The sequence below is a fragment of the Ischnura elegans genome, chromosome 3, assembly GCF_921293095.1.
Source record: "Ischnura elegans chromosome 3, ioIscEleg1.1, whole genome shotgun sequence".
NCBI lineage: Eukaryota > Metazoa > Arthropoda > Insecta > Odonata > Coenagrionidae > Ischnura > Ischnura elegans.
The window spans coordinates 101,266,524-101,410,702 of record NC_060248.1 but is presented as its reverse complement, the minus strand read 5'-3'; the positions used below and the strand labels follow the sequence as shown (position 1 = coordinate 101,410,702).

Below are 144,179 nucleotides of genomic sequence, written 5' to 3'. Positions count from 1 at the left end.
GTTTAGTTACGACCCATTCAACGAGTAAGAAGTATGGTTGAATGAAGTAGAGGTTTGGTCCACCGCTATTATCATATTTTTACCACTAATACGAGAACGGTGAACGCAAACTGGCCATTCGATTTTTAAGCTCAATGCTTTTAAACTCTCTACACGTATGTCAAACGTAATGGGTATTCCCTATTATCCCCCTCCACTCAACTTCTGGGATAGAAACTTAACTATGAGCAGCGGAGTTTCGATTTATTTAGTTTTGCTATCGGGTGTAAATTTTTGTCCTGTTTCGAAACTAAACTCCTTGGTGATTTGAATTTCGTGCAGGAACGAAACTAAACCTAGGCCTCGTATTTTCGTTTCCCGCGGTTCGAAACGAAACATTTTCATTTCGTTTCAATTTTCATCCCTGTTAGAAAAACTCACCTAGTGATGAGGATTGTATGCCACAATGAACCTCTTTTATTTTATTAGTTTTGAATATTTGTTTGGTGCCTTTATTCTTTTTGGAAATAACGCATAAGTAAGTAATCCTTATTTTTATTTACTTTTTCCGTCTAGTTTAAGTATCTAGCATCTCTAAGTCCTACTTAGTTACATTTTTTACTGGTATCAGCGTGCTTTCTCATTACTTTTTCTATTAGAGTTGTTTCTTTCTACACTTTCTGGTACTCCCTCCTTTTATATTTTGATATCATTTATAGATGTCTTTTCCTCAAAGAGATTAATGAGGCCTTTGTTAAAATTTTGTTTACTATATCCCATACACACAATCTTTTTCTGTTCATTATTTTTCCATTTTATTTTTTGATGACAGATATTCAGTCAGTCAGATATTCAGTCATCGGTAGAACAGCAGAAATTCTATTGGCTTGGACTCTTAATTTGTGGCTGGAGATTTGCATAATATATAACGGCTATTATACTGGGTAAAAATTTTCTTCCTATTTTTCTATCCTTCATTAAACCTGCTTCCACCGTTTTATTTCATTGAAATTTCGTAAGTAACCTTTTTCATAGCGTACTTTTGAGTAAATTTATATTTCTGCATCGTCATTGTAGAGATATAATTGAAAACTTAACGCCCTTTACGTGAATTCTTTTAAATTCCCCAGCAGCTTTGCTAGAAAGTACCCGGGCTTATTTTGCACTTATCCGTTTCCTATTTAAATAGATTTTCTCGCTTCTTATCCTTATTAAAAGATAAATTTTTATCATAAATTTTTTCATCGCCTGTTTTCATTTTTTTTCTCAGCAGCATCTCTTTCCTTGTCTGGAATATACCTGGGAGGCGAAACTTAATAACTTATCAAATTTTCCTTCATCTTTTCCTCGTGGAGTGGCTTCAGTTTTTCCTTCAGCTAGCTGCTCCTGCTCATTGATACCTGTCCATCGCCGGTTAAGGGGAAAATCACCATGCCATATCAATTTAGTACATATAGTGAAATAATATTTTATCCAGCGTCCGTCACAAAACCTAACTCATAGGGAGCTCAAATGAAGCTGAGCATTTCAATTCAAATGCATGTAGAGGGTGCGGATCACCATTCTAGGTTTTTAAAAAAAATTGCGTACCTTTGAAATTAAGTATTTGCCACTTTCAACTTTCCAAGCAAATATGTCATGAAGTTTTCGAAACTAGAAAAAATGGTAGTTTGGGCAAGTGATGGGGAAACGGTCATTCCACTAATTTCCATAATTTGATAATCAGGATAGGATTTTCATTTATAAATTTTCTTTAAAATCAATGACGATAGTGGACAGCCTTGACTCGCTCCTCGGCCAATCCTTGTCCACCCTGACTCTCCGTCCGCTACTCCCACTTGCGCAGTCTGAGCCATATACTTATTTCGAATGCGTCACTTATCAGTCCAATCTATACGCATATTTTCTTGAGAATGTCGATTAACTTTACCCAGATCAGGGACCTCAGTACCGCTATTGCATCTCGAGTTGACTTTCCTTTTCTGAACTTATCTTCTTCCAAATACTCGTTAACCCTCGCCTCTATTCGTCTATTCAATATCCTCAGTGCCACTTTCGCACGGGTGCTATATTAGGCTAATAGCCCTATAATCTCCGCATACTACAGCTTTCTTCTTTTTTGTTGCTCCTAAAAGGAACCGTTTTCCGAAATCCTCCGGCCAACATCCCTCCTCAAGGATCCTACGTATTAGTTCGAAATACGTTCTCCTACCACCCATCTCTAGTTTCTTCAGAAGCTCACACGGGATATTTTCATCGACCACCGCTTTCCTAGCCATCACATCACGAAAGGATTTTCTCGTCAAAGATCCTCTGCGCAAGATTAGCTTCCTCCACTACACTTCCCTCTTCCTGCTGTCAAAAAGATCCTTCATATATTCCTTCCATCCACTCTGAACCTCGTCTTGCTCGGCGAGAATCCTTCCATCGTTAGGCTCAATTTTTGACAGCTCATTTTTGTGGAAAAGTATTTTTCATTGCCATGAATACTGCTGTTACTCTATATGAAATATAATAATAATAATAATTACAATAATAATATTTATTCCACTTATTCATAAATTGCAAAATACATGTGTACAACATGATATTTTAATACAAAAAAGGACATTTTTTCATGAACAAAATAAGCAATGCATCAAAGAATCATTTTTGAAATGACGACATACGCTAAAATCAAAAGCAGCAACCGTGGGTATGGCGTCCATTCAAAGGAAGTGGATTTTATCTTTGTTGTGTGTTATTTTTCATTCTTAAGGTTTTTACGCAACACACAGCCAACCAAATGTAAACGCACCGTCAATAATCGCAATGTGCCAGCTTGACAAACACGTGTTCTCACGTCTATCCTTTACTATCTAGCTTGCAACCTACTCACCTAAGACTCTTCCTCTACCGTTACATTTACGACAATGATTTTTGGTTGGCTGGCTATTGCCAGAATTCTTGTTTTTTTCTCCTAGTTGACCTCGTTTTCTGTATGTAATGGATTGGATGCGTGATTTATTTCCATCTTCTTATTTCCATGGATGACAGCTTCCCAGCGGTGAATTTGATTCCACGGAATTTCCTAGTTAGTCGTTGATAGTTCTATTCGGTTTATGGTTCTCTTACGCTGATTCGAGAAATGTTTTCTAAATTTTCGGGGAGATGTCAGGATGTAATTCAGACTTCCTTCACTCATCAGTCCTCTTTCCATGTATTTATTACGTGTTAATGCTATCTCCCTTTCAAGTTTCTTTACCTCCTTTCCTGGATCCTCTGTCGTATTTTCCACGATTCCTCTTAGAGCCGTGACCAATATTCTCATCAATAGAATTCTCCGAAGGGTCTTTAATCGACCTATAGAATTGAGTTCTAAGAATTCGCCAATGGTTTCCTATCACCCACGTCGTCAATAGCACGGGCACTTTTTCAAGACGCTCCAGCTTTTCTATAGCCTTTGGTTGAGGCTACCGACATATAGCAATTGATGGAAAAGAATTAGGAGAGGAGAGAAACCTGGCGTCTGCGTAAGATCGTCTGCTTAGTGGACGCGATCAATGGATAAATGCCTTTAGTCGAATGGATGTAAGAAAAATAATATAACAGTTAGGATTATCTTCATGGACATAGGAGTCTTGGCGTAGCCTTTTAGTTATCTACATCTACATGTACATAATACCCTGCGAGCCACCTCAAGGGTGTTTGGCAGGAGGTGATCAATCACCAGTATGCAATAGGATTCCCACATGCACACCACACGGTACAAACAACGTTACGTATACTAACAAATTATACCACTGCATTTGTTCAAAGGAAAAACTTGCCAAATACTCATTAAGGTTTTCTGCCAATAAAGCTAGAGCACACTAAACATGCTGTTGTAAATTATAAGAAATTTCAGAAACATGCATTAAGGTATTCATTAGTTAGTAAGCTACAATACAAGTCATCTAATCTATTTGTGACGCTACCGTTATAGTCTCTTATTGATCGTGGAAATAAGACATTCTGAATCGGTCTGTTCTACTGTCTATCTCTCTTAAGTATTTTATCTATAATTATGATCCGATCTACCGCAGTATGTTGGCGTTAGTAAGATATGGCTAACTTCGTCAGAAAATACACTGCTATTGAATTTATTTAATAGATTTACCCTATTTTTCAGTCTGCGGTCAGACAGAGATTCCCATCCGAGTTTATCCTAGAGGTTAGTTACACTAACAAGATTATCGTAACGACTTTCCACGCACCTGGCCGCTCTTCTTTGCACACGTTCTAACTCTGTTTTTAAGCCTATTTCATGAGGATCCCAAAAACTGGCAGTGTAAAAACATTGGTAGCGTCTTTCGGGATAGATGAAAAATATTCCGTTCCATGTTTGATATATATGCAAATGTTGACTTAGTTCTTCTCTATTTACCGCGAAATTATAGAGATAATAACGCGAGTCTTGAGCATGTAATTGGTCGCGAAAAAAGACCCAAAACGACCGCTCGACGGGGTGTGTCGTGATGCGTGTGATATGTTCTGAGAACAAACTCATTCTCTTTTACATCCAAACTCGGTAAGGTGAACTTACTTTACGTATACGACACCTTAAGGAATTACTATAGAGTTCCTCCCGTCCGCTAGTCATTCAAAAATCGTCTGCGTTAGGCCAACAAGCCCCATAATGATGAAGCTGTTCCGTCTTCTTCTCAATATATCTCTTCCCTCCTACCATTTTGCCTTGATTACTTAGGAAAGAAAATCACAGAATTCATCCACCAGGACCTCCTGGTGAATAAATTCTGTTATTTGGGAAGCAGGATCACTAGCGACGGGAGAAGCAAGGAAGAAATTATCAGCAGAATAGCCCAAGCGAAGAGAGCATTCCACCAAAAGAAAGACCTGCTAACAGTGGGAAACTTAAATATAGAAGTAAGGAAACAATTTACAAGAACATACATTTGGGGTATGCTCCTATATGGAAGTGAGGCATGGACAATGACAACAGCGGAGATAGCAAGGATAGGGGCCTTCGAAATGTGGCGCTACAGATGAATGATGAGGATCCAATGGGACTACCGAGTTAGTAATGAGGAAGACCTAAGAAGAGTAGGAGAGAAGGGAAGCTTCATGAAAACTTAAATAAGAAGACGGAACAACCTTATAGGGCACATCTTGAGACATGATGGCATGATGAAGACAATCGTCTAGGGACAGCAATGATGACAAAAACGGAAAAGGAAGACCTCGAACAAAATATATGGAACAGGTAAAGAAAAATGTGAAAGAGAAGAAATACGTAGGTGTGAAAAGGTTGGCTGATAGGAGAATTGAGTGGAGAGCTGTGTCAAACCAATCTTAGGATTGTTGACCAGAGATGATGATGACTCATTCTGTGTACCCATTTCCTCTTCTTTATTCCCTATTAGAACCACCTCTTCTTCTCTGGATTTCCCTTTCTCCTACACTCACCGTGATTAATCATTCTGTCGGTCCATTTGATCTTCATTAGGTAGATTCACGTGACGGAGCGGGTAAAATTTATACGTGTTTTAATCCTATTTGTACCACTACTCACTGAAGTGAACGTCATAAATTTATCTTCGTATTGCTGAGTCCCTATGGAATGTTTGTGGCCCAAATGAGCCTAGGGTTGGGCGAGGTAAAATGCCCTCTTGAGCCCGTCCTCCCGAATAATGGCCCTTCTATTCCTCTAGGGCGTCATACCCCTTTTGGTGCTTGTACACACTTCCGACCCAAGTCCCCTTGACTCCTCCCACACCGCACCGCCCTTTCGCTTTCTCCCATGCAGCCTGGGGAATTCCCCTCCCTCTTCCCCATTCCCCTACCACTTCTCTGGTCGTCTTTAGCTTGATTCCTTTAGGTAAGGGGGCCACACGGAGGAGGCCCCTGTCCATTCCGTAGAATTTTGATTTCTGTTGACAAACAAGGCACATTTTATTTGGTTTTAAAATACGTCCGTAGCGCGGCGATAGTTGCGGAGCGATCCTTTTGCAATATTTGCACTGGCGAGGAAAACCACAGAAAAATTGTGTCATAATCATCATTAGTCAACAATACTAGGAATGATTATACGCAGCTCTCCATATCTCTTTCCTATCCGCTAGCCTTTTTATGGTGGCGTATTTATTTTCTTTTACATCCTTTATAACCTGTCCTGTGTTACTCATTCGGGCCGTCCCTTACCCTTCTTCCCTTCCACAAGTCCTTCTACAGTCTTCATCAGGCCATCGTGCCTCAAAATGTGGCCAATTAAGTTGTCCCGTCTTCTGCTTAACAGGAGGCTTCCCTTTTCTCCCATTCTCCTTAGCACTCCCTCGTTACTTACACTGTCAATCCATTTTATCTTCATCATTCTTCGGTAGCACCACATTTCGAATGCTTCCACTCTTGACTTCTCTGCTGCTGTCAAAGTCCAAGATTCGCTTCCATTGAGAAACATGCTCCAATTGCAGCATCTGATGAATTGTTTCCTTACTATGCTTGTATTCTCAGCTTTCTCAAGTTTCTTCTTTTTTTAATTGGTTACTTGGTATGCTCAACATGAACGTATTTTCTCAAGTTACTACCGATAGGATAAAAAAAACTCGAAACAAATTCTGCGTATATGTAGTCAAAAAAGGTAACTAGGCAAAGATTACATTTATCACTATTTCAAATGCCGCTAAAAGATAACTATTCATTAATAGTTGTGACTAAGGCCAAGATCAGTGCTAAGAATGATGGTACATTCTTCCCAACATCCAACAATTCTCAATTGGCAATTGTGTAAGACCACCATTATCTTGGGCTAAATTTCAATATTGTGTCTAATTGAGCCCATTTTCCAAGTCTCTTCAAAAGGTACTTCCAAAAGTGTGTCCAATGGCATGCAGGATGTTCCACTTCTAATGTTTGACTAACTTCTAGTGAGCAATTCTTCGGTTTTCACATTTGGATAGGAAAGTTGTGGAGATGCTACTCCAGATTTTCTAATGTGATGGGACCAGATTAAACAAACATTGGCACTCATTGGTTGAATATATACCAATGAAGTGTCGAATACTTCGCCGTCCTAAGTCCTTGTTAGGATAACCGTCCACCTGGCTCTCCAAAAAAATCTGATACCGAAAGGCAATGTGAAGCCATTTTTTAGGGAAATATGGAGCCCGGCGCATTCCAGGGTTCTCGTGAATTTCCCAATGCGGAAAAGTAATATGATACTTTTTTTGGAGGAGAAATTTAGCGCCATTCAATCCATCAAAGCTTCTGCGAATGTAAAACGATACAGAAAGTTATCTGATACGGTTACAAAGGGAAAATTGAGCTCCATCCTAACCTCCTGCACTTTCGCATATGTAATCCCATACGGAAAGGTAATTAAATGACATTATCAAGTGCAAATATGAGCGGAATGGGGACGTGGAAGAACCGCGTTTGTTCCGCTTCCCCATTCAACGAACTTCCTTACCGAAATTCAATTTATATTAATGCGCACAGTAGTGTAAGGACGGCAGAAAGGAAAGCTGGTTTTAGACAAGGAATGCTTTATGAGATATTATCTACATTTAATTTAAAAAGAGCTACTCTGTGGATCTTCCATCGAACCATTTCGGCATGAGAACCGCCTCTGCGGTTCGGAGAGGAGCACTAAATTGCCTAGTGCTTCTGCTCGGAGCAGAAGAAAGTTCAGAGCAGAGCAATAGACGGAGCCGCGCGGATTGCAAATTCGGCTTCCCTTGCCTTCTTATGGTACGAACCATGGAGTTGACTGTGCCCTTCACGGTGCCGGAGCGTCTAGTTTCCCCCATGCCCTCCGCGCTGCAGGTCTCGGATGTGACCCCCTTCGAAGCTCGGCGCGGAGCAGTTAAGACGCGGTGGCCTCTGCTGCGATTCTACTTCCTGCTTATTTGGTAAATATCAATGGAAAAAATAACTGTTAAATGTCAATTACTACTTTTTTTCTCAATAATTCCTTTTCAATATTCCTTCTTTTTAATGTTTGCGCTCAAGCGCAGATTTCGTTGTAGGTAGTTTTCGTAATTAGACAGGTTCGTTACGGGACGTTTCCGTGTTTGTATTGTCCCTTGAAAGGGTCCGGGACCGGGGCCTTTGAAATAGGGAGGTTTACTTAAAATTTCACTGCATGGGGTTTCGTTGTACAGAGGTTTTACTGTATATATCTGATTTAACGTAATGCATGCATTTCCGAAGCGTGAAATGTGACTACAAAATATCACTATTGGCAACCCATATGCCACCAGGGCTTTCCCACTCTCACGAGGGGCCCCACAGCAGATTTCTGGCAACATACCTCGTTAGATAATTATTACCCTCATAGAAGAGGCAGGGGCGGATTAAGCATCAAATTTGCGGGGGGGGGGGGGGGAGTATGACCTGGGTTTGGGGAGTTTGGAAACCCACCAGGAGTGAGGCAGTAGGGAGTGCTATGCTGTGCGATAAATAAAACTGAAACTTCTCTCACATTTGGAGTTGTATAAAACAATGCATTTGCATATGCACTCACATTACTCCTTTACAAAGAAAACTATTGAACTAATTGACATTAAACTTTCTTGTAAAATTTGGGAATATCACGACCCCTGTGACCCCCTCATAAATCCACCCCTGACAAGAGAAGAAATAAAATTTCTTTCATTTATTTTACGTTCCAACTCCAAGAATGCCACATGGGTGAAAGATAGACCTCATCTCAGGCTAAGCCAAAGGTGTGTGACATTTCACCATTCATTTCCCCCATGCCATCTCAAACTTGAAGATTTTATGCTACGATTCTTCGAATGGCTCATACCGATTGAACCAGTGACATTAAGATCAGCAGGTAGTTTCTCCTCGCACTCTGCCTCCATTTTCCATCTTGAGATTTCAGTGTATGGAATTACATACTATGAAATGATCAGTACTGGAATCGAAACTGATGCCAAAAATGATTAATCTTGAAATAGATGATTTATGTCAAACCCAATTTGGAAACTTTACTGGGCATAATTTATATGCCAGACAGTGGTGTCATGGTGCCAGAACACCCTGAAATGCTGTTCCGGCACTGGTTAAGAGAGCCCCGAAGACTCAGAGAAATAAAAAAAATATTCAAAACTATTTTCTAGTTTAGAGATATAACTGCATCTACTTAAAGTTAAATATTTAGCGATAAAATGATGAAAAAGTATTTCCCATTGCCTGGGGGGGGGGGATCGCCACCCTAGGCCATCCCATCCCCCAAAAGTATATTCCTAGTTACCCCACTAAACTGCAGTGATGTTAAAGAAGAGGTTTTTGAAACAAGACATTGCTGGACTTAATTGTGAAGTAGGGATTCAACAAGATTTTCCATATTGTGCAAGCGTTTTATTTTCTTTTTCATGTCATGTCTTTGGGATGATGGATGGGATTATATTTAAGGTTGTCTCGTTTTTTTAACTATTTCACAGAAAGAATGATAATATCTGGCAAAAATTATCAACCTGAATTTATAAATCAGATGTAATTTTTTCTCAAATCATTAGTATTTTCTATCAAACAGCCTGTCTGGGTAGGTTGTGCAGAGATTTATAACAGTTTGGAATTTCAGGCAGCTTTTATCAACCAATGCAAACTTGTGATGAGTAAAGCCATTTGCTTTACTCACCGCTTTAGTATTCAATCAGCGTAATTCAGTAGTAGTCAGCCAAAGGCATCATGTTGTCATCAAAAGCTGTTTACATCAGATACTGTCAGGCCAATGTTAATCGATGTCAGGCTGAAAATTTTGGATGCCAGGTTAAAGTTAGCTTGAAAAATTTCTGTACGCTATTTGTGCACCAATCATCTAATAATTTAACAAGTGCATAGGCGGAGGATCTAGGGGGAGGGCACGGAGGAACGTGCCCCCCCCAGAACCTTAAAAAATATGCAATATTTTGAATATGATCCCCTAATCATTGCGTTCGTTTTGTATTATGAGGTATCCTTGTGCCCCCCCAGAACAAAATCCTGGATACAGCCTTGCTTGTGGCCCCCCCTCCCCAGAAAGAAATCCTGGATCCGTCCCTGAACAAGTGCATAGAAATTGTGAGCAATGTAACCCTGTAATGTTTCCCTATACAATATTCAGAGTCCAATCTTATATATTGTTCATACTTTCTCATACCACCTCTCTAATTGAGGGTAATAATTCTGGGACTGACACAAACTGTTGCTAATTCAGGTGAGCTATTTTAACCTTTCTCTGGTAAAATGTTTTACATAACATTCTCTCGGCTAGTTCGCTCACTTTATAATAAAAATCCTTTGTCATATTACCATGTTAGTTGTTACAATCGAAGTATGTATCATAATTTTTGCAGTTGGTAGTGAGCTCTCTACTGCAGTGGCACAGCGAAAGGGGGGGGGGGGATTTGGGGAAAGTGGGGAAAGGGGGGGGTTTGGGGGATAAAACCCCCTCCAGAGCTCAAATAAATTTTTAAGTTTAATCCATTTTACTTAATGGATTAGTATTACCTAAAGAATAGTGTTAGGATTAATCAAATATCCCTCAGAAAGCCGCGAAACTCACCATTTTGAACCATTAATCTTAAAGTTTTTCTGGTGAAGTGCCTCCACAACTCTCACTTACCCTGGCGGGCATGAAATACCCCCACACCCCTAAGTATTAGTTGCACCTAAACCCCCCCCCCCTTGCCTTCATTCTTAGCTGTGCCCCTGCTCTATTGGTCACAGTAGTGTTGCCACTTTGAGTAGTACTTCTCCAACATAGTTTGTTCAACCATGTTTAGCCGATCTCTAATCAAATCAGTCTTGATAGAAATGCTAGGTTAAAACACTATAACCATCGATTTTTTTGTATGTGGTTAATGATGGCCACGATTCTTTTGACCCCTTTTTATTTTTCCAATATTTTTCACTCTGTTGCATGGATTTTGGTTGCTTAATTTATGATTGATTGATTTTAGGGCTTAGAAAATCAATTGATTTATTTACAACTTATGGTAGTTTAGGAAAAGGGCATTAACTGAAAATAAGGTTAACTGTCTTGATTGAAATAATGGCCTTTTTTGGTAAAAATGGGAGTGCAGAATATGAAATAATTTTCCGCTAGTACTTAAAAGGACCTTGCTTTTAGATCCGCCTATGGGTGGTGAGATGTGGTGAGTGACCAAAGATAGCAAGGGATGATGGAAGGGGGAATGCAGGTGAACAGTCATCTAGCAGTCTGGAGGATGGAGTGTGTAGAGGCAGATATGAACTATAGATGAGTTTTCACAAAATAAGTGGGCAAAATGGAATAAAACCTTTTTATTACTGACTTCTTTAATCTCATCCTGATGAATCATAATGCAGAATTTCCGATTTCAACAAGGTATCAAGCTTCTATGATTTTTCTTGAATGCATTGCATTTGATAGATAAAATCATGAAAGTCACCATTCCTAGTAAATCTAAAGCAGATTGTGGGTGATTTACTTTCAATAATATATTCCTAAAAAATTGTATCCTTCTAGAATTTGGCTTTACTTTGACTTTGGCCTTTCTTCATTGGTGTCTATGAATCTATTAACACATGGAATTACAGTCTTAACTCATGCACACTTGATATTAAGGCTCTCTTCAAAAGAAACCCAAAGCAATAAAAAAATCATGGATTAGGTCTCAGGTGTTATATTAAAAAGTGAAACTAATTCAATAGCTCAGAAGCGACAGTAGTGTCTGGTCATTCCTTGCTTTTCAAGGAGTACATGCAACATGCTCCATAATGTTACTCATAACTCATATAAATTATGATATGGATACTATAGTTGTGGCTGTGTTTAATATTCTTAGAAATAAAATGCTGCACATACCTAAGCGATGAAGATTTTATTCAGACTTGGTCAAAAAATGTCACCAATAGTTCACCAACCTATTGATATATCTGTGACCATGTTTCTTGGTTATATTGAAATGGATACTGCATTGAAATGTGACCATATTCAATGGTATGATAATGAACTTCATTTTTTAACCAAAGTCTTCGTGATGATAAATGAAATTCTAGGAAATAAGTAGTTTCTATTTGGTTGACATAATCCAATCCAAGAATTTCCTCATTTCACCCTAATGTTTTCCATGCAGTTGGTGCAAGTAGATTTGAGACATTGAAAAAGCCTCTCATCAATAGTTAACCTAATTATTGTACTTTACCATCAGAGGAGACCTTTGCTTGAGATTTCAGGTTGGCACTGAGGATTTAATGTAATTGATTATTATTCCAGATCTGATAGAAACAATAAAATGGAGAAGATACTTGGCTTAGCAGATTGTATAAGACTTTGCTTTTCCTGGGATTATGAAGGACCATTGTTAAAATTTATCTGCTATCACTATTATTCCAGACCCACAACCAAATCACAGCCCTCAATAACAATGTTTTAGTTAAACAACTGCTGTCGTAATATCCATGACCCATAAATGCTCATTACGACAGCAATTGAAGAAATGTATAGGTGTGTGAAAAGTATGCAATCCTCTCTAAGTATGTATACACTGGTGCTCCTTCATCTCAGAGTGCCTACCCTCAATACTGCTGCTTCATGAAATAGTACCTCTCAAAGGGGGTTTTCAAGGAAAAAGCTTGATTCAAATGATCGAATTCAATGTTACTAACTTTATTCACGAGAGCAGACATCAGAGTACAGCAGGAAACAAGGGTGGATCTACTAGAGCTATAGAGGAAGATGCTATACCACAAACCAAAATTTGATCTTATCTTCCTTAATTCCCAAAGATAAAACTGTCCCTAAAACCAGGGTGCAGGCTTCTCCAGAAAAAAGTTGGTGCTCTAATATCAATGAGGTTCTCCCCAGGTTGCGATGATGGTGGATCAGGCACTTTCAAAAACAAATTATTCACAGAGATAAAGAAAACTATTTAAACACTCATAGAGTACACACACTCAAAAGTGATGTCAGCAGCGTGGCTAATGGTAATTTGGCGTGGTTATACATATGATCCTAAAAAATTGTTTTCTCCTAGCAAATAACTCGCATCGAGGGTCACCACTTGAAGGGGTTGGAAATGTACTGTACTTAACCTTGCTTCAATTAAACAAACAAAAGTAAATAAGACCATGTTTATTGTATTCCAAGTGATATAGTTATCAGTCCCTCAATGCACTGCTGGTCTTATGCTGGAGGAAGTCCTTTCTCGTTGCTGTCCAGTGTGTCTCTCTTGCAGTGCCTTCCTGGCGCTAGACTCCACATACCCTGGCAGCATTGATAGGGACCTCTGGACTTCAGGGCAACAACCTCAGCCAGGTGGCTGTCCTTGGTGGTGGTGCTCAAAACTAAAACCTCCACCACAGTCAGTCAGGAATGGAAGCCACTGAGCAATGTGGTAGATTAGGAAGCAGCAGTGTCAGGTGGTTGTATCGTCTGAGAACTTGCAGTACCAGAGTGTAATCACAGAATCCTCCTCCCAGCTGGACAGCACATGCGCTCAATAAAGAGCCCCCACCAAACTGCTCAATCCAGTGCTCCATGCACAAGGTGCAGAGGCTCTTCCACAAAGGCTCCTTCCAGGAGATGAGGCAAGCATTTGTTCACATGCCCACTACCTCACCTGTGTTGGCCAGCAAAATGATGGGCTCGCATTTAGATACATAAGGGTAGGTATTATATTTCTTTGGGGTCTAGAAGGGAACCCTTATTAAAGCAAGGGGTCATGCAGAGGTTAAGCATTACATAATTTACTTGGTCTTAATTTGATCTGGGAGGGGGTTTTGCTTCCCTGGAAACATCTTAAGCCATCCAATAGCCAGTATTGAAGGTTATGATGCTTGAAATGATCTCACTTCCTGGCAAAATTAATTGCATGATTACTTTCTTCTTTTTAAATAAAAATTTAAGAATTGCATATTCTGTCAAATTATTAGTGATATGAGAAGTATAAATTCCAAGTTTTCATTGCAAAACTTAAGATTGAATACTGTACACTTTTGTAGTCACTCATAATTTGAGGGAATAGAGCCAGACGGCTCTTAATAAATTGGTCGCAGCAGCATACTGAGAACTTCAGTTAAAGGTCAAGCCAGTGGTGTAGCCAGGAGTTTTGTTAAAAACAGGGTACTAAGTAGAGGGTTTTAACACATTCAATGCAGGCCCGATTTTCATGAAAGTTGCCAGAATCGTCCTATAGAATAAGAAAGAAAAATAGAGAGAGGTTTCTGTGCCATAACTTCCGTTCAAATACTGCTATTTACAAACAACGCACATGGGTCGAAAGGGGGAAGCAAGCTTAAGGCTATGCACATGATTGGAAGACTTGGAAGTGGATATTAGTCATGTACGGAGGTGGAGAAAGGGCTCCTGGCCTGACTGGAGAGCACATCAATTGATGTGCTCTGCACTGAATGTGTTAAACTAATTTTAACATTTTTCATAATCGAAAAAATTTCATTTTTCAAAGAATTCTTTTTTGATTTTTCTAATGAATATATGTTTATTATTTTGATGGTTTCATTGACCTAGGTTTTCTCTTTCCTTTCCTGAATAATATTCTGTATGCATAAAAATAGCAGCTTATGTATTAGTAATACATATGAATGACTCAAGAGCCCTGCTTCTCCTTACTAATCCATGCTCTTGTAGCCTTCTCAGCCACTTCCGTTGTATCTCAATCCCTATTTAATATGTTATACGATTGAGCCTATCAATTTTAGGATGCCACTGTATCTTATGATCCTTTTCAAATATCTTTTAGACTGGCCAAATTGTACAAGCTTGAAATTTTGGGAGCTGTGTCACGGCAGGAAGTGGAACCTGCAGCACTACGTATGTGGGATGGGGAGAGAAAGAGGTGAGCCCTATGTTTTCTCAAAAGACTTTTTCTGTGAATGAAAATGAAAGACTGTCTCAAAAACCCCTTTTCCACCTGCTGCCTCTCATGTGGCTTATTAGGGATGGTGGGAGGTCCAGCTAGCTCTATGGTTGAAGTGATTAACCCCTTCTTATCCCTATCACTTCCTGCTCGGATTCCTTCTTTGACCATTTTCAAGGGCCATTGCAGAGCAATGGTTGAGTTCTATGCCGGTGATTGAGAAATGGACATTAGAAAACATCAGTCATAACATTCATTCATAGTTAAGAATTCTGGCTTAACTTTGTGGAATACATCTATGTAAAATGAAAGAATCGCACTTTATAATTTTTCACATTTTTCATTTACTGACCGCTGTCAGCACTTTATGACATCTTCAAGGGACTAACAAATGAAATGTTGGGATGACCTAGGGTGGATCCAGGAATTTTTCCCGTGGGAGGGGCACAAGAGCTTGACAGGGAAACAGTCTTCTCATATTTGAGATTAAAAACAATTCACCACAGTTACTGTGCAAAATATTCTCTTTATTTTAATATGAAAGGTATTAATATTAAATTAAATGATTGAGGCTCAGTAATACACTGTACAAAATGAAGGTAATGATAGCCTTATTAAATATCTCGTCCATTTTCTAATTGTCTGGGGGAGGGCACATACCCTCGTGCCCCCCATAAATCTGCCAATGGGGAGGACTTATATGGTGCACCAGAAGTAAAGGAAGGTGGGGTGTAACTTTGAGCATCTGATGACGTTTAAAAACACTGCTAACTTACCACTGAGGATTGAAAGAAACTGAATTTTCCGGAGGCTAGGCTTTGCCTATCGCATTATGGTTGGTTTTCAGGAAGTCAAGTGCCCTCTGCCCTCAAAAACTTGGTCCTGCATCTCAGTCACAATGATATTTCAAATGAACTGTAGGAAACACCATTTGAAGTTGTTGTGAATTTCTAATAAACTGTGTGCTGTGATGCAGTTTAAAATTTCAAAAGGAGAACCTAAAAACAACCACCTTTATTCATACTTACTCTCTAAGATTTCTTTATGATATCATATTCCTACCGCTTATCGTTTATGTGGTGGGATCCATGTAAAGCTACTACATTCTCCAGGGCTTTTGTTTCTGCAATATTTTCTGAAACAATATAAATCCTTAGCATAAATTAATTTAAATCCTCCTTGTCATATGTAATTATATTTTAGGACATGATGTAATCCGAACATGTTGCATGCATGCATAATTTCATATCATCATCAATAGCATCAATAGATTACTCAATAATTCACCTTACCTTATGTAACAGTGTGTTGTTGTGAATGCAATGTTTTCGCAGTAGAATATTTGATGCAGGTGATGTAATCACTATTTCCGAGATAATTTCATGGACTTATATTCTACATTATCATGAGGGAAGCCTATGTATATTATCATCATCAATAAGACCCTCACTTCTTAAAATATTTATGTTTAAATTGAATAGTGGGCCACCATGGTGGTACAATTCAGGAAAACAATTTGGGGCTGGGTTCATTTGTTGCGGAGGTACATTTTGGGAAAGGTTCATTTGGATGGAGGTACACTGTTGCTTTTTAGACCACAACATTTTGGTGAAGGTCCAAACACTTAATTATCCCTACTCACGAAATATTTTTCACCCATTCATCTTAGTGGTGGATACATATGGGGGGCAATGGGGGTGCGCATCCCTACCTTGTGGGGCTGCCCGCACAGCCTAACATAGCTAAACCACAATAATAACTTTTTTATTCCATAAGATGGCACTACCTCTTATATGCATATTATCAGTTAATTAAATAAAACTTTGTTATCTTTGCATTTGGATTAATTATTTGTGATTGCGACAAAAGTAAAGGCAGACTAAGATATCTTTAGCCCTTGAGTTTTTTCTGTATCCGCTTCTGATCCATCTTGTGGTATTCATTTGATTCTCCATTTCCTGTCAAACTGAGAAATTGATGTGGAATATTTGGAGCTATGAGTTAAGGGGGCACAAGGAAAACAAACTTCATATAAAAAGGAATGCTATTGAAATAATTCATTCTACATATGCTGAACTGGATTAGGGGATGGTTGTAGGCCCTTCTCTTTGCTCCCTAAACCATCCAAAAAATCTCGCTGCATGCTCATAATCAGGGCAGAATTTGCCTATTGGCTAACTAGACTTCAGTCTAGGGCCTCATAATCAAGAGGGGCCCATATTCAATCTATGTTCTTGATTTTATTTTTTTAAATTAACTGTGCCAAAATTTTTATAAAGATTAGTACCAATCATAACATGTTTCATTTTACATATTCATATATATCACAGTAATAATGTATTTCATTATCTCTAATGTAATTAACAAACTTAAAAACAGGAGGTAAATGCAGTGGCGTAGCCTTGAAATTCGTTTGTCGGGGGAGGAGGTCCAAAACCAGAGGGGAAAATTTTTTAAAAACATGGTACGAATTAGAGGCTTTTAAACTAATTTAAAAAATTTAAATATGTAATCGAAAAAACTTAATTTGTCAAAAAAATCTTTTAATAATTCATGAGTTTTCAATATTTCTTTTCTTTTATGAAACCAAGTAACTGTGCTTTTGTATTTGGGGGTGGGGGTCCAGACCCCCTGGACTCCCCCCTTGCCACGTCACTAGGTGAAAGGGCCTCATAAGTAGAATAGCACAGGGCCTATTTTCAGCTAAGCTCAAACCTGCCAATGATAACTACTTAAACTTTGGCCTTACTCTAACTTAACATTTTCTGGCACATATAGAGTTTATACTATGTGCATGAGAGTGTATAATAAACTATGCATATGCCAATCCTGTGTTTTGCCCAATGTAGAAATTGTACCGTAAAAGTATGAATATAGGTGCAAATACAGCAGAGCCTCAATTATCCATCAATGGATTATCATTCATTGGATTATCTATTGCTTCCCCTAAATCCTCCAGTCCTAGTTTCAGCTCCCCCCAAACACTTTCCCTTTATTACCTTTTGCATCCTTAGAAAATTAGTTATTCATTGGAATGGATGCCAGAGAACATGTAAACCAGAAACCAAAGGAAAATTTCCCTTGGAAATTATCATGATGAATTATTGCCCTCAATTATCTCTTTGGGCTTCCATTCCATTCAGATGGATTATCAAAGCTCTACTCCACATAAGTTTAAAGAATACCTATTCAAAGTAATTCTCAGATTGGAAAATGCTCTCATATGCTATTATATACAACAAGTTAGCCTGAGTCAGATATTGGACCTCAAGAAAACATTAGCACCTTCTTTTGTAGGCTACTATGTATAACTTACTTGAGAGTGATATTCTATATAAGCCATGTATGAATTGTCAAGTATGGTGATATCTTGTTTTGTTTGTGACTTAGCTATGATGTCCCATAAGTATTGAAGCCTCCAAAGTAGAGTACATGAATATTAAGTTGCCAGGGGAAGATTTTGCACCATCTTCAGGATGTTTTAGAAAATTGATGGAATTGGCAGTAGGTACTCGAAAACAATTGAATGTGTGTAGTTGAGATATTTGTATCAAATTAATGGATTAATTTGTTGTTCTAATAACAAATTATCATGTAACTTTACTTGTGCTTATCTCATTAATTTAATGTCTTCAGTTAATCAATCGTTTGTGTTGCTTTTATGCTTCTGTTGCCTTATTTTCATATGACCTGTAATTGTGTCTGCCCTTGTCCTGCCCAAGATCTAGTTACTAATGAAGCGTACTCCAACAGGTGCTTTTTTCACAGGCTCCGGGCTATGTTCCTGAACCACTGGCTTCATTATTTGGATTAAGGTGGATGGTCTAGTGCTCAATGTTGTGGCAACAATGTGGCAAGCTAGTAGCTCTGCAAAGCATACAATCCAGATACAGCTATAGTTTCTATCCTGCTTATTTTATACTTTAACTATGGATGTTAGCCTTATGAATGATGTGAAGTAATTGAGTGTACCTCTCATAATTCACATCAGTCTCCATAAAACTTGGTATTTGGATGTTGAAGGAAGAAGTACAACAATTCAGAAAGGATCCAGAAAGAAAGAAATTTTTAGAGCTATGATCTAGAGCAGGTTGCAGAAATGATAATAGATCAGTGACAAGGGTGGATCCAGGATTTTTTTCTGGGGTGGCTCAAGTGTCTGACAGGCAAACAGTATTCTCATATTTGAAACAAAGAGCAACATATAGCAAATACTGTGTGAAATATTCCCTTTATTTTAATATGAAAGTTTTTCATATGATAATAAATGATTGAGGCTCCGTAATATACAAAACAAAATGAACGTAATGATAACTTGTCTATTTTTTAAGCATCTGGGGGGGCACAGACCCCTGCGCACCCCCCCAAATCCTCCTGCGATCAGTGATATAATATTTCTGGCTCTTGAACAGGTCTGAGATATGTAGACTCTGAGGCAAGGAGGAACCGTGAAGGATTTTTTTCTCCCCTTAGCAAAATGTAATCATCAATTGGTATATTATTTAATTTTGTAATACCTTATATTTTATAGCATTGTGCATTAATGATTTTAGGAGAACTTTATAACAATCTTATCTATTGATATTGCCTCCCCTGCAGTGGCGTAACTTGGAATATACCTTTGGGGGATGGGATGGCGACCCCACCTCACCCCCCAGGCAAAATCTTGTAAAATTGTGGAAAAATGACATGCCTGGAAATACATTTTACATTATTTTGGTACTAAAAATTTAACTTTAAGCTTATGTATTTATTATATGTAAAAAATAAACAATAGTTTTAAATATTTTTTTAATTCTCTCTGAGGCTTTGGGGGGGGGACTACCCCCATCCTCCCCTCTGCTCCCCCAAAATTAAGTCATGGACTCACCCTTGCTCTAATAGAAATGAGGATGAAGAAGTTGTGAATTAAACGGTCTCAGATATGGATTGAGGGCTCAAGGGGAGCCCTTCAGGGATACAACACACCGGGGCCCGGAACCAAGCCAGTGGCTTATACGCCCGATCACCCGGGGAAGGGCTGGAGAGGAAGGAAAAAGGAAAGAGGCGCCGCCGCGATAGGAGCCCGTCGACGCCTCTGGGTAGGATAGGTTCGGAAGGGATGGGACGGGGAAAAACACCTCATGGCTATAGAAACGAAGAGGGCCTAACTAAATAGCGAAACCAGGCAAAGCCATGTGCCAGCGTTTTCAGAGGATTTTCCTTGGAGGAAGGAAAATCCATCGATGAAATCGCTAGCGGTCTCAGATATATCGATGTGGTCTATATATTCGTGATATCTTTGCTCCTTCTACTACGTATTATTTCTCATATCTTCTTGCCGCTCGAAACACACGCCAAATTACTATTGTCTCTCGCTGTACAATAATAATCCGTTCGGAAGGACCAATTGTGAATTTCATCGTAAGTTGAATCGGGATTATTTATGGACGAGGAATCGATGTAAAATTGTTTCAGCGCCATTCCATTCAATGTACCTACGCGTTAGATAGTTGCTCATTAAAAATATTATTATACGTAAAAGTGTAGCCAAAAGTCGGAGAAATTTGAAAATTTAAAAAGGGGTCGCGAAATTGGCGAGTCTACTCGATCATAAGGCGAACCAAGCGTAAAACGTGGGCCTACTTTACTGTAAATTTTGCTAGGAGAATGAAAAATGATTGCGACGGCACAGATAGAAAGCGTATGATAAAGCAATCTGAGCGGTTTTAGAAACCGCGGACTATTCAGCGATAAGGGGGCATCCAAGCCCGGGTCGTACCCCTTCTTAGGGCGGTGGACGGTCATGGCGAGAGGGTGCCACCAATATTCAGGGGGAGGACTACCGGAACACGGGCGCAGCTAGGAATTAAGGCAAGGGGGGGTTTCGGCGCAATTTGGGGGTTGGGGGGTATGGCGTACCCGCCAGGGTAAGCAGAGGGTGCGAGGTCCCTCCCCCAGAAAATTTTTAAAATAAATGGTGAGTTTTACGGTTTTCTGTGGAATATTTCATTAATTATTACACTATTCTATTCGTAATGTTAATCCAATTACGTAAAATGGTTTCAACCTAAAAATTTCTCTGAGCTCTGTGGGGGGTTTTATCCCGATAACCCCCCTCGCTGCGCCACTGTACCGGAATGATGCAGAATGAAGAATTATATTAAATTAAATTATTGTTTTGTTTACTGAAGACGATGTTAGTTATAATGTTAAATGAGACATCATTGAAATCAAGTAAACTGCTCAATGTTGGTATTCTGACTGTAAAAGTTTTTAGTTTCGGAAGAGGATGATGATGCCAAAGATTTCCCGGCTGGAAGGCGCACCGGGATACGTCCCGGTGTCCCGGCACGGGCCTTGGCGCATCCATTTATTGCGTGAGACATTTAGGGAAGTCAAGCCGATTCTCACCCAATCACACGTGGAGGAGGGTGTGTCCCGTAATTTTTTTTCCACCAGAAACATTGTAAAATTCCGAGAAAACTGGGTTAAATTGTGTAAAACGTGTTTCTCTATTAAAATATGAATTAATTCTACACAATATTATTTATCGCGGTTATGCGGACGCCACAAAGACGTACAGTAGCTCTTCAATTGTTTAGCTACCGCCCAGCGAAAAGGTGGGTCCTTAATTGTGGTATTCTATTACGTATTAATTTTAAATAAAATAAATGAAAGAAATTGTTTTGTTATAAATCTAACGCAATGAAGTCCCCATAGATTAAAGTAGTCACACTAAGAATACGCATTTTGAACTATTTCTCTTGAGATTAGAGATACGGGATCGAGTCAAATCTCACGATATATCACTATAGGTTAAGAGAGGACCCAAAAATCGCCAAAATAGCCTCACAGAATTATTGGACGCCCTCTAAGCCAGGATTCAAGGGCGGTCTGGGGTGATTGGGGGCCCTCGGCTGGGGCTCATGATGGAGACCTACTTCCCAGGGGATTAGGGGGTCCTCCTCCGAAATTTTTTTAGGAAATTGTATGCCTGGAAATAGACTTTGACGCTATTGCGGCTATTTAAAACTAAATAAAAGTTAATTAAGTTCGCAATATCGTAAGAAAAAAATACTATGAAAATTGAGAATTTCACAGCTGATAAAATTAAAAACTGTATCATGGTTAAATGATATATTTAGGGCATTTGTTACTTGAAACTACACTGAAATCTATATAAACCTAAAGAATAACGTTTTCGAATAATACTTCCGTAAAAGTATCATGTTCTCTTTCAATATCTGACACCTTTATTTTTAATAGTTTTTATATAATCTTTATAGATTGAGCATGTTATAAAAAAGCAACTACTGACAACGTGGTATTTTTTACTGGAAAAATTGTGGTTCAGGTAATCTCAGTCTTTTTTTACTACACCTTTGATATTTGTTTCACGATAGACGCCAGCGTTGTGAGGGGCCCTCGGCGATCGCCGACCAGCCGACCTGGCCAGACCGCCCCTGCCAGGATGGTAGGTATCATCTACGAGCACATTCGGAGTGAAAAATTTCCGCGGAGGATAAATCGTTCGCCTTGACCTGGCCTCGAACCAGATAATCTCCCGAATATGCCCAGTTTTTAACCTAATCAAGTTAAAACTACGCTTGGAAGACAGTCAAGTTACATTACTTGGCACCTGGTATAGATACCCAATTAGTTGAAATGCACCCCACCAATTCCAGGTATCTTGGTTTTATTCCAGTCTAGGAGAATAATATTTTCCTCTGAGTAATTTTCACAATTAGAATCCAAATTTGGCTTTGTTCAAGCTCCTCCTTTCCGCTACTGCCGTCAAGGGACAGTCGCCAGGGGATGAGCCGTCTACTCAAGGTCTTACTGATCAGCTCTCCGCATACTACTCACCACTATCCCAACAAGCACAACATATCAGTCGCAAATTTTTATATTAGACCTTCCGCTGATAGCCCATTGAGAGGCACTACTTGCGAATACTGCTCAGAGTTTGCGAGTCCACTCATGTTAAATTATGTTCAGTTCTGAGCTTTTTAAAATGCATGTAGAGTTTTCCTCAAATCTGGAGAAGCTTGGGGTTTAAAATCATCGAAGAACTAACCTATAGGGTTTAAATATTACTTTTTTGAAGAAATAGTAGCGATTATATAGCTATTTCTGTAGATAGATCGACCTCTGGCATTTTGCGCACCTCCAACAAGGGCTAACACGATGCATACCAGGGTGTTTAAATGCAGAGGAACGACGTACATCTACATACATACCACCCCGTAATCCACCTAAAAAGGCGTGTGGCAGGGGCTGTTTGGGCACCAGCCGTTTACGTAGAAAAAGCAAAGTTTCAAACAAAATTTCGATTGATATTAATGGAAGGCCTTTATGGTTCAGGGGAAAAACGAATTCCTATATCTATTCGTTCGGAAAAATATCTCTCTTAATTTATCGCTTTTTTCGGATCTGGAATTTATTTATGCGTAAGGTGCTCTACATAGTTCAGATGAAAACGGCGCTTAAGACTACTGACAACTAGTTTTATTCCTGAAAAAATGTGCCATTCTGCGCCGTCATTTTACAGAGTTTACCTGAGTTGAGGTGTTGAGATTGAAAATATGTGCCAATTTGGGCAAACTTAGCCTAATCAAAAATTGCGATACGTCCATTCATAACAAGCAACTAACAACAACTGAAAGCGTACCGCCAAATACCTATTATATGGTTTTTACTTCCTGGACGTTTGGCAAGGGGTGACCAATTACTAGCGTTCAGCAGGATCCCCACGTACATATACATGATCATAAAAATGTTACAAATGACATATAAGTTACGGCTTTTGGGCGTTCCTCCGTGTTGTTCATAGGTTCTCCAGCCATGCTAGCGTGTTCAGGTCAGAAGTACATCTACATCTACATAATACACTGCGAGCCACCTCTAGGGTGTTTGGCAGGGGGTGATCAATCACCAGCATGCAGCATGCATTTGGACTCCCACATGCACACCACACCGTCCAAAAAACGTCCCGTATAATAACAAACTATACTACTATATGCTGTTAGAAATAGAATATAGAATAGAAATTCAGAAGCATGCTTTAAGTTTTACATAGGTTAGTAAGCTACACTACAAGTCATGCAATCTATTTACGAGGTCTATTGCTGCCGTTATAATCTCTTATTGATCGTGGAAAAAATGACATTCGGAATCTGTCTGTTCTGCAATCTATCTCTCTTATTTTATTTATATGATCTGATCTTCCGTAGTACGTTGGCGTCCGCAAGATATGGTTAACTTCGTCAGAAAAGACACTGCTCTTGAATTTATCTAAAAGGTTTAGTCTAATTTTCAATCTACGGTCCGACAGAGATTCCCATCCGAATTTATCTAAGAGGTCAGTTACACTAACAAGACTATCGTAACGACCTTTCACATACCTGGCAGCTCTTCTTTGCACGCGTTCTAACTCTGTTATTAAGCCTTTTTCATGAGGGTCCCAAACACTGGCAGCGTATTCCAAATGTGGTCTAACGAGGGAAAAGTAGCTAATTTCTCTCACTTTGTCGTCGCACTTTCCTAATATTCTTTTAACAAAACCCATTTTACGATTAGCTTGACCGGTTATTTCTCGAATATGTTTATTCCACGATAGATCATTATTGAGTCTAACCCCTAGATATTTCACGGATTCAACTGCCTTTAACTGGGTGCCCCGAATGATATAGTGGCACTGTAGGGAGTTATTCTTCTTCCAGAAATTCATTACGACGCATTTTTCCAAATTTAATTCTAACTGCCAAGCATCGCACCAAGCTTGGATAGCAGCAAGGTCATTCGTTAGTTCATCCATATCTTTGCTGGAACGGATTTCTCTGTAAACTACAGCGTCGTCTGCAAATAATCGTAACTTACTCTGCACTACTTCGCCAATGTCGTTTATATAAAGAAGGAATAGGAGTGGGCCAATGACACTACCCTGAGGAACGCCAGAAGTCACTCTAACCTCATTGGAGACTGCACCGCCTAATACTACTCTTTGGACGCGGTCGCTCAAAAAATCTCTAATCCAGGAAATGACATCTTCGTCTAGACCATAAGATTTCAGTTTTATTATTAACTTTCCGTGGGGTACTTTATCAAATGCCTTTTTTAAATCAAGAAAAATCGCGTCTACTGGAATGTTGTCTTCCCCGGAGACTAAAATATTGTGGGCGAAAAGCGCTAACTGAGTTTCGCACGATCTGCTTTTCCTGAATCCATGTTGAGTTCCCATTAATAAGTTTTGCGCGTCTAGGTGTTTCATTACCGAGCTGACTACGATGTGTTCAAGGACTTTGCAAGAGATGGACGTTAAAGATATCGGCCTGTAATTAGATGGCTGTTCCTTGTCTCCACTTTTAAATATAGGCGTTACATTAGCGATTTTCCAGTCATTAGGTACTTCGTGTTGCTTGATGGATTTACTGAATATTAACTGCAAGTAATGGGCAATTTTTGAGGCTAGTTCTTTCTATACGCGAGAAGGGATTTCGTCTGGACCAGGTGATTTATTTGGACTAAGCGATTTCAATATATTTTCTATTCCGAGCGTACTAATGTCAATAGGTGGCATCTTATGTATACAGGGATTGTCATCGGTCTCGGGTGAGTTTTCGGAAGGCTCCGTGAACACGCTCTTAAAGTAGGAATTTAATAAATTGGCTTTATCGTAACTGCTTGTCAACACATATCCATTGTCGTTTCTCAGCGAACATACGGTAGATCGTTTCCCTTGAACTTCCCTAACATATGACCAAAATGCTTTTGGGTTATCCTGTAACTGCTCTACTAGTGTTTTTCTTTTAAAATTCGTGAACGCATTCCTGAACGCTTCCTTCGTGGCGGCTTTAGTCATCCTATATTTTTTAATTATTAGCTCGCGTTCATTAGCGGATAAATCCGTGCTGAATTTTTTCATTTTAGCATGACACGCTCTCTGTCGCCTCAATGATTTTCTCACTTCCGCGTCGTACCATCTCGGTTCGCTGCCTTCTTTTACTATTTTACTAGGGATGTAGCTATTTATTCCCGAAGTTACGAGCGAAAGAAAAGCTTTCCAAGTATTCTCTACATTTAACTTTAATACTGATTCTTGAAACTCCGGGAAAGCATTTTTCAGATGACTCTTAAACCCATCAAAATCAGCTCTTTTGAATATGAAAACTTTACGCTCTTTTTTAAAGTTTACAGCGGTATTTAGAGAAAACTTTGCAGTTACTACATTATGGTCACTTATTCCTTCGAAAGTGCCAACGTTTATTACCTGATGTGGTATATTTGTCGCTAATAAATCAAGAATATTTTCTCCTCTGTTTGGTGCGGATGCTATTTGAAACAATGAATTAGATGTAAAAGTGTGTAATAAGGCCTCGCAGATCACTTTATCCCTCCCACCAGGAATGAAGCTATAAGTCTCCCAATCTATAGAAGGTACGTTGAAATCTCCACCCACAATCAAGTTTCTTTCAGGATACTTGGATGCTACGCTGTTTATTTGATTTTGAAAATCCAACACTGACGTTATATATGAGTTAGGTTGTCTGTAATACGAACATAATAAAATAGTTTTGAATTTTGGACATTTAATTGAACACCACACAGATTCAACGCTGGTCTCAGTTACCGTTATCGCTTGGCTGACGATTGAATTTTTTACAGCTATAAAAACTCCGCCCCCAACTCGATTAATTCTATCTTTCCGATAAACAGTGAACGATTTTGGGAAGATCTCATTGTCTGAATCATCATCTGTTAGCCAACTTTCTGTTCCAAAAATGACGTTACACTTCGTACTATGAATTAAATGGTGGAAAGTAGCGATGCATGGAATAAAAAAAATAAATAAATAAAGAAAAAATAAAATCAAATCAAATAAAAGTGATAATATAAAATACTCGCTCATTCGTGCAAAAGTCAAACTAGCCAGAATTTAGTTAATCATGTAGTAAATCCATGCAAGGATTTGGCAACAATGAGGTTTCTCAGAACAATGGAAAAATATAAACCCGCAATGAGTCGTCCTAGCGAGTGACGCCATTAATTTTATTAATTGAGACACCGTTGCTATCCTTAATATGTAGCACGAGGAAACAATGGTATTTCATATCTCTCCGCTTTGTAGTCTATTTCCTTATACCAAACTTATGAGTGATTAGCCATAGTAAACAGCGACGTGAGTCATTTTTCTCGTTTGCGCATAGAATTTGGATTATTGGCTAATGCTTTCTCAAATCTAGTATCTTCATGCGCGAGATGTGAGTCTCCTCTCTGGTACCTTTCCGATCTGATCTATTCCCCTCGTGACGGCTTTGTTCGATACGAAAGTTGGAAGTATCCCCCTTCCCCATCCCTCTCAAACTCCCTTCAACGGTTGACTCATGTAAATATCAGCAAGCGGAAAGTTCCCGGAGTAGTTTCAGAAGTTGTCGAACGCAGGGTCGCAGCTTTTTCCTCCCCCACACCTCTCGCATCCCTCGGGGGGGAGGAGGGGGAATGGAGGCAGCGGAGCTGAGGAAGAGCAGTGGTACGCCCTGGAGGGGTCGCCATTCCTTCAGTTTTGGGGGCGAAGCTGTCTTCTTCACGGTTAAGCGAAAGTTGACTTCACTTTCGGGATGGAATGGGGCGGAGAAATTCGATGGATACTTCAAGACAGCTTTGAAGATGGAGCCAATCGGAAAATCAATTACGGAAAAGTTAATTGGAAGATATCGCCATTGGCAGTCGGGGAAGTTAGCGAAAAATAATTTGATCAGGTAGGTAGTATGGTGCGATGGAACCTCTGGAGGTAAAAATCACTCTTCGAATAGAACAGCTAAATTTTAGAGAAATGGGTTTTACAGAAAAATGTATATATACCTTACAGAAAAATATATATATACCTTAAGCCCTATACACTTTCAATGAGGTTTCTCAGAACTGTTATCATTTTGTTGCCTAAAAGGCGTTTAGTAAATTCACAGTTCCATTGTGTCGTAGTGATATAAACTGAAAGTAATCACAAGGTTGAATGAAGCTAAGAGTATCTTTTGAGCGACCGCGTGCAAAGAGTAGTATTAGACATGAAAGTATGACATGACAGTATGAAATCGCTCAGACCAAATGAATCGCCTGGTCCAGACGAAATCCCGTCTCGCGTATGTAGAGAACTAGCCTCAGAAATTGCCCCCTTCTTGCAGTTAATATTCAGTAAATTCATCAAGCAACACGAAGTACCTAATGACTGGAAAGTTGCTAACGTAACGCCAATATTCAAAAGTGGAGACCAGGAACAGCCATCTAATTACAGACCGATATCTTTAACGTCCATCTCATGTTAAGTCCTTGAACACATTGTAGTCAGCTCAGTAATGAAACATCTAGACGTGCAAAACTTGTTATTGAGAACTCCACATGGATTCAGGAAAAGTAGATCAAGCGAAACCCAGTTAGCGCTTTTCGCCCACGATATTTTAGTCTCCGGAGAGGACAACATTCCAGTAGACGCGATTTTTCTTGATTTCAAAAAGGCATTTGATAAAGTACCCCACGGAAAGTTAATAATAAAACTGAAATCTTATGGTCTAGATGAAGATGTCATTTGCTGGATAGAGAACTTTTGAGCGACCGCGTCCAAAGAGTAGTATTAGGCGGTGCAGTCTCCCACTTCTGGCTTCCCTCAGGGTAGCGTCATTGGCCCACTCCTATTCCTTCTTTATGTAAACAACATTGGCGAAGTAGTACACAGTAAGTTACGATTATTTGCAGACGATGCCGTAGTTTACAGAGAAATGCGTGCCAGCAAAGATCTTGCTGCTATCCAAGCGTGGTGCGATGCATGGAAGTTAATGTTAAATTTGAAAAAATGCGTCTTAATGAAATTCTGGAAGAAGAATAACTCCCTACAACGTAGCTATATAACGTGACGTTTTTTGTACCGTGTAGTGTGCATGTGGGAGTCCAATTTCATGCTGCATGCTGGTGATTGATCACCCCCTACCAAACACCTCAGAGGTGGCTCGCAGGGTATTATGTAGATGTAGATGTGTCACAGTGTGGATTTGTGACGTCAACACCTTTTCCGGTAAAACCCGCCCTGAAGTTTGCTCTGAATAAATGGTTTGGCGGTGTAACTGGATAACACGCTTGACCGGCAATCGGGTCTAGATTTGAATCCCGGCTGAGTCAAATATTTTTTCATGGTGAACTTCATCTTTGGTGTATTTATTAAACCAAAGTTAATAATGTAGAGTAGATTTGGTATTTAGGAGTATTTCTTATCTAGGAATTATCCTGAGGCAAGCACATTTAGGAAATTTTCGGGAAGGCAAATCGTAAATTAGGATTTATTAATAGAATACTTGGAATATGCGATGAAAACCTAAAAGAACGATGCTGTTATTTTCAGGTGAAACCCCACTTTTAGTATGCCGCTATTCTATGCTCATGCATTCATAAATCACTTAGTACGGTAACTTTTCTTTTATCATTACTCACTAACAGTAATATTTGCATGGTAGCATGTTCGTGTCCTTAGTACTCTCCTAGTTTCTGGTCTCGCCGCATATCATTGAAGTGGTGTAACTAGGAATAATATGCTTTGGGGGGACGGGATCGTCTGGCATTGCGACCCGCCCGCCCTAGGCGACGGAGGGTCCGGGAAAATTGTTGAAAAATTGCTTGCCTGGAAATACATTTTACATCATTTTGGAGCTAAAATTTAGTTTTAAGCGGATGCAGGTATTATGTGTCAAAACTAGACTAAAGTTTAAAATATTTTTTTTATTTCCCTGAGGCTTTAGGGGGGATCTTCCTCTCATTGTTACGCCTTTGTCTCGTCTTGTGCGCTTGGCCTGCGTTCGGAAAGCGAGCGCGTTTCTGATTGAGGCTAGGATGATGGCTGCATGCCTGGTGTGGAATCACCCCGTGCCACACATCCTGGTGGTAGCTTGCATGGTACCTCGTGGATGCAGATGAAGTAGAGGACGAGTCTCATGCGTCAACGTAAGTATCAAGTTTTTATTTTAGCCACCTCGCTTGTTCTAGTCATTAGTGGTCTAACTCCCAAGTGCATTCTGACCCGAAGCTCTTGACAAGAGACATGGACATCACTCTATGGAAATGGTGAGAGATGAGTGCATAATATTTTCCTTTGAAATCACGGATTGCTTCATCGTGACTTCATTGAGACCCCGCCATTGACAAGGTCGCCCGCGGCTGACGGGTTCCGATGAAGGCGGGATTGAGTAAACATTTGCCTGCTGACATTCATAGAAGCGGAAAATACCCCCAGTCGTATCGTTAAGAGATAAGCCTCCTCTGTGATTTTCTGCGGCCAGAGGGATTAAGCATGTTGGTAATATTTCATTTTTGGTCACGCCGTAATCTGCCGAGTGGGAGGCAGGGAGCAGGAATCAAGCTTCATCGATTTATCGCTGCTTTTGTTTACCTGTTGTAATTGGATTTTTTCTTCATCGCCTGCGGTGATGCCGTTGTCAGGTTTGGAAGTTTATTTGGATATTAAATCGGATTATTTGGCCCGTCATTACTTTAGACGGGTAAAACATACTTTGATTTCGATATCATCTCCAAAGAAAAATAAAACGCATCAGTTTTTATGATCCGGCTGCCGTTTGTATTGGGCGAGTAATTGCGCTGTTCCAGCGTGGGGCGGATTCAGCTTCAAAGTTTGGGGGAATGGCCGTGGTTCGGTGTGTATGGAATACCTCCCGAGAGAGAGAGGGAGAGAGAGAGAGACGTTCTCCCGTTGTCAGGTTTGGAAGTTTATTTGGATATTAAATCGGATTATTTGGCCCGTCATTACTTTAGACGGGTAAAACATACTTTGATTTCGATATCATCTCCAAAGAAAAATAAAACGCATCAGTTTTTATGATCCGGCTGCCGTTTGTATTGGGCGAGTAATTGCGCTGTTCCAGCGTGGGGCGGATTCAGCTTCAAAGTTTGGGGGAATGGCCGTGGTTCGGTGTGTATGGAATACCTCCCGAGAGAGAGAGGGAGAGAGAGAGAGACGTTCTCCCGTTGTCAGGTTTGGAAGTTTATTTGGATATTAAATCGGATTATTTGGCCCGTCATTACTTTAGACGGGTAAAACATTCAAAACTATTTTATTATGTTCGTATTACAGACCACCTAACTCAGATATAACGTCAATGTTGGATTTTCAAAATCAAATAAACAGCGTAGCATCCAAGTATCCTGAAAGAAACTTGATTGTGGGTGGAGATTTCAACGTACCTTCTATAGATTGGGAGACTTATAGCTTCATTCCTGGTGGGAGGGATAAAGTGATCTGCGAGGCTTTATTACACACTTTCACATCTAATTCATTGTTTCAAATAGCATCCGCACCGAACAGAGGAGAAAATATTCTTGATTTATTAGCGACAAATATACCACATCAGGTAATAAACTTTGGCACTGTCGAAGGAATAAGTGACCATAGGGTAGTAACTGCAAAGTTTTCTCTAAATACCGCTGTAAACTTTAAAAAAGAGCGTAAAGTTTTCATTTTTAAAAGAGCTAATTTTGATGGGTTTAAGAGTCATATGAAAAATGCTTTCCCCGAGTTTCAAGAATCAGTATTAAAGTTAAATGTAGAGAATACTTGGAAAGCTTTTCTTTCGCTCGTAACTTCGGGAATAAATAGCTACATCCCTAGTAAAATAGTAAAAGAAGGCAGCGAACCGAGATGGTACGACGCGGAAGTGAGAAAATCATTGAGGCGACAGAGAGCGTGTCATGCTAAAATGAAAAAAGTCAGCACGGATTTATCCGCTAATGAACGCGAGCTAATAATTAAAAAATATAGGATGACTAAAGCCGCCACGAAGGAAGCGTTCAGGAATGCGTTCACGAATTTTAAAAGAAAAACACTAGTAGAGCAGTTACAGGATAACCCAAAAGCATTTTGGTCATATGTTAGGGAAGTTCAAGGTAAACGATCTACCGTATGTTCGCTGAGAAACGACAATGGAGATGTGTTGACAAGCAGTTACGATAAAGCCAATTTATTAAATTCCTACTTTAAGAGCGTGTTCACGGAGCCTTCCGAAAACTCACCCGAGACCGATGACAATCCCTGTATACATAAGATGCCACCTATTGACATTAGTACGCTCGGAATAGAAAATATATTGAAATCGCTTAGTCCAAATAAATCACCTGGTCCAGACGAAATCCCTTCTCGCGTATATAAAGAACTAGCCTCAGAACTTGCCCCCTACTTGCAGTTAATATTCAGTAAATCCATCAAGCAACACGAAGTACCTAATGACTGGAAAATCGCTAATGTAACGCCTATATTTAAAAGTGGAGACAAGGAACAGCCATCTAAATACAGGCCGATATCTTTAACGTCCATCTCTTGCAAAGTCCTTGAACACATCGTAGTCAGCTCGGTAATGAAACACCTAGACGCGCAAAACTTATTAATGGGAACTCAACATGGATTCAGGAAAAGCAGATCGTGCGAAACTCAGTTAGCGCTTTTCGCCCACGATATTTTAGTCTCCGGGGAAGACAACATTCCAGTAGACGCGATTTTTCTTGATTTCAAAAAGGCATTTGATAAAGTACCCCACGGAAAGTTAATAATAAAACTGAAATCTTATGGTCTAGACGAAGATGTCATTTCCTGGATTAGAGAATTTCTGAGCGACCGCGTCCAAAGAGTAGTATTAGACGGTGCAGTCTCCAATGAGGTTAGAGTGACTTCTGGCGTTCCTCAGGGTAGTGTCATTGGCCCGCTCCTATTCCTTCTTTATATAAACGACATTGGCGAAGTAGTGCAGAGTAAGTTACGATTATTTGCAGACGACGCTGTAGTTTACAGAGAAATTCGTCCCAGCAAAGATATAGATGAACTAACGAATGACCTTGCTGCTATCCAAGCTTGGTGCGATGCTTGGCAGTTAGAATTAAATTTGGAAAAATGCGTCGTAATGAATTTCTGGAAGAAGAATAACTCCCTACAGCGTAACTATGTCATTCGGGGCGCGCAGTTAAAGGCAGTTGAATCTGTGAAATATCTAGGGGTTAGACTCAATAATGATCTATCGTGGAATAAACATATTCGAGAAATAACCGGTCAAGCTAATCGTAAAATGGGTTTTGTTAAAAGAATATTAGGAAAGTGCGACGACAAAGTGAGAGAAATTAGCTACTTTTCCCTCGTTAGACCACATTTGGAATACGCTGCCAGTGTTTGGGACCCTCATGAAAAAGGCTTAATAACAGAGTTAGAACGCGTGCAAAGAAGAGCTGCCAGGTATGTGAAAGGTCGTTACGATAGTCTTGTTAGTGTAACTGACCTCTTAGATAAATTCGGATGGGAATCTCTGTCGGACCGTAGATTGAAAAATAGACTAAACCTTTTAGATAAATTCAAGAGCAGTGTCTTTTCTGACGAAGTTAACCATATCTTGCGGACGCCAACGTACTACGGAAGATCAGATCATATAAATAAAATAAGAGAGATAGATTGCAGAACAGACAGATTCCGAATGTCATTTTTTCCACGATCAATAAGAGATTATAACGGCAGCAATAGAACGCGTAAATAGATTGCATGACTTGTAGTGTAGCCTACTAACCTATGTAAAACTTACTGCATGTTTCTGAATTTCTATTCTATATTCTATTTCTAACAGCATATAGTAGTATAGTTTGTTATTATACGGGACGTTTCTTGGACGGTGTGGTGTGCATGTGGGAGTCCAAATGCATGCTGCATGCTGGTGATTGATCACCCCCTGCCAAACACCCTAGAGGTGGCTCGCAGGGTAATTTGTAGATGTAGATGTACTTTTTTAAAGAGCAACTCTCTACGATTAATAAAACTCAAACTTCTCTCACTTTTGGGATTTGTAGTTTTTCAAGCCACCTCTAGGGATTTTGGCAGTGGAGGGGGGTGATTTTTTTGCATAAATGCAATACATTAAACTTAAAATTCGTGGAGAATGAAAATTGCATTGAATTTAATTGGGCGTGCACAGTAATTCGGGCAGTAAGACCCTCCAATAAGCATGCCTTATGACTACGAGCTGACTATAATCATATGGAGAGCTAAAATTTCAACAGAATTCCTACGATAAAATCAGCTCATCCATGATTGAATTGCCATCATATCTACCCATGAAAATGAAACTAATATCAATGAAAGTAGAGACACACTCTTCTTCAGTTTACCTGGCGAGAATAGTAATTAATTCCATAAAATAAGCCTCTGTTCATCTTCCCCAAAGCCCAAGGTAAAAGCTACATTTTAAATCACTCTTCCATGCATTTAATTTTTTTCTCTTCTTCTTTTATCCAACGCAGCATGACGGTTTCATTTATGCAATATGTATTTCATTGGTAAATGACTGCTTTGTTCTTTGTGAGGAAGTTTGGCTCATGTTTTGAATCACTGGATACATGTACCGAATGTCTCATTTAGGATTGCACATACAGCCCATTTGCCCTCCTTCCGATTTATATTTTTCCATTTTTTTAATCACACATCCCATCCGATTTCACCGAATCCTGTTCACCATCGGTACATATGTGGGTTTAAAACAGGGATGGCAAGTGAAACGAAGCGAAAATGTTTCGTTTCGATCCGGAGGGAAACAAAAATACGAGGCCCAGGTTAATTTCGTTCCCGCACGAAATTAAAACCACCAAGGGGTTAAGTTTCGACCCTAGACGAAACTATATTCCCAGGAAAGAAACTTAATTAATCGAAACTCCGCTGATCACAGTTAAGTTTTGACCCCAGAAGTTGAGTGGAGGGGGATAGGAGGGAATAGTTTCAACCCATTACGTTTGACATGCGTGTAGAGAGGTTAAAACATCGAAATTAAAAATCGAATGGCCAGTTTATGTTCATCACTCTCCTGCTAGTGGTAAAAATATGAGTGCCCCACGCATCTAATGGCGGTATGTCGAACCTCTACTTCATTCAACCATATTTCGTACTCGGCGTGTGGGTCGAAACTAAACTGTTCGACGGTGAAGCACGTGGTCCCTCCGGTGCGAAACATTATCTACGTTTCGTTTCGTCGTAGAGTTTTAGTTTAGTTTCGACCCGAAGTAGTTTTCACTCCGATTTCGTTTCCACCATGAGTTTAGCTCTCCGGGTTTAAATACATTTCGTTTCGTTTCTGCATTTCGCTTCTCGGAACATAACTATTGAAATTTTATTGGTTTTGACTTTCGTTTACTTTTATTTTTATTTACTTTACGTTTATTTTATTTATATTTACTTTACGTCGATTGCTATCCCTGGTATAAATTGCAGCCAAGCTGCCTGAACTGACTAGTAGACTGCAATCTAAAGGGAAAAGACTGAAGTCCAAACTGAGAGTATTCGTAAGCTCCAAAGTCGGTCTTCGCTTGATGAAGCATGACCAATATGATTTTGTGATTGAAGGGCTTAGAGTCCATATATTGCGCATCGGATTTTCTATTTGACTACGAATGAAAGCCAACAAGAATGGCATCTGTGTTCTATCGTTCTTAAAGGGAATGGTGGAAATAACTTTCATATTACTTTTACTTGTATAGGTGGCCCCGCATATTCCGTGACAGTAAAAAATTCGTTCCACTGTATTGCTGGATGACGGGAGGGGGGATATTTTTTATTCAACCATAGGAAATTCTTATGATTAGCCACTCTACTCCCTGTTTCTTCTTCTGTTACTTCACTAGAGTTTGCGGTATGGGTTGGTATAATTGGAAAAGATTTTTGGGCTACAACTTCTTTGAAATCCATTATTCTGCGTGTTTTGAAGAATAGCCCGAAATTCAGTACATTTGTTGTCCAAACCCATTTAAGTTATTCATGCTGGAAAGCAGTTAAAATTACATATGACTATAAAATGATAACTCTGAATCCGTCTCCTGTTTTTTTTTCTTGTTGTTTTAGCGCTCAATATTGATGGGAAAATGTGCGCAGTAAAATTATTCATTTTATATCCTTAAATTCAAAGGGAATTAATAACTTTTTTAATTGGTGGGATTATCCTTTGTGAATTCTTCCATTAATTTATTCATTATTAATTTATTAAGAAATAAGGCTGCGAATAAACATAAATCATCTACAAATAGACCGATCTCATTTATACCTCGTTGATGCAATAAAGGGAGGCCATTCATGAAAGTGGTTTTTGATCTTAGTTGTTGGGATTTGACTCGGGTGAATTTTTGTACAGAGTTTGAAGATGGTTGCCTCACAAACTCTACGTGCCGCAACGAGAGTCAGATCTCTGAACCTCTGATAGCAGATTAAACACAGGAGAAAAATAAAATGTGGTGGTGGCCAGTTTCATGAAGTCACGTATCCTTTCGAAAGTGACAGACAATGTGCTTTCAGCCCGGCTGAAACTAGAGTAGAGTTTTTAGGTGTTTGTGATGAAGAATTTCATCAACCAGCGGAAGAAACCATGTACGGTATAATCGCGAGGCGTTGGACTACTGAAGGCAAATGTAGCATTATCTCAAAGTAAATCTATGTATGAAGAATTATCGGCTTCTGCAAAGGGATCCAAGATTGAAACGGAAAAAACCGAGATCACGTTTTGAGATTGATTGGCTGACAACAGCGATAGCTTTCGTTTACATGTTGCTTGTTCCGTATGGAAATTTTAATTCCTTTAAATTAAATACTCGTGAAGAGAGCCGGATCCGGATTTTTTTCTGGGGAGGCACAAGGGCCTCACAGGCAAAAGGTCTTCTTTTGTTATTGGTATTGAAAACAACATGCAATAATTACTATGTGAAATATTCTCCGCGGCGCGGTTACGAGTGCAATGCGATCCAGTTTTTTTCCTATTACTACATCACAATTTTGTCGTTGCGAGGAATATCATAGAGCTTTTATGAATGTGGAAGATGATGTAATCATGTATATTAAATTCGGTTAATTCGCCAACCATACTTTATTTCCCTGTGGAATATGGATAATTTTGTCCATCAGCGACGCCAGTGGAGACTTTTGTATACCCATGAGTGGTGGTTGACTACATTTAGAGGCCGACTTGACGATCCTCTTTTGTAATATTCGTGGATCTGGCTGTCCCTAAAAACTTTCTGCCAACGCCGATGTCCGAATCCGAGCTCACGGGGTGTGGAAGCAACTCTCTAGCCACCACACCAATCCGATCCCCGGATTTGAATATATTTGCTTTGTTTTCCATTCATCACTCCATCATATACAACCTACCTCTTGTAAACAACCATCACTTGCCATCGTGCACCCGACGCGACGTCACTAACCTTCGACGACTCCACATGCTACCCCCGATAAGCCTCTAGGAATTTTCCTCGCACAACATTACCCTCGTAATCGACAGCCAATTGTCTGCCGTTAACTCTTTCCGCTTTTTGCCCAATATACTCACACATATCTCAATCTTCATTTTCCCCCTTGCTCTTCTCTCTCTCTCCCTTATCTCGAAGTTCCAAAGTTCGCGGACCGTGCATCCAACCACCCGCGTGGGGCTTCCGTGCATTCAGTGTCCAGCTGTCTGACCAGTCATCCACTTCAACGCCCTCTCGCGTGTATCTTCTGCTTCTTCTACCGACTCCTTTGGCGGTCGTGTGTGCACAAATAACATCGCTCCGGCGTCGAATCCTGTCCTTTTGCCGTGATGCTGCTGTTCACCTTGCCCGTGGGTCAGCGGTCGGCGTGGCGGGCGCTGACCGGCGGAAGCAAGGTTGCTCATCGGTCGCCGCTCTTCAAGCACAACCGGCTGTCCACGGTGGTCGTGGGTGGAGCCCGAAGGGGGGCGTCAATGCTGCAGGTCAGTTATTTGCATGCGGCAATTGTGGGTGGTAAACTGAGCGAAAGTAATTGTGTTACCGGCAAAGGTTACACTGTACCTACCATACTTTCTACTCACAACTGTTCATCATCGCTGGTCAAAAATCCTAGGATTGGTTTGACGCAGCTCTCCACTCAATTCTCCTATCAGCTAATCTTTTCACACCTACGTATTTCTTCTCTTTCACATCTCTCTTTACTTGTTCCATATATTTTTTTCGAGGTCTTCCTTTTCCGTTCTCACAACTGTTATATTTAACTGTTGTTTTTTCACAACTGTTATATTTTTAAAAAATTTGAGCCAATAATTACTTGATATAATTTTTTTTTTCCCGGCGAATAATTGAAGTAAAAATTTCTCGGGTTCCGCACCGGGTCAGATCCTCCATGTCTCCTTTCAACGTTTCGACGAGCAACTCGCCCATTCCTGAATCCCTGAAGATGATAGGCGAGTTGCTCATCGAAGCGTTGGAAGGAGATATGGAGGGCCTGACCCGGAGCGAAACCCGCGAAATTTTTACTTCAATTATTCGCCGGGAACAAAACCAAAAATTATATCAAGTAATTATTGGCTCAAATTTAAAAAAAATATAACAGTTGTGAAAAAATAACAGTTAAATACCATCATCGTGTTACCACCATCGATTACATGGTAGGTTATTTTGTACTCGCAGTTGTAATATTTTCAGAAAATTGAACCATCATATACTCGTAATTTAGTAATTAGTTTGTTAAATTAATCATCATTTACTGTATGCTGCTTTTCCACAAACCCCTGAAAAAGTATATCTTAATTTTTTTTGCATTTTAACTCTGTGGAACATGCTCATGGTGAAATAAATATATTGATTACTTTTTCTTTTCCACGCAACCTTACTCGGTACTAACTCGACTGAATATTAGGGCACAAGGCTTTTGTAACCGGTCGAGATCGTACCGATAAAAGCTGTGTAGAATAAGCAAATTTATCTATATATATTTATTTAAACCTGCCAGAGCCTGGTGGAAACAGAAGAGGTAATCCAAAATAAGCAGATAATCGCTTCTTTAGAGATTTGTGGTTGAAATGATTTCACAGTTCGTTAATACCTACTGGCTATTATGTGTTAAAATATTAAAAAAGAAAAGTTACCCCCACGTTAGATTCTCTGTCTAGTAATTTTAACATTATCACAAATTTAACGTAATAATTGAAAGCTACTTATTTGATCGTGAGGTATCGCTACTCAGTGGATTAAGCTGTTTTATCAAGCCTAGATGCCAAGAACGTCGTGACTACTTGTTAAGTTATCCACAGCTTAAGTATCATTGCTCCACTAAGGGTCTGTATCTAAAATAGTTAAAATTTGTTATTGCTAAATATTTTGTGTCGATAATGGGCTTAGCATTTTACCACCACAATATATTCTCGTATATGATCCACTTAGTGTAAAAAATATGGAAAGTGACGTAGAAAACCCTTATAACTGTAGCCTTATCCTCTCTTAAATTGTAGTTGGTACTTATGACCAAATAAAATTTTCTAAAAGTATCTGACACTAAGGCCGGTAACTTCATCTCAGCTTCTCATCCGTCTCTGGTTTTATGTGCTTCGACGCGCTCCGTGCAGATACCCGCTAACTGAGCGGGTCGCTGTGTTGGAGTGATAATGGCGAGCATACATGGATATTCACACAATACTATACGAGGAAGTTATTGGTGTTTTTTTTTATAGATTCCTCCGAAATAATATATGCTCGTTGAATGTTATGGATTCGGTTATAATCTATTCTTTTTCCTGGTATTTGGATGCGTGTTTCCTATCCTGGTTGAAAATATTCTCCTTTATTGCAGGGGTAATCACCAATTCACGACAAATTTCAACACTGCTAATATGTTCAGGTGATACTTGTCATAGACTTATCCTGATCAATAAGGTTGTTAGCTTCTTTATCATGATAATATTGTGTGGCCGCAGAATACATTAGCTTGCATATGAGGCCCGATGGCGGGCTCGAATCTCATGGAGACGAATCCAAATACATCAGAATTGCGATTCTCGCTTGCTTGATTGCTTTGAAATAAGATCGTAAGTGGAACAATGAGAAAAAATTTTAAATTTACAGTCTTAATGTCGACAGGTCGATTGGATTGTGACCATACCTTAGTAAGGTATTTAGAGGAAGCGACCGCCAGCTGAGACCATTTGCACCACTAGGAAAGGAAGGGTGGAGGGAAACTCGGTGTCAGAATTAACCTGCTCTTAACGAAAGGTGCCAAGGGGACCAGTGCTTAACGTCCTATTCGATGGGAGGAGTGTTGCACTTAGTGAGAACATAGAAGTAGGTAAGCAGCAGTCTCTGAAAATTATCTGCCACCTGCAGGTTTTGAACAGGGGCCCACGGGATGCGAAGCCAATACTCTAGTCATCATACCAAGCCGATACTCTACACCGTACACTTATTATTTATATTTTTTTCGCTATTGTCAACATTCCCTAGTATTACCTCGGAAAATCTTAATGAGAGGATGATTTTTTATGAGATCGACTTTATGTGAGTCTATTTCATTTTTATGCCTCGTTTCTTATGATTTCGTCTCTGTTCTACTCACTAATAAATATGATGACCGGGTGTAAAGGCCACAAATGAGGCGTTTTGATGTGAGTATGGCCATTAATTCATTGTAACAGCCGTCCCGAGTTATCAATTTTTTGATAAAATATTACTCATCATCGATATATTCGACCATTTCATCTTCGGAAATTTTAGCGAGCCATTATAATGCGTTTATCTGAGGCCATTTTGGTTTGCTGCGAGGGTAATAACTATCGATGTTTACTTGTTGATAGCTTTTTGCCCAATGAAATGTTAGTTTCGGAATATGTGTGTCGTTTGTACTCCCGGCAATTACCTGAAAATGGAAATAATCACGAGGGATAACTTAGCAATCGTCGCATCAATTATTAATTAGCCAAATAGAGCCTTGTGATTGAAATAATTGGGGAGCTGAGTCCATTCAGCAGATACATCAATGCATGCTTGGGATTCAATTATTGTTGAAAATCAAGATCAATCGCGCACTTTGACTTACGAGAGCGGGGTAGTCATAAATTTAATGGATAATAAAAATTTCGCATAAAAAATAAGCCCTTCCTTTTGTTGACATAATATCCTATTACTCTTGTATAAAGGAAACTGCTCAAGTGATATATGGACGATTGAATTAGTCCTCGAACCCTCCCCACTTGTGGGTTTATGGATTATTGCTCTCTGTGGTGGTCGTTATCGCGGAAAATTGAGGTGCGAGAATTCAATCGGCAGCGACAGAAAATTCCTCCGACCTTAATGACGTCGGATGTATTTGGAGTATCGATCGATGGTTCATTGATTCGTCTCGATTGGGCATTCTTTTTTTCCGCTTGCTTAATCCTCTTTGAAACCATAAATGTCATGCGCGAACGGAAAATCAACGAAACTTCCTCATTTTCGTCGAAATGCATCCCCTTCCCTACCACTTGATTGTCCATCCGTCGCGTGATTTCAAAAACTCTTCTACCGAGTGATGTATGTGAGCAGTGGCGGATACAGAGACATGGGGGGGGGAGCTCAGTAGGGGGTAACCTCCCAGCAGGAGTGGTGGTCAGAACAATATTACCATTTAACAAAATTCATTGTGTAGTATTAGGCCGGTGCTTATTTTTTTTTTCAAAATAATCCGATTTAAGAATTCTTGGTCTCAAAATGTGCGAATTGATAAAAAAATATAAAAAATTTCCAGCTTAGTGCGACGTCGGATATTCGTGCGTGAGGCGCCTAAAGGCGCCTTTAAAACCTGAATGTAGTTATTTTTAATGTTGAGATTTTCGACCCCTTATAAAACATTTCCTAGGGTAAACATGGCATTTCAGAGGCTTAGGGGCAAAACTTTCAACCGTTTTGACGTATCTTGATTCCTTCATGCCGAAACGATACCTCAAAGGTGCCCACCGCACGCCACCCGCCTCCCTGCCACCAGCCGCGCCTTTGAGTTAGCGTTTCGGTATGAAGGAATCAAGATACGTCAAAACGGTTGAAATTTTTGCTCATGGGGCTCTAAAATGTCATGTTTACCCTAGGAAACATGTTACCCGGATCGAAAAACTCAACATTAAAAATAAATACGTGCAGGCCCTATGGGCGCCTTTACGCGCCTCAGTCATGGCTATCCGATGTCGCACGAACCTGGAATTTTTTAATAATTATTTTCTCCCCAATTCGCCCATTTTGAGAACAGGAACTCTTAAATCGGATCATTTTTTTAGAAATAAGTGCCGGCCTAGTGTAGTATTTCATACATTTATAGGTTTCATGGATGCTTAATTCTTACTTATACCGCTACTACTTTTTTACATAAAGCGATCCGGGTCTCGTTGAGTAATTATCATCATTAGGCATAAATTGCTATATCAGTGAAAGTAAACTAACTGTCCAATAAACCTTAAAATTACCATTTTATATAGTGTTAATTGGGTACACAAGGGGGCTATGCTCCCCCCCCTTTACCCCCCTATTGATCTGCCAATGGATTGTAAAATACTAAAATCGTGTAAAATAGGTCTTGAGTCAAGAGATGATTTGTATTTCAATTCGTTGAAGTTGGTAAATGTAAATGAAAATAAAACTATGTAATTTTGTAAGAAATGGCAACTTCCAAAAATTTCGATTTTATTCTAGTCTGCGTTTCGACTCAATGGGGGTGGGACTTATAACCCCCTTAGCCCCGCTTCTCATTGATCCGCCACTGTATGTGAGTCTTTCATGTATCCTCTTGATCGCAGCAGGCCACATTAGCACAAGTCGTTTGTGGAAACGGCGAATCCGGATGGTGGAGTGATATTTTTGTAACGAAGCCCTTAAAACCCGCCCTCTATTGATTTTACTAGAGCACTGATTAATGTGTACTGAGTGATTAGTCATCCTTGACATTATTTGAAGCTGGAGTATTGCTGAGGATTCATCATGATGGTTAGCTTTATAATGCACTGTGTCTGTGAAGCATTTTTCTTGCGGCAGGTCAAAGAGAATATTTCATACATACAATCAATTATAAACGTTTAAATAGACAGTATATAGTATTAATATGAATCATTAGATTATTTCGTTCTTATAAAAACGGTGTTTCACATACCCGATCATTTGAAGATTGAAAATTCGAATTTATTCCATTCAGAATAAAGAATTAGTTAGTGAAGTAAGATGAATGGCTTTTGCGGATATTGAAAATTTGTTCGCTCAAAAATTATCAGATGACAGAATTTGATTATGCTACTTAAAATATTTTTTAAGTTCAAAAAGTCGCAAGTTAACTCATATGCGTTAATTGGTATGGATAGTAGTTTCTCCTAGTAAATCTATTTAAATTGATTTATTTTTTGACATTTGGTCAAACAAATATGATGCTGCTCATGTTAAACCGAATTTTATTATGCATACTTTGATTAACTCAAGGTCGTAATTATTGCACGATATTGCAAGACGATAGTTCTCAGCAGAATATGGCTGGTAAAATCAATTGAAAACCTTTTTAGGAATTGCTCATTTAGTTTAAATGCATTCAGCGACTTGGAATTCGTTTTTGCTCGCCATATCTGCTCTGTCTGACTGATAAAACAGATGAAAGATACGCTATACCAATCTGGAGTAAATTTGTCCCGCTCAAAAAAAGAAGAAAAAACTCGAGTCGTTAGTCATCTCTCCCAAAATGTCAACGACCTTAATCCGCTTGTCATGGTCTCTCAGTACTGTGCTTATATAATCTCACGTCTCCTTTTATCTGACTGTTACGATGTGATATTAACATGTGGATAAAATAGTCTTGTCGGAAGTGCATTCTTGTAGCGGAAGTGATTTTTTTATGTAGAATATACATTTTTGCAGTCAAAGAGGAATAATCATTTAGGCGTATCTATTTCCTCCGACATTTTTAATCTTCATAAACGAAAGAAAAAATTCGTGACATTCAGTGATTATAGTAAAAAACTAATCCAGTAGTTTTTCAGCGTTGAATTGCGGTACTAGGCAACAGCTCTTCATGTAATAATCCTACAATATTTTAATGCAACTCTTAATTTCATTTGACCTCTACTGCTTTATTGATTACTATACATATCCTATAATGCTTGGCATAAGAATTGTTTTGAACAAAAAAAATGGCAAGATGAGAGACGTTTTGAAAATAAATAAAGATACAATAACTTTCTCTTAATTTGCTAAAGTTTGTCTCTTGGGCTAAAGTGATTGCTTTTCTTTCACTTCACATTCACGACGAAAAACTTTTTATAGTGCCATTTCTGTTTTTTTTGTAAAAAACTATTTTTTCCCCAATTTTGTAAAAAGTAAGAATGAATTAAGACATGCGAAGTTGATGTTATATTTCGGAAACTTTCACTAGTCGAAAAGATATAATTTATTATTTTAGCGTTCTCATTCTAGCGTTTATTTTAGTATTCTTCTGACATAGTTAATATTTAAAAATCAAAGAAAATACTTGGATTATTCGGTGATTGCAAAAAATCAGCTAGTAGTAACTCAGTGTTGAATTTTGAACACGGCGCTAGAGAACATCTTTTCATGTGAAGATACTGAGTTATTTTCAAGCGAAGTTTTCTTAGCTGTCTCGCCAGTGAAAAAAACTGGAAAGAATTTATTTATATCCGCACTGGAAATTATTTTACCTGCATGTTGATTGCCATTAATGCTAGAATATATTTTGAGCTACAGGAAATAAGAAATAGGTGTCCTTTGAACCCAAATTATGGGTTGCAATCAGTGAAAAAAATAATTTAAATGAGCTTTAAAATGATATTTATTAAGGATTTTTAATAGTGTGCATTGCTTGCAAAGTTAATAATTTGCAACTTCCCTCTGCTCATTTTTATTGATATTGAATTCCCAGTTCGATATTGCTACTAAATTATTCATTTGTTTTTGGAAATCCACTGTATATTATTATTCAAATAACCCTTTCAATTTTCCTGTCACAAAAAATTGAGTTCTATTCTCGTTAGCAACGTAATAAAAAATTTTAAACAACATGCATGTCGAATAATTTTTATTTTACGTTTACTTACGAGTGCGCAGCTTTAGAGTTTTCAAATAGGACATTATGTGAGTTGAACCTTACAATCGATGTCTCGAAAATGAAAAATTCAAGGCTACGTTTTTTTAATCCAATATACCTCCAGTTCACCCGAGTTGTCTTTAGTGCTCTATCATATCTGTTGTTTGTGTGGTTGCCATTCATGCCGTTGAAAACATCTAGCGTAAGACCAAGTTCAAAGACGTGCGTTGAAGGATTTATCTTAGATAAACAGCCTCTCCAACAACGTGACGGTCAAGTGGAATGTTGAGCAATGATGATGGAGTTGAAATAACTTGGCAAATAAGGCATAACCATGTCAAGCGTGAAATTTCACTTAATGATGAACTATTGGGTATATTTTCATTGATTTATAAAACTAGAGTGTGTTAACGTTATTCAGAAAAATTTTCTGTTGTTGTTTGAAAAATAATTACTTATCCCCATCTATATTGATATTAGCCACGCCCCCAAAGGTATATAACAAAATAATGGAATTCCATCAATTCACTGCAAACGAAGTTCGATTTGGTACCATTATATTTCGATACTTCATGGCCTCGATAAATTCCAGCAATAATTATAATTTCTTTTATTAATTCGCTTCCGCTTTTTCAACTAATCTACTTTCACTATTATTATAAATTTTAGAAATGACAAACACGAAATCGTGTGAGGTAAATATATGCTGCTAACTTAATCTATTAGAGTTATAAGTACACCCTAATAAATGGTATAACGTTCTTATCAAAGGGAATGGCGAAATTGTCTTAGAACTTGAACAAACTACCTAAGATAAATATTTTTTACTCCCATTGAATAAAAAATTATGCATTCTTTTAATACTTTTCGTTCCAAATTTAGCACAGTCATTCTTTGTCAACTTTTTTATGAATGTAGCGTTGATTCTCCAGTATCCAACGATCACATCGCCAATCAATAAGCCAGCAACATTCACAGTCAACTGATTTTTATTTGGATTCAAGTTAGTAATTGAAACATAAATACGAATTTTTACGACAATGCTTCGAAATATATATTCATAGAGTTGTAATCGGCTTAGAATTTCTCATCTCCTTTCCGACCTTAGGACTTAAGAATCGTATCTTTGGCATGGTTATGCCAATTTTATGAAACCCAGAATTTTAAATAACTCCGCCATTTCAATTTCCGGGAACTATGGACAATAATTTTTCCTATTGAAGCACATATAAGCATGCCTGGAAGCTGAAAATTTAAAATGTTTTATTTGTGCCTCCATTATTTCAAGATCGAACTAGCCTTTTAACAAAAACAAGAAGTAATGCCATCGCAGCGGAACTTCATCGTTCCATTTACAAGACTTGAATGAAAATATTTTATAAATTTGTTGGCACAAGAAGTTTTGATGGTCATAAGCAAGTCTTAAAATGATCTTAGCGGATCGGATAATGTCGCTTTTCATTTTTTTACTACACGAAGATTTGGTTCGAGAAGACTCAATGGGAATGACTTGTGCAAGTAATAAGCGTAGATATAAATGCATGAAAAATTTTAGCCGTACACATTTCTTTGAACAGGTATGTGGAAGCATTGTCGTAAAATGCTATAATTCATCTATCAATGATATGTTTTGCCAGTCTTTAATCTTGTTTTTCCAGCAGATGCCAACTTTTTTGACAGCTTCTCTCCCACATGATTTTTAGCGGAGTCAAATGGTAAAATTTGAAGCAACAGCATATGCTTTGGAGTGTTGAATGGTGCCCCATATCTTCTGAGAGGCTATCAAGCTTCTCTCTACTTCCTTGACACCTTCAATCGATATCCGCCCCCCTGACTTACATCTGACGAGCACTTTGCTTTATACGCCATGCGAAAGAATCTCGAAACCTTAGAAAAAGAACTCCAAAAAAACAAGATAAATCATTTTGCGTTTTTTCTCGGACGCCCTCAAACTCCCCATCGCATTTTTTCCTATGGTAAAGGTTTATTCGGCTGAAAAGGAGCTTTTTTCAGAAGAGTACCGAGATAAGATTTTTTCTAAAGATACCAAAAAAAAAGGGGGAAGCCAGCAAATTTTAGAGCAAATTTTACTTGAAAATATTTTCTTAAATGTTTTAATTTCCAACGGAATATTTTCCAAGTTCTGCGAAGCGATTTGATTCTTGAATATGATTATACTATACTCTTCATTCTTTAAGCTTTAATCTTGAAGCATGAGAAGAATTTGGTGGTCCATTGACGTAGGATTGAATTGAGTTGTATTGATTGGAGAAATAAAAAAAAAATGCTATTTTATGTTTTGATTTCTAATGGAATAGGTATTTTTACAAGTTCTTCGGAGTGATTTTATTCTTGAAAATGATTATAACATTCCCTTCATTCTTAAAACTTTCATCTTTATGCATCAAGAGGATTGTGTGGTCAATTGATGTAAGACTGAATTGAGTGGTACTGACTGCAGAAATTGAAATTGCTCTTCTTATGTTCAATTTTGCAAAACCGGATTAATACTGTAAACTAGTTAAAAGTTATTCCATGAGAGAGTGTCCAAAAGGCGATTAGAATGGTAATAGCTATCTCTATAACAATTCATTCACAATATTTCACGCGTATATTTTCTTGACATTTTCAATGCTGTCGGTATCATTACTATCTTTATCAACTTACAAAACTACTGGGGATAAACTTTATTCTGCTTATGCTTTTTAAACATAGCATTTGTTATTGCATCGTAAAAATGTGAAAAAATACAGAGGAAATAAATGTATATTTTTCACGCGACGATAAAAGGCTACCTCCTTCGCTACCAAGTTGTTAGAAACCAATCTAGGCATGCATTCCTCTATCGGGAAAACTAGTACGCGTACACGTTAGAAAATTTAGTTTAATTGGATTCTTTCGGTGCCCAGCAAACTCATTTGCATGCCCAGCAATTGAATTTCGTGAATCTGAAAGAAATTGAAAAAGGGGAGAAATAGAAAATGCTAAGGAAACAATACGAAAATTGCAAATAAATTTATGTTCATAAAATTATGATAGACATAACCGAAAGTTCAGACACTCCGATCATTAAATTTTATAAAAAGCAAATAACCTTCCTTTTTGTTTATAAAGTTGCATACTTAGAATATTGCTAACCTACTTAACTACTTGTTTACCACTATCCTTTAATGAATTGATGTATTTTTAAAATTAATAAGAATTTCAAGAGATCAGATTTTCCCTACCGTTGAATTAATGGAATTTACAGATTCAGATGATCTAACTCAGTTAGTACATGTGAGTGGGGTATGGTATAGTTAAAAAGGCAACTATCGAGAAGCGTTTCTACGCCGCAAAGGAAATTTTGAACCTCTCAAGGTACTCGAAACATATTCGATGCATTACCGGCGAAAGCGGCTTTGATACCATGGCCCCCGTGACCCAGGGCGTACTCGTTCAGAGGAAATTGGACCTACATTGAGCACCAGTGAACGCCATTGGGGGATTTCGGAGCGGATACCGGCTAATATATCGCCCTCTCTCCCACTTGAATAGTTAACTCTTCGTTCATTGACTCCGCAAGTATGGGGAGCCGCAATCGGTTCGAACGATCTGTAACCCGTCATATGCCTCCTCGTTCCAACCCCCAAAATAGCTCCCATTGGAAACGCAGTAGGTGTGATTTATTTTCATTTATGTTTCGATAAATATATAAATTTTATCCTAGTAATACACGGACAATTAAAATATATCTTAGGGGGCACAAATTTTGGATAAAGCGTTCAATACACCGAAATTTACATAGGTTCCATTAAAAATGACATTAGAGTAGTATAAAAACATAAATTACATTATTGCAATTGCAAGAGTAGAAATATAATTTTGGCTACCACCTGTTTAAACCCTTTTGCTTCTAGAATGAAACCTGTTCGCCTAACTGCGTTTAGTCGCCACATTCAGATTGAACTGATACAATAGTTGTTTTCTGAAAAATATATTCATGGGATATAATTGCAGTTTATTCAATGAATATTACCGTCTTAGTTTATATATATACGATGACGCAGCATCATTTTCATCTTTGTTGCTTATGTAAATATCGTTACATTCTATATGAACTTATAGAAAAATTATTGATTGAAAATATAATCGAGGAATAAAATTGCAGTTTACCTTGACCCTGAAGATGATGTCGATTCATTAAAACAGTCGTCGAATTAAAATTTATCTCTGTGGAATATCAAACTTTTATTATTGCAACACTTAAAATCTATTTTTTGTTATGAAGCGCGTGACCGCCATGGAAACATCCGTCGGCCCTATACCCCCCCTGTCTCCCACACCCCTCCTTCCCCTCCTCACCCACCCCCAATTTCTCCACCCCTTTCCAACCCCAGTCACTCCCCCTCTCCTCCTCGTATCTGGGAAACCGTCGCCGTGAGCGACGTGACTCTCGGTGACATTCACCGCCGCGCCGCCGCCGCGGGAGGGAGCCGTTGGTAAATATGGGAATTGTTGAGTTAATGAACTATTGAACCCTCTGACGGTCGCGAAGCCAGGGAAGGAAGAGGGAAGGCAGTGGAGGTTCAACTATCACCCACATCCATGGATGTTACCCATCGCAATGGTGTGTGGCAGAGGGTATTAATACGACCCACTCGACTGATAATATTTTGTCTTTTTTGTGGCATATCCCTTTTTTAAAACCTACGCCATAATATCTTGTAAAAACATAAACAACAAATGGTAATTTCCACACTATAATATATAACTTAACTACCGACCATGGTTTCAATACTCTATATAATTTTCAAGGTGATGAAACAGCCACTTCCACACATATACACAGCACGTTTTGGCAGAGGCAATTGCATGTTATACCAGAACCAAGGTTGGAGGAGGTGAATCATTCTAGTGGCCTCCTCTTCCAACCTTGTCTCTGATATAAATGTATGAGAGAATGTCTGTTTCGTCACCTTGAGTATGACACAGAGAGTCGAAACTATAGTTGATAGTGGAGTTGCAGTGGCGTAACTAGGAATATGCTTTAGGGGGGATGATATGGCCTGGGGTGGCAACTCCCCCCTCCCCCCTTGGGGGTTCGGGAATTTTTTTTTTTTAATTACATGCCAGGAAATGCATTTTACATCATTTTAGCACTAAAAAAATTAACTTTAAGCAGATGCGGTTATTAGAGTCAAAACTAGAAAATGGTTTTGAATATTTTTTTTATTTCTCTGAGGCTTTTGGGGGGATATATCCCCCTAATCTCATCCCATAATTACGCCACTGTGGAGTTGTATATTAAAGAGTGGAAATTACCATTTTTTGTTCATATTTTTTCATGGATATATTGCATTTCCATCACGTCAAATCTGAAACGATTTAATAATCTGTATAAAAAGCTAGAAAAGATGGATAGGGTGAGAACCAAGGTGGTGTACCAAAAAATGAGAGGAGAAGGGGAATGTGGGAGCACTAATAGCCAGAGCAGGACTGTGTGGATAGGTCAGGTCATTATTATCATTATTAAAGTATTCTGCCAGTCAGATAGGTTTATCAGGATTGCATATTGCCGTTCCCTCAGGCCTGTCTCTCCCCTCAAAATTTACTTCCCTTGTCAATACACAATAAATTGTACCCCCTGTCATCCCTATCTAAATATCCAATTATATTCCTTCCCCCACTACGTTTACCCAGAACTCTTCCTTCCAACACTGTTTTCAACATTCCCTCTCCGCTTAAAACTCGCTCCGTCGAAACCGTCAGTCTCCTCCGTATCTCGACTGAAAGTAGTCTCTCCTCGCCCATCATTACTTAACTTTGTCGTTCCTCCTCCTCTATATCCGCTTCACCTTCTCCATACTCACCTCTCGAACGCCTCCAGTCTTTTCTTGTCCTCATTCCTAGGTTTCCATGTTTCTGCACCGTAAAGCGCAGCACTATAGATCAAACTCTGCACTAGTCTTTTCATTAAACTCTTACACAACGATGATCCCAGCAAATCTTTCCTGTTTACTCACACCTCCTTTGCTAATGAAATTATTTTCCTTGTGTCTTTAGACATAGAATGTAATGGTAAGAAAAATCAAAGGAAAATTGCCAAAGAAAGGCTCACGGATAAATGCTAAAGACAAATAAAAAAGGACGCAAGAAAAAATAACATCAGGGTACTAAATAAATTGTCTTTGGAAATGGAGGGCTGAAGTTCATATTTTGGTATATCTAATGATTGAACTAATATTGTAACTAATATTGTAATTTTCAGAGCATATAAATTAGATATTTGTGAGAATTTACCCATTTTGTGATTAACGTAATCGTGATGCGCGGAACAGTTTTTTATGGTTAAGCCGTATGTAATAATTTCTTAATTCTTTTACTGATTCGTTCGAAGCTCCTTCAGCAATATTCGTGATGGATTCATATGATGACGATTCTCAAATGATATCGTAGTTTCGGCGATTCTCTGCTATATTTGCTTCATCCCTTTCTGGTTGAAAATATGACTAGCTGTCCAGTAGCTGCGCCTCATCAATGTTTTACGCCTTTCAAGTTTTTCCACATCCCAAATATTAATAGGATATGCTTATGTCAATATATTTTTTATTTCTTTGCTGCGTTAGTATATATAATACTTAGTAGTCGTTTAGTATGTATTTGCTGTATCCGTATTTTATTATTTATGGTCTACAATCATTCATTGCATTTCATTGTATCATCCCAAACGGTTTCGAGTTTCTGGGGTTGAAAAAAATCTGAGAGATATTGTGATGTTTCCTCTAGTAAGACTCGTTTAGATAGCGATATATTATATTTTATCCGCCGTCTTACGGAAATCTATCTCCAGCTGTAAAGGAATACTATTTTGTTTTCGCGAATTTGGAACTGAAAGGCGAACCGAGAGAGTTCGCTTTAAAATGAACGGATAACCTAGCACGTAAATGGAAAGTGGGAACCAGGGAAGATGGAAGTGTTGCTCAAAAGAAAAGATGAATAACGATCACTTTTATCGAACTGAAGCCTCAAGGCCTTTGGAAAAGTTGCAAGGTCGTAGCTTGAAAATTTTTACAGTGGAGTTTACTTCAAGAGAGAATGCATTTTGGGGGGCCGGGTGAATTTGGATGGGGTACACATAAGACTGTTATTTCTGCGTGTTTCGAACCACTTGACGCTCCCTCTTCCTTCTCTCTACGACCTTTGTCTTGTAAAACAGCTTAATGTCTGGCGAACTGAAACAAAAATCCTTTCTTACTTGTTGGTGAATAATTTTATTTATTGTTTCCTTGCATTATTTTCAAATTTTTATCGCGGTTTTGCAGTGAACAAATATTTTGACGCCGAAGCAATCGCGCGCGTGATAGTAATGTGTATAATAAGTGTGTATATTATAGTTCTTGAAAAATCACTTGAATAAATGTCGTATATAGTATTTTATAAATTATTTATAATACATTAACGAATTCAAACTTATGTACATCCGGTATATCATTGCAGCAACCATAGGCGGATCCAGGGGGGGGGCACGGGGGCACGTGCCCCCCCCAGATCCTCAAAAATATGCAAGATTTTTAATACGGTCCCATTATCATTGCGTTCGTTTTGTATTACGAGGTATCCTTGTGCCCCACCCAGAACAAAATCCTGGATACGGCCTTGCTTGTGCCCCTCCCAGAAAAAAATCCTGGATCCGCCCCTGGCAGCAACAAGCTAGGAAAGTGGTATGTCCGTTTATCAGTGTGGGTAATACTGATTACAAATCACAAATCATCACGTAACATCAGTGGCGTAGCCAGGAATTTTGCTCGCTAGGGGGGTTACAAAACCACGGGGGGAAATTTTTGAAAAACAGGGTACTAAGTTGAGAGTTTTAAACTAATTTTAACACGATTAAAAATAAGTCACATACGGGTGTATGCCGCGTGTCGTGATGGAGATAGCCCCGACGTTTCGCGACCGACTGCTAGTCACTTTTTCAAGGGAATAGTGTTAGGATTGGGTTTTGGCTGCCTTTTTATATTTCAGGCAAAGGCAGCCAAAACCCAATCCTAACACTATTCCCTTGAAAAAGTGACCAGGGCTATCTCCATCACGACACGCGGCATACACCCGTATGTGACTTATTTTTAATCATCATGAGCCGCGAAAGCTTCAATCAAGTTATTTTAACACTTTTCATAATCGAAAAAAACTTCATTTTTCGAAAAGTCTTTTGAAAATTCATGATTTTTCAGTATTTGGTTTTCTTTTGCGATGCAAAGTAAGTGTGCTTTTATTTTGCGGGGGGGTCCGGGGTTATTTTATTTCGGGGGGGAGTGGGAGGCTCGGCACCCCCGAGCCCCCTCCCCCCTCGCTACGCCACTGCGTAACATAGACGAGGCATCTTGTGTAGAATCACGGGCTCTCACACTACGTGAATGCATAAAGTGAGTTAATTAAGTGGAAAGGGTAAGAGGGGGGATGAGGAAGGGATGTATGAGTGGAATGGGAAGGGGGAGGATTTGGCCGAAGCATTCGAGATGGCGAGATGGATTGCAGTTGCCAACGGTGGGACTTTGATCCATAGCAATTCATAACAAAGTACTAAACATCCATCCACCCTCCGCGACTGCTCCACGCGCTAACAGACCGTGGTCGCGCGCACAGCGATTCCAAATCGAATAAAGCCTGCCGAAACCGGAAAAAAATTGTTGTTTGTGGTACAAAATCCATATAATACGCTGAATCCGAATTTTTCGCTACGTTTACCCTATTTTTTGTTTTTTATATTATTGTTCATAACAGCATTTTATCAAAAATTAAATGAATACTATAAAGGCCAAACATAAATTTCTTGCCTTAATATTTTAAATCATCGCCTATGGCCACATCTCTAACACTTATTCAAAATTTATAATTATTTTATTTTTCCACATATCTTAAATTTATTAAAAGAATATAAATTTAGGGCCTAATTAGACATAATTATTATTATTTTTGGCCAACTTCTTCCGTATATTTGACCTTTGTCTACACAACCATCATGATTCGAGTATTTGTTAATGGTCCAGTAAACAGCGCGAATGAACATATTCAAATGAATTACGGAAATCTGATAACAATATAGACTACTCAGCACCATAATATATATTAATTCGAAATTAGTATTGAGAAGAATGACTAAGAAATAAAAACTAAGAAAGAAACTTGAAACCGTCCAGGCAGTTGGATTGAGCAGGGATGTCTCGCGGGGTGCGAAAATGTGGAGGAGTGAAGGGGTGACAGGGATCGCAAGTATCCGCGTGTAAACAGGACGAAGGAAACAATCGACTTTCGCAACTTTCTCCTCTTTTTTATTCCTTCCGTCCCTTCGGGGGTCGTCGTCAAAACATCACCCTGATGCGTCGCCTTCACTCTCCTCTCACCGATCCAGACTCCTTGTACCTCCCCCTCCCTTCTGAACCACTCCCAATCCCCCCTTATGCCTTCTCCTCCGCTACATTACATGCATCGGCGCGACTCGCGGTCCTCGTGTTTCTTTTTTTATTTTCACGAGCGAGGCGCGATGGAGTCGAAAATGTTGTTGAAAGAGGGGCTTCAGTTTTGGTGCCAGCTTTTTTGGGGCTTCGTGTGACGAGCGATGGAAGGACTACGTCATTTTTTAAGTAAAACAGTCGATACTCGTTAGCAATATGTTAACACTAGAACTACCTTTGAAGTCATTTTGACTCCTCGCGATATTTATTTCTCATCCCTGACTAATATTTTCCGAATTCCAGCCTGAAATTCCGTGACTTTTTTTCATTTATGATACATAATAAAGCTATCCATAAAAAATAGTTTTAGAAAAATAAATAGTACACATTTGTCAAAATTTACAAAAGGGAGTCACTTTGACTCCATTATGAATTTATCTAGTATTTTTGCCAGATAGTAATATTTGTGCAAGTTGTTATTCCTCCTTATTTTAATTATTAATTTAATCCCTGCAAATTTTTTGTGTTAGAGATTATAATATGAGTTAATTTCGTAAATTTGAAACTATTTTCATTCTTTTTCCCAAAAAATTCACTTTTTTTGTGGTTGCTGTTAATCTCTCTTCTCGTGTTTATCTTTGCGTATTTGCTTGGATAAAGTTTATTGCATATTTTCATAATTATTCATTACCCTTCTTTGAAGCCGTTATTTTAAAATACATTGAGCATTGCTTGATTCCATTTTATTAAATCTTTTGAAAAGTTAAACTGTATGAATTGATTTTTTCTTTCAAAAATCTTTGTTATCGTTTCATGAAATATATCTTCTTGATTGTCTATTATCCATATGCCAATGATATTCGAATATAACATTAGTATTACTATGTGATCGATTTAAGTTTTGTGCCAACATTTTGACGACATAGATATTTGAAAGTCATTGTGAAAATACATTTCGGTGAGCACTTAATTTGACGGCATCGAAATTCTCATTTTCAGAATAACTATTCGAAGTATAAAATTATTGAGGCGGCAAAACAAACTGAGAAAAGTGGCCATACCAGTATTTTGTTTTTGTAAATTGTACCCCGATTTAATTTTGACATTTTACTTTACTTCTCGCTACGGTTTCTTAGATTTTGTATTTAACGTTGTTAAACAATTTACTCCTGCAATTAAAAATAGTAATTTTCTTTCTTTGATACTAGCAGTAAACAATTCATTATTCCATTCGTATTTATGGTTTTATAACAAACAGAGGGGTAGTTAAGCAGGATTTGGGACGTGATACTTTTCTCCTGGTAGGAAGTTTCCGTAATCTCTTGAAGGTTGGGATGAATTTTTTTCCCGCCTCAAAAATGATATCGTGAGCTCCGCAGCCGATAAATCAATGTTCGACCTTCCGAAATTTCACAACCACCCCATTTCCAGCCTCTTTCTCTGTCGCTAAACCTTTCCTTTTTCACCCTCCTTTCTCTCTCCCCCTCCTATTTGGGTTCCGCGAAATCCCGAGTTTCTTTTGTCCCGCCTCTATCGGCTTCGATTCCCATTTTATCGTCCGCGCCTGAGGGACTCCATGGAGGAGGCCCTAATAAATCCCACAGAAGGTTGATTTCTGTTACCACTTTGGTCGCATTTTAATGGGCTGTCAAAAATATCCGCAGCGCAGTGATAAATGCAATGCAATCCAATTTTGTACATTATTTTGAAGTATAATGTTTATAATTGCGAGGAATTGCATTTAGAGTTATGAATTTGATAAACAACATTATAATGAATATAAATTTCGGTTGAAACCCTTAATTATATATAACTTCCCTATGAAACTCGGAACAATTTGTCCGTCAGCGGCGCGAGTGGCGACTAAACTCATTTAAATGTGAGGTGGTTGACAACACATTTAGAAGCCGACTTGAGGATCCTCTATCAGGGGCGAAACCAGAATTTCTGTCTGGTGTAGGGGCACAAACAAGGCCGTATCCAGCATTTTGTTCTGGGGGGGGGGGGGCACAAGGATACCTCGTAATACAAAACGAACGCAATGATAATGGGATCGTATTAAAATCTTGCATATTTTTTAAGGTCTGGGGGGGCACGTGCCCCCGTGGCTCCCCATAGACCCGCCTTTGTCCTCTTTTGTAATATTCGTGGTCCGCGCAAGTTGGTGGGTATAGCACCCATAATTTTTTATTACCTTAAGTTAATTATTATGTTCGCATTTTTTCCTCAAAATGGAAGTCGAAAAAACCAAATGAATGGTGTAAATTGTATGATGACATAATTTTAAACTTAATTACACGCAGTGTGATAATTAATGCAAAAGATCTTGTAAATATGTTTTTTTAAGCGTTGCTAGTTTCTGTACAAAAATAATAAATCCAAAGTTATGATCCTATTTCAACGAAATGGAAAGAGTCTTTATTTCAATATTTCAGATTATTTGTCGGCCTAGCTAATGATTGTGGTTTGAATTTTACAGTTTATCTTGTTAATGTTTTCACTCGAGTTGGTGAAAATTGATGCAATCATCGTGTAAAATAGATTTTAGAATCCTTTTTGCCAGAGGTTACAAAACTGATTTCATCACCGGTATCGTAGCTTGATCTCCATAAACTGAACTTTTACATATCTCTCATTCGGAAAAGTTTCCCGTTCTTCAAATACTACTCAGGAGATTGATATATTGATACCTTTTGCGTAGATGTTCGTTTAATTTTTTTGCAGTGGCATAAATATGTTGATTGTCTGTGTAGTAAGGTGATCATAACTGTGTAGAGCGTAGAGATCTGGATTGAGGACCCAATAGTTTCCAGTTTGGCATTGACTGAAGATCTCAAGGTCCCTGGTTCAATCCCGGGTTTCGGCAATTTTTTAAACTTGAAAACGTTCTAATTGATGATATTTTAATGCGGCATATAATTCACAATAGTTTTGTACTCTTGTACGGTGCCATGCTGTAAACTTCATGTTTTCCGTTTAGTGAGGGGTGCTATTTCATTTTGATGATAACACTTGACACGGTCGCTGCAGGCGAAAACCCAGACCATAGCGACTAAGGTCAGTCGGAGGGCATCAACCCTCGCCCAGAAACGTTTGGAGTGAACAGTTTTAAGCGTAGTCCCCCCTAATGAACATCCCCCCTGACTTACAATGCCACAGCCAAGCATATCCACTATCACTGAAAATCGTTTTGGGCTAACCTTTGTCAACATTTGCCGGGCCTCAATTTTAAAACATTGCCTTGGAGAAATTAAAGTGATGGCATATTCATAATTGAGATATTTGAAAATCTTGGCAGAGATATACTATATATGACCGGAAAATTTCAAGGTGACAGCCTAATTTATATTTGATTAACATGCCACAAAAAATAACAGTTGAATGAGTCCTCTTAAGTCCTTGTTGTGTTTAGCTCTTACTCATCAAACGATAATTCGTGTTGAGTCGTTGAGTTGAGAGGACCATCACTCCTTGTCAACAAATTTAATGTACCTATTCCATTTTTAAGGAAAATCAGTTAAAAGCTGAGGTATTATATTAAAGTATGCAAGGTATATAGTGCAGACGTTTTTACAAATATCATTTAATCTGATATTCAAATATTTTACATCAAAGAAAATATCGAGGCAAAATTTTCAAATTTGAGATACAGGCAAATGTTGGCGTTTGGTCTCTTCTTCATACAGCCTGAAACTTTCTAGATGATGGCATAACTTTTTAACTATTAATATGAGGTGAAAAATGGCAATTTGAGCTGGAATGCTGCGTCCTCTTAATCGTAATACATAGTACTCTCTTGTGTTTCATGTGGGGATAACACATGTACGATCTCGGTCGTAGCGAAAGGACGTTATTAAGAGGACCATTTCGGTTTTTCTACAGGACTGGACTGATGATGGTGTCGGGCATCACATCACCCATTTCGTGTAATAACCCGATAATCCATCCCTTTCGATTCTATCTAAATTCTCCGTGTAGGGTGTAAAAAACCGTCTTCGTTCAAGTTCACCGGAATAATCAACCAGCCAGTTTACGTGGGAGCCACGGCTGATTGGGATCTAACCCCAATATCCATCTTCTCGAGTTGCTATCAGCTTAAACCTCGGTCCCATTCCCCCTCGTAATGCTGGTATTTCGGGAAGGGAATCACGCATGAATAGTTGAAAACGGGATGCCATGCTGTTTTGGTTATCCATACAGCTCCCCGTACGGCAAAATTACCTGCTGCGGTCTACGCACGGGTCAAGGATTGCGGCGCGATATTCCGAAGATGGCTAAGAATCAAGTGTAGGTACGACCAGAAATTAGACGATGGAGAATATTTCCATTACCATTAATGAGTTACCAAGAGGTATTCACAATGTGGTGCTACCGAAGAATGATGACGATAAAATGGATTGACCGTGTAAGTAACGAGGAAGTGCTAAGAAGAGTGGGAGAAAAGAGAAGCCTCCTTAGAACCTAAAGCAGAAGGCGGGACAAATATATTGGCCACATTTTGTGGCTCGATGGCTAGATGAAGACAATCGTTGAAGGACAAGTGGAAGGGAAGAAGGGCAAGGGACGGCCCCGAATGAGTTACATAGGACAGGTTAAAAAGGATGTGAAAGAGAAGAAATACGTCGCAATGAAAAGGTTAGCGGATAGGAGAGAGAGCTGCGTCAAACCAATCATAGGATTGTTGACTAATGATAATGATGATGACCTAGAAAAAGTGATAGCCTAGTGGTTATGGCACTGAGGTACTGACATCTTGAGTCTCGCGTTCAAATCTCGGATGAAGCGAACGGATTATCCAGTAAATAAATGCCCGCATTACGAGGTGATACTCAGAAAGGAATTGGATTCACTACACTGGAGTAGAATTCACACGCCATTGGGTGAGGATAGTGTACCCTCGCTGAATAATTAATAAAAAATTTGTATGGTGATGTGCTCCATTGGTCTGACTAGGCCATAACTTTAACCACGTAAATCTTGATACTTAGATATGCATTTAACCTCTAACTTTTTCTGTGGCACAAGTAAGTCAAATTTCATATTTGAGGATCGCTTGTTCCTCTTTGTTCTTCCGGTATTGTGGAATCATCCGGGATTTGAAGTCAGCATCCTCAAATTATCAGCCCTACCCTTTAACCACTGAGCCACTTTTATCTTCCTATCTGAATGCTACTTAAAATGTCGTATTATTTCGGTGATAAAAAACACGGGTTAAAAATGAATATCTTGGAAGGTTTATATCATACTTAAAACACTCTACTGATATATTTCGAACCTGCCACGGTGAAATTCGCTCTCTTTTCCACGGGAAAAAATTCTACCTTCATCAGGAATCGATCCTCACACCTTTGGCTGGCCACTGCGCAGACCGCTGATTCGTCCAGGTAATTTCATTCCCGTTGCAATATTCACCGAGGTTCGCGGTTGCACTTGTTCACTTTCTCCCGTAGCTACTCCTTTCAATTGATCTCAGCCAGTCTCCCATGCGACAGTCACTACCCTACGTGACAAAGCGTACCACGCGCTTTGCGTTGCTCATGAGTCTTAAATCAGCTTTTGGAAGAGCTCTGCCTTCCTCTAACGGGAATATCTACCACCACGCTAGAAGAAAGAGTTATTCAAACCTGCGTGGAAACTCGTTGGGGTGTTAAGAGGAGATTGAAATCCTGTACAGTGTACACGCGATGGAATGGATGACGATTTGGAGAATAGAGAGTGATTATGGTCGAACGTTCTCTTCCCACTGGCTGTCTGGTTTGTAAGCGGGGTGGATATCTTTCACAAAGGAAAATTACATTGTCTTTTCGGTAGTATTCCGCCCTTAAAGTAAAGCAGTATGCTAAGTAGTATGCAAAGCAGTAAAGCTAAGTTATGAAATTTTCCCATCAATGGAAATGGAATTGTTCGAACTTGAGAATTAAGAGCGAGCATTGATGAGGGTCTATCGAGAAAGGGAAGGATTATCCGACTCGCATAATAGGAAAACAGAAATTGTGTGGAATCAATTATGAAATGTCGAAAAATACAGAATGCAAGGCTAAAAGTTATATCTGAAATCTATTTATGAAGTAATATTTATTTATTGCGTATTAAGAGTGATGAACTATTAGTTTTAAAGCTTGTTTTCCATTTTGTTGCCGAAAATGATCACCGGTTGGCAAACCCGGAGAGACACGCAGCAAATATTTAACGTGGGTTAGCCTTGAAATTTTCATGCGATTCCGCCCGTGGTAGAAAAATCTAAAGTTTTTTTAATGGAATTCTTGAAGGTCTTAACTTCAACGTTTTCGTAGTTGGAGAGTTACAAGGTATGGCTAGGAAATTTTAATTACTTGGTACAGTTTAGTTACGACTAGAAAGGCGAAAATGGCGTTTTCTAAGAATATGTAATCATGCCTTTCTGGTGACGTCAATACTTAAGGCAAGAATATTAAAGTACTTGATTCGCCAGTCGGCCTCTAAATGTGCTGTCACCCACCTATCTGTGTACCTAATCTATAAAATTCATAATTTTTTGATCTCACATCTCGCGGCTGCAAGCAAGCATTGGGGATAAACGGATCGCTCCTCACTCGTCGCCGGCTACGAATATTTTTAGTAACCGATTAAAATGTGCCCAAAGCGTAAGTAGGCATCAACGGGACGAACTGGGGCCTCCTCAATGTGGCGCCCTTGGCTAAATGCCTGAAACAAAGATTCAAAGAGGTTTATTCACCCCATTGATCGAATCCGGCCGCGGATAATAGTGTGTGCAGGAAACGGTTCGTTGCTGGCGGGCTTCGACCCTACCTCGTTTCGGTGGCAAGGGAACATGGTGTTTCTTGGACGCGTAGAAAGAGTAGCCCGCAACGGAGAGAGATCCTGTGGTTTCATTGGAGCACGGTGCTTGCTGACCGATCACGTAGAGAAGGATTCGAGACGAGTGGTCCGTGAAGTCTGCGGCTTGGCCGAGGCGCTGAACGGTGTTCGTATCTATCCCTGCAATTTAAGAAATTGTGAAGCTACGGTAAAATCATTCTTGATTATCTTTCACTAGACACGCACGCGTGGCAGAAGAATTCGTTTTCTCTCTCTCTCTCTTTCTCTCCCTCAGTGACTCGCAGCATCCGGGACACTGCGCGATGCTCTTATCTTTCCTATTGAACTTGGTATAAATTTATATATTCATAAATATATCTTTATGGGAGGAGATACGTATACGAGGTACCTAAAACGTAGGATTCCATTTTTTCGGTGAACCCAAAATAGAGAACCTGCCCACAGGGGCACCTACATTCCAATAAAATCCTTGTATAAATGATAATTGTTTTTATCTAATCTGGAATAAAAATTATCATAATTATGACATAGTAAAAGGATAATTGTCGGAAAGATCAGTAGAGAAATGCCTCAAACTGTTTTAAATTCATATCATTTAATCTCAGTGATCCCATGAGTGATAGAATCTCGTAAACTTTATCCTAGCTTTAGCATTGAAAATGATTCTTTTATATCAGTGGCTGGAGGACCAAATTTTCTAGCAGTATAGCTGGTTTTATCGCAGAAAATTTACGTTAATCTGTTATAATATAAACATTCGTTAATATTTTCTCTACTGTCAACTGTTTTTCTCCCATTCATGATGCGTGCCCGTAACCATCATGAAATATTTTTTAAATACGCTTTAAGTTGTTACTAACATGGAAACTTTTATTTTTCATTCGATTTGATTATTTCCGATGAAACATGTTGCAAGTTTTTTTTATCACATTGATTATTCGAGCTGATTTTTCGCGCCCTTGATCTTTAGGTTAACGAATGTTGAGTCAGAGGCAGTCTTCACTCACATCCGTTTTCGCTGAAGTGTCCAACAAATGTACCTTTCGATTTGTACGCAGGCTTTCCGTTGAACAATCCTTGCGCTGAGCTCTGAAACCGTTTAAACATCTGACTGACGATGCTTGGCTCATCGAAACGAGCTAATCTCGGAACCACTCTTATCTTCACTCTTATTATTTTTTTCGCTTCCGCGCTTTCGGCGGCAAAAAAATGTACAGCACTCTGTCCTTCACCAGCTGATTCCATTAGTATGTGCGCTGTCTCATATACGCGCTATCATCGAGGCAGACGTCTATGACGCATTTGACTCTGAAAAGAGATTTTCCGCACTTGAGATACGCGCGCATGGCAGAAGAATTCGTTTTCTCTCTCTCCCTCGGCGGCTCGCAACTTCCGGGACACTACGCGACGCTCGTATCTTTCCCATTGAACTTGGTAGGAGGTACCTACTATATGGAGAAGGATTCCATTGAGCACGTTCGCATCTGTGTCGCGAGGCAATGTGCTTATATGCATCCACTGCTGTCACGTCGCACGGAGAGAGAAGTCGTTCAAAGAAGGGTGGAAAGCTTCTTTGTCATCTCGCGAGCAGATTAGGAAGACTTGGAATTGTATACCCTTGGGAATCGGAAAGTAGAATGGGAATGCAAAACATTCGAAGTGGCAGCTACTCATGGTTCAATTCACTCCTATTGAGGATAATGCTTGGGGTAGATAAAGAAGGGGACGAGGAAGAAGTGCATGAGAGAACTAGCTTGTCGAAGGGGATAAAATGGGGGGCTACAATATTCCATCCTAAGGGTTGCAACACCGAATGAATAAAAATGTAGTGCTAGCGCTTTCTCCTAAAAAAAAAGTAGTGCACGTAGGCTAGTAATCCAGCACTGACATTTTTTCCAGAGGAATGCGTTGCAAAAATGAATTTCCAAGCACTAAAGCGATGGTATTAAATAATATTTGCGGAGAGAATTGAAATTTGTAATACAGCAATTATTTGCCATGACTACATCCTAAACCTAGACCTTTCAACTGCTAGCCCAAGTAGAGTGAGTGGATGCCACTATGACCTTGAATTGAGAGAGATAGGTTAAAATTACGGTACTTATTTTCCAATTTCGCCAAATTCATCCCTTGGCGTTTGCTTCTAATATAGAGTTAATAATGATGATAATTATAATAATAACGGAGACAGCATTTCTCCCATGATTTCATCTCAAACTATGAATGAATTACATTAGGTAAGAAACAAAGGAATTTTAGAAACTTAAGTCTCTGTTAGAGAATGCGAAGTTAACAGAGTATAATGTAAATTTTGGATTTCAGATTGCTTCTATCAAAGATAGTGCTGTCGCTCTTCCATAAGGCAATTTTTTCGTCCTATGATGTATTCCAGAATTAGAAGTACAATAACTCAGTGTATTGGAATCCTGAACGAAGTCTGAAGTTTACGGCAAAATGTTTTTGGAGGATTTGAAGTTGAGAGAATTATAGAATCCAGTAATTCAAAGAGAATTAATACGGCATCTCAGTAAGGTTCTAACTGTATATTATAGCTTAATTATTTTAATGGGAACTGCTTAACCCAATATAATTAAAATTTACTCAGGTATTCACAGTCGCTATAATATGCCTTCATCTCGAATTTCTATTTTATCTTTAACTTCTCGTCCTTTTAGCTTTGAGCTTTGCTCAAGACCCAAATATGGGTGAAGGTTAAGCCGTGATATCGCGAGGAGTTTATTGAAAAAACTACTCTCAACGTCCTTCTCGAGAAATGTTAGTGGTGTCATCAGTACGTTTTGAGAACCGGAATTAAAAATGAGGATTTTAGGTGATATTGATATGAAAAATATTCGATGATTTAACACTAATCTAGCTTCATGGTGAAATAAAAACACAGTACTATTCCACAACCTTATATTTTTGGAGTCTACTAGTTTCGACGTTTACACCGTCATTATCAAGATAGACTAGCCCAATATTATATATATTTTAATGCACCTATGACCTTGAATTCATGGAAAGAAGCATCATTGACCATTATTAACATCAAATTAGCAACATTCAACTCCGCCCCAAAGGTAAAAGCTCAGTACAATTCTCAGAAAAGGTTAGATTGGTACAAACATAGGAAAACGTAGTCTCTGGTTAATCAGCTAAAAGCGTTCGCCCTTTTGAACGTTTCCCCCCTTGGCGCTCATTTTAAAATTTCAACGTGCTCTCCGAAACCGGGGAGGTTAATCATCCCAATTAAGCGGAGAGGAGATCATGATATTTCGGCAATCCATGTGGGGATGGTCTCGGAATGGTCCAGAGTGCGATATGACTCGCGGGATGAGACTATCATCTGTGGGAACGGCTGCGTTGCTGCGGTGACAGCGTGAGCTACGGCCTTAGTGCCTCAGGGGAAACCCTCCCTCTACCTCATACCTTCAGACGACCCCTAGCTCTCCGTTGAACTCCCATCCCCGCTTAGCCCCGAAATTAGTTGATGCGGCTCTGAGCCACTTGTGTGAACCGCTAATAATCCAGCTGCGCTATGGGAGGCACTCGCTAGCGACTTTGATCCCGCCTCCCTAGTGACCCCCCCCTGGCCAACTCTCCCACTGATTTGGGATTTGAGGGACTCATCTCTCAAATCGATCGGGATTTTTCCCGCTGACTGCGTGCCCCGAGACTTTTATTCATGTATCAAAACGTTGGATATTTTCGCTGTTTTTCTTAATCTCTAAATTTAATATTCAAACCTTTATTCATTGTTTTATCAAAAAATTGGGGTCTTTCACTAGTTTTTATCCTCGATTGTTGCAGCATGTTAAAAAGAACGAGACCCAGATTTTTCCGGTTTTCGATGTGTTGTCGGATAGAGGCCAGGGGAGGAATTCTGTAACTCGGAGCGCCAGAGAAAACTGCTCCGGCTTTCTCCCAGAATTATCTCCTGCCAACTCGTGCCATTATTTTGTAACTCTTTGGAGTTTTTGTCTAGCATTCAAATGGATGAAGAACTAGTGCAGAGTATGAAAAGGGTTTTTTAGAAAATACTTGGAAACTTGATCCTCAGTTTAGTTTCTCTTGGCCCACCTTTTATCTCAAATGTTTCCCTTTGTTTCTTCAGCAACATTCTTGGCGCTTTACTTAAATACATATTGCTATTTTCTTTAAACAATCCGTAAGTCTTATAATTTTCCATAGCCCTTTATGATGTCATAAACGTTCTTAAATATGTTTCCTCATTGTTCCAATTGGAGGACATGTATTTCATTTACTCATGTATAAATTGTGAGAGTGAGTGACCCCTCATACAAAATATCTATCCAATCATTTCAGCCTGTAGTGTGTGGATGATTTCATTTCATTGCTGTGAAATTAAATTTTAAGATTTTGTTCTTCATAATTCAGTCACTCTTACACCAACCCAAATTCTCTAATGCATCATGTTGCTGATAGATATCAGGATATCCGAGAGAATAGGGAAGTAATTTCACTTAGGTCTAATGATGGATGAGTTTGTTCACCATTTATGACATAAAAACCGTTGATAATATCTTCTATAGAAAGGTTTAAGAGAGAGAATAATTCTTTTTGTCATTGATTTTCCCCTGTAAATTGTGAACTAAATAAAACTGCTCAAGAGCTGCTTGTCATTCAATGCCTTTATAGAGGAAATATATCTTGATGAACTAGATAGAAATAGATAAATCAAACACATATTTTGCCTCCGTCGGATATTATATAATATATAAAACACGCAAGCAAATGGCACCTTGAGCTGTATCTAGTCGAATCGTGGTTAAAATTGTCATTTTTTTTTATGGTTAGGTAAAAATTGTGTTTTGATTCGCGTGATTCGCTTTGTAAGTAAGTAAATTAAGACAGATGGGATGAATTTAATTAAACTGCAGTTTTTGAATCTTTATTTTTTATGTGCCTTTTTGAGTTACAGTGGTTTCGTTGACTTCCTGAATCTCCGATGATTTTTTTTTCTAAATATTTCATGTAAATGACCATAGTATATTTGATTGAATAAATAATTATATAAATTTCTACTCACTGAATTCTTCAATTTAAAGAAGTTGACTCCTCTAGGCTAATAATATGTCTGAATTCGGGAGATTCTAATCTACCTATAAGTACCATGCATTTTGATACCTCAGCAGTAGCTGAAGTTCAGAGTCCTCCATCCCTATCAGATGTGACCCCTTGGATATTACTTGAGCTCCGGATCATGAGGCAGTCACTAAAATGTTACTTGGGGAAATTTGTGTCTACGTGACCACTAATGGGGCTCATCAGGATCAGCTGAACCTGCTCTTCGCTGATTTCTAATTTCATGAGTGTGATTAAGATCCCTTGGGATAAATTAAAATTTTATCGTTTGTTTTCAAGTATATGGGCACAATGATGGGGGACTGATCGTGCTTTTATGGCTCAATCAGGATTGTATTATCATACTTCAATTGTACACTCGTTTTCAAAGATGATATGGATATTAAAATCTCAAAATCATTTTTTTAATTCCCTAATTTAATTTCTTGTAAAAATCTTACTAGATGAAACCTAATAACGCATTTCTGTTTGGGAATCATCGGCGTAACTATGGGGGGATTAGGGGATGGATCCCCCCAAAGCCTCAGAGAAATAAAAAAAATATTTAAAACTATTGTCTAGTTTTCAACTTTAATAACTGCATCTGCTTAATGTTAAATCTTTCGTGCCAAAATTATGTAAAATGTATTTCCAGGAATAAGTCATTTTTGACAAATTTTCTCGGACCCCGTTGCCTGAGGTGGGGAGGGGGGGTCGTCACCCCAGGCCATTCTATCCCCTCAAAGCATATTCCTAGTTATGCCACAGATGTGAATAATGGGTTTATAAGCGTCTTAATAAATGTTTAAATCAACTTTTACTGTCACATTAAAAACGATGCGTTAAGTTCTGGTAAATCCAAGAACGTCAATAGAATAGATGCATTAATCAATAATACCAAAATATATAGGAAAAGAAAAAATATTTTTTTCCATATTGGCTCTTCGACTATCACTGACGAAAATTGGTCCAAATGAGAAATGAAACCCACTTGTGTTATTTTTCAGGAACAAATTTAACTTCGGCTATATCCGACACTTAAAACTTGATATACCTTGATTCCTAGCATGTATGCTGAAATCATGACTTTTAATATTGTGTCATGGTGGAGCGTTCAAATAATTTTTATTTTTAGATTTTTTTAGATTTTAGATGCCTTAAATTAAAGGATTTATAAAATCATTAACTTGATACAATAAGAATTACTCCGCTCCGTTTTACTTCGTTACACTTCGTAAATCCTGATCACATAGAGGCGTTTATGGAAGTCCCTGAGTATGTAAGGAGCCCATCCAACAATCTTTCGCTGAATCGTCAGCCCGAACCCAAAATATAATTGGTTCTACCCCGACACGTCTGAAGTCTCCCTTTCGTCGTTTTGAGCATCTCCTGGTCTCTGTATATCCTCTCGTTCACTTCTCGCCCCTTCTTTTTCCTCTAAATTGTGTTCATTTGAACATCACTGTCACATAACTGATGCTAATCTTTATCGAAAAATGGACATTCAGCGGAAGTATATCCACCTGTGGGAATCGACAAGTTGATTGCTTATACTTATGAAATAATCGCCGGCATTCCGACTGTGAGCATTCACGGAGTTACCCACAAGTTCAAATGAAGGTCAAAGGCTTCACCTAGGAGTAACAGTTCTCTGGTCCTGGACTGAAACCAAAGGCAGTCAAACTGATTCATGGAACAGAATTATTTTGGCTTATTCGGCTACTCACTTTGTTCCTGAAAAATAACACGTGTGGGTTTTATTTCTCATTTGGACCAGTTTTCATCAGTAATAGTCAAGTCTGCAGTTTTGACTGTGCTAACACGTATATTTCGCAAGTACCGGGGTCGTTAAAAGATTGTTATCGAAATGATTGTTATTTCGGTTTTGCCGTGTTTCATTTGATGCGTTGCTTAAAAATCATTACACAATACTACCACAGTCATCTGAATATCGTAATAAGTTATGAGAACATAACTTTAATTCGTTTTTATTGGTTAATTCAACTACTGCATTGATCCTTTTGATTCAAAACTACCTCGCAACGCAGTCGTGCCAAGTATGGACTGCATATGATACTTATGTCATAAAGTAAATCAAAATACGTATAGTAATGGTTGTTCTGAATATTTCTCTGTGATTTCTTTATGCATCCCTTGAACATAATGGAGTCATTACTAGTATGGATGAAGAGTATTGGGGAACGCAATGTGTGATTTGTAACTTCAAATATTTTTAAATCATTCGCTCAGTATTTCAGGTATAAGGTTGCTTTGTATTTACTATATAATTGTAGAACTCTTCTCAGTCACATTTAGTTACCTAATCCATATTTTCCATGGAAATGACATGATGATAGTTTCACTTTGAATCCAAATGTTATTTTTTGCCTTACGATTTAGTAATGTTTATGAACAGGCATTCTTTCTCACGTTAATTCCATCAACACAGAGGTTGGTTTATACAAGCGAGAATGGACCTCGGACTAGGCAAAGCCCCAGCTCTGTGAATTTTACACCTTCTTAGTGTGGTGGGGGGATTCTTTGGGCCGTATGAGCGCGGTCATTTGCTTTACATGCTTTTGAACCCGGCACCATTGAATCAGTGGCCAAAAGCCGTGCCCATTTGACACTTCCCCACGCTCCCCAACAGAATTTTTGCGAATAGAAGAATAGAGTTAAGTTCACTTCGTGAATTCTCACGTCATAAATATGGATCATATTCATAATTGTAATGCGATGAAATTAATGGAGCCTATGAACGCTGAAATAAATGTTGTAATTCAATTTTTAACAACAAAGCCACTTCCTAATTATTCAATTCACTTTTATTTAATCAATTCGACGGACTAATTTTTTTAAGGATGCAGACATACTAACCATAACAATTCTCCACGATCGAATTATCGAATTATGCCCAAACAATTTTTTAAATATTTTATGCAGTATGCACCTCAGTTATTGCAACGAAAAATTGTTTGAATGAATCATGATTTATTCCTATTGGGACAGTTTAATGCATCTATAATTTAGGCGCTGAGTAAAGCACTCTCTTGCCTTAAATCTGATGCTTATGGACAACTTTATTTCAATTCATAGAGTTCATCCAAGGATGTGAAGAGAACGCTTCAGACAACGGAGAGGAGGTCCACCAGTTTCACTGACCGTAGCCAGCTCAAATATGCTCGCCGCCTGGTGGTCAAGCTGGGAAGTGCGGTCATCACCCGAGAAGACGAGTGCGGTTTAGCCCTTGGAAGGCTGGCCTCCATTGTGGAACAGGTCGGTCATCCAAAGTGTCGAGGTGGATTAAAAAATAGATGTCTAGGAATTTGGCTCATTAGATAACTATATTCTTGAGGTTATATTCCTCAGCTCCTTGAATAGATGCCATGGAATGATGATCATTAATATCCAATGAAGTTCTATCGCCAGAGAAAACTCCTCAGGGTTCTCTTTCTAATTTGAACTCAAATATAGCTACAACTATTAATTAAATGTGTGACACAGTTAAAATAAGTGATTTGAATAGCATCACAGTTCAAATCACATTTTTCATTACTTTTAGCATCTTTTTTGGGTCATTTTTGAACGAATTAATAAATTAAATAACTTTAATCTAAAAAGTCCACATTTCATGCAAATCCAGCTGGTGTTTAAATTTCCGCGCCAGATCAAAATTATATGGATGCAGGTCGAGCCATGTGATGCTATTTATATTCTATTCTCATACTTTCACTACGCTTTTCACGACGGAGTTGGATAGAAAAAAATAGTTTGACGAGCTGCTATATCAATGAATTCCTTTCACTCAAGGTAAGTGCACATTAACGTATTATTTTCATTGGATACCTGCGGTCAATAATAACCATAAGAAACTATGGACATAATTAACATGAAAAATTATTGCTTCGCCGCGCCTTCACTTACAATTAGTTGTTTTCTTTACTGAAATGTGATTCAATGATCATTGTTCAATAAATGTATTTAATATGAATCACTTAAAAATTAATAACAGTCCCCAAATTTTGCGATATTTTTGTGCATGGTTTTGTTATTTTTGCGAGCCTCTTCGGATTTTTGTAATGTATGTTTAATTTTTAATCTGCTTAAATATGCTATGTTTATCATGAGTTATTTATATGTTACCTGTTGCCTCATTGTGATGAACGCTCAAAAAAATGTGGGCATTCCTTTTCATAACGATGCCTTTACTCAATTTCAACTCTGTACTTATAAACATGCTGCCCTTAAATATTCCACATAATAAAAGCACAAGTAAATTTCCCTTGCACCGCTTTTTTATGTCGCACGCGATTCCAGGGAAAACTATTTGCTGACGGTGAAGGATATGGGACAGCTGTTTTGGTCCATTACATTGTGATGGTCTCTTTTTTTTATTCGTCCAAATATCTTTGGCTTGAGAGTGGTTTCTAACCTGCTTATTTTGCCCACTAGGTGGCGGAGTGCCAGATCGCGGGCCGTGAGTGCTTGATGGTTACGAGCGGCGCCGTGGCTTTCGGCAAGCAGAAACTCACACAGGAGCTGCTCATGTCCCTAAGCATGAGGGAGACGCTATCACCAAAGGACCACACGAGAGAGGTACAACTTTCATTGGGTTTTATTAGCCTCAGGTGGGTTGGAACCCCGCCAAAATATTCACGTGCATTTTGAAAACTTCGTGGCTGCACCTGCCTTTGAATAAGGAATTTAAATTTGAATTTAAATACTTTACATATCCTTCAATGAGCACATATTTAAATTTTACCCCTTGAATTAACTACTTTTCATTCCTTTTTATGTTTCAAAAACCCTTTTTGTAAATAATCCGTGTAATGTCCTTTTAATTGTCATTTTTATTCGTTTTATTTTTTACCAAGGATAATTAAAATATTGTTTTGTAATCAGATAAGTTCTCGCATCCGTTGGGAAGTAAAGGAATATTGCGAGTAACTTTGTAGCTGAAGTCGTAGGAAAGTGATCAATTTCTCATATACTATGAATGATCGCAAGAGCCTTTGCTGAGCCACGATTTTCATACATGGAGGTTTCTTATTTTTCTTGTTATTGTCTACGTCCTTTGATTTGTGGGTAAAAATATGAGCAGTCCCCTTGAGATTGATAGCTAATAAATAGAAATTACGCATATATGGTTACGCTCTTCATAATTGAGCCCTATCACGCAGTAAATCCGTATTTTTCTACAGTTAAAATTTATAAGCAGACTAAGGATGATTGGAATAGCTTTAATAAAAATATATATATATTAAGCTTCCACTCAATATATCCTGGGAGAGTTTGGTTTCAAGAGTAATTTTAAAATATACTAATATTTCTTGCGTTGATACCTGAAAATTCAAGTAGGTATATGAAGATTATGTCCACTGGAAATGAACGGCAGTCATATTCAGAGTAGTACTCTGACGAACGGTTTCATAGCAAGGATAGTAGTTACCAGTGTATATGTCTTCACATTTAATACCGACAAAATATCACCAATCGATTTTAAGCGTTGAATTAGCGAAGTCTATAGATTTGAAGAGGGACGCATCGCTCCCACCCGACCGGTGTGACTTAGTGCGTGCCACCTATCTAAAAATTGGCAGATATTTTGCAATTTTCAAGCTTTTTTTTTTAGAAGACCGTGGTCGAAATTTATAAAAAGTATCTCAAATTTTAAAACTTTACCTCAGTACTTTTCAAGGTGCACAATTTTCAATGTTTGAAGTACCACCAAATGTCCGATAAAGGTTCACTGTATGCAACCTGAAAATTTGATGTCGATAACGTAAGTTTTGAACAAGTGATTCATCAGCATGTACATACGAAATAGATAAAAAACACGTTTTCGAAAATCAACGTAAAAAATAAGCTTTATATTCGGAGAATAAATCGTGGGTGCTGATTAGAATTCTTAGGGATGAATGTAGGAAATGCCTGATAGGTGAGAAAAGATTAGCTTGAAATATTAATCAGTAGCGGATACAGTAAAAAAAAAACTCAAGGGGAGGGGGCGCAAAAGATATCTTGAGCTACCTTTACTTTTATCGTAATGAAAAATAAACAAGTCACATTTAAGTTAAAGGAAGTTTTACTTAAACTGACTATACACAAATACAATTTCATCTTATGATATAAAAAGTTACAATTGTGATCTTGCAATCTTAGGCAATGCGAGCGGACCCTCAAGGGGGGCGCTCGCCCCTCTTAACTATCAGTCACTGGTATTAATAATAAACCCAATCTAGACCAACGCTTTATTCTTAAATTGATGAAAAGCTTAATTTTTAATTCACTTTATATGAAAAAAGCGGGTTTTTAAATCCTTTGTATTTTACTTTTATTTCCTGCTTTACAGTGATGCATTTGAGATGGTTGAGAAATTTATGCCGATGAAAATTATAACTAACCTTACCTGTTGAGAAAATTTTTAACTATCTATCCATGCATAAATTCAGTTCATTAGTTAGAGCACAATGGAACAAAATTTCAAATGCCTGATGATTGAACGTTGTATTGTCATCAAAAGCAAGCAAGTGAAAAATGTCAAGCCGATCCGATAATGGGCATTGGGTTAAAAATCAATTTCAAGGTCCATCGATAAAACAGACAAGCAGACGAAGCAAGATAAGAAAAAGCGTGTAAAAAAATTGAGGTGCGAACAGTCGAAAGGGAGCTGTACGTCCTTTTTAGAGACCACTCAACAGATTTTAGCCAGACGTATAGCCGGCTAAATATAACCTACTAAATAGAGTAGATAATTGGTATCACCTCATTCCAACTGCTTTAATCAACCGCCCATAACCTCTCTCATTCAAGACTTTTAAACCTTTACCTACCACTGCGTCTGCATCTTTCCTTGGGAGACTAAGTGAAGGGCTTGGCACGAAGTCATCACCATTTTTAAAACCTCATGAAATATTTATATGAGTAAAGCCATGACGCTATTCATGAAGGAAAGCGAAAATTTCAACCCAAATTACTGCAGAGAGTAACTTCACTTTACGTTGCATACTAAAGTTAAAGCGTCCCATTGCCAAAATTCGTGGCCTTGCACTGAGAATTAAATCCCTATTCAAAATAAAATGGCTGTTAAGCGCTCTGTATTCATGCCATGGAAAATATTTCGTCTCATTTCCTGAAATTCCCTCTTTAACATTCGAGAAATTTTCATTAAAAGCAGATAATAAAAGTTTATTTAGCATTATTCTGCATTGTTATTATTCATGGGGATATCAAAGAGAAATTAAGGTAAATACTGGTCTCCAGAGATTAAAGCTTCTGGCTCATGAGGCAATTGAGTACTGCCGGATGGGCAGAACTTAGATTGGGTATTTTATGAAGTCTTTTGAAAGCATCATTATAAAGTAAAAATATAGGGGATTAATTGGAGTGACTCTAGTTCTCCTCAACTATCAGGATGTTCATTAGCGCTGAGGGGTTTATAGATTCATTTATTTAGTTTTTCTTTTATAATTAAGAATCGTCTAATGACGCTTGTGTCCTCCCATTCGGATGGATAACCTTCTAACCAAATTCCTCGCAATATGTACGCAAATGTATCACATCGCATTCAGGAGAAAAAACAGTTTTGCATTGCGTGGCACGTAAACAGTGATAGTGCGTAATATATCTCTAACGAAAAATAAAAAAATTCTCTCCAAAAAAAGCTTCGTAAGGGAAGTTATCTGTTTTGGTTATAACTTTGCAAACCAATATGTACGCTTTTTGAATAGTTCTATATAAATCTCTCGACGTGAAATTGACATCAATATGCCAGAATCAGCCAGATTCATGGTTGCTTTTCCAGAGGTAGCGGTAGAAGATGACTGCTTTATGTTAACCAAGGAGATATAATTACATATTTGTGCATATAAAAATCTTATTCATTCCAACTTTTACTTGGCCGTAATTTCTTCAGATGATGAATCTGGAAAATACCTTCACTTCACCAATAGTAAATACATTGAGGTGTTATTGATCTCTTATTTTCTGTATTTCGTGTCCTCATCCATTTAACTAGGTATCCTAGGAGTGGCTTCCATCTTGGGGAAATAGAAGTTGAACTAAACCATTAAATGCGTGCATATTTTTTAAAGAATGCATTACATTCTGATGTGATTTGCCAATTAATATGAAATTGTGGTTATTATATTCAGCATCTCTGTGCTCAACGTGTGTTCAAAATCCGGTCTTGTTGAATGAGGAATTTGAGTAACAACAGTTTATTACTGATGACATTCAAAAATTGATTTGTGCTGATGATAGTTTTTTTGCGAAAAGTGCACAATGCACATTTATTACCAAAATGTTCATGTTTTTTTTCACTTTGTTGACTCTTCGTTAACCTTGACTTGTCCATACCTCCTGCCTCCTTTTGCCTCTCCGCTTCTAAATCACAGTTAATTACTTCTTCAACGATTCTCTTCTAAAGTGTTTTGTATTTTCTTTTTTAATTTTTTTCTAATTGCTTGAGTAGGTATACAATTTAATGACCTAGATTGTCACAATGGAGAGATAAATTTAAAAATGCAGCAATTTTTCGTTTAATTACCTTAACTCAACGGCAGTATACACTGTAAAAGAAATTAACTCTATTCTCTACTCATTCTATCAATAGTCTTATCTATAGGTACTTATTTGCATTATATTTTTAAAATATTATTTATATTGAATTTTTATTTCCTCATTTAGGATGCAGGAACCTTATTGGAACCCAGGGCTGCCGCTGCAGTTGGTCAGTCCGGACTCATGTCACTCTACGATGCCATGTTCGCTCAGTATGGAGTCAAGCTAGCGCAAGTATGTTTCCCTTTTATTTGGATAACACGTCAAATATACTTCATTAGTTTCTTTCAGCGTTTACACCGGCTCATAATGCCATTGTTATTTTTAAAAACCATAACCTGGTTTCAATGCTCCCTTCTAACAGGAGATTACCTCAATAGAGTCTATTATAGCCGGCCTCGGTGGCGCCGGGGTAAAGCCCCCTACTGCTAATCTAGAGGTCGCGGGTTCGAATCCCGCCTGGGTGGTTTGACCACCATCCAGGGTATGGATGTATGTGGTTGTGAAACAAGTTAATTGTAAGAGAGGACTATCTAGTCCTAAATTCGCTTGTAAAATAAAGACGAAATTATTATTATAATTCAAAGATTTTGCTATTTTTGTCTGTTTTTTTATTTTAGAAGATAGGCCTCTCTCAAAGAAGACATTCTGTAACTTTCTCTGAGATTAAATCCACTGTTGCTGGTTTTTTTTTTCCTTGGGCTATTGAGGTGCTTCAATTGATTTTGTAAAACTATGATGTAAAAATATTTTAGTTAGAAAATTTTCTATCGTTCATTTGGAAAAAAATAGCTGTTATTTTGTGAAGGTTGACTCAACTCAAATTTTCCTTAAAGGCTACCTCACTCAAGCTTCCTAAAAATTCTGTAAAAAGTTCTTTAATTTTTTTGAGAATCACGCTTTGGAAATGATATAATTAATATTATTTTATTTTCTTATGACATGAAAACTGACGTAATACTTTTAAATAATTTTATCTAATGAACCAATTTTTTTCTCTTTGACTGCGGTTTGCCATAATTTTTGGGCAGTTCAAGGTAGAGGAGGAGATTTATATCATGTTAGTTTCGTTTGGAATATTTCAGGTCCTCGTCACAAAGCCAGACTTCTACAACGAAGAAACTCGCCGCAACCTCTTCAGCACGCTGTCGGAGTTGATCAGCCTCAACATAGTCCCCATAATAAATACGAATGACGCCGTCTCTCCTCCCCCGCAGGCCGATGAGGAGCATTCCCCTTCACGGAAGGTAGGTCACTTTTTTATATCGACACTTGTAACTTGATATGGGCTGAAAAACATTGAAAAAATGTTACTGTTGGAACACTCATGGTTTAATAGAAAGTAGGTAACTCATTTATATCAGCTGTATTAACTTGATCTTGTCTGAAAAATATTTACAGCAGGAATATTCACGATTGTTTTTTTTAATGAATAACTTGACCTTCGGTTTTCCTCAGATTTTTCTTTATCATAACACAACCATGTTTTTGACGGTGAACGTCATCTTCTAGTCTGGTTTACGTCCAAATGTTCAGCAAATTCCGCAAAGTATCACCGGAAACCTCAAAATTTTCTAACGATTGATAAAATGCTATGATGTCGTCAATAATTGATTCATAAAATTATATTTTAAGGGACATTTCTTTGATAAAATGTGATGCACTTACCAATATGTTGTGATTATTCAGCATATTTATACATCCCACTGTAGAAACCGTGATCACTCCAAAAACAAAGGCCAGGATACTATTTTGAAGTGTCTCTTAGATCTAATAAATAATAGTTTATCGAGAGCTAAGTTAAATAATTAATTCTTTGCTTGCTTAAATTTTTCAATGCATTGGTCAATGATTGTCGAAAATTGGGTCATATTAAAATGAATTTCCGGATATCTGCTGTGATTTTTACTTTTTCTACAAAGGAATGCGTGAAGTAATGAAACCCCAGACATATTAGCTCAAATTCACTAATTGCTTCACTCATTTTAAATTTGTATACTCGAATATATCTGTTTTGCATAATTATCTTTTATTTTATTTTTCCTATCACAATTTATGTAGGTTTCTTGTATTGGTGCATTAGATTTTTCGTTTTAGCTCTAGACTTTTAACGTACTGAGTGGATGAAAGAAATCATAATCATTGTAATTCATACATTTTTGTCCTCAATCATTTTCTAATCATATGGAAATGTAAATGTGCTCACGGTTATAGATACCGTAAATTTTATTCACTTTTTTTAGCTTTCTGGGAGTCTCAGCTTGTAAGTAAGTTTATTGTAGTTGATTTTAAGCTTATATGTTCGCCCATAGTGGTTTCCGCCCACTACTGACACCTCATAGACAGCCTTGACCCTAATAAGTCCAACCGATTCACGTGTGGCATGGTGGAAGTTCGACATATTGACATAAAAGCTGGCCCACTCTATCCTCATGTATTCCTCTCAGTCTAGGAATAAAGAATTAAAAAGAGGAAATGACTAGAACGGAATCAAGTGCTATTTCTGTCAATAAGGATGCAATGGGTGATTCTGCATTTGGTCGATTGGAGTTTCGGAAAAAATAACTGTGTCCTACGGATGGATGGTACGTCATGAGAGATAATGAGGTGTCTACAGATCGATACAGTCATAAATAGACGTCGGAACACCAACGCCTTAAAAAAATAATGTCACCCCTTAGAGATCCTTTTATGTGGATCGATTTAAAAAAAACTGTGCTTCGTTATGAATGATTATTTCTTGGAACTGGTCATGTGATCCCGGAAAATAATGAATAGGACTAGTGTGAGTAATTTACGTCAGCGTCACAACTGAACAGTTTGCCATGCCTAAACCAATGAAGTAGCCACGGGGGGTTTTCCAGGTCACAATCCCCCCTTTAGCCTTTAGAAGAGGTGCCAACAGCGAATAAGATGGCTTCAATAAATAACTTTTAATAATTTATGGTAAAAAAAAGAAATGCGTAGGCGTGAAAAGATTGGCGTATGGGAGAATTGATTGGAGAGCTGAGTCAAACCAATCTAAATTCTGAATCACACAATCATTTTCTTTCGTTGCGAAAAGTTATTAGTATAGTGATCGCTTTTCGCGACCGGTAAAGTAATCGCTCGAGTGAGCATTTTTCTGAATCACACGGTCCCTCCAGCCGTCGCTTTTCGCATCACTTCCGATATCACAGCTCGTTGTCGTAGGACCCACATCACAAAAATATATGGCGCGTTTATATTTACCTATGTCGTTCCCATGATTGTCAAAAGTTGCGCTGCAATCGCTCCATATGAGCATGCGTTCTGATATGGTGTTTCAGTGACGGTTCCAGCGACGGAAAAAGCGACCAGACGATTGAAGGAAAAAGTGATGGGAATCCTCATCATCATTGGAGTGATCGCGAAAAACAATTTCCTGCGACGATCATTTGCGAGTGATCACTCTACTTATCGCTGGAGTGATCACTCGAAAATGGCGAAAAAAATGATCGTGTGATCCAGGCTTTAGGATTGTTGACCAGTGATAATGATGATGATGAGTTAATGGTACTTAATTACTATTTATGAGTCCTAAAAATCATGTTTCCAACATCAAAAATCCCAAAATTTTCCGGGGACCATTTGCCCTGGGGTGTTTTCCATGCACCGGAAATATCCAGTTAACCCCCATTTCAAAACCCTGGCTACGACACTGGCTTTAACCACATGTTTTCGTGCCCTTCACTTCGCTCTCTTTCGAGGTCAAGTTTTTAAAAGGATCCTTATTTTAGGCCACCGCCGACAAATTTGGATTTCCTCCTGCCGGCTCATTCCTGGTTCTCTGGAGCTCGTGTCACATTCAAACGGTGGCTCATTCCAAATTTATTTTCCTTCACGCTACGCGATACGCTCTAAGTGTTGAAACTCTTGGTTCATTTTATCGGAATGAAAATTTATATCGCTGATGGCTTCGCTTTATACAAATAAATAAAGATATTTTTCACACCTTGTTACCATTTGAGCTGTTTTGATTTTATGCGTCAAAGAAATATTTGTCTATTGTTACGCTATTCTTGTCTACAATGTTCAGAAAAATGCGTAGCATAATTTCAGCCTCCTCAACCTCATCTCTCTTTAGCAGTAAATTGGAAGGTTTTTTGAGGAAACATTATCTAGCATTTAATATTTGATCTTAAATGAATTTTTGTGCATACGTAATACAGGACTCTTGGAGGCAACCTCTTGAAATATTACTCATAGCGGATCTGTTTCCAATTAATTTTTTAACGAATGCTCCGCTGCTCATGGTGTCGTTGTATTTTTTAATTTGAATCCATACCTTGATCCATTTTGTGCGTGTATTTTCTTAGAATTTGTTTTCAAGAGTACTGAATCTGCTACCCATTATTTTTTCACAATCGATGTGCCGAGTTTCATTTCAAGTTGTGTGTTTCACTCATGCCTCTTATTAATGCCGTGATTTTAACATGGTCAGCGGGGACCAAAAATACCAATCTAAAAACTTCCTGAATTAAAATTACACTGAGTGCCACGAAATGTGGTAAAATATTGAACATATTGTTTAGAGAGTCAAATCCCCAATAATAGAGACTCAATTTCTGATCTGTTACTTTCGATTCGAACCGTAGATAATGTAAGTCATTCGTGTAGCTATGGATAGCCTTACAAAAACTTTTTCCAACGATTTCGTATAAGCTGTCGATTTTTGGTCATCGCATTGAGCATAAAATCAAGCATAATTAAAGTATTTTCATCATCAGTTTTATTGAACCCTTTTGCATTTTTTGATAACTGATAGTATTGGGGACATATAAATGTAATAAATTTTGAATAAGAGAAAATGAAAAATCTTAGTTATGCATGCATAAAATTATAAATATATTTTGTGTAATGTGCCCAATTGCGAGTACTTATACTTAACATTGTGATGCATATTACATTAATCCCTTATTTATGGCTATATGAAAGAATAATCGTCTAAAGATTAAAGTTAGATTAATATTACCCTCCTTAATGAGCATAGTAATGAAATTAACGAATCATCGTGCCCTCATCATTCACTTCCGTTATGTGGTCGTAGACTTTAGCTGTCATCAGGTGAGTAATTGGTATTTTCGGTGTCATTAATTTTCACCGGGTTCATTCATTTTCAGGTCATTAGCATCAAGGATAACGACAGTCTGGCTGCCATGTTGGCCGCAGAGGTGCAAGCCGATCTCTTAATATTGATGTCCGACGTGGATGGAATTTACACCTGCCCACCTGATCAAGACGGCGCGCGGATGATCAACACTTTCACCTCGCAGATGTCGCAGAGTGTGCGATTTGGACAGAAATCAAGAGTCGGAACCGGAGGAATGGACTCCAAGGTCGGATTTTAAAGATAAAAATAAGGACTAAGAATTCACTGTACAGCATTATGAAGTGGTTGAGCAACGACTCTCGAACATTGATTACACGAAGTGCGGAAATAGTTTCTCTTCCCTCTGCTGATAATATTATTTACCTGACAAGATCCTTGAATGAACTTCAAGTGTGTGCATAAATTCGTGTGGGATATAAAATAGACCTTTGATTCGCGTTTGTGTTGTGGATAGTATTGGCTTCCCACCCAGTTAGTGATGGAAAAATCGATTTCGATTAAAATAAATGAAATTAATTCGAGTTTTAATGGTCAAATATTGAGGATATCGAGATCGAGACACGATCTTGGACTTTCTATCCAAAATCGATTTCTCATCTACGATCTTGACCATTTTGTTTCATTTCGGCAGCGTCATTACCCGCAGGCGATGACATCAACCGTCCCATGTGATTATTCTCTAAGACTGGTAAAATTGGAAAGGCATGTCACTCGATCATCAAGTAAGCATGTTAGTTAATCTTTCTTAAATATTTAGTGAAGCCGAATGGTTCGAAGTGGAGATCCCAAAACTTTTATGTGCGTGCTTTTGTAAATTTTTACTACGAATAATTCAAGCATGTATTCCGAGAATATTTTTTCTATTACTCAAATGTGTATTTTGAGAATTTTTTGAATGAATAGATAAAAAACATGTCGTTGTACAAACTATTTTTATAAAAGAACCGTCGATATTTTTCGATGAATCGATCTTTTGGTTCAAATTTCGATTTTTGATGGAGCACCGAGCTTTTCATTTCGATTAAAAATCGATTTCGACGAATAAATTTGTGTCCATTAGTAAAAAAACTTTGACTAATAGACACAATTCTATCCAGGTTTGTAATCTGGGAGTTTAAAGCATGCTCGATTTATTTTAAATGAAGCAACTCCTCAGGCCATGAAAAATATAGTATAGTACTCTAGTCATAAAGTATACCTTTCCCTTGTTTGGATTCGTAATCTCCTTGTGCATAAATACGCATCAATGGTTGATTTTACTACGCGCATGTAACACACCTCGTCCTCTTCCTTCTTACTTTGATGTAGTTATTTTTTGTAATATTTCTATTAGCGTACAGGCTATGATGGGATTTAACGGAGTTCATGATAAAACAGTTCACTGAATAGGTGTTCATTCATAAAAGGAAAAAAATCTATGCCCGCTATATACGGGTGAATGATTTGCGATATCCGTGTTGACCATGAATCTGCAGTGATGTCATCACTAAATAAACTCACATCATGCACTCAAGGGAGATTGAAACTCACAACATCTTTAATCGATGCGCTACATCATTTCAAAACTGTGTTTTCTATTAGGGAAACTATCATTAGACATATCTAATTTTTGAGCTCGAACTTCTTCGAGGTTCTTACGGAAAATTGAAAAGTGATTGAGAATATTTGCTGTTTCAGCTTGTAGTCTTATTGGATACACGCCATTGTTTCTTCATCCATTAGCTTGAGCTACTGGCTATTACGGAAAGTTTTTCTTTCGATTGTTGGTTTGACAGCCTGCCAAAAGAAACGTTCCAGCTTTTACTGTGAAGAAAAACTAGTTTCTTCCTTCACTGTGCTTTTATTTAATTTATTTTCTGTTTTAAGGCTACGTAGTCGTTCTAAATCAGCTATTTCATTGATTTACACTCAAAAGAACCTAGGGCGGCTACAATTACATAGGTTCTGAAATCCCAATCCGTCTAGGGTGGGAAAATAAGGTGTCTGATCCGGAGGTTCCAAAATTCATTTTACTCCATGATGTTGGTGATAGACATTTCCATGCACTAAATTAATTTCTCTTTTGGCTTCCTCGCCACTGGGCCATTCCGTTCTGAATGCTGGCGATTCGCCTTCCCAAGATTACGCCTGGTCTAGATGGCGCCACCTGAGTATCTCGTTACGTTGCGTCTCTTACGGGACCTTCTCATCAAGTCCCTGCGGTGAACGAATATCTGGCAACAAAGGGAGTAGCACTCGGTACTGGGGACCGGTTGAGGCTCAACTTGAAGAATAGATGTGCTCCATCTATATGCACATGATCTCATGCAAGATGGTTCAGGGGTTTACCTACACAAGGGTTTACTTTTCTTTATTTCCCTTCTATGTCATGATCCTGTTAATTTCCACTTTAATTTCTGGGAAATTTTAAATGATAAATATATATGTCTGAATGGAAGGGGTAATATACGTCAAATTTGATTAACATTGCTCGTGGTGGTCCTCAGTTTTACCAATAAATTACGATAATTTTCCACTTTGCAACTGTGATAATTTACTTGAGGGATCAAATGGATAAATAAGAAAGAACGTTTTAATTATAATTCTACTTTATTCCATTTCAAATGATTAAGTCGGTTGACTCCTCCAAAATTGGGATGGTGATTGTGTTTTTCTGATTAGAAAACTGTGCTTAGTTTTCAGGTATTTCTTGAAGCACTGGTAGTCATCAGTTTGCATAGTGGTATATTTTGAGTCCATTTCTGTTTATCTCGTGCTTCTCTTCACTAAATTGTCTATTACCCACAGTTATTCTGCTTCATTGAATTGTTTTAATTATATTTTAAATTAAGATTTGGATTCGGTATCGACGAAAAATGGTTTTTGGTTTGAAAAATGGTAATGGTTTCTTTTTTTCGTCCTGGACTTCGTGATGAGAGAGAGGGTAAATGATTGTGTTCAGTGCGAAAAAAATCATTTCGCGAAAAAATTCCAAAATACCGTCAGTATCTTATGAATCGCTCCAAAATGTTTTCCCCACCACTATGAACGCCCTTTTCATTCATTAAATCACCCATTTAACCTGCGGGTGGCGTCAAAGCAAATATTATTTGTAGCCACTAGCTTATATTAATCGATCCTCGTTAAAGTTAGTTACTGATTCGATATTGATGTTGACGCCCTGCTGTTCTTCAAAGTTAACTTCGATACTCCTTGCATAGTGTTTAGGTTTTAGATCATGAAACCGTCTAGGAATGGGGAAAATGTTTTTTGGAAAAACACAATATATGTTTTTGAATCACAATTCCATCCACTAATTAGAACCTGAAGAAATTGAAGAACAATTCTGATTGTAGACTCTTTACGATTTAAGAATTGTTTAACACATTCTGAACCAATCAAATAAGGGCTAAGTTTTGAATGGGTGGTTAGAATAGTATTTTTTAACAGCGCTTTTTTAACCGCGTTTTTTTAAGGAGGAGAGTAATTCGCTATTGGAGGAAATTTTATAAGATTCGTATGATATCATACGGCATTCTGAATAATATTTTATAGTGAATAATATTTTATTGTGAAGCTCATCGCAGCAGGTGGCGTTGTTTCCTTAATATTACCACGGCGTCATAATCGTATTTCTTCACCAAACTGTCTAGCCACATTCCCTCCATGTGCAACCAAAGTTTCCTATTCGCAAAGGTAATGACTTTTCTCGTCAAATCGTCGTTCCCAGAGACTTGCAGACGGTGATGAGATGAAAATATTGAAAATGAGCTTTCAAGTAGGTAGGTGAGGAATGAAGTATATTTCGTTTTCATGGAATTTGAAAATGCGTTCCTATAATTACGACTCTATTTACTGAATCGACTGACGGCCTAAGAAATATGCTTTTAATGCTATACTTTATTTTACACTTGCAAATTTCATTCACTTATCCGCATTAATACACTGGTTCTGATGGTAATAGTATGAATACCTGAAATTTTTTATTAAGGCTAGAATAATTGCGTTGTTTTGACTTGAAACTGATTTAATAAACGTGATAAAAAAAGAAACCCAGGATTGTCACTAGAAATATCATCATAGACTCATGCTTCTGTTGCCTTGAAGAAATGTTAAATTATCATATAGCGGTATTCATCGTCTTACGTAATACACGGCTCTCATCTCGAGGGAACGCGCCGGATTGAAAACTCTCGTTTCGTAACTGTGCGTTTAATCACCCTCCAAGAAGACAAAACAGATGAGGCAAAATGTGAAAATAGTCCCGCAGTAAACGGCCAGCGTACTTAGCGGTTCGAGGACATGTTTTTGGCATCGGTTGGGTAAGGGGATGTTTGCGACTTTCTCGGTCCATGGAATCATACGGTAAACAGCTGAAGACATCAAGTCGCTTTCGCTTTCAGATTTTACGGATTGATGGATAGGAATGATAAACCATCGTCTATAACTTGTTATGAACGAATTCGGTTAATCAGTAGACGGTATAAGTAAAGTATGGAAGGTGATGTAATGCAAGATTGTGAAAAACAGTTGAAGTACGAGAAGCGGCAGCTTCTTGGTTATAATTTGTTTATATATTTTTCCTATATTGCGCTGATAAGTCTGTTATTAGTTCGTCAGTCTTTATAAAATATAAATTAGCAGATATGAATTTCATTATATGCATGAGCATGAACTTATCTATAAATAAAAGTTTATGTCTACTAAGTGGATGTAATTTTTTTTTAGTCACTTACTATTAATTTTGCTTTGTGAATCTTTTAGTCCAATCGTAATGAATTGATTAGGCAAAAAATGGAAGAAAATATTTTAAAAACTATTTCTTTTTTCATAGCCTTGTTCATTGATCAATGGAGAAAAGTAACTTATAAGCTAAGCAATAGAAAATTTTAGTGAATATAAAGAGAACGGTCAATTTAATGAAGGAGCATCCTAAATAAAACAGAATCATAAAATTCATACTTTCAAAATTATGATATCTCGGTCATAACATTCAAAAGTCTTTAGCAATTGATCTAAAAATCAGGCCTTGAAGATGGCTCGACAAGCTGAGCCGGTTGAAAATGTTTAAAAATCAAATGCAGTAAAAATTATGGATTTGATTCTCTGCTCAAAGACATTATGATACGCGTGATTATCAAGTTTATCGAACGTACATTGGTTCTTAACCGAGACTTTTTTTAATTGATTGATTGAAAAAAATACTGTGGAAAGAAAAAATTGCTGCGGGGATGAGGATAGTGGCAGTACTTGAATAGGAAACTTCAGGAAAAATGTTGTGTACCTTGTCGGTAAAAATAATTGAGAAATCAGTGAAAAATCGATTTAACCTGGATCCGCCCAAAATATTTTTTTTGAGATTAATAATTCATATTCTAGGGGAATGGTAAGGGTCTCATTTTTACTACATTCTGAAAATATTTCGTTGATCGGTTGTGTAGTTTCCGAGATACAGACTGTGACATAAATGTCACATTGGGCGGATCTGTTGTCTTTTGGTGCAAGGTAATATTTCCCCAGAAAAAGCAAATATTTTTCGCATTTGAGCTGCACTGTTCATTTAAATGATAAAAAACACCAGAAAAACATATTATTAATTACGTACACTATTTTCAAGCTTTTGTTTAAATTTAAAGTAAATTGTTTAAAAATATAGCAATAATTTTCAGAGTTCCATTGCCCGCGATTCATAAATTTTTCGATGTAAATTGTGATTTTTTAAGATGTAGAAGTGTTTTGGATTTTTTCAATGCTATTTCACAAGTTTGGGGTATATTTAAATTAATAATGTTTATATTATAAACTTGTCAAATACACATCAAGAAAAATTATTTTAAATATATGTATAAATTTAAGTTTTCGGCAGTAGTGTTATGAAATTACAGAACCTTGAATTGACACAATCAATGGATTTGTTGAAGGTACATTTAAATAATATTTTTACATGGCTAATAAGTAAAATAGTTGAAAATGCATTTCCCAATTTTGGAAAATACATAGAATAAATATACATGTTTTAAAAATATTCTCACGACATATAAGGGTGTAATACCTTATAAAATTGAATTAAATTTGAATCAATTTGTTTCATATAAACTAAAGATTGCTTTAGAGTTCAATGCCGGTGTATACGTACCATTTTGAGTGGTAAGTAGTAAAGCAATATTTGTCCATATTTCATGCATCGCATGCAGTGCATTTGACGGAAGCGCAATGTTCTCCAGCACGGCGACGCAATCTTTTGAGACTAATTGATCATTAGCATCGTAACATATTTCACTGTCTGCCTCTGTTGAAAATGAAGTAGTACGGCGGCTATACTTGCCTTTGCATCGATGTATGGTCAGTAATGTTTGCATTATTACACGCCTGATCTCTAATTGTGACATGCAATGGCCAGAATTCGCTCGTGAACAGATTGTGAACAGCTTCAGATTGTGAACAGCTACATCCAAAAGTCAAGGAAAATATTCCACCATTACCACCAAAATTGATTGTCCTCCGCTGAATGAATTACATGCAAGGATGGATACCAAAATACTCCACAATCATACTCCTGCCAAAAGAGAGTTTTTTCAGTGGGAAAAATCCCTCTGAAACGTTCTTTCAATGTAGTGATCTACAGCGAAGCTTCCACAATTTGTCTATTATGTCGGGCATCGTATTGTCTGCACAGTGAAGGTATCTACTCATCACAAAGAACCTATTCCTTCGCTAGGCTACGGTAACCATTTAGTTGTGAGCACCCCCAGAATCTTCCCAGGAGCATCGCAGGATGGAAACCAGTTACAACCTCATAACAGTAAAATCCCAATGAAAATTTTCATCTCCTCTTTACTGATGCTAGAAGATGAAAAAACAAAAGAAGTAGTATAATTATCTAATTCTGCCATGAGAAAAAAGAATGTCATCCGAAAAAACCATTTTAAAAATTTCTACACCTAATTTTTCCCTCCATCCAGGAAGATCTGTTTCGGGGAATAACCTATTTCTTACAAAATGACCTTCTTGTCGCAAATTGGCAGCTTCTCTTTTTACTTTTTGCTATTGGAGAAGTGATGTAAGCTTCGTTGACTTCGAATCCTTTTCCTTACATCTAACTGGTACCGAAATACTTCAGGACTTCTCTTGAAATTCATTAGTATTATCATTACCAAGCTGCAAAACAAGCTCCACTCTTGCCCGATGTCTTCCCGTTAAATTTTCCACAAGTCCACCAGCCTGGTCATCTGCAATGTCCTCATCAGTGACGATTGCTGCTTCTGGTAGCTCAAGGTATATTGTACTTCGTCAAAGTCTTCGTTTTCCGGAAGCTAATTAGCTTCACACAGTGTAATATCTCTGAGCTATCGATATCCCTTATATTAAAAAATTTAATTCAAAAGTAATTACCGGAATAAAAGTTAATAAATGCAAATTTATCGACTAATTGATAAATAATAAGTCTTTTGGCGAGAATACGAAGGAAAAAACGTTGAAAATGGAATAAATTCTAACTAGAGCATAAAATTCGAAACTTTGAAGATTTGCATAGGGATCCGCCCAATGTGACATTTATGTCACAGTAACATTTATCAGAGTATATTACAGAAATGGAAAGCAATACCAAACATATTAATGTATTATTAATAATTTTGTATCATCATGTTGATACATACCAAAATTTGTCGCTGTAGCGCATATAGTTAATGAAAAAATTAAATATTTACACAAAGCGAACGTCCATTTTTAGTGTCTAGGGAAGGCGCATAAGTACCAGGGGTACTCAAAGGATAGGTCTTCACTCTCACTTGACAATTCTTACCTTGAATTGAAGCACTTAGCTTCCTCTTTCTTATAAGGTATAAAACACAACAATATACCATGCCCGAACGATGCAAGAGCCATTACAGTGGAGCGATACAGGGTGTGACATTTATGTTACATTGGGCGGATCCAGGTTAATTATCCTCCCCAGGGAATTAATTCACTATTTGATAATTTTATCAATATAAGGTGCTCTTTCCGGCCAATAACGTTGATTTTGAAATATCTGTAATGAATCACATCACTTCTTGCGATGTCAATATTTCTGTGATTTAAATTTATTGCCTGTTAATGACTTACTTTTATCCTTCCATTTCCGTCTCTTGGTTTTCCATCCTCTATCTCATGCGAAAAAACTCTCTCCGGATTGAATAATTAATGTACTTAGCGATAAATGCGAAATTAATCAATTTTATGGATATGGATATGGATAAATTATGGTCAGTTAAATAAATCAAGCATCTATTTTTTTTCGAAAAAATGTGTAAAATTAAAGGATTACTTATACCAAGCCAAAAAATGTATAACTGGCATCAATCGCGGTTGGTCCCTCGGTCGCTGTTAATTATTTTGCAGATTAATCATGAATAGTGTTTATGTGCCCTATGTAATGAATTACCAAGACATTTTCTTTAGGATGGTCTATGATCGACATAAATTGGAGGATTTTCATACGGTTTGGAAAAAAGTAAAGTATTGAGAATGATGCAAGTAAATTCAAGTCTTCTATCCTGTAGGAATAAAAGCAGAGAATGATTGCATTATTTTTTGCTGTAGGAACTGTAGTCCTGGAAAATGTTGTCGCAGGACCTAAAATTCATCGTGATTTCACAATACTTTGCGATACATGAGAGGAAATTCTCGTATACATATTATGAGCACCATTTATATAGCTTGAGGGCTTGAAAGAATACGTGGAGGAAAATTCGGACTCGCTATCGCATTGCTTTGTAATTTAACCAGAAAAATGCGTATACCTAAAGAAAATTGAATCCAATTACATTTTCATTATATTTCTGCATGGATTTTCTGGTATTCCTGTGTAAATTAGTGTTTATATGATGGGTATGGTAGATATTAGGTGAAATCAGTTGCCCCTTCGGTGCTTCTATCAATGATTATTGTGATAAACCTCTATCGAATACTTCAAGATGGCACGTACAAATGTTATACCTATTCATTTAATTATTAAAATATTAATTTTTTGCAATGCTCCACTTCTCATTCATAGTAAAATATTTTTATTCGTTCAAAAACATTCCTTTCTTTACACTTTTTTTACGCTGATAACTAACTCCTTTTTCCTCGTTATCTTTTCCGTCTAGCCACTTCTTATTTCTTTTCCTTGAAGGTAGTTTGCCATTAAAAACCTATCATTTTATTTTCAAGGTTATCTTCATAACAAATTTTTTCCTGATTTTCCTAGCCGGTCACTTTCTCCGTTCATTTACGTATCATATTCATAAGGAGAACAATACTTCACTGAAACGATCTACCATAAAAGCTTCTCGAACCTTCCCCAAAAATCGTAAATATCTTTCAGAGCAGGTTTAAGAATGGTGTTGTTACCATTCGATTTTAGAGTATACTTGATAAGGGCAGGGATGTATATTGTTTTATATCTATGTTACTTCCAGGTTCAGTTCTAACATTTTTAAAAGATAATAACAACTTTTTATGCTAACCCATTAAAAAGTTTAAAGTATTAAACTATTTTTGAAAGTAGTTTGTGTGGTCTAATTGGTAATCTTATGGTCGTTCCATGCTCATTGTTGGCCCTATATCATCTATGGAAATAATGTCACTAGATAGTGCTACCTTTCTAAACTCGAGCAAATCATATTTCAATTTAACTCCGATGGCTAAATGTAACAAATTTTAGCATTTTGGAGGCCGTTGTCCATCTCATGATTTCTCCTGATTTTGTTTTACGAGCTTCTATTTTCTTACGTTGCTGGAAGTATTCCGACTGCGAACTCTTATAAAAGTCTTGCCGCAATTTGGCAACATCGCATCAGTTCACTGGTTATATATCTCTATCATGGTTCAAAGATAGTACAATTTCTTCACTCAGGTCAATGAAGTTGTTTTGCCTGGCTTGTTGGTCGCTCACCAGTGATAATTATCGTCATCATCAGCATTAGGTAACGTATACAAGTACAAAGAGGTTGATATGTGTTCTCAAAATGATCGCTGCGTGCTGAAATGTGCATTAGCACAAATGAAGTATGTATATACATACCACTAGGCAAGCAGCCTCAATAGGATAGTGACGGAAGGTATTAGCATACCAGCCGTATTCGAGAGATTTCATTTTAAAAATATTAGTTACAGGTTTTCCAAAACAAATATGCAACATTGTTTTCTTGGTCGATCTTGGTTACATGATTTCATACCCCAGATAGGAATGGAATACTCACCTTTTCTTTATTATCGATATCTTTGAATTGCTAGTACATGCTCATTTCGAAAAAATAAATGAGCATTTAATTCTTGTGTAATGCACATCAGTTCAAATTTTTAGCCCTAAATGCTTTTGTCTTGGAAATTTCTGAGTCTTGAAGTACCGAAGCAAACCACTTTCTCTTCGAAATAATATTTATTAAGCCTTTTCAGGCAATGCACAAACAAGCCATCAGATAATCGGTGATCCCCGTATCTCATTTGACTTACGCTAGAATAAATATTTGACAAATCGCTTTATCTCCTTGCCATGCCCAGACGTTTTGAAAATATATAGCGGAAGTCAGGGCGAAAGTGAGCAAATTGATTAGATTATTAGCGTAACGGGATCGAGTGTAGTCCATAGGTAATAGTCCACGGGATAGAAATTCTCCGGAAATCTTTTTCCTTTCAACTACTTAGTTATTTAATCTCAATTGATATTTTAGTTTCAAAAGGCAGAATAGCGCAAATAGTTCCTTTAAAATATGTAAGAAATTCCTTTTTCCGATTAAGAAACGCATTTTATCGTAGAAAATGTTCGATAAAATTCAGATGAAGAACGCGAAAAATGAGAAAGGGAAAGAAATAATTTTTTTAGTAATGCAGTCAACTTTTATCAGCCATATCTTTCGCTCATCTAGAGAATTCCACGTTTCGTAGAATTTATTTCTCTCGGTAGCAATACCAAATAAGAATCCCGTCCTAAATGGATTCCAGACTTAGTACATCTTCAGGTTGCTGGTGATATTAAAGTGTTTGCGTAAATGAGCAGGACTCCCTTTTCCAATATGGTATTCTCATAAAATTACCGAGAATTCAAGGAAAACTCTTACCAACTACTGTTGCCTCTCTTACTCTATTTCCTTCAGCTCCCCAATGTACCTCTTTCTTATGCCCTTCTTATTTTCCGAAAATACTTGTCTGTTGGTGTTCCACGTGGGACTTTTCCTTCAATTTTTTCCTACACTTTCTCACATGACTTCTGTATCTTAACACACGGCTTGTATATCCTCCGGGTCCTTCTCTGTAGCATACTTCTCCACATATGTCTTTCTTTCCATATTCCTCGGTCAATTTCTTCTTTAGCGCCCGCCACAAGGTGTCAATGGCTTCATGTCTCTTCTGGTCACCTTTTTCTATGGTTCATTTTTGGAAGAGCCGTTTTTTATCCTTGTATTGTCACAGCTCAGGCAAATATTTTCACAAAGCATTGAAAATGAAACACATTTTAAGATTCCACAATTTCTCATTATAAATCTTCAAGCGAAGACTTGAGCAGAAGCATTGAACTATCCTTACGAGGCAGGCACTTACATGTGCTACCATGTTCACTGCGATATTATGGTAAAATTCATTTCCCTAACATATTCATTATGTAATCAGGAGTCCAAATTAAGTGCCTGGGAATAGCGAATATTTCTATATCTCAATATAACATTATTTAGCATTAAATGGGAAGCGAAGCTATTCTTATGTGAATTTGGCGTGGAGTAGAAATATATATTTGTAATTTTTGTGTGGTCGACATGATATGTTCGACATTTTTATGTAGTCGATGGCATTTGTGTGTTATTTGTAAATATCGATGTCTGAGGGCTATGCATTGCAAGCCATCTCATTGGTACATGAGCTAACTGCCGAAGTAATGAATGCATAGAAAAGGGAAGATGTGATGATTTTTTTAATATTTTCCATTCCTTCCCATTCCAGGTGAAGGCAGCAACTTGGGCTTTGGATCACGGCGTCTCTGTCATCATATGCAACGGAATGCAGGAGAAGGCCATCAAGTCCATCTTGGACGGAAGGAAGATTGGAACATTCTTCTCGGACACCCAGATCACGGGCACGCCTGTCGAGGTTTTGGCGGAGAACGGTACGGATATAGAATTCATATCGAATTGATTCAATAAAAATATAATCACCCTCTCGAAATGGGTGCCGTATGAGTCATGTCTTTTAATATCGCCGCCTCTCGTGGAGATGGCGTTGCATTCCACGGATGAGTGCGTGGGTTAGTCATTCGGGCATATTCGCGCGTAATCAACGATGAGTGAATTTTTTTTAGGGATCAAATATCGCCGTAAAGGCCTTAAAAGGATGCATTCCTACGGCTCGACCGGTATTTTTTGCGCAAGGCATACTTGCTGAAAACTAATGCTATCATCTTGAAATTTTCATGGAAAGCGAAGTAGACGTAAGTAAACATGTTGCTGTACCTCAAATTAGACAATTTAACCAGTTAATAGTTTGTTATATTTTTTGATTAAAGCTTTTTAAAGCACACAGCCACGTACGACACCTCTTGGGATATGTCAAGGACAGGACGCCACTTCAAATTCAAGGAGTATATGAAATCCCCTGCGGAACTTGCTATAAGAAATACATCGGGGAAACGGGACGAACAGTCAAAACTCGACTAGAAGAACATAAGCGGGCCATTCGACTGGGTGACTCTACGAAGTCATCTATAGTGGAGCACGAAGCCACGGGACACGCGGTCGATTTCATAAAAACCTAGAATCATCGCGAAGGTGAAACATTTCAAATTCCGACTCATCCGGGAAGCCGTAGAGATAAAGACAAACAAAAGTAATTATAAAAGAGATACCGGATTTAGAATTAGCAATGCATGGAACCCAGTCATCCACAGCATTTCTTCATCTTCCCCCTCCACTCCTCATCCCCTCCGCCCACCTCTCCCTCCCACCTGAAATAAAAAGGCAGCAGAACCAAACCCCGAAGATTCAAGCGTGCTGGAGGGGAATGTTTCCATATTGAAATAAAAACTTGCAATTTCCAACGATTGTAAAATTTAATACGACCAAGGTTTCAATATTTCTGCACTACCTTCAAGGTGAAGATGATGTAGTACCTAACCTAATCTAATAAATTTTATAATCGTGGAAAATTGTCAGTATTTATTTCAAAATTCGTAATTTGGGCTTGGAAATAAAAATAAAATCTTGGTTCCCCTAAATTTCATCCCCAAAATTGTCATTGGAAGAAGATATCGTGCAGAGTATGTGAAGAAGTCATTTTCGGTGTAAATTAAGATGGATTCCACACCGACAGAAATTTACCATTGTTCAGCGGAGAGGCACACGCAGTGTACATCCTAATAACCTCTCCGTTGAATCTCACCACGCCGTGAAAGCCTAAAAAAAAGTTTACCATTGGTCACCGATCAAATATACCTGTAACGCCCTTTCCAAATTCCATACTGGTCCATGCATTCTTCATCGTCATAAAGCCTGGACACCTAATCAAGACTATTTGATGATGATATAGTGCACTGCGGTTTGCTTTGGCATTAAATCTTTATTCGCGGGAAACAGGCTGTGGCCCTTCAATAGGTTACCTACATCACCAACATATATCACCTGAGTCTTCCCTTTGTTCGTTAAGTCAAAGTTGAATGCCCTGAATAAGAGGTCTGTGGCATTCCTTCACTTTATGAGGAATGTAATTTTGACTTTTGTGGAGATTGCACTCCAATCTTTTCAATTATTATCCATCAACATACTTTCTTCATCCCATCATTGAATTTTGGAAGGTCATGCGCAAAAAATCTCTCTGAAACAGCCTTTTATGCTTTGCCTGGTAATATGTCGTGAGTCAGAAGCTTCAGATGGTATTAAAAGTGAGCAATAGAAAATATCGAGGTCTGCTGTTGTTAATGAAAATAATAGCATCTATTTACATTAAAAATGTACTGCCCTTGATGACAGAGAGGGAGATGAGGTAAAAGAGTTGGAGATCTATTCATAGTCAACCCACATTAGAGTCCAAATTAACACTCACATCCTCTTAAAAAAAAATAAAGTGATCACCTGCACCCAGAGATGGGCAGTATCGAAAATACTTGTATTTGAAATACGTATTTTCGATCTTTTTGTAGTTTGTAATTTGTATCGGAAATACATTTTCTGAGAGTATTTTGTAATGAAAATACATCTAAAGAGTAGTTTGTATTTTTAAAATACATTCAAAATCAAAATACATCTAATGTTTTTTGTGCATAAGTAGAAAGAGCGTGCGACGAGATGGCAGGGATCCCGAATGAGTCTGTATTAGCCTGCCATCTATGGGACAATAAATTGCCCCTTAATTTACTTCTGTAACACCCGTAGGCCCTTGTATACTCGCAAAACGTAGTCGCGTGTGGAGTATTTTGCGAAACGAAGTTTTGCATTGAGTAATTTTTGGAGGGGACTTGTAGAATCTGACGCTGTTCCCAAAGGTGTAGGAGACATTTTTCTCCATTTTATTTAAGACATTTCGCCATGGATAATGGTCAAATTGCCAGTTTCCTATAGACGCGTGGCTAGAATGTTTGAGCCTCCCATTCTAAAAATAGTTCATATTTGAATTTATCTTAATTTTTTATTAGGTAAGAACTTCGTTGAAGGCATGTATTTCGTATTTTAATAGAGTATTTTGAAATTACATTTGTATTTAGTATCTAAAATACAATTCTTAGATGTAATTTGTATTTTGTATTTGAAATACAGATTTTAAAAGTAATTTCTATTTTGTATCTAAAATATATTTGACATGTATTTTGCCCATCTCTGCCTGCACCTCGTATTTTCATTTAATGACCAAGATTTGTTGCGACATCTTCATAGAGAAACACGGTTGGTTAAAAATTTGATTAGTTGATTGTTCACTTCCCTCGTACCTACTCCTCAGTGAAATTCAATCGTTGGCTTTAATCATATATCTAACTTACTATGGGGTATTTATGTGTAGAACCACTCATTAATACTCACATAAACTCGTATTGTACTTGAATATTCTAATTAACGGTGCAAGTGTCGAAAGAATTATTTAGAGGCAAAAATGCGGAAAGAAGATATGTACTAGTTAGTTTACAGTTGCTTCTCAATCCCAGGTAATGGTGCTTCGAAGATAGGTAAATGATTCCACTTGATCAAATCTTTCTTCTTTGGGACGGGTATGGGCCACTTCTTTACCTTTTCCGCAAATGAATATTTTGGTTTGTTTCTTGATTAATTTCATGTTGTATTCCATTAGTGCTTTCAGTGAGTTCTGTGAGTCTTTCATCCTTTCTGTTAGTTTGGAAAAATTAATAACAAAGCGTAACATAGTGATTCCACTTTCTTCTGCCTTGATTCTTTTTATTTTCTTGTTCTCCAATTTCCTTCTCTGCATACTATATATACAAATTGAAGTTTGCTGGCAATATGTTACATCTATGTCGAACCTCACTTGTTTTTTACATCCATCTTTCTTCATTCCTGCGTGTAAATGTAGTCACTTTGTTCCGGTTGAGATTCATGATGGTTTTTGTGCCATTTTAGTCAAACCCAACGAACCCTGGTAGGATGCGAGTTTCGCTCCGCTTTGAAGGACGGACATGTGTTGTTTTGACCCATGAAGTTGTCTAGTTTTTTGCAGGTTTTTGTCATCACGAACTCCTTATTTCTACATAATTTAGCTATTCAACGTTATTCATGCCATCGTTAAAAGAAAATTACTTGTTATCTACCGTATTTTTTCGAAAAATTGCAAATTTTCGATGAACGCAAAGAAACGTGAAAATTTTTGTCATTTCGGTTACCCGAGAAACAGGAGAAATTCCTCGAAGAATATTACTCAAATAGAATCAAAGTATTTCTACTATGTTTTTTTATTCCTGTATAAGGAGTCTGGGGTCTGCAGGATAACAGAAAGGGGAGAAAATTTGTCGAATGTACGAGGAGAGGTTATACGTCAAAATTGCTGCCTTTTTGGTGTAACATTCATTAAAACATTTCTTACTAACAAGAACAAAAGCTTCTTCTTATATTTATTTTCTTGTTTTCTATTTCCTTCTCCGCTTACTTCTTGTACCATTTGAAGTTTGCTGGCGATATATTACATCCATATCGAACCCCTTTCTTGATTTTTACCTCCATTTTTCTTCCTTCCTGCGTGTAAATGTAGCCACTTTGTCCCAGTTGAGATGCATCGAAAGAAATTACCCTCAGATACGAAATTACAGAAGAATAGATTTTGAAAAAATAATTAAATATATTATTTTAATTTAACACAACGTGCGGGTCAATAGATCCCTTATTAGGAAACAGGGTATAATGACAGACTCGTATTTTCTCATCACATTCTCAGCCCGCACCGGTAGCCGTATTCTGCAGGGCCTGCCGGCTGTGGACCGCGCAGAGGCCATCCGCCACATGGCGAACCTGCTGGAGACGCGTCAGAAGGAGATCTTGGACGCCAACAACGAGGACATGACGGCGGCCACTAAGGGAGGACTCTCCAAGCCGCTTCTCTCCCGACTGCAGCTCACGCCACCCAAACTCAAGTCCCTCGCCACGGGTAAGACCCAACAGGGTGGTTTTCTTTTATTTTTTTTATTGCCTAAATCGAAATATTATTACTCCAGGAGAACACATCTCACACTTTTAGATTTTAAAATGACGATGTCTATTTTTCGCGATTAAATGAAAAGTGAAAATTTTCAAGCGCGCGAAAACGCGACGGCTAAGTATGAATACCGGGAAAAGACCGTGTGACGTCAGTCTGGTTCCCGCTGCCGCAAAGTGAGGTGACCTTGGGGCGAGGACATGTGCGCCGCTAGGCGCAGGCTGCTAGCAGGTAGCAGAGTACCCTGCTAGCAGGTAGCGCTTGGCTTAATTATGGATTATTAATACCTTATCAAGCGAAGGAAACTTTCCGACCTTACCCAGTTTTAATAGGTGATTATTAAGAGATATTTCCCTGAGCTCTGTGCCTCACGCATGCATTGGTAATCTCAGACGATGTAAAATTCCTATCCACTCGTATAGAAACTAGGTCCCTGTGACGTCACATGGAGTGGCATCGCATGGCTGCCAAACTGGTCTTTTTCAAAAGCGGTTTAAATTGACCATTGTCACTCGTCTAAACTGGGATTTCTAAAACCAAATAATTTGTATATTATGAATACACTAATGGTGGGTAACGGATCGCAATCAATGCCTTTCGTTTTCTTTGATGATAGAAACTACCCTATTCAACTAGCTGCATGTGTGGTGTAATGGGCGCTTTAACTTATTGTTAGTGATGTCCTAAATCGGTCTTTTCATTGATGTTGATCACCGTTCACCATTCACTTGAGTTATTCATTCGCAAATGACCGATAGTGAGTCACTACCCATGTCAGTCACGACCGATGTTGGTCTCTGCCTATGTCACTTCCTACATATTTCTGCATATCATTGACTAAGTTCTAACAACCCGTATCTCAAAAATAGCAACTTTTTCGGAGAGCAAAAAAAAGATTAATATTTTTAATTGTACACTGAAATTAAATACCAAAAGTTCATAAAACTGATTAGAAGCATTTATTTACAAACAAAGAGTTGTTATTTGCTTGTATTTATATTTTTAAATGTTATTACACTTTGTTTACGATACCTGTCTCAAACCGGCCGAATTTCAGATACGTGTTGTTAGAACTTAGCCATCGATATATTTTCATGCATACCTATATTCTTACATTCTGGATGGAAGCCCTCAGTGCTGTAGTTGGGGAAAAAACACATACCAAAAATTGCCAAGTTGTGCCACGAGTTGCCAATTAGTTCCAAGTTGTGCCACGAGATAACTCTGAACAAGTACATAATAATTTCTGATTTTTCTTTCTGAAATCCATTGGACGATTTACGGTAGGGCTATTTTTTACAGATTTTAAAAGGTAGTTTAACCGGTACGCTTAGAACTAGTTTGGATTTTAGGGGGTACGCCTTACCGGCCCATCTACAGCACTGGAACCCCATAATTAGTCACTAAATACCATAATTATAATTGGTTCCCATTCCCTATCTATAATGAATCCATGCTAACTAAATCCATCATGTTTGCTCTGAAGTCGCTTTCAATGGAGTCAAGTTTTCGGTTGTGAGTGACTGAAAACCTTTGGTCGGTTACGAACGACAGACACAGATTGAAATCGCGAATGACCGACAACGACGTCGATAGCGAATGATTTCGGTCGCGAGCGGCCAAAAAGGTTGTGCCGTTCATAAGATTGATACCTTTCATGAATCGACCACGCAAAAGATCTCGATCACGCATTCCTGTCGCTCACCTCCGACCCATCACCTAGTTTTTTTAAATGACGATTTTGAAAGGAGTAAAATAGTAAAGATACTGGCATTTTTCCGTCTCTCGGTCCTTTGCGTACTCCTAGAGATATTCACGACGTAAAGACAAGGGTCTTAACCCTATCTCAGATGAGCTGATGACGTCGCAAGCACATGCCGAGCCGATGATCGATTCTCCGCTACTCCGCCTCATACATTGGTCTCACGTGGTTCCTTATTGCTTGCGATATTATGAGTGATTCCCTCCCTCAATTAGGGTCGCCCTGAGCGAGTAAATGAACCGGAGCTCTAATGACGTCATATACTCATGAAGTTTTCGCGACAAATTGTGGATTTTTTTTAAACTTTTGAAAAAACAGCTAGGAATGAGGAAAGTTTTTATTTCGCTGTGATTAATCTGTCCCTTTAATTTATCAAACTCTTTCAATGGATTGCGTTTTTGATCTGAATGAACGACTCCATTCAAATCTCGCCACGTGAAGAAGTGACGATAAAATTCATTTTTTTCAATTTCCCTGGACCGGTAATCGAAATAAGGACATTTTTCTCTCCTGGCCCCGACTAAGGCATTAGAGTAAATATATTTAAGAACGCTCAAGGTAGTTCCTCAGTACTAAAAGCGAAGGCCGAAATCAAAACCCGGAGTTCAGTGATATAAATGAAGAAAGGTAGTTGAATACAAGTAATCAGATATGATCAAAACCTTGATACTTTTACTTCTTGGTTCGTAGTATATTTAATAGAAATAAAATAATCAATCCCAAGAAATAGCATGGAAACAAGCGCTATCATAGCAGTGGGCCAATCATATCCATCACTTGATCTCGGATTTTGCCATTTCAATCTAGGTCCTATGCGCAATAGCCGAAAACCGCTCTTTTACATGTAATCTGAGGGCCAGACCACTACGATATCAATGTTCCATGATTACCACGATAACATACCGGAAAAATGGGTATAGCGTTTGGGAACATATGCTTGGTCCCGGGTTCAAATGCCGGTTCAAGCCAGATATATCCCAAGCCAGAAAATATCCTCAAACTGCGAGATGATCTTGGGAAAGTAATTCGCCTTTCTTCCATGAATTTTTTTAATTTCTCAAGCCAATGGCTCGTTTATGAGCTCTGTGATTGCCATAAATGTGCCGAATTTACAAGGCTTTAATTTGCCTCTCATAGTGCTTAGCCAACGGGTGGAAATATATTAATAATGTCGAAGAGGAATTATATTCAACTCGGTCACATTCCATGGTATTGTTCTTGTTTAGAGATGTAATAGATGAATTTTATATTAAAAGTGTACATACAAAAATATTTTATTGGCGAACGAATAGCATATTTAATATCTATCTAAATAACTTGTGTGAAAAAAATATAACAATTCATTGGATTTCGCTCTCTTATGGTCTTTCAGAGTAGAGATTAAATATGTTAACTCGTCTTCTGTGATAAACCAATTTTTAATTTATCACCTTTTTTATGACACCGAACGCGCGTTATTTTTTTTGAAAGAATAATAAAAGAAACATACGACCGTATGGAAATCATAACTAATTATATTATCTTATTGAAACGCGCTTTCAGAGCGAACAGGAATTATCATTTACTAGCCTTTCGCGTAAAGACTGCCATAAAAGTACAGCAGTCTGTGGATAATGTTATTTAGTGTAATAAAGTGACTTCCGTTCCCGGCCTCGTTTTCCGGAGTATGAATGGAAAGATAATAAATTGCAGCACAGAAGTACTCGACAGTTAGTGAGAGGCCCCATGAAATCTTAAATTATGCGCGTGATAAAACATACGGTCGCCTGCGACTATAAATCTGAGTATCGTGGGATGAAATGACTATGGATTTGTTTACTCCTTCGTATTCAACAACGTCCATGAATAGTAATGGCGAGCCTTTTATTAATGGTCAGTTCATGATATGCATGTAAATTTCTTCCCACGCATCCCTAACACGCCCTGTACTCCAATCCTATTCGTTTTAAATGCACGATAATCTCTAAACCTCTCTGTCTACTAAACTCCCACTATTGTCGGGCGAGCAGCCTTCAATTACTATGCATTGCATCTATGGTACGTGTCACGCGAAACAAAATTCCTTCCAATCTTGTCCGCTATTCCAATCGCCTATTTTATGTTTTTAGTGCTTATAACGTTGATTGAATGTCGAGCCCCTATATTTTTTTGCGTGATGACTTGAGCAAAATACATAATTTATGCTCTGATTCAGTGAAAAAACTCATTTTAAAGGGAAAATCGGGATTAATTTCCTCTAAACTTTGCTGCGTTTGAAGACACTATCCAATTTCTTCAATAGTTACGAATTTAATTTTATGTTATGACTGTGTATTCTTACATTATTCCATTTAGAAAATATTATCTCCATTACTTGCGCCAGACATCTATGCCTCATTTCATTCACTCCAATGGTTATGGCGTTATCCATTTTATCAAGTTCTCTATAAGCCTACCATTTAAGTCAGACCATCGTGGAGTAAAAAATCCGAAATAATTCATTAATTTCAGGAAATTGGCTGTCATAAAAGTGATCCCTTAGCTTTAATTCTGATATTTTTAATCCTAAGTAAGCTGAAATTCACTAAGAATCATGTTCTGACTAAAATTTCTGTACTCTCCGACAAAGAAAAACTTAAATCAATTGTAAGTATTGATTAGTAGTAGGATTCGATACTGACTTGATGGCTCATGGTATTAATGTAAATATCATGGGTATTGCATCTTTATAGTTATTTGAAATTATGTAGTATGTGTAGAACCGTGTTTATCATGCATCATTATAAGGCACAAAATTTGGGTGGATCTCTTCATAAATCCAAAGAGATGGCTAAATTTATGTCTAGTCCCGAAAATTATTCCAGAAGTTGTGACTCCCTAGATGGAAAAAATTACTCGATCGCCTACTCGAGGTTGAAAAAATATTAAATTTTAGAACAGACTGCTTGGGTGGTTGTGGAAGCTGTAGTATTCAGCATTATAAAAGAAATTTTATGCCTATTATTATTTTTCCATTCTATCTTTCGATGTTAGATTGCTCATGTGGCACATTTAACGATTTGATCGTTGGATTATTCTTCCTCATAGAATAATCCTCCAAGGTCGTTAGTATATTAATTGCGTATGCTTGGTTTCGCTTATAGTAGGGCCCGCCCGCCTTGTGACGGTGCGGGAATCCTCGTCCCTTCCCTTCCTTCCCTACCCCCTCCCCGGAGGCGTCGTCGGGCTCTCATCACGGCGGCGCCTCCTTCCTTGTTCCTTCCCGTCCTTCCCCTTCTGGGTGCAGAGGAGAAAAGCTAGCGCTTACAGTCCCTGCCCCAGGAGTGTATCCCCGCGAGCCCACCCTAGAGTTTCGTTCCCATGCACTGCTCATGTGGCACAGCGTAACCCAATCATAGTTTTCATGCCTTAAAATTGATTGAATTTATTTTATAATAGTATGCATTCACTTCGCCCTTTTTCACGTGAATATTTTTCAGTGGCACAGTTTTGAATTATTCTCATTTGGACACGTAGCGTACATAAATAATTATTTCAACATTCTCCACCTTGAGGCATAATTTCAGTGATCGCGTTTTATGTCAATTGAACTACGAAAAATATTTGTCTTAAGGGAGCTCATCAACCCAAAAAAGGCGGAAAGTGTCGCTGTAGACTGTCATAAGTTACCATTTCATCGCCTTATATTGGTCTATGGACCAAAAAAAATTTCTGTGTATTGTGAATGCCTGGTTATGCGATACATTAACACGTACGCGTTAATGTCTGAATTTATGAACGCGAGAATTAACGCCAAAATTCACCGTGTAACCACCCAACTTGTGCGAATGCATGCACATAAAATAGAACTTTATCGATTATGGTACATGTATTCGTGCACGTTCCGTTCCGGTCCACCAAAATCATTCAAGCAAACGTACATTAACTTGTACGCGTTAATGTACCGTGTAACCAGGCCTTGAGATAAAGATGAGCGAGTGCAGCCATTACCAGGCATTGCCCATTTTATTGATGAAGTCAAGGAAAAACACACTTGAAACGAACGTTTGTTCTCTGTTGTACAACATATTTCCATACAGTTTCAACCCCAAAAATGAAGGCACAACGTAATAGCTGCAAATGTTCTCCCTTTATCGTCGATGTTTAACCACAAGCACAGCTTCACATATGATTATAAAGCTATTAAAAATGTTGCGAATATTTGGGGATATGCACTATGTGGTGGTGATTTTACTCTGCATTATAGACATAATTTAATTTATTAATATAAAGCTGCTACAATATAAAAAATTGCGGATATTTGAGTATATTCACTAATTTTGCATAATTATGTCGAAATAATTCGAGATGTTCGACGCTCTAATTTGTTTTACGATCATAATAGTTTATTGAAAGTGATTTGGAATTTTTTAATAAATACTTTAATTTCGCCCCACGACCAATTTCAATGTATTTTTTTACTATCTTCAAGTGAAAACTGCCAATTATTTTTAATTTATTAGTATGTTAGAATTCCACCGGATTAAGGCTGATGTAGCTCTCTATATTAGACAATCATGTTGTAAATGCGGTGTTGATTAAAGCTTTCATACAAAAATAGAGGAAAAACCACGGCTGTTATATCTCGAGCGCCATGCTATCCTCCGAAGTAGCTTTCCCCCTTTATCCCTATCGGTATACTGATCCATTGCGGTCTTATGCTTAGTCTCCTCTTTTCTCAGGCCTCAACCAGATCGCCGACTCCAGCCACAAGAACGTGGGTCGGGTATTGCGCCGCACCAAACTCGCCGACGGCATGGAGCTGACCCAGGTGACAGTGCCGATCGGAGTCCTTATGGTCATATTCGAGTCAAGGCCCGATTGCTTACCCCAGGTAACTAACCGTACGGTTGTAAGTGGTTTAAAAGTAGTTTTCACACAGCACGGTCCCGTCGTACGGTGAGAGACTTCAGTTGAGCATTGGCTTGAGTCGGATGTGCACCTGTCTGTGTGTACTGCTTAGCTAAAATGGATCGAGAACAAGCAATTTTTTAAATTAATTATTATCTATCGATGACATCAAAATCAGGTTTCGGCGCCAAACAAACTCCAAGCATTTCACGTCGCATTTATATATTTAAATACTGTAAGAGTCTTGTCCCACAACACAGGCTTAGATTCTACCAAAGATATAAGCACCTGAGCGTCAATTTCATACATTTTTCCACAGTGAACTGAGCAGCGTGCACTCGCAAGCGAACCAACCGTACGACTGAAACCGGGCTGTGTGAAAGGGGCTGTTTACTCCAATGCGCTACTACGCAGTTCGACGGGGACAGCGACCGTATGGTTCTAGTGGCAGACGGCAGCTGTATCACGGCGAAAAACCGTCGCCGTATCAGTGTGAAAGCTCTTATCTGATTCTTTGCGCCACTATTGGAATGTGCCCCGTACGGTTTTCTCCCGTACGGGCGAAACCGTGCTGTGTGAAAGGAGCGTTAGTAATGCTATTTAATTTGGATCATTCCCACCAGTGGCGTAACTATGGGGCGAATGAGGGGATAGATCCCCCCCAAAGCCTCACAGAATTTTAAAAAATATTTAAATATATGTTGTACAGATTTGATAACTGCATCTGCTTAAAGTTAAAATTTAATTGCCAAAATGATGTAAAATAATTTACAGGGATGTCATTTTTCTAAACTTTTCCCGGACTTCCCGTTGCCTGGGAAGGGGGGTTGCCTCCCCATTGCCTCCCTCTAAGCATATTCCTAGTTACGCCACTGGTTCTCACCCAAGTATTGCAACCGAAAGGTTGGGTTGGGCATATTAGGGCAGAGCTCAGCTTAGACTAACACGCAGGTGGTTTGAGTTTCGCGCCATCAGAACAGAAAGGTCTAGTGGCTTGTTCAGCCACTTTTTTTAGTGTCCATTGTGATAGACTTAGTGACTGTTTTACTTTTCAGTTGTTTTCCGTTCTGGGAGGAGTTTAAAAGAAAAAGTTAATGATTGAATTCATATAGGGGCTCTTAAAATTGTATGATAAATCTCTGAATGGTTAAGGCCTTTTCACTGTAGATTTCCATTTTTAAGGTAGGAAAATAAAATATATTTTCCTAAATTAATTAATCTCATTAATAGTCTAAGCCCACTCATTACCAAAGAGTCAAGTAGTATGTTTATTGAGCATTAACAAGTAATTTAATTCAATATTTTCCATGATAAATTAAGCTCATTATTATTTGAACAATATTGTTTAATCAAATTATATATTTTTTAATTACGAAAGTGGATCATTTTAATTCACCTAATCACATAATTTCAGTGAAATGATGTTACTAATATCAGTAAGGAAAACATACTGGTGGTACCCAGTTTATTTTAATACGCAAAATGGGCGATTAGTTTATAAATTCATCACTACAAGCAGGCGTTTATGCACTTATGCATGGAGTGTATCCGCAAATAACTTGAGCACGTGAGGGATTGAGGCTTTAGGGATCGGAAGAGATAGGTAATGGGGCAGTGCTGGCTTCACGGATGTCCCGCTTATTAGTATGCTTTGCCCCAGGGCATTGATCGGTCCTTAGTGGCCCATTATCTTTAATCACTGGGACGCCATAAGCCGTACTCCTTGAAATGAATGCATGACTCTTGAAACTGGTTTAATCTACTGTGAAGTTTAATTGCAATTTTATCAGAAATATCTCTCTTCCATGGAGCCTAACTAGTTAAGTATACAAACCTTTGATTCATCTTTTGGCACGTGACTTGTTTCCAATTAATTTTTATGATGTGGCTCGAAATGAGGTCGTAGGATAAAGGAATTATTTATTAGCGCCTATTCCTTCCCTTGAATGTATACGTTTCCGCAGATGAAAAATTGGAAAAAGTTTTTTTGCTTATTTCCAGAGATTAAATCAAGGTGAATTCAATTTTGTCCTACTCAGGAGCCCAATCCACGAATCAGAGTGAAAATCCTAGGCTGGTCACTCCTGTCGTGTAAATCAAAGAGCGATCATCAAAAATACCTCATTTTGCAATTCTAATCTAGTACTGATGAGCATAGACAATCAATTTTACATTCAATGCAGCATTTGGGCTCAATCAATGAGAATATACGCTTCAATTATTACTTTTCCTCGCATTCTTGCTGGTCATTCTCAGAAGGTTTTCGCGTAGTTATGCGCCATTTATTTTGTCCTAGTGTTTGTGATTAAATTATGCCCTATTTTAAAATAATATGATGCAGCTATGAATGCTTTCTTATCTTTGAACAGGTGGCTGCACTGGCATTGAGCTCAGCCAACGGATTGTTGCTGAAAGGTGGCAAAGAAGCAGCTCATAGCAATCGTGTCCTGATGGATTTAGTTAAGGAGTCGCTGTCGACAATCGGAGCACCAAATGCTATGTCGCTGGTAAGCACTATTAATATTAGATACATGTGCGAATAAGATATTTTGAAAATATGATGTGAAAATTTTCACAAATAAGAACCAGAAGCCAAAACACCTCGGCTGTAAACATTTTTGGTTTACAATTTTGTAAGGCATGCATATTTATGTTTTTGAATGCAGGAACCTCAAAAATTGTATTTCTGATACCATCTTCGCATGTATAGAGGTATGTAAGCATCTATTTGCTCAAAAAAGTATATTTGAGAGAATTGTCTCTCTGCTGTGTAACGTCAGCTCGTGTATGGATATTCTAACTTAATTAATATACAGGTGGCAAGTCTGATGTACAAACGCTCGGGTACATTTTAATAAGACTAATGTAAAAATATGTGCTCCCTCGAACATGCTACGCAGACTGAAACTGCAGTCGTGTAATAATTTTTTTTTTTAGAATTTGAGCGAATCTTATCCGATATGAAAAAACTGTTTAGAACGCCAGTAATGCTTTTAAAAATCAATTTGATATTTTTAAGGTCATCCACTGTCAAAAAACATTCAGGAAACTCAATTCTCTCAAATTATACAAGTGCACTTCATAGATTTTTAAGCAAGCAGAAGTTCAGTTCCACCAACATAGAGGAAAAGAATTAGCGGTTTGGCGGTCGCTGATGAAAAAAAATTCGAAAATGATCAAAAATCGGTTTGTAGGTGCGGAATTATCACCCAAATGGTGGATAATGAGGATACACTACATTTTGGCTGCTTTCTGCGCAATTAACAACCCTCAATTGGCTCATTGCCTAATAGCGTACTTTGGTGGTTAACATAAACAGTTCACCTTGATGAACTCCTACCCGCTCAAAACCCACGTGACACTATAATTCATGTCACTGGAGTGAAATTATGTTCCTATCCGACCATTTCACAGTTTGAACGGTCGTCGCGAGGACAGGAAGCAATGAATAAGTCATTTACTGCTTTAACACATTCCAATGCAGGTGGCTAGACGGTAGAAATTCCGTGCATTTGCTTATTTTTCGCTAGTCGCAGGTGCGCTCAGCAAGGTTGCCAAGCAAAAAATGGAAATCGCTACCTTTTAGGAACTGTGTCGTTGAAATGCCAGAACTACTAAAAAAAAGTCCAGAGTGCAGAGTTCGGAAATGTAGAGTCTATGCATTAACAAGCATTTTAGAATGAGTCAGAATTTTCAATGCTAGATACAAATTTTTTAGGTTCACGAAATCAATAAATTATGGAACACCGAAATTGGTATTATCACCTTCAATAGTTTGTGTTCTTTAATTTCCTGCATGGAAGTATGAAGCAATGGTATAAAAAAGCTAGGTGCTCGTATAAATTGAAACTTATCGTGGAAAATACTGCCATAAATTTTCGGCAATGATAAATTAAAAGTATCCTGCATTATAATAAAGAAAGAAGTATATTAAATTTTTAGGGTAATTGGATTACCATTTCTTTGGTTGAAATTAAAGGTCAGAGCGATTTTAACTCATAAAATTGAGCTTATTCGTCATTCTAATGGGTTAATTTTTAAATAGTATTTTCAAAACCCTTGCTTTATAGAAATGTTTCAGTCAAATTAGGCATAAAAATAAAGATTGATAGGGAGTTAATACATTGAATTCACAGTCATTAAGGTTAATATTTTAAATGAAAGGCAACCTTATAGCATCGAATTTTAGGCTACAGATCATTGAATACTTGAATGTGGAAGCAAATCTGCAGAATTCATGGAAGCAGAAATATTTTGCTAATAACCATCGACCAGTCAGCAGAATTCTTTCATGGCGTCACCTGAAACCGCAATCGGGTGTAAAAATTCCACTGGGAAAAAATTATTTTCCTCGGTTGAGATCCAGGAAAATGATTATCACATTCAAGGAAAACTGCTATCCCAGTTGAATTTTTGAAGTAGAGAGATTCGTGAAGCCCAATAACCGCGTTCAAAATCAACCGTAATAAGTTTTGCTTACTTTTTAAATTCCTAATTACATTTAAGATTCCTAATAGTGAAATTTCTTGGAAGATGTCTTCAACTGTCCTTATGTACTACAGACATTAAATTAAATTGCATACATTTATTGTATCTTTGCTGAATCTTTCTTTACTATACTTATGTTGCTACTGCCGTTTTTCCGCCTTTGCGAAAATTCATGTTCCAGTATCTTTCTTATATTCACATCATGAGACATGGTGGGATAGTGAAAATTATCTTTAAGTAACAAGCGAAAGGGAAGAACGGCAGAGGTAGACCTCGGGTGAAATACATAGAGCAGGTGATAAATGATTTGAAGAAGAAAAAATATGTAGGTGTCATAAGATTAGCCTAGGTATATGAGAACTGAGTGGAAGGCAACGTAAAAACAATCTTAGGATTGTTGACGGTAAATTATTATGAATATTCCTTCAATTCATCCATACTGATCCACTACAATATATTCGGAGTTGAAAAATCATTTTATTCGAAATATCGGAATCCTCGCCTTCATTCAGCGCCGATTCCACTTGAAAATTTGATGGCAGGACTTCGTCTAGTTTTCGATGAGTGATGATCGTATTCAATTTCAGGTGTCAACTCGCGACGAGATCAGCGATCTGCTGACCATGGAGGACCACATCGACCTCATCATCCCAAGGGGCTCATCTGAGCTCGTTCGCAGCATCCAGGAGAAGAGTTCGCACATTCCAGTGCTGGGTCACGCCGAAGGAGTGTGCCACGTCTACGTCGATTCGCACGCCACCGTCGAGAAAGCCATGAAAATCGGTGAGTGAAAACGGTGCTTGCATAGTTTCCATACTCATTTCCGTCAGTATAAATATCAGGTTGGTGTGGTAGAGTGATGGTTTTCAGCCTTAATGGCCCGGCATCGAATCCCGGCAGTGGCGGAGAATTTTCATAGAATGCTCGATCGCTGCTCGTGTGCTTTTCTTGACATTAAAACTGTAATGCAATCAGCTTTTCTTTGTCTCTTTTCATTATATATTTATTCAAATGCCGACATGTGCAGATATCAGGTTTTTTTATTCTTTTATTGCCTTGGAAGTTTGCAGGGTCCTCTTGTTCCTTTACCAGTGTGTGCAAGTTCGATAAAATCATGTATTCCAGGAAATGGCGAGGGTTTTATAGCTGAGAGAAAGAACGCCACAATATGGGCTTCTTGGCATGGGAATGTAAAAAGGCTGCATCCGGTATTATACCCAGGAACGCTGGGTTAGTAGATCACCCACGGAGTCGTCACCTCCCCTACACCATCCGATAATGTGGCAAATTGTTGGATTGCAAACTTGCTTCTCTATTTTAATGGATTGGTTGCGTCGTCATAATTTACATTTTCACCCCCCTTGATTTTTGGAACGACCAATTTTCCCTTAATTTTTACTAGATTAATGTTGACCCGCTTTGTTACCCTTTTAGATGGACGTAAACTTTCGTAAAGGGGATTTTCCTTTCGGCGAATAAAATTGTTTTCTCTCGAAATACTGGACAAAATTTGTGTTGATGAAATACTAAAGGTAAGGTAGGTTTAATTTATTATTTATTCGATTTTATTTTACGAATCTTTTTTATCCAGCTATCGTGTTTGAAACTTGAAATTCTTCATCAACAACTTGCTGAAAACCATGTTACGAATGACTCCTCAGATGAAACTGTATACGAAGGGACGTCAATAGTCCGGGTTGATGTTGAAAACAATTGCTTGGATGGTAAATTGCGCAAAACGGCATAGCTTTTTACGTAGGTATATTATAAAATAATTTTTTTCAAAAGCCATACCAACAAATTAAAACGCCTGTAAATATATCTACATGCCCTTTCTCCTATTCAATGCACTGACTAGTTTCAGCATCATACGGCATGCTCTTTCACGTCTCATGGAATGGTTTTCGGCTCATTCAGGTCTCGCGATCCATAACTTCTAATCGATTCGAGCTCTCCACGTGGTGCTTCGCAGTCACTGTCCACACGCACGAGTCAAGCGTAAAAGTCGACTCCCATAGTAGTGTAGCGGTACGGACCGGAGCCGGCCCGACGCATCATATAAAATATCGCGGCTGGGGGGGGGTTACGTCTGCGCGCACACTCACATTTTTAGCATTTTTTTCACGGAGTTCTATCCTGAAGTTATGTAAAGGGTTTATTTTGTTTTTCCATTGTAGTATATTTTGTTTTATGGATGTGACATGGTGTAAGAGTGGATTTCCGGGAGAGGCGACGCAGTGGTTCTCTCCCGGAATACGTTTGAAAATCCGCCTTACGGCCGGGGAAAAAAGAGGGCGTTGAGGTGCACCCGAGGTGATTGTGGGTAGTGCAGAATTTATAAAAGAGAGGGACGAGAAGGATAGCTCTCTCTCTCTCTCACGGTGTGACACGAAGATAAGTCATAGTGGCGTGCGGTTGCAAGCAGCAGCAGAGAAGCTACGGCACGTGGTGGAGGCCGATACGCGGACAGCTCTTCAGGGGTGGCGAGAACATCGGATAAAGGAAGTAAGCTTGGAAATTACCAAAGCCCAAATAGATCCTTTGGTGCCCAGATGGTTCCCCCCTTTGAAAGTCCCAAGTGTGCTCCCCACAATAAGGCCCTAGTGAATTTACTGTTGGCTGGTTTTAGTCACGGCCCTGCAAGACTTAAGTGCGGCACGTGGTGAAGTTGGAGCATACTTTCTGAATGTTAGTGTCACTTGGCGGATCATTGAGCCCGAGTTAAAACGGGTGGCCATTTGAACAGTAACGCCCAATCTGTAATTGCTTTGCACGGAAAGTTCTTTTTGTAAGTTTGATGTCACTATTTTTTACGTTGCTTATTCGCTAAAGAGCGTGAGTACGTTTTGTTGTTTGAAACATCAATTTTTTTATAATCATTGAGAAAGTGCTATTGTCATTTTTGGAAGGAGAAGCCGAAGGTGAACATTTCATGTTGGAGGTGACGCCGATGAATTTTGGAACGGGGATTTATTGTGTGTGTTGGGAATGCTTTAGTGTGAGTGTAAATTTTGGAACCTATGGTAGTTCAATTATTAAAATCAATTGTAAAAGGGATATCATTGAAGTTATTTGTTTTGCTATTGCCACGATTTCCTTAGATCCTGTTGTAAGTGAGTGTGCGTGCAAGCACGAACAATTGGGGAACTTGATTTTAAGCCCGGATACGGTAAGTCTCCGTAGGGGCAATTTTCTATTTTGGGGGAGTGGAGAGTTTATAATCACATGTACGGGAAGATATCGAACGGGAGGCGAGCGGGCGGCTCTCGCGGTTTGAACCGTTACATATGAAAATTGGCGCTGCGGACAGGATCCCAATTCATTCATTCACTTTTAAAAGGACAGGATCCCAATTCATTCATTCACTTTTAAAAGGGCAATTGAGGAAATATTTTCTGGCAGAGTTGATTCGTTATGGCAAGCGAATAGTTCTTGTATAAAAATTTTTTGTTTCAGTTACGGAAAGACTAATTGTCAAGTGTGGAGTGCTGGGCTCATTCAGGTTCCTAAACCACGGATGCGTCGTCGGCGCGGAGGGTTCTTTGGTGAGGCCTGGGCACGCTTTGTAGGGGGTGTATTTGTGATTAGTGTGGGGGAGAAGTTGGTTTTCGACGGGGACGTTTTGAGAAAGAACCATATCGTGTTAAGATGGCCGAGAAGAGTCAAAGGGAGGAAAGGTTCATGCTCAATCGTAATATAGGGGATTTGACTGGGTTGGCCATTATGGAGGAAGTGGAACGGGACGCAGAGTCACCGGTTGGTCAAACGGAGTCCACTATAGAGTCGATTTACCAAACGCCGATCGCGTTGAACCCGGTGCGTGAGTTATTGGAGGAAATGCGAAGGGAAAGGGAGAAGGAGAGAGAGGAAATGCGGGAGAGGGAACTCCTACGGGAGAAGGAGAAGCAGGAAAGACGTAAGGAGAAGGAACGAGAGAGGGAACTCTTACGGGAGGAGGAGAAAGAGAAGGAACGGGAGAGGGAACTCTTACGGGAGAAGGAGAAAGAGGAAAGACGTAAGGAGAAGGAACGAGAGAGGGAACTCTTACGGGAGAAGGAGAAAGAGGAAAGACGAAGGGAGAAGGAGCAGGAGAAGGAGGAATTGCGGAAAGAAAGGCAATCCTTTCAGAGCGAATTTTTGAAAATGATGGGGGCGGTCAGTAACCGACTTTCCCAACAGGAATCTACATTAGTAGAAGTTAAGGAAGTGACGATCAATCTCGGGGAGCGGATGAACAGAATAGAGGGTGAGGTTGAAGTTACGAGGGAACAAATAAAGGAGTCGACGAAAACAAAATTTGAAGTGTTGAAGGGGCGCTTGGAGCGTTTAGAGCAACAGGGGCCTACCTCGGTATTGGGTGGAATCACATGGGCGAAAGACGCAATTGTAATGCCTACGTTCCGAGGATGTACTTACGAGAATCCGATTACTTTTGTGAAGGAAGCAGAAAGGTATTTTACAGCGGTATCTTGTGGGGAAAATCAAAAAAGTATAATTTTTGTTAACATGTTACGGGAAAAAGCAAGTCTGTGGGTAAAGACATTGGAATCCATCGATGAGGGATATGAGGACTTGAAAGGGAAGTTTTTGGGTCGATATTGGGACTTGAAGGCCAGGTGTCGATCTCGAGAAAATGTAAGTAAAGGGAGATATTATCCCGGGGGAAGGGAGACAATGGAAGAATATGCGATGAAAAAAATCGTATTAGCAAAAGATTGCGAGCCACCACTAAGTGAGGAGGAGATTATTTATTTTTTGAGCCGTCAATATCCCATTGGGATACAGAATTTGTTGGGAAGTGCGAAGGTAGCGTCGACCCATGAGTTACTGAGTATGTTAAGAATCTACGACTCAGTGAATGACGAGGAGAGTAGGTCGGGGCCCCAGGCAGCCCAACAAAACAGGCGGGTGGCGTCCATAAACGTTTCAGAGGGAAGAAGGGGAGCCGTAGAAAGGAAGGGTGAGGGGGAGTTGAGAGGGTCTGAGGCGAGAACTCCGGTTTTGCCCACTTTTACGATCCCACCGCCTGCATTAGGTAATCCCCAGAGAACGAGAAGGGAAGCCGAGAAGGAGGGAGCAATTAAGAAGGTTGTAGGTGAGACGACCCAAGGTGAAGGCGCGGGGGTTAGAAGCATTGAGACGATACCGTTAAACTGGTAAGATCCGAGGCGAGTGATTCCGTCGGCTCGGAAGAAAAAAAAGGGGAATCACGAGAAATAATAGCTACGTGCATCCTAGAGGGTAATCCATTAGACGACTTATTGTATGAGGAAGAGAGACAAGTTATGAGGAGAGAATGTCCGGAGATTCAAGTGGAGTGTGGAGGTCATAGGGTAGGGGCTCTGATAGATACGGGTAGCGAAGTCTCAGCGATAGACGAAGCGTTATTTGAGCAGTTGTTAGCTAAAGACCCCAAACTTCCAATATTTCCGATGAAAAAGTGTTTTTTGGTATGTGCTAATAGAAAGAAATCGCACGCAATTACCACGCAAGCGTTAATTACGGTGCAAGTGGGAATAAGAGAAGTTGACGTAGTGTGTCTCGTTGTGCAGAATTTAATTCGTCAACTCATCTTAGGGACAGACTGGTTGGCGGAAGTCGGCGCTACGATTGATTTTAAGGAGGGGAAGGTACAATTTAAGGTGGGAGAAGAGGGTGAAGTAGAGGCTGAGTTTCCCGTGTGTACGTTGACTTTGGGCGAAGAAAAAGGGAGAAAGGGCGCCACTGTCACGGACAGCGAAATTCAAGAAACAGTCCAAAGCCTCACTCATTTAGATTTTGATCAAAGGCGATCATTGGGTGCTTTATTAAGTAAATTTCAAGGGATTTTTTCTGAGGAACCGGGGTTGGTTAAAGGATTTACGCATAGGATTCAGTTGACGGAGGAAACGCCTTTCGTAATGAAGTCTTACCCCATTCCTCGCGTGTATGAACCCTTGGTAGATGCCCAGATTAATGAGATGGTGGAAATGGGAATCATTAGGAAGTCTCCTAGCCCATTTGTAAATCCACTTGTTGTGGTCAAGAAAGGAAAGGGAAACGTGAGGTTATGTTTGGATGCTCGCCGTTTGAATAAAGTTACTATCCCTGAGCGTGATAGGCCACCGCAGGTAGAGCAACTTTTGAGAAAATTTCATGGGAAGAGTTTTTTTTCCACCACTGACCTCACGTCTGCGTATTGGCAGATGAAACTCCATCCTAATGACCAAAAATATACTGCATTTTTGCATAAACATACTTCTTATGTGTTTCAGCGTGTCCCCTATGGATTAAAAAATAGTGGAGCAGCAATGACGAGGTGTATCGATGGGATTTTAGGACCGGAAGCCGAGTCATTCGTAACCATGTATGTGGATGACGTTTTAGTGGCGTCTAGTTCGTTCGATGAACACTTGGAGCACCTTAAGGCTCTATTTGAAAAATTCAGAACTGCCAATGTAACATTAAATTTGGGAAAATCTCGTTTCTGTAGATTGCAAGTTCCATTTGTAGGGCATGTTTTAACGCCTGAGGGAATAAAGGCTGACGAAGATAAAATTAATGCGGTGCAGCGAGCTCCTGTACCGACGAATCAAAGGGAATTACGTGGGTTTTTGGGTTTGTGCAATTACTATGCGCGCTTTTGTGAGGGTTATGCACACCTCATAGTACCACTTCTTTCCCTCCTCAAGGGAAAAGCTGTGTGGAAGTGGACTGCAGAGCATCAAGAAGCGTTTGAATGCGTGAAAAGAAAGTTTTTAGACACAGTGATGCTACGCTATCCTGATTATGATAGGCCAATGTATTTGCAGACAGATAGCTCACATCATGGGATTGGAGCTGTTTTATTTCAAAAAGGGGAAGATGGAAGGGAGCAAGTGATAGCTTTTATTAGTCGTACATTGAAAGGCGCCGAATTAGCGTACACAACGACCGAAAAGGAGGCGTTGGCTATTGTTTGGGCCGTTCAGAGACTCCGACCTACTATATTAGGAAGTGAGTTAACCATAATTTCAGATCACAAAGCTCTCACATTTTTGAAAAGATGTAAATTAAATAACAGCCGTCTGACAAGGTGGGTGTTAGCATTGCAAGAGTACTCTTTGAAAATTGAATATTGTCCGGGAAAAAAAAATTTAGTTCCTGACTGGCTTAGTAGGACGGTGACGGAGGGTCAAGGTGAGGCAACGGAGAACTTTATGGCCGCTGCACTTCGTGTAGAAGTCGCGGAATTTCCTAAAGAATCAATTAAGGATTTAGCGCGTCTACAGAGAATAGATGGGGAGTTAGGACCACTGTGTAGGAGGATAACAGGAGAAATGCCTACGCATGATCCGAATTTCCTTCAGGCGACCAGGAAAATACAAAGATGTCGCGTGATAAATGGGGTTCTATATCGGAGGATAGGAGAAGGTGAGGACGGGTATAGAGTATGGGCTCCGAGAGCGGTTTGGACGAAATTAGTGTGGTATGCCCATAAAAGGTATGGACATTGTGGGAGCTATAAAGTCATTCGTTGGTTACAAGCCAAATACCACTGGGTAGGTATAGGAAAGTTCGTAAGAACTTTATTAAGGTCATGTGATTTGTGTCAGCGGACCAAGTATCCTAATCGGAGTTATGAAGGTCCGATGTTTAATATTATTCCGGAAGAACCGAGGGATTTGTATGCCGTAGACTTGTACGGACCTCTACCAAAGGGAAAGGGGAGGAATAAGTATATTCTGGTAGTAGTGGATGTTTTTTCTAAGTTGGTGCAGGGATATCCTTTGCGTAGACCAACAACGAAGAATTGCGTGAGGGTATTAGTCAATAATTATTTTCCGTGGTGCGGAGTTCCTAGGCGAATATTGACAGACCACGGAAGTCAGTTTACGAGTCGCGAGTGGGTGGAGGCTATGAGAGAAAGGGGGATTTCAGTGGTCTATTCATCCATTCGCCGGCCACAGACGAACCCGAGTGAACGCATAATGAGAGAGTTGTCCCGGGTATTTCGAGCTTATTGTTCGGACGATCATGGAAAATGGGTGGAAGTTATACCATGGATAAATAAATGGTTTAATGAAATTGTGCATGAGAGTACGGGATTAACTCCTATGGAAGTGCATTTTGGGGAAAAACCATCCCGGGAGGATGATGAATTAGTAAAAGTACCAGGCCAAGCTGAGTATTCACGGGCTGATGTGACGCATTTGGTGCGAGGGAGACTGAAACGAGCCGGTCGCATTCGTCGGTCTAGACAGAAGGGGAAGACTCATAAGTTTCAAATAAATGACCGAGTCTTGATGAGAACCCCTCGTCCTTCGGACGCGAAAACAGGAAGGTTTCATAAATTCTTTCACTTATTCACGGGACCGTTCCGTGTCTCAAAGTTTGCGGGTCCAAATGCTTGCCATCTCGAAGAAGACTCAGGGGAGTCAATTGGTATCCATAATGTGGGAAATTTGAAACCATATTTTGAACTTCCTCATGGGGAGTGGCTAGTCTACTGTGGGGATGAGACGATTGGGTAGAGTGCTCAATCGGTAATTAGTTTTGTTGGGTTTATGTCATTGTAGGCAAAATTTATTGTTTTTGGCTGGTAAACTAACCAGAGGGTAATTTAATTGGAGATACCCCGTGTTTAGTTTAGTGTGGGGGTGTGTAGCGGTACGGACCGGAGCCGGCCCGACGCATCATATAAAATATCGCGGCTGGGGGGGGTTACGTCTGCGCGCACACTCACATTTTTAGCATTTTTTTCACGGAGTTCTATCCTGAAGTTATGTAAAGGGTTTATTTTGTTTTTCCATTGTAGTATATTTTGTTTTATGGATGTGACATGGTGTAAGAGTGGATTTCCGGGAGAGGCGACGCAGTGGTTCTCTCCCGGAATACGTTTGAAAATCCGCCTTACGGCCGGGGAAAAAAGAGGGCGTTGAGGTGCACCCGAGGTGATTGTGGGTAGTGCAGAATTTATAAAAGAGAGGGACGAGAAGGATAGCTCTCTCTCTCTCTCACGGTGTGACACGAAGATAAGTCATAGTGGCGTGCGGTTGCAAGCAGCAGCAGAGAAGCTACGGCACGTGGTGGAGGCCGATACGCGGACAGCTCTTCAGGGGTGGCGAGAACATCGGATAAAGGAAGTAAGCTTGGAAATTACCAAAGCCCAAATAGATCCTTTGGTGCCCAGATGGTTCCCCCCTTTGAAAGTCCCAAGTGTGCTCCCCACAATAAGGCCCTAGTGAATTTACTGTTGGCTGGTTTTAGTCACGGCCCTGCAAGACTTAAGTGCGGCACGTGGTGAAGTTGGAGCATACTTTCTGAATGTTAGTGTCACTTGGCGGATCATTGAGCCCGAGTTAAAACGGGTGGCCATTTGAACAGTAACGCCCAATCTGTAATTGCTTTGCACGGAAAGTTCTTTTTGTAAGTTTGATGTCACTATTTTTTACGTTGCTTATTCGCTAAAGAGCGTGAGTACGTTTTGTTGTTTGAAACATCAATTTTTTTATAATCATTGAGAAAGTGCTATTGTCATTTTTGGAAGGAGAAGCCGAAGGTGAACATTTCATGTTGGAGGTGACGCCGATGAATTTTGGAACGGGGATTTATTGTGTGTGTTGGGAATGCTTTAGTGTGAGTGTAAATTTTGGAACCTATGGTAGTTCAATTATTAAAATCAATTGTAAAAGGGATATCATTGAAGTTATTTGTTTTGCTATTGCCACGATTTCCTTAGATCCTGTTGTAAGTGAGTGTGCGTGCAAGCACGAACAATTGGGGAACTTGATTTTAAGCCCGGATACGGTAAGTCTCCGTAGGGGCAATTTTCTATTTTGGGGGAGTGGAGAGTTTATAATCACATGTACGGGAAGATATCGAACGGGAGGCGAGCGGGCGGCTCTCGCGGTTTGAACCGTTACAGTAGTTAACTTACAATTAGACGTTTTATATGACAGCGACCGATTAAGGGGAGGCCAGAATGGGGCAACGGCCTCCTGTAATTTCAAAAACATCGTACTACACAATACTAACAAGACTGGATAGATAATTGTCTTTCCAATTATGCTGGTAACGTTTTTCTCCAATGAAAGTTTAATAAACGATACTTAAAAATAATCGACAATTACCAAAAATCCATTGGTGGCACTGGTCTAACAATAAGTGTACCAGACCTTGGACGCATTATTGCTTAGTGGCGTAGCATATCGCCCAGGCGCCAAGGAAAGTAATGGGCCCCGCAAAAAACTCCTATTTTCCACCCCTGGAAAAAGAGATTGACATTTACTGAGTCAATAACTTCCATTTATTCCGTTTATATATTTCATCACATTATTGAAATCAGCTTTTTATTGTGATCACGTGCAGCTTCAGTTGCGAAGTTGATTGAGGGGATGGGAATGTACTCTGTTTCACTCAGGTTTTGGTTGTGGATAATAGCACGCTCCTACGCCCGTCCTAATTCAATTGCCACCGCCCCATATAATTGCTCAGTCTCGCCCCATGAATAGTGCCTGACCTTACCTGTCTAACAACACCCGGCGAGGCGAGCCCTATCCGGACTAGCGCGTCATTGATATACATAGATACGCGTTGCGTTTAGCCTCGGGGCTACCTCTGGGCTCATTCTTCCTCTCGCTCGAGTGGATTTCCATACGGAGACACCCACTTGTGCTCTTCGATCCTTTCTCGTCCGCTTTGCCATTGTTACAGCCTTCTTCTTTCCCTCCACTACCGAGGAGCCTCCCGTCAGAGTCTTAAAGAAGAAATCCTATTGCGAAGAACGAAGTTGTGACTGACTAGAGGAGACCCAGGTTCATTCCGTGGAAGCAGGATTTACGCTGCTCCGCTTGAGTCACATTGTAATTGGTTGTCAAAAATGTCCCAGCGATAGATTTTTCCATTTATCCTTAACATTTGCAATTTTTCACTCTCGAAGAGCATATAATAATAGTTGGTATAATTGTTCGAAATTATTAAAAACTTGCTTCCTTCCAGCATTTAATATTTATTTCTATTCACAGCAACCGGAAGCTGGGGCGTTATGGTTTTTTTAATTTATGGGTTTCTTGTCATTGTTGTCGAAAAGGGTGAAGCATAAAAAAGTTCTATACTTGTTGACGGGTTTATTTTCAAAGTCGGATTGAAATTGAGTTTAATGATTGAAAGCATTTTCCGCTCACGTAGAGTAGTAATTAGTATTGAAAATTTATGAAATCGATAGATTATACCACCACAAATGAAAATGTATGCTAACAGTTAACGGTTATTTGCTATCGGATATTAGAATTTTCCGCTTACTTGTGACAAATCTCAAAAAACGGATCCGGTTGCGGTGCTTAATTGTTTTTCGGGTTAATTTGAACAGAAATACGTTTTAACGGACCACGAATATATTTACGAGATGTGTGCAGTTTTTCAAATCACAAGTCACCGATTTTATACATTCTCCCTCTTCAATGAAATTAATCCTATGCTCGTATCCTTCTTTATCGCCTCTAATTGCTTTGCTTAACTTTTGAACAAATGTTTCCATGCGTGGAGGCTGAGAGAAATATATTTTATTTTATCTGCTGCAATCATTTTAGAAAAATATGCTTACCTATAAGTTTATCATTTTTAATATTACAGTGTTACTGATGCATAATAGAACAATAGTACTTTTATTTATCAAATAGTGCTCGTAGTTCTTTGTTTAAAAGTCTTTGCATGCGTATTTATGGGATACTTCGTATACATGGGGCAGCCGCTTCATTAGATCTTTCTTTGTCTTCTTATTGGTCCCGATGTATCCCAATCCGTCAGATTTTAATGACTCTTAATTATTTTGTTGAAATACATTGACTTTAAAAGTCTACATATTTTAGCCGGCCTCGGTGGCTGTGGGTTAAAGTCCTCGAAAGCCAAACCGTAGGTCGTGGGTTCGAATCCCGCTGGGTAGGTGGCATGGATGTTTGTGTTATGCTTTGTTAATCCTCCGTTGTGAAGGCGGTTGTGCGCTGTTTAGGGGGTAGTTGAAAATATATAAAATTAATGAAGGTATACGGAATGTGGACTATTTAATGCTTACATTTTTAAAGAACGCTTTTTCTAACTTTTATGAGCCAATCAAAGCTCCATTTTGATAGTTTAAACTAGTATGATTTGTAAATCGAGAAACGTAATGGAGGGAGAAATTAAAGGTTAAGTCCCCGAGGAAGGCCAAGAGATGAATCTTATGGCAGATAATGAGGGACGCTCTGATGAAGACCATCATGGAGTGGAAAGGAGGAGTTTGGAAAAGAGAAGAAGGGGTGGGCTGTAGTAATCCAAGCTAAGGATTTGAATGAATGAATATGATTTATCTTCAGTTGCAATAACAATACCTCGAAAAGTGACGTGCCTAAACTTTAATATTAATCGTAAGATTATTGTGTAGAGTAAATGTTACACCATTTTTTCATCCAAATGACGTAAACATATCAGCTGCAGTCAAAATTCATCGTATTCTTCGGCTAACATTCTTGTAAGAATCAAAATCCACATTTGCATTTCACACCTAGGAATAATAATCTAGATGCTCCAAATTTTCTAATAACCAGTATATGACGTACATTTAGAATATGGCACTTTGTATTAGCATTTATTTGAACTGCATCACTGCCTGTTTATTCTATAGAGGAATTCTGCAATCGGACCTATCCATCTTTTGTATGGGGGCCTTCCCAAAATGAAAGCTTCTCGGTATTTGAAACTGAGACCCATTTATTGGTTGGAAAACGCTCGATCACCTAGGTCACCGTACCTACTTTTACTTTCTTTCATCCGCTCAATTTCATATTCCTGTTATTCATTGCAAACTATATTTAATCGCTATCTATTGGCCATAATGATGAAAATGATATTTTGTTTCTTTGCGGTATTACCCTCTTAAAGAAGAAATCCTAGGGCCAAGAATGAAGTTGAGTCATTGACATCATTTAATGCGCTCATGGATGCGTCTGCCCCCGACCAGCTCAAGGGAGGAGTTGAAGGGGAGAGGCGGGAGGAGGGGAGAGGGAAGAGCGGCGTGGGGCGACCTTGGCCCCTTAAAGGCGCGACCACGAATCTGCGCTCCCCTTCCCCCTCTCCTCCCCCCCCTCCTCCACTCCCCTCACACCGAGCGTCGGCCGCCGCAGCCGCGAAGTCGTGCCTCTGCTTGCTCGATGAAACGCTGACCGAGATTGGGTCGTGAGGTGGCGGAGCTGAAATTTCGATTTCAGTTTCCGCTGCCTACGTTAGCCCTCCACATCGTCTAGGAACGAACGCATGGGTGCATCGCGTTGAAACTGTCTGTGGACTACGATCGTTGAGAGGCTATTAATGCTACCAGTCTTATTACTATTAAATAATTATACAGATTAAGTTGGGTTTCCGTGGTGAGGTTTCAAATTTGAGATAGAGGCAATGGTGACGTGGGTCTCTTCTCCATAGAGCCTGAAATTTACTGGATAATAGCATAATGTTTATAGTAACAATAATAATTATTATTAAAGTATTCCACCGATTAAGGTATGTTTGCATGGAGTACTTAAGCAGTATTCTGACAGCCTTCCCTTCCTTCATGCAATTCCTTCTTCAGTTCACTATAAGGCTTACTCCCTTTCATTCTATCTAAAAATCCTACTAGCTTTCTTCTTCTCCCTCGTGTACCCAACGTTCTACCCTCTAACACTGTTCTCAATATTCCTTCCCCGATAAGTACTCGCTCCATTCATACCTTCTGTCTCCTCCGTATCTCATTTAGAAGCTGCCTATCCTCGCCCACCGTGTCCAACAATTCGTCGTTCCTCATCCTCTCCGTCCATTTCACCTTCTCCATTCTTCTCAATCCTCACCTGTCTTGTAATTGATGATTTTTGATATTCATTTTTCTCATGGTTGCATAAAAATATGCCAAAATTACGCCGAACGCGGAATGCCGGGATCCCTGAGAAAAAAATGATGGGGTTCCTAGCTTAAAAAAGTTGTGGCTCTTTGCGGCAAAGGTTACAATTAAGATAAAATTATCTATGAGAGACATTAGAAAATCAAACAGCTGTCTATTCACTACAAAAATATTTAATGGATTGAAAAATTATTTAAATAAATTGCCATTAATTGTTATCCATTTGGTTTAGTTACTCGGTGCTACAAATTTTCAAAAAGTTTACTTTTTTCTTTCTACTGCTTAAAATTAGTAACACATACGATTATGCTATTCAGTTTCTTTCCCTGTTATATTATTCCATTTAATCTTAAACCAAAAATTTATACCAGCAAATATGTTTTCTACGAAACGACCTTAGTACGAAATGTCACCCGATAACTTTCGAAGATACAAGAGCACTTCAATCTATTGTGTTTATATTTTAGTTCCCCTGGGGCCCCGTATTTGCTACGGTAATCAAAATGAAGGAAAACTGGTAAACAAGGCGCAAAGAATGAAGAAGTACTATTTGAAATGAAATTTTATGATTTTTTCTTGGTGGAGAAAAGGAAGTAATACTCCATCACCGGCTTACTTCGTGACTCGATTTGCCCATGAACGTACTCACTATTTAATGGTGGTCACACAAAAAAATATTCAATATATTTTGTTAATTTGAGAATGTGATGCACATCACCTATCAATAAATTGACTCACTATGTTTATTTTACATTGTTTCGCTATGCGTTAGTTTGGCCTGCTAATGCATGTAAAATCGTATCCATTAATTTTAAAAGGCACATAAGAGGTCTAATGCAAATGATTATCATTCATTATTATCTGTAAAATAAAAGCGACCCATGATTAAAGAGATCTAATCAATTCTGCGTGCCAGGGTTTTTAAGGCTGAAAATTATAGAGCAAGGAAGTAAAAAAAGACTCCTTTATTGAGACTTTTCTCATTTTCTTCGGAAGCTGAATCCGTCTGACTTTGGTTGCCCATTATTATTATTAGGCGTTCATCAATTTCCTTGTGATAAATTGGATCATAGTCATACCAATGCCTCCGCAATTGCTTCATGAATTCAAAAAATACTCACAAATCCTGTTTGTGCTATATTTGAAGCGATTTATCAGTTCAGGTAGCCTGACAAAGAAGGCGTAGAGCTCCCTGTGGTCAATAGAACCTGCCACTCTGAATGGGTACTTGCTCTCTCACCTGTCTCATGGTAAGGAAGAAGTCCACAGGAGCTTCAGTCCCTCCAAACAAGTTATCTTCACGAGTGGTCTAAAAATAACTATACATACGAAATTTAATCGGATATAATTCTAGTTCATTTAATTTGAAGGTTATAGGTTAATTGGATAAAATTTGAATATTAAGGCAGCTATATAAACGAAATTTTTACCCATGTATTTCCAGCTATTTATTTGGAAGGTGAGAAGTAAATTGGATGAAAGTTAATATTTTCCGAAGAAAGGAAAATTATTGAAAGGAATTTAATTAAAATAAAATCACAAGTAACATTTTTTCTGTCAGCTTTGTAGTCGTCAACACTTCTTCTTTCGAATTCTAACCTCCAAAATCTCCTCGCTAACGATAATGTTCGCTATCTTTAAATTCAAGTGCCATTTACTCAAAATTTATTTTCAATTTGTGGGATAAAAATATGAAATTTTGTTATTTGAACAAGAAATCCTCCAAAAAGGCTAACTCTCACTCAATTCATTTATATTTCTCTATTCTGTATTTAAACTTGTATTTTGGAAAGATAGTAGTTAAAAATTTTTAATGAAATCTTACTTGTTACTCGATTTTAAATCTTTCTCATGTCTTTTTTTTCTGAAGCTCATACAAACATGTAACATAAATTCTACTCGTATGAAAGTGTTGCGTTTAATTTATACAGCGTTTTCCATTGCTCATAAAAAGGCATATGGTATCTGAAATGTGTGAAAGAATTCCGCAAGTGAAAAAATTCTTCGGTTTAAAAAATGTTCTCCCTACTATTGGACGAGTTTTGGATTTGTTTCACATTTCGAAGCCGCAATTATTTTTTCTTCCACGGATATATTTTCTTCTCAACTTACCCCGCTAACCTACACTACTCGAGACACGATGCCCTTCGGATGCTGATGCCACCTATCTTCGCTAAGCCATAATTATTGTTCGGCGTTCAGAAATGTCCTTGTGCTAAATTAAAACCTAAGTCAGATCAATATCTCACCAGTAGTTACATGAATACAAAATAGATACACCTTTGTCTGTTACGTAAGATTCAATTATATCGTTTAATGTGCAGTACCCGTGACAAACCCGTAACAAGGTTCTTCAGTTGAAATAGTGTGAAAGGACGCTTGTTAAGGCATGTTGTCCTTATTAAAAAAAATTAAATCATACGTACTGTTTGAGAAATAATTATAAGGAAACCCCAACGAAATTTTGGTGAGGAATATTATTTAAAGAGGCTATGAAGTGAGCTTGAAAATTTTAAAATGCATTTTCTAAATTATGTATGGAATAATGTTTTTGAAACGTAATATCGTCTGTTCACCCAACCCTTCTTCTCAAAATCAACCGTTCTCCACACTTTATTGAACAGCCCATCAATGCGTGATAAGAACTTCTTCATTCCATAACCTACTGCTTTCATTACGTCTCCTTTCCATCAATACAAGATGATGTTTACCCTTACTCATCACTGGCCCCATAACCTCAGCTGTTTGAAATTGCCTTTATCGTCGATACAACGAAGTATTAAAAGTGTGGGTTCAAAAAGTAAAAAAAAAAGGTTCAAGTTTCCCGTAATTTCAGCTACTTAATGGCTTCCACAAAGCCTTCTCACCAGCTAGAAAGTTCTACTGCGGTATGTAACCTTCGGCACATGCGTGAACGCAACAATTAAAATGAAACTTCATCATCATCATCGGTCAACAATGCTAAGATTAGTTTGATGCATCTCTCTACTCATTTCCCCTATCACCTTGACTTTGGGCACCGATATAATTCTTCTCTTTCGCATATTTCATCGCCTGCACGATGTGTTATTTGAAGCTTTCTTCCTCCGTTCATGTCGTTACTGCTTCCTCAGTTATTGTCTCATCAGGCCAACTTATCTCATTATATGTCCGATACATGTGGTATGTTACACCACCTACTTCTATAATTTGTCATGATATTTCTACTTTCTTTTACCCTTCCTAGTTGAGCGGGTCGTAATTGATACAGCATTTCTGTTTGTGCAGATAGTAAAAATCTGTTTATTACATAATTTATTATATGTTTGATTACATTACTATATATTTACATTCGCATAGTAAAGCGCTATCAAATTTTTTTTAATTACTCAAGATTTTTCTTGAAATTTTTATGTAAAAACATTTCTCGGGATTTTAACCTGGTATGTTTTCTAAAGACGCCGAAGCGAAGTTTCGAAAAATAACTCACGCGGTGAGGAAATTCGCGGAAATTGTCTTTTTTCAGAAAGTTGACGTTACTTTAAAAACTGTATCGCCCTGTGCAAAGTACAATAAACAGAAGAAATAATATAAACTTCTGTATAATACTTCTAATAAAATAATTCTACGCATTTTATCCTCCTCATCAAATTTCTAAATAACATTTTTTTCAATGTAAATGTTTCCTCGTGCAAAGTTTTCTTTTAAATATTTAGCTATGATCACCTGTTTATCTTTGCCTTTTGCATTTACCATGTGTCAAAATTCCCCGCAGCGCACCCACGAGGTTGTGGTTGACATCAAATTAGTGCCATCATTGAACCTTGGGGTACTTCCGAGAAGTTACTTGAAAGGATACTCGCCTGTTTGCGCGTGATCCTTGAGGCACGGCTTCACTGGTCGGCTGGGAGTCACATTACATAGAACTAACGGCTGGGTGGACGTCGCCTCAGGGTGCTTGTGACTGTAGATGATCTGTTCGTAACATCCCGACCAAGCTTAAGCTCGCTTTGATGGCCGGATGTACGAGAGGGAGGTGCAGCCAGCCATACTTTCCGTCTTTGACGTTCGGAAACGTCGACCACTCGGCTTATCCGTAGCGGAGGGCGTGCCTTTGTCGCATCTGTGCCCGCACCCTTGGGATACCGATAGGGGGCGAAGGAGGCTTGAATTTTGCGCTGTAATAAGCCCCGGAGGGACAGACGTTTCGTACAGTGCCGTCCCGGTCTTTCCTCGGTCGAGCGTGGTGATCCAGTTGACGCGCCCCGCGTACGTCCGTTGTCCCCGTGGAGACGTCAGGTATGGCCGTCGTGCGGCGTCCAAAGTAGGTAACGACTTTCCGGTGTCCCCTTGCCGCAAAGTTTTCCACTCCGTAGTCGAGGTTTTTCTCTTCCTGCTCAGAAGAAACTTCTGAGATCGCAGGAGAGCATGAGGAGACGTTAAGTTTCCAGTGAGACTAAAGCGTTTCAATCGCTTGACGCGTGATTCATTATGGTGTTGAGAATAAAGGGATGCGGTACTCCAAAAATATCCTCTAGGAGTCCACAGTGACTGTTTTTTTTTTTTAAAAGGAAGCGGAAGAGGTACAATGAGACTAGTAGTTTACAAATGATAAGCTGATTAAGCTCATTAACAGGCACGAAAAATTAGAGTAGATACGATGTGAAATATACTATCACGTATCGTACTTTTTAATTTTTATTAAACGCTTATTTAGATAAGCGAATTATACAAAGTTCATTAAAATCTCTGATAAACCTAAAAGCTGTATGAGTCCTTGAAATTCGACCCACGAACCAAATATTCTATAACTTATTCTTCGTCAAATAACATTCACTACATTTTTTTCTATCGTTTGAAATCTTCTGAGGAGTAGTATAAAGTAGTAATCCAGTTTCACTGCGAAGACGTCGTGCACCCTACGGTATTACTCTGATTCACCTCTTCTTGAGCATAATAGAGGAATCTCATGAATGAATTTCCCAATTGCTGTGTAAATTAAAATTATTCGTATTTATCTTTAAATCCTGGAGAAAATATTTTTCTATAGCCCCTGTTATTCTTCATATATGCAAAATAATTACCATCGTACTCTACTTAATTACATTAGATTCAAATGCAAAGATAATATTTACCATTTTAATTTCGTTTAAAACTTGAGTGATTCATTTTTATAATCTCCTGCATTTATTTAAGAATTCTTAATGTTGTACCATCATTTTTTTATATCCGATGATTTTTTTCTTCGAATATTTCTATCATTATTTTAAAAACTTCCATCTAATTGCCGCCAAGGTGTAAAAACACCTTTCTCAACATCACATATTCTACCAAACAAATGGAGTTTTTTTCCTAATTACTAGCCGCACTCGTGAACCGGATAGTGTGTCTCCACCCATGTGACTTTCAAGGGAGACTCGATATTGCATAAAAACCATTGAACGCAACGCATTGTATCTGAACTCGATTACAGTAGCTTTCAAGGCTAATCTTTGGAAGAGTTGTGAGGCTGTGACCCATTTGTGACGTAGTAAATTACTATTAGACTCCCAGGTCAACTTACGTTCTCTCCGAGGGACAAATCGAGGGAGACTGAGCAATTCCAGTTGAAAACTGCTCGATCCTATGAAGAAAACTCTTCAATATTCTTAGTAAGCCTGCAACCAATTTTTCATCCAAAGATGCTGTTAGATGTTTATCATTATTTAACGCTTGAATTCCTGTTAATGACCTTATAATAATCGCTAATAATAATCCGGGTAATAAATCAGTTTAATCGTCCCTTTTCATATCATGTTGATCGTAGCAAAATATCGAGATGGTGGACTCTTGCCCTATCCTTTCGGCCGAAGCTAATAACGTTTACAACTCCCGAAAAATCCGGTACCTTGCATCGTTTTTTCAGGATCTAAATTCCAAGACCAAGCTAAACTAATGTCTACTATAGAAGACATGAGTGGAGTAATACATTATGAGATAGTGGCTTTTTATTTAGTATCATTAATTTTTAATACCATTCCCTCATCTTCCTTATCTTAAGCATAAGAAACAATCAATGTATACAAGAGCTATTTACATTCCTCCTACTGGTAAAGTCTAGCCAAAGAGATATTTGACATCATTAATGCCGCATGTTATAGCTTGTTTTCGAATCCAGTATTGTTTTGATTGAAAGGAAACATTATAACTCCTAAACACGGAAATCCCAAAGATGCTCTGTCAAAGATCACGAGGTCAGATGAGTTTCTGTCGGAAAAAATGTCGCAGTGACGTATGAGATATGACGTCGACGGAGAGACGTACTTTCCGCTTTCCAAGTAAAACATCTTACTATTTACTACGTTTACCAAACTCTACAAATTTATTATATTTTATCGCTTGGTTTCGTTACAATTATATAACATTAATCGGGCATGATCTCTGAAAATTACATTTGGTTCGTCGAAGTCAGTGGGTATTCATATTTCTAATCAAACTAAAAGCCGTCTCTCTCCCCAGTGGCATCCATATTTAGTGCTCATTTCGTATGGAATTTGAGTTATTTTTCTTCATCTTTACTTACTAATTACTTCTCTTCTTATCTTTCATCTTATTTTATTTAAATCATGAAAAATAAACCCAGGGCAAGGAAAAAATAAGAGCAAAAAACGATTTCATATACTCATCAAATCATGAGTCCATAAGCTGCGTTGTATTCATTTGCAGTTCTTCTTTACCTTCTCAAATGTATTAAAATTACTTCTCCTTTGTTATCAAATAGTCATGAATTTTACTAGAGTTATCGCCATTCATCTTCGGTAATAAATAATATATCTTTTACTTATTAATTATTTATACTTGCTTATTTGTGTGTGCAATATTAAATTCAGTTTTTGACACACAAATTTCACTAGTAGGATACACATTTCCTTCCAAATAGATGAATATGACCATGATTTCTTTCTATATTCATATTTATTTTAAAAAACCGCTCGAGCTTGTTTTACAGCCCATTAATTTTACACATGTTTTGGGGACAACAACGGGGTCGATGTTTCAAATGTTGCAAAAATCGATTTTGGTAATTTTCGTAAATGGTACGGGCAATTTTTCTCAATAATCAAATGACATACCGCAAAAATTTTAAATAAACAAAAATTGACTCTTTTTACGGGAATTCTTTTCATAACTATTGAATCTTTTAAGATTTGTTTGGTTTTGGTGTCTCTCAAGCCATAATTTTTTAGCGATGCCCGTTAGATTTTACTAAGTCTCAGAACTGATACATTATAGGAAGTTTTTGGAGGTTATATTTAATTTTTTTAGATATTGAAGGAGAGATTGACAGTCAAACTCAGTCTTCATCTTTTGTTAAAGCGAGTTTATGCTTTGTAATTGATGTAACAAAGGCTTTATTAATCAAATCAGTCTCGCTTTCAACTTATTTCTAATATAATAGAGCTGGCAGTTTGATATTTAATTCATGCAAAAAAATTCCCTCTCACTCTCATATTCAGAATTAAACTTACCCTGATCATCAGTTACATACCATTGATACGTAGAATTTTTACCCTAATTATTATTTCACCGAATAAATTCTTTATGTGGCTAAATTATTTCATAATATATTTGCTTCGTTTATGGAAACGCACTTCAATAGTCACTCGAACAGAGTATCTAGTACTTTAAATGCACTTACTCTCGAAGAAAACTCCCAAAAAATTTTTCAACGCCAAGTAAAATAAGTTTTGCCAAATATTCTGTGTACATTGAAGGCAGGAGGAATTTAAGGATACCTAACTAATTTCACATATTGTAAGTGCATACGTAAAAAAATTACTAGTGCGATAATTACGCATTATTTTCTGGAAAAAAGAGTTAAAGTTTGTTTTTAATGATTTCGATGGGCTAAAATTGCTTTAATTAAAACAAATTTGCCTCATTAAGTACAAAAATCATCGCAAGTTCAGTTGTGCAGCATGTTAATTATTGACTCCGTTCTGGTTTCCCAATATTTTCGGTAAAAAGTATCAGGTACAAGCGCAACAAGCTCAACAGGTTCCTCAATCATGATTTAAATGTAATGCAAGTATAATATGGTATAGAGGAGAATAAATTTATCTCTCTGTTGAATTATTCACGTTATAAAGGCAATTTAAAATATATGCACATATTATACAGTTCCTTTTTGGATAAGTGATGTTAAGTGAGCACATTAAATATTTTTTCTTTAATTTTTCTTCAACTTCGCTTATTTCACAGTAAGGGATTCTAAGTGTGACTATCCAGCTGCTTGCAATGCCATGGAGACACTCCTCATCCACGAAGACATGTTCAACAACGGCACATTCTTCGTCGACCTCTGCAGCATGTTGAAGAACGAAGGGGTAAGCATTTGAATCAATTAAAACCCATCATTACCTCAGTAAAATTAGATTTCAGTCCTCATAGGACATTTCCCTTCAACCGCTGTCGACGTGATCAAGAACTATGTGGATTAATTTATTTAAAAATAGCTCTCAATAAGGACTTCAACATCAATGAATTTTGCTGTAATTATAAATGACCTTCAAAATTATTAATGACCTTCCTATTCTTAAACCAATCAATATAAATAACCCCATTTCTAAAAACCTGCGAAACAATTTTATTGAAAAGGAAACATTAATAAATTCGGATATTTTTTTAATTTTGGCGCTATTGACTTATAACAGACATAGTTTTTTTTAAATTGCAGAGCTCATAATCGATGTGAGCTGCGCTGTTACTCTCGGTTACGGTCATTACTGATTTTCGGAGTCCTTCTTTAACTAATTAATTTTGAAATTACGGTGCTGACGAAAGAAAATTTACATTATAGGTGTTTACCTCGTGAGTAGGAACGCATTTGATATGCTACGCATCTCTTTCTTCGACCATGCACTTAAAAAACAAAACAAAAGTCGTTTAGCTTGGGCAAAATATTAGTTTCAACGTAAAATCGTTTCCAAGAGAAGCTATCCTCGGATCACTATCATCATGCTCCTCATTAGTCACGCTGAGCATGCGCAACCCAAAGAACTACCTGAAAACATGACATCAATGAGCTCCTCAGGTGAAATATGAAAAACGTGTGACATCAGTGGTTGATGTTGAGACCGCTTCACGTGGCTGGTGTAGAAAAGGCCATATATTTATAAAATCGAAGTTTCCACATAAAATTACATGATTACATATTGGTTTTTCTATTTTTCTATTACCAATCCTCCCGTCCCCTATTCTCCATTTCGACGCTAGAATCCCGAGAAAAATATTTCCCAAGCCAGCGAATTGCTTTGATACCCGCGAGCAATAATATAATTATGGATGCCAATCATTCACCGCATAGTTTCCATTATATGCTACTGATTGAGGTCTCTATTTGAGCATAATAATTCCTCACCACCCTCTCTCTATAGCAAAGCCCTGTGTTTTCAATAAACATCCATGCACGACCTCCAAATTGACCCCGTCAGTGACAAATTCTTCTTTCATCAAACAATCCAACGGAGTAAAGTAGTAGTTTTTTAGTTTCATATGCGTACGTGACTAATAGCTAAAGAGAAATTTGACATGTTTCCCAGAGGCAAAATAATTAACTGGAAATACGTGTGCGAAATTTAGTTTAGCCCTTTAAATGAACGTTATGCCGGTGTGCAAAAGTAAAAATGCCGAACAAATGCGCATTACGGGCTGAGCTTGCATGAATAACACAATAAGGGCAGTAAAAGTGTGTGGGTGTATGGCACCCTAAAACTTCTCCCTGCTGCCGGTCATCCTCGCTTTCGCATTTCTCTGCATCTCCACCAAGTCTCCGTCGCAGTCATTAGTTACAGCCGTATTTTCCGTGGTGAAAAATGTCAATTATGCAAAAGGTATTAACCAAATAATATATCAAATAGTTTCGCTCGAGGCAAGTTTTCCATTTCATTTGGAATCCCAAACTCCTTAATTGCTATGCACTTTGTACATCTGCCTGATGAATTTCCTCATTATTTTTTCATCTACTTTATGCTCACTTTCCTATGCCTTTCAGCAGTTTGTATTCTTTGATTTTCCAGCTACACCTTAAGGTTGCGTTGGGACGAATAATTTGTACCTATTAATAGGCACTGATAAAAAATCACATTTAAATAGAGAGCCACATGAAGTAATCATTGCATGCTACTCAATCTGTATATTGTTATTTTTTCATGTGTGAATAAATGCAAACTGAACGAAACAAAACTGGATGTAGATGGAAGATTATATGGGTGTAAGAGTATTTTTATACCACATCCGGACATAATTAAGAGCTGTATCAACGTACCGGAAGAGACCTGATTTATCAGTATAGTATGGGAAAACCACGGAGGGGAGATAGCCATTGACCTCTCAATGTCATATCCTCTCAATATAATTAATTCGTAACGATCCATGATGTTTAGTGAAATTATTGTAAAAATCACAGTATTCAAATATGTCCTAAATTTTCTGTTGGTAATCCAAACTACAGCATATTTCACGTTACGCTATTATTTTCACATTCTTTCCTTTGTAGTTTATAACCATCGAATGTGGAGTGATATTTACATAGGTACCTGTTGTTTTCACTATTCCGACGTGGTTTATATCAAACCTGCTTCGTGAACGGCGGTGTAATTCATATGAACTGCCATAAAAAAATCTTCTGGGTCAGGAATCGAATCACGGACCTTTGGCTTTCGGGGCCGGTGTGTGGTTCGATTGCCGGTCTAGGGGAATATGTTCTCATGGGAATTCATAATATTTTCCCGATGATTAGATCTTATTTAAATATACAATTTTTCTAATGAGATTTGAGTTGGTCCAGCAAATGAAAATGAAATAGGATTCGTTAAACTTCGATTCTGAAATATGAAATTAACGCTATTAAATTTCCACATAAATATTTGTTAGCACTGTATTTAGGACTGTATTTTGGTGACGTACCATACCTTTGCGTGCTTAGTTTCCTTGTTTCCCTTTGCCTGTGACAGCCAGTTCCATTTCCTCTTGCAGGTGACCATCTACTCGGGTCCTAACCTTAACAAAAAACTGACTTTCGGCCCGCCGCAAGCCAAGTCGCTGAGGACGGAGTACGGGGCTCTGTCCTGCACCGTGGAGGTCGTGAGGAGCTTATCGGAGGCCATTGAGCACATCCACAATTTTGGAAGCAGTCACACAGATGTCATCGTGACGGAGAACGGTAAGGATTGCCTCAGAAAAACGCAGCGGAAATTTTATATTTCTCAATCTCCTTTGAACCACTCGGAGCAAGATATCTTTTACCAAGTGCAGCTAGAGTAAAAATCAAACTCTCAAAAAAGTCTAGCGTAATTTTGTCAAATTAATGAGCTTATAATTTATTAAATTTCACATGTGATTTTGAATAATAAAAATGTAATTATTGGCCAACTAATAATTTTATTTTGTCAGATTTTGTGAAAAAATTTGAAATGGAAAAAAATTGAATTTGTAGGTAGTAAAGTAGTAATTATTGTTCAGAAAAATATTTTGCAATTTGGTATTCATCTAACATAGGTATAATTGAAGCTCATCTTTTCTATCGTGAGCTCAAAGAAGTCTTTTCTCACGTATATATTTCTGGCTTTATTTTTAGCCGAGAGAGCGGAGCAGTTTTTGAAGCAGGTGGACAGCGCATGTGTCTTTCACAATACATCCTCACGATTTGCAGACGGTTACCGCTTTGGACTTGGTAATTATATGCTTTCATTCCCTCACCGTCAGTATTTTATTTTGCTCGGAAAAAAGTTCTTGCCCAAATTTCAACAATACGTCACCATGTATGGCTTTATACATGTTTGTTATTGTTTTATAATTTTATAATGCTTTCGTTTTCGACTCGAAGTATATTTAATGAAGTCTCTTCAGTGCAATATTACAATGAGAAACTACTGTGAACACAATGTTCATCGTAATTTTCATATTTTCTAATATTATATCGTAATTTTTCAAAATTTTCCTAATTTTTAACCAATTAATCATGGATTTGGCCTGAAAGTAGATCACTATCAAGTTAATGAAATTTGTATGAAGCAGAATCTAGCGGATAAATACGGCCAAACGTTTTCAAAATGGCAATTTTTCTTCATAAAAATACAGCTTACCATGATAATACAATATAATTTTTTTATATTTCATGGCCCAATGATAATTGTCTTAATTGGCTTCTTTCTTTTTATTTTAACTTAATTCCTTTGGACATTCACATTTGCTCCCCGCGTGAAACCTGCTGAAGTGAGCCTGTTAGCCGAGACGCGATTTCTTTAATTAAAATTGATGTCTGAGGTTTTCCATTTCGCCAGATACTTAAATTCTGAACATTTCATGTGGCATGTGTCTGCATATTTCATTTGCGGGATATATCAGTCGGTGGAGGAGGAGTCACCCATGGGGATTCAACGTCCCGCACACTTGAGTGGCACGTTTCACGCACCTTCTCCGGGACCGACGCCCGCCGCCGCGCCGTAATGCATTGTGAAGCGTTCCAATCCGCGCGGAGCCGCGATTAATCATGGATTTAACGCTCCCTATCCGCGTGTACACTACGAAATGTCGTGAGTGAGTTGCTCTCGAGATGAATATCGATCCGGACCCAAAGCGTCCCCCATGATGCCCACGCGCGTTTTGTCAAAAATTAAGGGTGTGCCTTCGGATCCGCTATGGCGCTGGTAGATGACTCGTTATCACTAGAATGAGGGGAGTATCTTTATCTTTGAAGGCATGGGCCATTCAGGCCCCATAAGGAGGCTGATTACTACGGTGAAAAGCGTCACTGCTAACATTCATGATTTTTCATTTCGTATATTATCCTTGGTCTTCGTGTCTTAAATTATTTCTGTAGACTCAGAGAAAGGGATGAATAAGGTAGTTTCCTTCGTCAAAGAAAACGTAATGCATTGATTGCGATTTCTTACCCACCATTAGTGTATTCATAATATATTAGTTTAGGCGAATGGCAATGGTCAATTTTAACCTCATTTGAAAAAGGCCAGATTGGCGCCCATGCGATGCCGCTCCACGTAACGTCGCAGGGACCTAGTTTCTATACGAGTAGATAGGAGTTTTACATCGCCTGAGATTACCAATGCATGCATGAGGCACAGAGCTCAGGGAAACATGTCTTAATAATCACCTATTAAAACTGGCTAAGGTCGGAAAGTTTTCTTCGTTTGATAAGGTATTAATAATCCTTATTTAAGCCAAGCGCTACCAGCTAGAAGGGTACTCTGTTACCTGCTAGCATCCTGCGTCGTATCAGGGCTCAAAGCCTCGCCCCAAGGTCTCCTCACTTGCGGCAGCGGTAACCAGAACGACGTCACACGGAGTTTTCCCAGCATTCATACTTAGCCGTCGCGTTTTCGCGCGCTTGAAAATTATCACTTTTCATTTAATCGCGAAAAATATATATCGTCATTGAAAAGTCTAAAAGCGTGAAATGCGTGCTCCAGGAGTAATAATTTTTCGATTTAGGCAATAAAAAATAATAGGAAACCACCCTCTTGTGAAGTTATTGTTATGCATTGTTCATGATTGGCCGTGGAGAAAAGTACTCGCCTGCCAAAAATGAGGTCGAGGGTCCTAGTCCCGCCTGGGTAGGTTGCCCCTACCATGGGCATAGGTGTTCGTGCACGTATAATTGTTAAATTCCTTTATAATTGTCGAATCCGTTTAACTCGAGTTACCTGAGTAGACTCACACGCAAAAAGTTACCTTGAGTGTTTCTCCCTGATTCATAGATACCTACATTTTTTAGTGCGAAAACTCCAAAACTTGGAGTATAAGAGAATCAAATGGAAGGACGTAGTCGATCACTGCTTGAGGATGAAACCTATTAATGCCGTGGGCAAATGCATCGGCTTCTGCTTCACTGCCAAAGATTTCCACGAGCCTAAATATCGGCTTTGCGGTAGGCAGTTGTTCAAATTAATAATTATGGAAAAATTAAACTGTTGCATAAAAATCAAGATATTTTTTATAGTTAAAATTAATATTGTAAGATGGCATAAGTACCACAAAATACCATAAAATTTATTTCTCGTAGATAGGATTCATTTTATTTGTACACCTTAGGCATTCCTCGCCCAGTATCACTCCCAGTAGGTGGCACTGAGAGCGTTAACCCTTGACTGCATGAATTTTTAAATATGTGCAAAAAAAAAAACCTTTTTATTAATTAATTTTTTCCAGAAACGCTTCAAATACTACATTTTAATAACTTCTCTGCAATTTTTTTAATTTTGAAGGAAAAAATTTGATATTTATCTCATATGATACATCATAGTGATAGACAACTTTTACAGTAAATGGGTATGCATCACAGATTTGGCAATTTTCCACAAAATGTCTTCATTTCCCATCCTCGTTGAAAACTTCTCACTGGCACTTGTACTTTTACTAATTACATACATAGATATCACTCAGGTTAATCCTCTAACATGTTTCACATGTGGGGAGCTGACTTTCTTCAACATAATTAGAAGCTGATCACCTTTGGCACCTACAGACTGATTCGAGAACCACATAGCATAACGACTAGGTGTATCATATCTGATACACCATGCGTTAGAGTTGTGCCCTTCAGAAATAACCGGCAATGAGTGTAGTGATACAAAATAAAAGAAGTATTGAGTGAGTGAGTAGTGAGAGTAGTGGTACGAAATAAAAGTAATTAAAATATATAAATATATAATGATACAAAATGCAGTTAAAGAAAGGGTTAAGGAGAAAGTTTAATAAAATCGATGAGTGGATCTGTGGGTGAAGGGAGGGAGAAAAGAGGAAGAATTGAGCCCCCGGAGTTTTCCGATCTTCTGGTTTTGAGCGAATCGAGAGAAGATGATTCCTTGGTAAATTTTAATCGCCCTCGCTTGTGCCTCGCGGGGAGGAAACTGTGTAGACACGCCAAGCGTGTGTTCTCCCTTCTCTCTCTCTCTCTCGCTATCTTTTTCTTTTTCTCCTCGCTATTCCCCTTCTCCAAATCTATTTCTCCCCCTTCCATCTGCCTCCCCCCCCGCTTTCCGTCCACATCCCATTTCGTAGTTGCCACTTGAGAGGGAAGTGGCGACCAGACCGCGGAACTCGTATCTAGCGGAACAGATGGAGTCAAAGAGCGAGCTGGTCCGCAGGAGATCGCGTGCCCTAATTCATCAAATAAAAAAAATATATGAAAAAAAACACGCTTTTTCCAAAAACAGTGTAAAATTCAATATGGTTAAAAAAAAGTTAAGATAGATGAAGTTATATTTTGTTCCCCCCTTTGAATTCTCCTGTATCTGTCTCTGTGTGTTCCTCCGGTATTTAAGGACTTTACTGGTAAAATTTTGTAACCTGGTAATGATATACGTATTGAAACTTTGATTGGTGCTAATAAACCATTCATTTTGGAGCGTTTTTAGTGTATTTTATTCCCTATGCTATGATTTTACAAAGTAAATCTGGAAACCTTATACAGTATTAGCCTTGAAACTGTAATGTTTATTTGCGTCCGCCATTGTGGACTATTTTCCTAACCTTGTCTTTTAGAAGCAGGACGGATGTATTTTCGCCAAAGCTGTCGCTACATAGTCATTATACTCGCCCTTCAATTCACAGCGACGGATTGGGCTCATACAGTTGAGCGCATCCTTTCTCTACTTCAAGCGTCAACGAATAATCATTCACTTATCAGCAATCCCAGATGCTCACGGAGCGTCGAGCATCTATCACGAAACACGAATTTCCTTGGCTTAAGTAAATGATTCAGTTGTTACTTTTTGGAACGGTAATGTATTCAACACTATCCCATTAATTTGTGTTAATGTCTGTTTCATCTTTATAATGACGCTCAAGACGTCGAAACTGGTTGACCATCGAAGTGCTATGGATGTGTACGAAGTATTTTAATGCTTTTTAATTCTTTAGCTTAATAAAAATTTGGTGGACTCTTCTATGTCATCAGTTAAGGTGCTATCTTCAAAATTAGAAAACGTCATGATTTTAAATGGTCCCATTTCTTTATCTTTCTCGCCCTGTTCGTGATCTAACTTATTTAGAGCAGAACTATGAGCCTAAAATTTTATCCATATTTCCGCTTTTCCTCTACTCTATTATGCTCTTAGCTTAGTATCACCTAGCTTTGATTTGGAAAATTGAGTAGTCCTCAGGAATTCAGAAAATAACCATTAAACAATAATATGAAGGCGGCGGAAAACACGATGGACCTAACTTTCTAAGAAATAGGAGGTTATTATACGAACTATTAGGTTTCCTAACTCGTATGGCATGTGATTTAGTATCGTCCCTGAAAGGGATTAAGAACGCCAAAATTTGGTAATATCTTTGAGTAGTGAGTAAAATTGTATTTAATATAATAACCTCAACGATTTTTATACACTTTTTTCTGTGCCAAATGAGATGTACCATGAAATGTCTAATTCCCATACCAAGATTTGGACTTTTCGGAAAACTTCAGGTGGCATTGAAATCTGTAGCCTCGGTTTTCTGTTTAACAGGTATCCTTGATAGCATCTCAAGTTTCTTAGGCGTCTTCTCAATTGAAGCAATGGAGGGAATTGGTTAAGTAATCCTGAACACACACTCTCTCCGTCGGTGTTTGCACTTGTACGACGAGCCACCGATTCAATTTTATCGCCATGATTAGCTCTATTTGTCATTCTTGACACGTTACGTTACCCGTGGAGAAACTGTGGTAGTAAGACACGGTATGAAAACGAACTTTGTGAAATATATCTCGTGAATGAACAATTACTTCAAATATAGTCCGTAATTTTTATTAAAATTTTGTCAAAAATTACTAGAGGAAAAAACTACGTTTCTATTCCAAAGTCGAACACAGCTCTGCTAAATATTGATGGGTGCTATGAAAAAATACAATACCCTGGCTTCCTCTTTGATGGGGATATTTTTATCTTTAGATCATGTGAGGAATAAATGAGAATTAAAGTATTATTCAACTCCGGCATTTTGAAATACTCTCAAGTGACTAACATACCATCAAAGACTTGAAAATAAAACCGATCCCTTGATATGAACAGAGTAAACGGAAAAAACGCATCATATAATTCATTTTAGCCGTTTCAAACCTAGAGTACATTAGAAATTGCCTGATTTGAGAGGATTAGAATGTAATAATTCAATTTTTTATAATTAATATTATTGTTTATAGCTTATAATATTATCTATTATATCCCATGATAGTCAGTCTTAAACCAACCATTGTATTGGCCTTTCGTGCTCCAAATATTTCTGTAAAATTAAAAACATTTGCATCCTGATTATATCAACCCTTATTATTGTAGTTCCCGTCTTCAAACAACAATTCGCGGTTGCGTTGCAACCGATCGGAGTCACCCTTTCGGAATAAAAATCGTTCGGAATAATTCCGATGATTGTCTAGCATATTCCTACTGAGGCTACGCAAAGTGTAAATAACCTTCGGCAAGGAGTTAAAAAAGTTTCGGGGTTAATAGAAGTGTCTCGTTAAGTGCGTTTTATGGATGAAGATGTAGCTTGCTCTTATGTTTTATTCCCGCGATGGTATGAGATCTCGTTCTGATTTTGAGTCCTCGGAATGATTTTAAACACAACAGATTGCGATCGCCTTGGAACCGATCGGAATCGCCCATTCGAAATGAAAATCGTTCGGAATAATAACGATCAGTATCAAGCACATTACCCCTGGGGCTACGTAAAGTGTAAATAACCTTGGACAAGGAAGTGTTGGAAGAAGTGTCTCTTGAAATGTGTTTTATATACGAAGATAAAGCATGTTCTTATTTCTTTATTCCCGCGATGTTGTGAGCTCTTGTACCGATTGTGAGTCCTAGGAGTGATAATTTTCAAATGCAACAAATGATGATCGCGTTGCAACCGATCGGAATCGACCGTTCGGAATAATTCCGATCAGTATCAAGAACATTCCCCCTGGGGCTACGTAAGGTGTTGTTAAACTTGGGTAAGGTAGGGTTAAAAGATATGTCTCTTGCTGAGTTTTATAGATGAAGATAAAGCCTGTTCTTTTCCTTGTTTTTTTTTCCAGGTGCTGAAGTGGGCATCAGCACGGCCAAGATCCACGCCCGAGGCCCTGTTGGAGTTGAGGGCCTGCTGACGACCAAGTGGCTGCTGAGGGGAAGCGGGGAGTCGGCCGCCGACTTCGCCGAAGGCGGCGGCAAACACTTCTTGCACGAGGAACTTCCCGTGTAACAACGCCCGAGATGGGAGGAAGGCGGCTCGAGGTCGCGGTCTATTCGGCAGCTGATAAGGAAGGCACTGGCCGGGCAAAAAGGAAACGGAACGTGCAAGGGGGAAATTTCGTCTGGGAGCATTAGGCCACTCACTCCATTACTGCATGTACTCCACATTCCCCTCACCCAATCCTCATCCTAATCAAGTCTATGCTTTTTCTTATACTCCGTGCGTCACGTCGTCACTTGGAATTGCTCGAGGCCCTTGTTTGCGATGGTATGACTTGTAATGATGTCGCAAATCTTGGTCATTTCTGTGATAAGAAATATTTTAGGATGAAAACTCAACGTTTTGATGCCGCGCGTCAAAACAAACTTGAGAATTTTATTTTTACTATGCTCACTATATATTACTTTGGTAAAAAATTTGTGGTGATTATGTGTGTGAAGGCGTACTGTGGTTTTATGATCCCCAAGATTTTCCGCTCACTACGGTTACTGGGTTTTTAGTGGTACTGGATATGCTGTTCATATGCCTGGGTCCTAAAATCATCCTCTAGTTAATTCATCCATTGATCCAAGAACACTATTTGACTGTTCCAGCCAAAATATTGGAAGAATTCTGCATTCGCGGGACCTGGAATTATGGTTGGCTCTGGCCACTTCAATTGGAACGTAGTGTATATATGAGTTGCTATCCATCTATGTCCTTAATTTTTGTGAATTGCAGGACCAAATCAATCCGGCTATTTTCCGCAAATATGATGGATTTTTTTTCATTTTATAAAGGCATTCATACCTAACCATTTTCTGTACTCATACAGAGCATGGGTATGTTCTCCGTTTGCAACCAAATTCACATGCAAGTAAGCGTTCTCAGCTTTCCTTTGGCCAATGTATGTCATGTGTAGTGAAAACCATTCAATTGTTAGGGAATTAGTGATGCATGCCTTGCACTTCTCCAAAAAATAATTTTTGGTAACGGGTTTTGATAAATTTCGTTAGTTGAATGGTGGAAGTTTTTGATCATTCATTCTCTGAGACGTATAACTCTTTTTGCAGTGACCCTTCCTTTTCCCTCTTACTTCCCCTCGCTCCGTAAGTTCCCGCTCTTAACTTTTCAGTCAGTTCGATACACTGTTAGTTACTATCACTTTATATTTCATCAATTTAATTTTTTGGTTCTAACAGGAACGGTACTAGCATTTCATATCATCCCATAACTAATTCAACCAGAGTTTGATAAAGAAAGTGGTCATTTATTCCACATCTTAACCCATATTTTTGTGCGTGTCGATGTCAATACTTTTCATTATTGAAACCTGACCGGTTGCTATTCCATCCCAGTAATAAGCTCGCGGATCACAATTTTTTTATCCGAGAATGAATGCACGAGATATCTTCTCATTCTCTGTCCTTCGTCCTCAATTCACGTACCCACGGCTGAAAAAAATTCCCTTTTGACCGCTGTAAACTAAGAGACGTGAAAACGATACATGTACCGCGGAATGACCTTACTGTGATGAGGTAAACGTGTCGATATTACCTCCTCCTATCGTTGTATCATACTTCTTTCCCTTCGTTTCGGAAAACTCTGCCAACATGGGAGCTCTGAACGTGACGATGCTGTCGGGGCGTGCCAAACACTCGGCTCACACAGTAGGAGGCTTTGCCAACACGTGTGATAGTGTGGGGGCACGAGGTGAAACTTGGTGGCCCGGAAATCGATAGCGAGGCTTTTGCAAGGGGCCGTAAACAGTCCGGAGTTGAGTGTGTTTTTTTTTCTCTCTCCTTCTTCGTCCTCTCTCCCTACCCCCGCATCCTATCGTACCTTTCCCTCTCTCATCCTTCCTTTTGTGGTATGCACCCAAAGTCTGGCAGGGATGAGTTTCAGGTCGGAGCAAGAACAAAGCGAAACGCTTATTTCACCCTCACCATCTCCGATCGCTTCTTGATCGGTATCTAAGGAGATTCAAGTTTCCCAGAGGTTTTAAAGTACCACTTTTTTCCAATGCGACTTTTTTGGTCGTTAAAGTTTCCCCTTCGCTGCTTTGCGGGATTAATTTTCTCCTTTACAACCTTTTCCTCACCACCCCCTTTGCAGTGCATGATAGTAAAATTGCCAGCATACACAGTCAAAGCTGGCTTAGTTTTCATATAGTTCTTCCCTACGTAATGGGTCAGTAGGATTATTTTCCAGCGAATATGCTTTTTTTCAAAGTGATTATTTTTCAGGATTACAAATTGAGACAAAAGTTCTTGCTTTCTTGAATTAAAAATTCTTCTTAAATTTCCCTTTTGAATCGACATTTTCTTCGGATTTTCACCCATTTTTGTCTTTGAAATCGATTTATTCACATTTAATTCATAAATTCGCATTTTTTTTCAATTATTTTCCTGTGAGATGCCACATTTATGACCAGAAAAAGTTTTCATCCATTTTCACAATCACACCCTTCATTTGCCCGATGAATTAAATATCCGTAATAATTAAATTATTGCTTTTAAAGCAATTTCGATATTTATCTTGCGTGGTTGAACTGAGTAAATTCTATTTATCGGCAGTTGATCACTTGATCCAAAGTAATACTTATAAAATACTAAATTTTAATGTATGGAATAACCAATTTACTTTTAGCTGGGGCCGAATCTTAGAAAATTTCCCCTTACGTGTTCAAAGCCAAAAAAAATAGTAGCTAAGAAAGAATCCACAATACCAATCAACTCGGAAACTAGTCATTACTCTCCCCAACCGACGCGATACAGGTTTTTAGTGATGGCTTTGGTGTATAAAAACAGGAATGAGGGAGAATTGAGAATTCTTCGAGGAATGGGATGAACTTTGAGGTAGGAAGGGGTTGTTGGGAGGTTGGGAGGAAAGTGACAAGGGAAGTGGAGGAAGTGAGAGTGTGGAGGGATGGGAGTCATCAAGGGACGTGTGTGTGACGCCTCGAGGAATTCCTCCGCTCCTCTCTCCCCGGCCACTTTGAATGTGGCTCACGCACGACGCACCTGATCGCGCTGTGGAAGGGGTAATAATGCCTCAATTCCACTCCGTGCCTCGTTTTGCCTGACGGTGACGACGATAAACTTTTCAAGTGATTGGATCCTTCAACAGGGTGTTAAACTTCGCCAATATCATCCGAACGCCAAAACCATCCTCACCAGTGCCTAGATTCGTGCGAGTGAGATTCTTCCATCCATCTCATTCTTAGCGAAGAATGACCGTTGCATGCCGGGAGTCGTAGGGTTCAACCTCCTCACCCCCCTCCCGAAATTTTTGAAATAGGTGGTCTTAAGTGTACCCCCTCCAAGTGAACGTTACATCCCTTTCCCTTCCGATTGTACCCTTCTCAGTGTGAACGACCCTCGGAAATTTTTCTAGGGTTCTTGAGGTTCACCTCTCACACCCCAAAATTTTTGAAAGAGGCAATGCTAAGCGTACTCCTCCAAGTGAACATTAAACCCTTCCCCTTTCGATTAAATCCCTCTCCATGCAAACTTCCCTCGGAAATGTTCCTCGGCTCTGCCTTGTCACTAAGTCCTTTCTTCCCATGAGGAAGAGATAAATTTTATTCCACGCATTTTATTGATGTTTTTGGAATATATACTGCAGTTGTTTTTAAACGCATTTCTTATGTTCTTGTTTTTGAGAAACTGCTATTCGTGCGCGTTTCCGCAATCGCTGCGGAGTGGGACACTGTGAAAAGACTAAAAACATTTCATGATGACGTGGTTTGAGGTGACGAAAGTGTTTGGAGTGATTTGAGAACGCTAAGAGGTCAATGCTCTAATATTATATTTTCTTACTTATTGAGATTATGATGTTTGTTGCTTAGAATTTGTAAATACTACTCCATGTATGAATAAAGTGGAATTTATTTATTGGAATTTCGGCCCAGGAGTATTTGTTGGGCGGCTAAATCTCTCCCACTTCCTTGCCCTCGTATTGATGAGGTACGCGAAAGGTATTTTGCTTGAAATTTTTCCTGATATAACCCATTTATATTTATTTTCATCGCTTCTATGTTTGCCTCTGCCTTTAATTGTGAGATAAATAAAACAATTACGTAGAATTAAATTCATGATTACTCCCACTCACAGACTGTATTGAAGTGCATTTGTTGTCTCAAAGAACTTCATTTAGTTCATTGGCTTAACTAACCCTGATGAATATGCTTTTATATGATAATAATTTTATTCTGACCCTGATTAAAGTATGCAACATGATTAAATATAGAGAGAACTTTTTGGAGGCATAATATAACCCCAAGGGCGAAAAAACTGTTTTGGGGTTACCAACTGTTACAATTAAGCCTAAAAATTCGCTATCTCTAATATTTGTAACAAACGATAGCAACCTTTGGCGCTCTTAGCATAAAAATATCAACTTCCGGCTGTGCGATAACGTTGAAGAAAAATCATTAGGGTCAGCATTTCAAGAATTATAATTTCCGAGAAATCTATCACTGATGAAAGAGTATATTTCAAGCAACAGAGCAATTTTCACAACTCTCCACCGATAATTCCTCAGGTTAGTCCAGAAAACTTTTTCTGAACAAACTGAGGCGGCGGGAAACGTTTGAAAACAGCCGGTTGGTATCCCACGGTGCTTCGCATTCGATCAGCAGAGTGAAACGTCATCGATCTCTTCTCAAATTCAAATGGATTTTATCGCTCCGAG

The 144,179-nt window shown here is 38.5% G+C and overlaps 1 protein-coding gene across 1 annotated transcript; it reads left to right on the top strand.

Moving 5' to 3' along the window:
• The first annotated feature begins 37,275 nt into the window (after positions 1–37,275).
• On the top strand, positions 37,276–143,386 carry LOC124156258 (delta-1-pyrroline-5-carboxylate synthase). The gene is made up of 15 exons (XM_046530681.1): positions 37,276–37,573; positions 69,111–69,290; positions 70,467–70,610; positions 74,703–74,810; positions 75,662–75,823; positions 79,718–79,933; positions 91,648–91,810; positions 96,070–96,279; positions 102,790–102,941; positions 105,328–105,465; positions 108,034–108,229; positions 129,534–129,658; positions 132,309–132,495; positions 132,910–133,005; positions 139,351–143,386. The coding sequence occupies exons 1-15, from the start codon at positions 37,421–37,423 to the stop codon at positions 139,512–139,514; spliced, it is 2,394 nt and encodes a 797-aa protein (XP_046386637.1). The 5' UTR covers positions 37,276–37,420; the 3' UTR covers positions 139,515–143,386.
• Positions 143,387–144,179: the final 793 nt, after the last annotated feature.

Excerpts from the sequence above, each read along its gene's own strand:
- LOC124156258 (XM_046530681.1), top strand. The coding sequence starts at position 37,421 with ATGCTGCTGTTCACCTTGCCCGTGGGTCAGCGGTCGGCGTGGCGGGCG. Across the intron at positions 102,942-105,327 it reads GGCCCGATTGCTTACCCCAG|GTGGCTGCACTGGCATTGAG; the intron begins GTAACTAACCGT and ends ATCTTTGAACAG. Across the intron at positions 132,496-132,909 it reads TGTCATCGTGACGGAGAACG|CCGAGAGAGCGGAGCAGTTT; the intron begins GTAAGGATTGCC and ends CTTTATTTTTAG.